This window comes from Pagrus major, chromosome 21 (assembly GCF_040436345.1).
Source record: "Pagrus major chromosome 21, Pma_NU_1.0".
Taxonomy (NCBI): domain Eukaryota; kingdom Metazoa; phylum Chordata; class Actinopteri; order Spariformes; family Sparidae; genus Pagrus; species Pagrus major.
Window position 1 is genome coordinate 5,112,248 of NC_133235.1, and position 144,179 is coordinate 5,256,426.

The following is a 144,179-nucleotide window of genomic DNA, read 5'->3' on the forward strand; positions in this document are numbered from 1 at the left end:
TTTTACAAATGAATACAATGAAAGAAATGATTTGCAGATAGTACATTTCCCCTGTAATAGCATTAGCTGAAACTGATTGTGAGGCCTTGTTAAGACACGGCCAGTTTGAGTAAAATAATTATTAATCATGAGATTGTAATATCAAAGAGATATAAAGTAACAGAGGTTTCATTCTGACCGTCTTTATTGTGAAGTACTCATCAGCACACCTAACCTCATCTCCTGCTGCCTTTAAACCAACCTACATTCAAATGAAGACAAATAAAAAGGAAGTACTTTTCTTGCTGATACTAGACTCAATATAAATAAATGAACAACACTTCAAATAAAATAAAAAGTAGAAAAAGGTTTTCATAATCGTTACTGAACCATCAGTAATAAGTGGTAAATATGTCGTCAATTAAACTTTAGTTAATAGTTGTTTGGCTGTTAATAAAACGTCTAAAATGTCTAAAGCGATTCTAAAGGTTTAGAAACATCAGTTGTAATTTATAATGGCCATCCAAATAATAATTATAGATGAACTACACAGTATTTATGAACCATTTACAGTACAAACATCAGTCCACACTTTACATTAACGACTGCTTGATAAATGGTTTATAAAACATTTCATTGTTTGTTTACAGTCAAATAACTATTCACTAAAGCTTAATTAACTATAACTTTACCATTTATTAATGATGGTTTCTAAGTATGTATCATTCATAACTATTCTTTTTTTCATGGCGATGCTATTGTAGGCAATGTGTTGTTTTAAGTGTCTCTTTAATTTCCAAATTATTTTCTAATCATTTCTTTTCTCTTTCAATGAAAGAGGCATGCCATTTGGTACTAATCATAGTAAATTCATAGCAAAAAAACATTTAAATATTCAATAATTATTCATTTATTATTTCAAACTCAAACTTGACTTCTAAACACTTCACATACAGTATTTGTTGTTTTATTTGTCAACACAGAAATTTAATTTGGTTGTGAAAAAAATAATTATTTGAACACTATTTTCTGTATGAGAATGAAATTTTAAATTCAGACAGGCAATGACACTATGACCCCAAAAAATACAGCATTTGTGTTCCTGATCCACAGCACCATGAGGGTCTTTGTCCCAGTTTAGTTAAGTAGCCATGAATTTTAATCAAAAAGTAATAATTGAATAAATTCTCCTTTTTGTAGTATGGGTTTGTAATTTCTCCTGATGGTGCTACCGCAGTGCCTATGGACAACCTTTCTGTCAGGAACTAGACAAGGAAATCCAGAAAGTGAACTACAGGAGACAAATGTGTGGAATTAGAGCCCGAGCTAATCCTCCCACACCGATTCAGTGGTAATCCCTGTAATCTCTGGCTACAGGGGATTATCCATCTGGATGACTAAAACAAATTAAAGGGATTTAATGAACATTAATTTAACAACTTGATTGATGCATCTTCGATCCTCACCTTAACCTTTGATTGCTGGCCACTTGAAGGAAGCTAATTCTTGGATGAAATGCTTTAGAAGAGGTCATTTGTTGCAAATGTGGAGTCAACAAGCTGTTGAAGTACCCGAGGGGGTGCCCAGATTGTACTCTACCCTTTTGTGCAAATATATCACATGTAGTTTTCTGACAAGTCACACTTTTTAGTAATGTTAGCTACCATTAAAGAGTTCACACAAAAAATGAAAATGCAACCACCTATGAGGGGTGTAAATTAACGCTTTTGGCTTTTTTTTTTTTTTTTTTTTTTTTAAAAAGAAAATTATTATGCTTTAAAACAAGTCTCCAGCTACTTCAGATGTTTAAGAGAAAGCTGCAATGCTGTTTTGCTGTGAAGCTCCAGAAATGTTTTGTGGACTACCAAACTTCGCTCCACTTAGGAGGAGATAATGACAATAATTTTCATTTTTGGATGAACTGTTCCTTTAAGCATGTTCCGTTTTGCTGTCCTCATGTTTGGGGTCCTGTTAGGCAGCCAGTCCAGTATCCCCAGGAATTAAATTCATATTGGACAAATCTGAATTGCCCCATATACATGTAGATGTACTGCATCAGTAAAGAAAGTACTGGAGAGTAAGGCTGACAAGAGTGCAGAGACGGCATCCTGTCATAGTAGTGACTTTAAAAAAAAAAAACAACCCTAACCATACCATAGTTGTTATGAGTAGATACTGTATAGAAAGAAGTGACTTTAAAGTCATTGTCATAAAATATAATCTGGGGTTTTGCAGAATGTCCTATCTGGTGAGAGCTTTATTAGGTTATTGCCATGATTTAAAACTTTAGATTTGGAAGTAAGAGCTTCATTTTCTCGTTTCAAAAGTTAGTCAGTAGTTTCTATCTTTGAATTCATCATTTATTCTTAAACTGATCATGATCAATATATGTTTTTTGCCTCACTTTGTAAATCTTGAAAAACATTTTTACTAGTAAAATAAGCTACATTAGATAGAGTGAAGCCACATACCATCCTCTGTCACAACAAAAAACTTGTTTTGAGTATTAGCCTACTTTAATGTTCCTTTCCTTTGGCCTTTGCTTTTTGTCAGAAAAAAAAATGGTTGCTTATATTCACTGTCTTGATCTCAAGCAATTTGAAAAAAACAACTTTGTATGTGTTTCAAATCTTTGATCAGAGCCCACTTAACTGTAGACTGAAGCTATTTATTTGGAGATATCTTGTCAAGTGAAATGATCTTGCTGCATGGATGGATCATTTCACAAACATTTAAGTCATTTTTTCTTCCAACTCTTTGCTTATTTCTTGTATTTTACCTTTCCTTTCTTGCAGTGCAACTTCTCTACTCAGAGAATAAGTATGGCTTATTCAGGCAGGCCTACATCACTTCATGGCAACATGAAGAACAATGTCTACTGCTGATAGGAGACTGGACATTAACCCCAGTCTCTATGGTCAAAGGCAGTGTACAACCATTGAACTTTTTCTCAGCATTCTAACCCTTTTCTCAAAATTCTGAGTTTAAAGTCAGGTTACTGGGAAAAAAGTCACAATTCAAATACATGTTTTACATGTGGCCCTAATCCTTTTCCATAAAAAAATAGATAAACAGAGGCTGTTTTAACCTGTTTAGAACTAGCCTCTATTTTGTGTCTCTGCTTGATAATTAACAGAATATATCTCTGCAACTACAAGGTCTATTTGAATAATCAAGGTATCATAATAAAGGGAACACTTGAAATATTTGTTCAGATGTGTTAGTATAAGTATATATGTCACTGGGTCCAAGTAAATTAAATTGGTACACAGCATAAATGAAAGGTTTAAAAAAAAAAAATTACAATTTTCGAATGAGTATCCCTGAGGAATGATGCAGCCGCAGCTCCAAATCTCTAGCAAACCACAGCAAAACACCTGAACATTACCTCTGCCAACGTTTGTGCTAATAAAGTGAATCAGAAGAGAATTAGAGAGGCTTTAGTACAGAGCACTTGGGCAGAATTTCAGAACATTTTGGCACATTTTGGCACCATCTGTGCCATTTAAAATTTCTCAGGTACCAAACTATATATTTCACTCATATGTTACAATAAGTGCTCAAGAAATAGCCCAATTGTGCTCCGCTCGGGCTTAACAGGTTAAGGTGTTTGACCAAATGACTGTCATTGTTCCAAAGAGGACAGTCTCCTGTGAGACGCTGTGCAGCCTAATGATGACAAAGATAAAAGCAGGTTGCTTCAGTCTTGAACTGATAGCTGCTGGACTTTGACAAGAAAAGCAAACTGCACTCAACCACAAACACTGTCTGACACAGCCACCATCATCATCATTCTTACACCTGTTAACTGAACGTTGGTGCGCTTGCATCAAGCTCCACTCTCTCTGTGCTCTGTCCCACACTCAAACATACACATCCAAACACTGATGAAAGCAGGTCACAGGGTGTCAGCATGCAAGCTGCCATGTTAGCACTGGAGAGGCCTGGGAATCCTACCACATGCAGGCAGGACGCGGACAGCGCATGGACAGACGTCAGGTGGGCTGCCACTCTGCAGACTGACAGACAAATTAAAGAGCTCTCTGTGGAGGATAATGACTGTGCACTGTTGGTTCACGTCAAGGACACGACATCAGTGCTGCTGGTCAACTTTACTAAAGACATCACGATGTATGCACATACTGACACTTGTGTACAGAGCATACCATAGATAGTAGACTCAAGTAAAGTTTATTTTTAACGCAAAATCATTAATCAAAAACATTGTAACCCAGAATGATATACATGATGTACAACCCACAAAACTTGGTAACACTTTATAGTATTAGCCAACATTAATAAATGGTAAGTTTTTAGTTCATTAAACTTCAGTTAATACTTATTTGACTGTTAACAATGATATGCATTATAAACCATTTATTAAGCAATTGTTTATTGTAAAGTTGCAACTGATGTTTATAATACTTTGTATATGGTTAATAAATACTGTGCAGTTCATCTATAAACATTATTTTGTGTTTGATGTTTATACATCTTTACAGCTGCTTAATAAATGTCTATACTTTATTGTTTGTTAATAGTCAAATAACTATTAACTAAAGTTTAATTGAGTATAAATGTACCATTGATTAATGATGGCTGTTATAAGGTGTTAAACAAAACTTAGAAAGTCAGTTAAATGAATAAATATCCAAATAAACACTTTATCACTTTACCAAAAAATTGGTGGAACTGTCATTATTAAGGTGTGTGTGTGTTATTGTCAGTTTTTTTTTTTGTTTTTTTTTTTTAGATATATGTAACTTAAACTAATACAGTCTGCAAATATGCAATAAATGCTCCTCTCTTGAAGGTTCTAATTGTCACTTTTTGTGTGTTTATTCAAACACTTGTTTGAGTGTTGTTGATTGACTAACATTTCTAAATGTAAATGTTTGAGTGTTGTTGATTCGCCTTAACTGATTTTAGAGGCCAGTTAAGGAACATAAAATATCCTATACAAATAACGATACAAGCAACTCGTGTATGATACTGAGCAACGCTCTACCAGAACCCCAATTTTGAGAAGACATAAAATAAGTTGAATAAATAAGCATATAATTATAAGTAATTATTTTTCAAACTAAATTACAGCAAAGCTAGCATAAGCGTTTCAGTTTCAAAAGATCATTGATGAGCAGTTTACAAGGCAGCGAGAAGGAGATGGATGAATATCTAAAAATAAAGCATGTATATTGTTATGTTATGTTATTAGGTGTATTATTCTTTACACGTATACAGTGTTTTATCAAACTTATCAGTCAAAGGCTAAGAGGAAGATGTCGACGCAGTGAATGTCCTCAGGAATTCCATTTTATTGTATAAAAGACCATCCCATTTACAATTCAGTTGCTCAACTAAATGAATAACTAAATTATTATTATTATTAGTTATTATTATTATTGTTATTGTTATTATTATTATTCGTCCTCGTCAACATAGTAGTAGTAGTAGCAGTATTGTTATATACTCAAGCTTTAAGGTCTCACAGATAAGTTTCTCATTGTATCAGAAGAAGTCAATACAATGACAAGTAGACAAAACTCAAAGATTTCCTTACATCCTCACATTTCCATATTAAAGGAACAGTTCACCCAAAAAATGAAAAGTTAGTCAATATGTACTCACCCCCTGATGGAAAGTCAGTCGAAGTTTCATAGTCCACAAAACATTTCTGGAGCTTCACAGCAAAACATTTTTGCAGCATTTTCCTAAATAACTGAAGTAGATGGGGACCAAAAACAAACAAGACTAAATGGAAGCCCCAAGGTCCCAAATAGATTTGAGAAGATGTTTTTTTACCCTTTTTAAGCCAAAATCGTCACTGTAGCTGCTAAGCTTTAATCGTGGTTGCATGAGCTTGACCATGTGTTGAGGGTGTAAATAACATCTTGGGGCTTCTGCTGAACAGGCTTATCCCAGACGAGCTGTAGAGGCGCCATTTTATGTTTGTTTGTTTATTTGTTTGTATGTTTCTTTGTCCCCAGCTGCTTCATCACGAGAATTCTGCCATGCTGTTTTGATGTTCCAGAAATGTTTTGTGGACTACAAAACTTCACTTTCCATCAGAATAGGTGTGAGTAGATAATGACTGAATTTTAATTTCTGGGTGAACTTATCCTTTAAAATATCTGAAAATGACTTGACCTTTGTTATATATTTTACTAAGTTGTGTACTTACATTATCCTATATGTTTCCAATTTACTTTAAAACCAGAGAAATCTGGAATTTTTATTCAAGGTAACAGTGTGTTTCATTTAGTCGCCTGGTGCTATAAATTCTGGGAGAAAGTCACAGGGAGAGGCAGAAAGTCGGTGAACAAGACTAAACATAACCTGAATAACACTGTCTGTGTGACGTCAGATAGATCTTCATTGGAAATGATGGTTGTTTAACAATGAAGACAACAACACCCCTGATTCTGCACTGCTTCACTGCGTCATTAAACTTCATCTTTTGTTTTCATTGTTCTGATTGAGAGACGCCTACAAAACCTGTCGCATTACCCACAATACAAATTACAACAACTACACAAAACTGAGCCAAGACATCAAAATATTTTTACAACGTTTTTTGCTTCATGTCATATTTCTAAACAGAAAACAGCTTCTCTTGTCCAGTTGGAGGCTCAATGCTTGTTCAAGGACACCTTGACAGTAGCTGCTGGAGGACGGGGGGTCATTTCGCCTTCCTCCCCCACACAGGCAATCTTGTCATTTAGTGTCACTACTATGTCTCTTTAACCTCTAAACAAACGCCATCCTCACAAAGAGCCCAAAACACCCCTTCAATTTCCTTTCCCCTACAAGATGTCAAGCATAAACATTACTGAAATCTGTATTATAATCCTCAAAAGTCCTTGAGAGTGCAGTTGGGTGGGAGGACTGGGATCAGTATGGGGAGGGAGGGGTTGGGTGGGTTAATTGACTCATCTGCTACTGGCTCTAATTGATTTGGGCGTTAATCTGGTGGCTCCAGACTAAGAGCCAGGCTAATATGTCAGGAGACTGGAGAGAGTCCAGCTCTGCCCGGGGGCTGTTGTCGGCTGCAGGGAGGATTGGAGAAGATTAACTGAGATTTCTGAGCGTCCTGCAGGAACAACTCAGCTCAACTGTTTGTCTGCTTTTTTGTTGAAGCGACAAGACAGGGTCAGAGTCTGGGGAAAGTCCTGCATGCAAATGTGGATATAATTACACTAAAGAGAGGGTTGTTGACAGGTTTTGGGGAAAACTATATCCTCCCAGGAAGCTTCTTAGGCCCTTGAAGTGCTCCCAGGTGTCAGTGAGGAGGTTCTGGGGGTCCTTCACTTGATTCTATAAGGGTCTTTTACTTACTTTTAAGAGGTGCTACAGATCTTGGAGTGGGTACAAAGGGGATCTAAAAGTCCTTGACAGGGCTGTACGGTTCATTGACTGGGGTCTATGGTCCTCAACTGGGATCTAGGGTCCTTGACTGTATGTCAATTTTCATGAGTGGGTTCTAGAGGTCCTGGGCTCTCTTGCTCCTTTACTGGGTTCTAATGCTTTCCAAGGTTCTACAGGTTGCCTGTGTTGTCTGCCTGATCTCTGGCTTAACCTTGAGTTCCCATGAAGTTAAAATCAATGTTTAAGTGTTTTTATTACATATATCTTGATCTGTATCTCACCTATACACCAGTATCAGGCCCAACAATGGCGGAAAAGTTTTTTTTAGAGTTTGTATTTTCTAATTTTTTGAAACTTGATCGTATGTAACGGAGAAAGTATTTTCTGATGTCCTCAGCTGCTCTGCCTCAACTCTGAACACGTCTTTGTTGCTAAAGTACTGCTAACTACTGCTCACCAGCAGCCGCCCAATGCCCCGGACCAGGTCTATACACAGACTCCGAGAACAATGGAGGAGTCTCTACAGTACCAAGGTGACTTGTCCTTAAATCATAGCACTTATGTACTAAAGGTATCCTTTACAAATGTACTTATTGTAAGTCGCTTTGGACAAAGCGTCTGCTAAATGCCCTAAATGTAAATGTATGAAATTTCCTGGTGGACAGATACTGATAGCTTTTTTGTTGAAGTGATTCCTAAATGCTGCTTATTGAAGCTGCCGTTAGCCTAGTTGCTAACTCAGCTCTGAGAAAACCACATTGGTACTGTATTCCCTGTTGTCAACCTGGACTCCACCTTCTCAGAGGATGTGTTGTTTCGTCCCGGTCTGGCTAAGCTGCTCATCTGAGCATAGTTGGAGGACTGTTCACTCAATGATGGGGGGTGTAATGCGCATTTAGTGCTCTTGGCTACAGTGAAGTACAATACGCCAATCAATATCTATGACAAATCTCTCCCTGGCTGCCTGTCTTTACAGGAAAAACAATAACATGCCCAAGCAAATAGCAGTCCAATTTCATTGGAACTTTAAGAGAGATACCTGAGCATCTGGCAGGAACCCATCCCAGCAAAAATGATTTCAGTCTATGTCAGGGGTCTCAAACTGCTGGCCCGCAGGCTAATAGGAGCTTTTGTTTTTGACTTTATCAACAAGTCATCCACCATTGTATTGTCAGTCAGCTGTCCTTACTCTCTCCACGCTAAAGGTTTTTTTTTGTGATTCCTGTTACTCTATGCTGCAACTCTGCTGCTGGCCCCGCTGCTGCACAGACTTGATCCTCCGGCAGTTTAGTAATGTATAGTAAAGTAATGTATCCGGTGTCAGCTGGACCACCGTGTATCACTGGGAACACAGACTAGTGCAAGGTTTAGGTAAAAAAGGATTTGCACTGTTAAAACTAATGTGCATACAGATGTATACTTCTGTATGTTTATTTTTGTTAAATATGAACAAAATACGAGCAGAAGTGCAGCCAGATGTCTGGCAGGAAATAAAGTGCAAATATATTTCATGTGTTAGTTTAGTGCAATGTTTCAATATGTTATTTCAGAGTTGGGGGAAAAAAGATCTGCACTGTTAAAAACTAAACATGCAACAAATGTATACAAACTGCTGTTTGCATTTTTGTGTTTTTATGTTAATAATGGAAATAAAAAACAAGATTTTGAGAAATATTGCGCTTTCTTGTAGTACTTGAACGCTGTAGTGGCCCTCCTATGCGATGACAATACCAGCAGTGGCCCCAAGCTAATTTGAGTTTGAGACCCTTGGTCTATGTGCCACTTTGACTCCTTTCACCTCAGGTGTGCACTGATGTTTGCCACAGTGTCTAGACCTTCGCAACAACAATGTTGAATAGCATAGCAAAAGCACTAGTTACTGCTTGATTTTGCAACTTCTGAATGTTCCCAGAAGCACCATTGGGACCATTATCAGAAAGTTAGTTGGAATAATAGCCCAAGAGCCGAGGACCTTTCAAACTGAGCTCCAGAAGGACTTGGAGGTAGCAGGTACAGTCATCACAGAGAAAACATATAGGCAGTGCACTCCACTGCCACAGTGTCCGTGCAGGATCCACCAGAATCAAAATTATTCGAAGGAAGATGAATGGCATCAGAACCCCGAAATTCTTGAGAAAAATCTGTTGAAATCCACCAGGATGATGAAGATGAGATGTGGGTGGACCCAGAGGAAGAAAATAAAGGCGTTGAAATGGCCACCAGACAAATCCAAAAGAACATTTGTGGAAGGAGCTGAAGACCATGGTTGACCAGCAAGTACTTGGAATCTTCAAGATTGAAATACTGTCCGTGTGGGATAGTGGGCCACCTGAACACTGTCAGAGATTAGTTTCTTCATACAGAAGGAATTCTGTCACTACAAACAAAGGCCTCTGCACCAAATATTAAGTTAAGATGTACTTTTATTGATCCCTGTAGGAGAAAATTAATTTATACAGCAGCACAAGGGTACAAACAGCGTGTAAACAGTTACAAAAAGTAGCAGCGCGATTAAATACATTTCAGTTTGCACGTTTGCACGTTTGCATGTTGCAGTACTTTTCCTGTGTCATTGCACTTTATTGTACATAACTTTTTTTTATAGATTGGAATGTTACGATCTCTTTACTTTTGTAGTTTTATTGAGTCAATACCAATATCTGGTCTAAATTTCATGTGAATATGTTGATTTCTTTTCCTCTGGAAAAAAATAAGATAATAATGAAATATTGAAAACATTTTTTGGGGTAAAGACTTTATTTTTTTATTTTTTATTTGAAGGGGTAATTATTTAAAGCTTCACTGAATCAGATTTTCAATTTATATACACTGTATATTAGTTTAGATATTTCATGTTGTTTGTGCTTTTATACTGCTGCTACTTTTAAAGAGCTACTTTAAAGAGGCATAAATTCACATAAAGACTATATCTACATGGCAGATTAATGTAGAGAACAATCGAGCCACAGATGAAAGGAACGTACCAACATGGCAATAGCTGTATTCTCAAACACAATGCATGGAAAGCAGAATGAGTACAGATAAGACTTTGCTGACTCATCACATAGCAGTGTCTGCTCCACTGTTAATTAAAAATCAGACTGAGCAGTAACCTGTTTTTCAAACTGATGAGCCTCCTTCAAAGATCCATCATCACAGTTTGCCTAAGTACATATAATGTGACCATGTAACCACGTCTACAGACGTAGACATAGAGTAGAGGAGGTGGGGGGCAATAATAGCCAATTATAGGATTTTCATGCCTAACAAATCCCAATCTTTCTCCAAATCCTAAAAGTGCTCTACATGTGATCATGATCATGAGAGAAACAGGACAGCAGTTTTCACAGAAGGGCTCATCCTGAGAGGGAGTCCAGATGAGTAGCCACTAAACAAGTTTATGAAGTTTAAGAGGTCATCTAAAGATCAGCCTCTTCCTGGATGACTGTGTTTCAAACAATTCCTCAGATATCCACTACAACACAAACACTTCTAATTAACAACGGCTTCATTCCTTGGGGAATGAGGAGCATGTCCCCCTCACTTTTATTGTTTCAGGATGCTTTTCTTGATAAAATCTCTCCGCACATTGTTCTCTTATTGTTCTAGTGATACTGGGGCGATTTCTTTGACTTTTTTTTGCCCTGGAGTTTGCCTATTATGTTACATATGTTGTTCAGATTAAAATTAATTGAATCTGTATTCTGAATTATTTTTGATTTAAATCATATAGTCCCCACAGGTGCTAGAATTAACCTTATTTTCTTTTTTAATTCATAGTGTTGGCCGGCCCACTTCTGAACCAAACCCACACCCCAGCTGACCACTGTGAGGCCATTTTAAGTTTAAGTTTGCATAAATTCACATTTTTAATCTCATCTAAAGCTGTGTGATTTTTTTCTTTTCTATCATTACTCCAGTATGCAGCCTCATATTTCTATTGCTTTTCAGTGTGCTTGTGGGATAACGTCATGCATTAAAGGAAACCTTCATCCAAAATGAAAATGCAGTCATCATCTCCTTCTCCCATGCTGATAGAAACTCAGGTGTTTTACTGTCCACAAAACATTTCTGGAGCTTCACAAAAAAAACAGTGTTGCAGCGTTCTCCCAAACATCTGAAGTAGATGAGGACTTGATTTGAAAAAAACAACAAAAAACAACACTTTTTTATACCCTTACACCCCTTTAAGTTGAAATCTTCACTATAGCTGCTAAGCTAAAGTGTTAGCATTCACCCCATCTGAAGTAGGTGTACCAGCTCAACCGCACATGGAGGATGTAAATAACGTCTAAAACTTAGATTACAACAGACAAGCCATATGGAGCCAATTTATGTTTTTATTTTATGTTGTGTTTTATTTTTTTTGTTTCGTTTTGTTTTGCTGTGAAGCTTCAGAAAGGGTTCTCCTGACTTTCTATCCATATGGGGGTGAGTGGATGATTTCTGAATTAAAATTTTTGGGTGAACTTATCCTTTAAACTTTGTGCTTGAAGGTTTACAACAACATACACTTCAAATTGGACAACCATGAAATGAAGAAAAAGAAAAGTGTATCCAATGGGCTGCTGTGACGTCTTGGTACAACACATACTTAAAAGCTGTATTAATGCAACAATGCACACACACACACACACACACACACACACACAGCATATTGTGCAGTATGCAAATAAATGCTTAAATTTCCCGCAAAAGACGAGCTCTGTTACAGAGAAGCATTAATCACTCACATCCTCCTGGAATATTAATCCCATCCTAATGAGGTTTAACATGACTTCATGGCTGCTGCACTTAATGCCATCACTGGTGTGTGAGTGAAAAGATAGCAACTGCTAGTTTGAATGTAAGATTCCTCTTAATTATCTGTTAATTGTTGCTGTAATGAAGATAACTGATATGGTATTCCAAAAAATAACCTGCTGAAGGATAAGCAGGTTTAGATAATGGATAGATAAATAATAACATAAGGAAGATAATAGCAATTTATCTGCCATCTAATGTAAACAACAACAACAAAAAAAAATTAAAAAGATAAGAGACTGGCATCAAAATAAAATTCTGAATACATTTTGGTAACTGCATAGTTTTTTTAACACATGGACATCAAAATGAAGAGCCAAACACTGTCTCCATCTATTTGTTTTGTGGTGCAGGGGTCCCTCTGGAGGACACTCTGTTTAATCCTGCAGTCAGTTATTTACTCCTCAGTGCACTACCGCCATCATGTGGTTACAGGGGAGAACATGTTCAGATTTAGGATGCATGCTGACGTCTGCATCTCGTTACACCACTCTTAACCCACCATCTCCATACTGACATTTTGACACTCACATTTTAGTAGTGCAATAAGAGAACTTTCTCATTCCAGCGACTGACCCCTAACATATCATTTAAATAAGAGCAAAGTCACCACATAATCCACCTGAAAGACTCATTTTGACCTTTCCTCTACTACTGTCAGTACCAAGTTTACATTTTAGCTGTGGGAATGTCAAAATATTGTTGGTTCCTGCCAACACTTCAGGGTGTAATGATAATTAAAGCCCTTTAGGGGCTGCTGTGGGGGGATTTAGAATTTCATAACTGCTAAATAAATTCAGAATCAGAATCAGAAATACTTTATTATCCCCTAGGGTCAATTGTTTGTGTTACAGCTGCTCCCATTCAAAATTCAGAATATTGTCACCTTCCTAAAATAATGGCCTAAGTCATTTTTGACAAAAATGATTTTTTTTTGCCCAAGTCAGCTCTTCATGATGCTGCCACCTCTGGTAAAATCACCTACATCCTCAGTTGAACAGATCATGTGATCCTACCCCTGTAGTATAACGGCCTATGTCAAAGGCCCTTTTATTTTGCCCAAGTCACAAAACAGTGATTGAGGCAATTTTAGCAAGACATATCTTTACCCCAAGGGAATATGTAAATAGTCATCTATTGTCATAACCTTTTTGTGTGAAATGATTAATAAATATCATATACTCTGTATTTGCTTCAGTTTTTTCTGTTTTTTGAGAAACTTGAAAAAATGACTTAGGCCATTATTTTAGGAAGGTGATGATATGCAGAAATAATAATAATGGCAATGGCAATAATGCCACACTCAGAGCGAGGAATTAAACAGTTTGATAGCCACAGGCAGGAATGATTTCCTGTGGCAATCTGTGGTGCATCTTGGTGGGATCAGTCTAGTGCTGAATGTACTCCTGTGGCTGACCACCACGTCATGGAGTGGATGAGAGCCATTGTCCAAGATGCCATGTAACTTGGACAGCATCCTCCTCTCTGACACCACCGTCAGAGAGTCCAGCTCCACTCCCACAACATCACTGGCCTTGCGGATCAGTCTGTTCAGTCTGTTTGAAAATGAAACATTAATTATAAAATGTCATAAAAAATAATAACTTTTATTTACAGATCAAGTGTTAGCCTATCCTTGTGTCTCATTCACTTCAAATGTATCAAAATGCATTCATAATGCTTCATGACTACACTCATAATGCTTTCTGATGCACTGTATCAACAGTCATAAAACATGATAGATTATAGAACATTATAACATTATAGACCTCATCATCAGCTCTAGTAAGGACTCATTGTACGTCTTAAGTGAAATGATGCATCTGTAATAATGGATGCTTCATCATAATGTTCCATTGTTGGTGGTAAGTGGTAAGTACAACACATTTTGATGCGTGTGAAAGATTATGCCGGGTATAAGCCCCATCACTCAACCTCTAGTTTATAACTAGTCAAGAGCATCCATAAGACCTTGACCTCAGTATAAGTCACATCAGCTATGTTTTATGACTGAGTGTGACTAAGAGTGTAGTCAGAGTTATGAATGCTTTTAATTACATGTAAATGCACCCATATCGCACTGTAGATGTCTTCATAGAAAGGGCTTCTCAACATTCAAAGTAAATCAGATGAAAGAAAAGGCCACTCAATCAAACTTTATTTATACAGCACCTTTCAAACAAATCCAAAGTGCTGTACAAGTGTTTGAAAAAGAGAAACATGGTATAAAAACAGGTTTAGAGACTAATGCACACCAATTGCAATAAAATGAAAAGTTAAAATAAAAAAAGATAAAGAATAAAAGATAAAAACAAGCAATGAAAATAATGCTGAAAATAAAATATTGCAAATAAAATTTTGATTTAAAAAGTTTATAACACATAAGAATAAGAATAATAAAAACAACAGTAAAATGTCAATAAACAAAATAAATAAAATAAGTATAAACATTATAACCATAGAAATAATAAGAAATATATATATATGTATATATATATATATATATATATATATATATATATATATATATATATATATATATATATATATATATATATATATATATATGTATATATAAGACACTACATACAAGCCAGACTAAATAGATATGTTTTTAGTCCATGTTTAAAAGTATCAGTATTTCCAGCTCCTCTCAGATCCTCCGGCAGGCTGTTCCAACGGCTCGGAGCATAACGGCTGAGAGCAGCATCACCAAACGTTTCAGTTCTGCTTTGTGGAACAGCTAAAAGAGAAGAGCCAGAGGATCTGAGGGGCCGTCCTGGCTCATAAAATAAAAGCATTTGTGTGATGTAGTCTGGTGCGAGGCCATGTAGTGCTTTATAAATTAATAAAATAATTTAAAAATCAATAGGAAAACTAACAGGCAACCAGTGTAAAGACTTTAAAATAGGTGTAATGTGTGCTCTCCTTCTGGTCCTAGTCAGCAATCTTGCAGCAGAATTCTGAATTAATTGTAGCTGATTTATTGTGTTCTTTGGGATAGCAGAAAGGAGAGCGTTACAGTAGTCTAGCCTGCTAGTTATATAACCGTGCATTAGTCTGTGTTGCTCAGACAGGGGAAAAGAAGCATCACTTTGGAAATGTTTTTTAAATGATAAAATGCTGTTTTTGTGACATAGCATACAGTATATGTGCCTTAAAATTAAAATCTGAGTCAAAGATCACTCCAAGATTTCTGGCTTCTTGGCTTGGGTTTACGCCTCATTCATTTAGTTTGGAGGCCAGTTTCTCTCACCAATGATCATTACTTCCCTTTTGTCCTGGTTGAGCTGTAAAAGGTTCTGTAACGTCCAGACCTTAATATCTAATTCTAAATCCCCCATAGCAGCATCCAGAGGCTGCAGTTATCACATTACCCTAAAGTGTTGACAGGAACTAACAACATTTTGATATTCCTAGAAAAGTACTTGAACTTTGTAGTGACATTGGTGGTAAACGTATTAAAAAAAAAAATAAAAGCCAGATTGTGTTCAGTAAATTTCTGGCCATGAGATTATGACATAGCTGGAGTTGAGCTGTTAACTGAGGGGACAGTAGAGAATATGGAAATCCAGGAAAAAATGAAAGTATTCAATCATCCTTGCCATTGTCATTTTCAATTTCAAATGATCGACAATGCATTGAATATGACAATGCCTGTTGTGCTTTTTCAAATGAATGGATGTTGTCATAGCTATACCCTGCTTTTCCATCCTTTCATTGTCCAATTAATTGTACTCAAAATATAATTTTGATGGTTGGTTGTCCTGTGTGATTATAGCCCATATTTCATTATGTTTCATGTTTCTTTGTATCAATTATTAATCAGAGAGGAAGTACAAAGATAGCATAGACATGTAGAAACAGGACTAACCAGCAACCAGATGATTGTAAGTAACTCTCTAGATAAACTACCCAAAAATCCCTTAAGGCAACTTGATCAGAAAACTGAACAGTGGAATGTAAGGCTCTGACTGTTCCACCTGCTGGTGATGATGGCAAATCTGAGGACAAACTGTTGTGAGGCGGCTGTGACTCAGGGGTAGACCCAGCGTCTTGTTATCGGAAGGTTGCTGGTTCGATTCCCCCTGGTCTGCATGTCAAAGTGTCCTTGGGCAAGATACTGAACCCCAAAACTGCTCCTGATGTGCTGGTCGGCACCTTGCACGGCCATCAGTGTATGTATGAGTAACTGTAAGTCGCTTTGGACAAAAAGCGTCTGCTAAATGTGTCAGAAGAAGGGAATGATACCTTGCTTTGGAGTGTAGGACTGACTGATCAATAGACTGTGCCTTCTTAAGAAAAAAATAAAGATTGTATTGCTCAGTTCCTTATGTTTGGTACAATACTTTAACATCCATTAAATCTTCGATTAATATCCTGCACACATTTTCTCGTATTCAAAACATTGTTGAATCAGTACATAAAGCTACTATCTTGATCCCTGTGTATAGGTTCTTGTGCTTGTGATATATGAACATACATACAGTATGTGAACATTAGTTTTATATACTGATGAAGTAAAGTTTTGAATGCAAAATGAGTGTGCCATAATGTCTTTTTCCAAGATATTTTTGTACACTGTAAAAAATATGAGGCAGATTTGAACATTGTTGTAGCTGTTTTCTTCTTTCATTTGGGGCAGCTTCTTACTGCACTGGAACAGATTCTGCAGATTATTTAAATGTCCAATTATATTTCATTACATTTTGCTTTAAATTATTTTTCTGACCCTTTTTAATTGTTTGATGTGTTCTAAGGATTTTTTATTTTTTTTGCCATATGTAAAGCAGGCTGGAAGGTACTATACAAATAAAGCTGCCCCTCCTTGATGTTTCTATCCACTTAATGTCTCCAGGAAATATCTTCTCCACCACGGAAACTAATCTAATCCATGCAAGGCCCATGGGAAAAAAAGAGTTTATTTTCCCCCAGAATTCCTAGTTTTCTTAGAATTTAGATTTCTTTTTTCCGAGTTAAACGTAAGAATTCTGACTTTAATCTCTGAATTCTGAGAAAGAGAAATCAGAATTCTGAGGGGAAAAATAATATTAGAAGTCTGACTTTAATCTCCTCCTCCTCTTCCAGTGATACAAATAGGTACAGACATCTGTCATGGTAGAAGAGTTGATAGTTTATTTTATTATGGGTTTATCAATAGTTATGGACATATAATCATCTCTTTACAATACAACATAAGATCAGAAGAGCATGACAGACCACTTCAACAGAATCTCATAGTTTTAAAAAAATCAATAAATAAGGGCATAAATAAACCAAATACATGTTTTCAACTGAGATATAGATTCATAAGTACTAATATTGTGTCTGCATGCGTCATGAAACACCCTCAACTATTTTCTGTACAAACACAAGAGATCTGTCGCATGTATGAGCGGAGAATTCATATACAGAATGATTCTATGAGGCTACTAGACCGTACTGAGGAAAGGCCTGACATAGAAAACAAGGGACTCAGGAAGCACTTTATAGAGACCTCACACACCCACAGTGCATTTTCAGTTATGGTCATATATACATATGAAACGCATACAAACTTGGTAACACATAGACTCTCGCGCACACACACACACACACACACACACACATTTGAGTAACAGACAACCACGTCTGGGAGACCCTGATTTTATAGACTACATTTCCCCTCTCTTCCTGAGGAAAAGAAAGCACACAAAGCTAGCTCAAGCATACCATTGGTTGGAATTACACCGGTTTTCAGCAGCATTACATCCAAGGTTGTTTTATGGAAGTCCAGGACTGCTAATTTAAAAAATGTAAAATCACTACAAAAAATTAAATTGTATTTTCCATTAGTGTGTTTATCATGTATGATTAAATTTATACCTCAATTTAAAAATCGTGTTAAACGTTCATGTTATAAAATCAGTGCCAGAATGTTTTGATTATTCTATTGACGAATAGTCAGGCATACCAGGAGCAGCTGATAACGATTGTAAAAATGTACTTAATGTTTTCAAATTGGAAAAAACAAAACATATACAATTTGGCCCTTTGGCTAATTACCATAACAAAGGACGTTTTTATTTCATTTTCTAAATGAAATGACCTTTTTCTTCTGTAAAAAGTTGGATCTCATTACAATTTGCAGGAGAAGCTAAATTTAGGTAGGTGCTTCCTGTACTCAAATTCAGTTTATTAGAGGTGCTCTTTGGAAAGGGACACAACTAGACTCAAAACATCAGAAAACCTGCCTTTGCCGAAGGCTTGATGCTGAAACATGACAGAGCCTGTTTTTAATATCTGACATGACCACACTGTGATAATAAAGACATTTTAATAGTCCAAAGAGAGTGCCTTGGAGTTCTCTTGTTATTTTTAAATAGCTCATTCTAACATTTTCTAATTCTAAGTTCTAGTTTGCAATTTAATTTTCTAGTTTTGATGGCACAATTTTGGCCAATTTGGAAATATAACCTCCATTCTCTATCACATTTTATTTCATTTTCATTAGAGTTGTGTTAGATTTGGAGTGATCTGTGAAATTATCTGTCAAATGAGTTTAATTTTTTTTTAATTTTGGCAGTAATTTTTATATTTTCACATATGAATTTAACACATTCACAAATTAACATTAACATGAACAAAATTTCAGTTTGATAAAAAAATTGTTTCAGCATTGGCAACCCTGACCTTCCACAGTTTTCTGCCTGTTTGTAGTCACATTTGTCTATTTTGACACCACAGATGTAAAGTTTGGCCATTATCTGGCAACCATTTTGCATCCGACACTAGGAAGCCAGGGGTTCTACTCTAATGAGAGTCATCGTGTCTGAATGTTTTCATTTTAGCAGCTTCCAGATCCTAATATAGAGACTAAAGATTCCCTATGTGCTTATCTTCCTGTTTTCCCCGGTTCACATTCGTGTTATGTTGTTTCTGCTCTACTGTTCCTCCCAAACACACAGACAGTAAGCTTGCTACTATAACACTAAAAAAATGATTCAATAAATGGTAAATGTAAAAACAAAACTTTCAGCATCTGTATGGCCCTTTCCTCTTGATAAGAAGGGTATTTCACATTGAATATGGCTCACTGTCATTGTCACTGTCATCATCATTTAAACACAGAGGTAATCTGCTCCTGTACAAAATTACATCCCCTCCCCATACACGCACACGCATAACTAATCTTTACAAAAGAAGAAAATAAATACAGAATACTTTCATCAACAACACATCATCATCATCATCATCATCATCATCATCATCATCATAGAATAGTCTACAGAATCCTGTAAATTCTACTCTTGATTTCCAGAGTCTTGCTCTGGAGAAATGAATGGCAGTTATATAAGAGGTCATCACAATAAATGTTGTCATAAGTAGTAGTAGTAGTAGTAGTAGTATAGTATAAATGGTATTATCACAGATAAACAACATTTAGTGGCTCAGAGAAAATCATCTTGGCCCCAAAGATGTTTTCTCTGACACTGTTGAAACCAGGTGTGGAGTTTAAATATGGAATATGAATTCCAGATGGATTTGTAATGTCTTCTTATGGTACTTTATTACTCTGATCAGGGAGTCCCTTAAAGTGTAGCAGTAACTGACAGCAGTTTCTCATCTGAGTGTTGATTCACCTCTGTGACCAATGTCAGTCCTCGGTTGGTGTGTTCACTGTATGATGTTTGCATACAGATAGTGATAATTCCAAGCTAAATACAGGTACGTTTGGTGTGCTTTTTAATTGCTTCTTATTTGTTTCTTTGCTTGACCTGTGAGTGTTTTTCTTTGGATTAAAGGGGTACTCCAGCCATTTAGTTTTTCACTTGCATAAAAGTGGGGGATGGATAAAAAAAAAAAAAAAAAAATTCAGAGCAGCAGAGGCTGAGATAACCTGACTATAGTCCTTAGAGAGGAACTCCAAAATTGCTGGGTCCTACATTTCCCATAATTTGCAAATTGTGCGATCCATACTGCCTGGTAAACACCCACATCTTTCCAACTCTACATCACCAGTTAGTAGCTCAAACTGAGATAACCCTGATGAAATAGCTGTGACATCCTTCAAAGACACAGAAGACATTGCACTATGGTTTTTCATAGGATGAGTGATAATCAAAACTATGAGCAAGCTGACTTTCATGTTTAAAGTCACTGGAGTGCTTCTTAGAAGTCGCAGTAGCAGAAATGACAGCTGGATTTCTTTTAAAAAGATGAAGATTTCAGGATATGATTTATAATTGTGTTTGACTTAAAATGCCGATATTAAATTATGCTAATATTCATTGTAAGAATGCTATTGCAATATACCATAATGTGTGTAATCATGATCACTTGAAGCAGTAGAGGCATATATTACAACACTTTCTCACTCCCAACTCATCAAATATGGCAGCTTGGTCAGTAGCCTTCCTACCCTACTCTAGTGTCAGTTTTGGACGTCAAGTAAGCAATAAAGCATTATATACTACATCTGGTTAGACTTTCCAAATATAGCTTGCTGACAAGCAGTTTACTTATTATGACCTATTATGACGTTTAGACTGTTATCAACGTCACAGTTTGGTTAGGTTTAGGAAAGGATCATATTTTGGGTTAAAATAACTATGTTCTGTCTTACGAATGTTAACTTATTTATGTCACAAACGGGAATTGAACTCTGGTGTCGTGCAGACACATTAGCTAACCTCCCGCTCAGACTTTTCTCACTCTTTCTACTACTGCACTACAGAGGCGCTTAAAAAAAATGGCACTAGAGGAGTAACTACACTGTCAGACTTAAATGTGTGAGGCCATTGACCAGGCTGCTTTAACTGACGCACTGGGAGTGAGAACAGGCTGTACATTACAGGTCTGTGTGGTCAGGAAGTTAACTTATAAATACCATATTTTAAAGAAATATGTATCGCAGTGGTATCTTTGCTTGCATAGTGTTCAAGAAATTATTTTTCCTTTCTGTGATTTATGCAGAGGAGAGACAAAAGTCAATAATGTTGCGGTAATTTTACATACCAGATACCTGAATCAATAAACGTAATGTCTTTTTATCTACTCTGGAGTGCTGAACGCATGTCTTTAAAACTAAAAGAAAACAAAGATATATTTTAGTTATGTGACTATAACCCAAACAAGACTATTTCAAATTGTATTTCTGTCATCCAGCCATACTGTCTTTTAGGTGACTAATGCACAAGACTGATGGTGAAGGAAAATTTTGTCATCCAGTCTTCCTACTTTGCAGGACAAACACTGTGATTCATGAAAATGACTCACCGACTAAAACTTAATTATCACTAATTAATTCCAATGATAAACCTCTCATTTTTGGAGAAGGTTTGTAAACCTTCTCTTTATGGAACAGTGCAATGGTTTCCATTCTTTCAATTATTTCATGCACAGGAAAAAAGGTAAGCTTTAGTAGAAAAAAACAATTTCCCCTTGACTACAACTCCTTTAAGAGTATAGTCAAAATGAGTACACAGAAACCAGTTATAGCAAACCATCAGCGCACTCTGAGAAGTTGACTTACATCACCCTTCACAGGATTTCTATGTAACTAAGAGCCCGGTCACACTAATTTAAAAAAAAACAAGGTACAATTCTTTGCAAATCAGCGTGTCTTGTTTTTAAGTTTTTAGGCTAGGCCAACCTCTCTGGCGTTTTTCTGTGTTTCATCATACAGAATAGTATTAAATTGTTGGGGGATTCTTGTGAAATAGCTCTGTAATGACTCTCCTGACCTCTGGTGAGGATACTGCAGATTCCAAAATGAAGGAAGCCATCGTTTTAGCTCAACAGGTTCTTCATATTTCATGGTTGCCATTTTTGTTGGCGACACAGCTTGTTACTGATGGTGAACCTGTGCCACTGCCTGTTATCACATTGGAATGTGAAGGAATGTGAACTTGCCAATGTTTGTTGTGACCAGGCCCTCAGTCAACAGAATACAGTCACCTCTCATTAACATCTGGAGCTGAATGTTTTACTCAAACCTGCCTCCTGCAGCAAAAACCATTACATCAATGTAAAAAAGTTTGAGATATTAAACAGCAGATAAAAATGTCAGGCTATTTCAGACATCATCATATCCCCCCAAATTTCTGTAAGATTTCAAAACTGGCCAAAAGATGCAGTGTAGTCTGTTGTGTAATTGGTAGTACTGAAACAATAATTCTGAAAATCATTCAATCGGTCATTTTGTTCAGAGACCTTTTGAATTAACCCCGGGTCCCTTGAAGCTCTTGTTTGTCAACTACTGGATTATTACTAACGGCTAGACTTATAGCCCTTTTTGTCTGATGGCTTTATAACAAAGGAGACATACAGCTTTGATATTTATTTCTCTTTTAACAGCCAGAAGATCATATCTGACTTATTACCAGTTTCAAATTACAATCTGTTTAAATCTAAAAGCATGGAGGACTGAAACTGCCAAAATCAAAAATCAAAAAATAAATGTCTCAATTAATAAGTTAAATTATTATTTTGTTAAATGTACCACAAATATTACTAACAATAAATGTAGGGATTTGCTGCTACATGTATTTACCTATGTATTAAATCCCCTATTTATTTATTTTCCCATTTGTTTTACCATTTTTTAATTTTTACTTAAATGCATTTATTATTTTAATGAATTTATTTCTGTGTTTTCAGCAAACATATGTAAATAAATAGTGGAATTAATACAAAATAATATGAATAAAGTAAAAATAAAAATAAATAAATACAGAAGCAAACTAAAACAAAATTATAATGTCACATTTTATAAAATGATGCCTTCATTTATTTCTAATATAATTGTTGGTGCATTTATTGGCATAACATTTATTTATTGGGCCATTTATTCATTTTTAGTCTCAGGCAGTTTCAGTCCTTCATAGACAAGGCTTGTCTTAATATCTATGTATCTATCCAATGAAAAAACACTGCATTTTAACATCTTTCAAATAAAAATATTTTCATCGTACAACTAGAGGAGCTACTTCAGAGATGCCATGAGATTAATATTACACTGCATTTTCAATTCAGTCTCATTCCATCTAATTAATCAGAGGGTCTTGTGTTATATAATACATCTCTGAGCATTAATTTAAAAGTCACTATCTCAACTAAGTATTGCTTAAGTGTAAATGTACCCTGTAAAAGACAAATCATCTTGAAATCCAAGAAGGAGAAGGGACGTTAGGATCAAAACAAAGAGGAGAACCAGTGTGTGACCTTTGCACAGTCGGTGATCATCCAAACACCAGCAGTCATTTCCCAACATGATTAGGTATTGTTTCCCCAATAACATAGTGTCTCTGACAGGATCAGCACTTTATAATTCACTTGATGGCGTTCTGTGTGACACAAGCAGGATTAAAATTCTGTTTATTTACAACTTTTATTTTTGTAGTTTTGGTCATCAAAAACTGAATTGTTAAAATAAAAACAGGGCATGAGCCATCAGACAGTTTTGAAACAAATCTCCATTTTGATTCTGAATACGTATAGAAAACACTGTTAAAACCTGTCTGATGGCTCCTGTTTGTGCCCTTTAGAGTCCCTGTGAGCCAATAATAGAGCTGTGAAACATGTAAAAGCTATCATAATAAAAAAAATATATATGTCCAAAACTATGAAAACACATGTAAGTTTGTAAAATAACAGAATTTTCCTAAAATATTGTCCCCATTTTTCAGAGGTGTCACCATATAGGAAGAAAATACCAGCTGAGCATTTTATGAAGCTCATATGGTCAATAAAGAGCTGATGTAGTGTGGAGATGGAGAGGAGGATGAAAGATAAACAGTGATCATGGCGTTCTCTTCTCCAGAGGGAAGAGAGAAACACTGTTTTTATATTACAACAGCCTGCAGTGTTCATACAGCCACAAGACCTGAAAGAATTACCTGTGAGTGCTGATGTGTGCAGTACACTTATGTGAGGGTTTTCATATGACACAAGGTAATGATTGTGTGTCTACTACTGTGTGTGTGTGTGTGTGTGTGTGTGTGTGTGTAAGGTTGTCCATCACTCCTGTACATGTACATGTTTGTGTAATTTTACAAGACCCACAGACAAAACCTTCAACATCTACAAAAAGTCAGACCTGAAACTAAACCTCCACCTCTCTGCAGCATATCACCATGTAAACTGTTGTGGACTCTCGCATGTATAAAACATCTTTGACACCAGAGGCTTGCTGGATAACATTTACTCTACTGCCAGTATTCAAAGATGGTGTCTTTTAACATGAAGAGTTAAGTATGCTTCAAACAAACTAGCTTATGTGACCATGTCTAATGTCAAAGTGCTTCTAACTGTTCAGCGCTGTTCATCATAGTTTTCTCCTTAGTGCATCCCATTGCCCCCCTGATCTTGTTTTCAGACACTCTTAAAAGATCCAACAAGGACCTTCTTTTAAGCATACTGATGCCTTAAAGGGGTAACTCGTAAGAAATAGCCAGAATCTGAAGGTAGCTCAAAAACTAAAGGAGAGAGCATAACCGTTTACTGATGCTCACTATATTCTTTGCTGTAGCTATATTTTGGCTGTAGCGACTAGCTGCTCTTAGAAAGTAGCTCAGTTAGCCATGGAGCTAAGTGGTCCTATTAGCTGATGGGAGTCTGACATAATATTATTGGATAGTGAACCCAAAAATGGCGCCTATTCAGTCCAATAAGAAATGCTTGCCAAAAACGTTTCTAACTTCTGTGTTTACTTCGTGGTTATGCTGCTCACTGAATATGAGCAGTAGTGTTTCTCCCGCTGGCCCTGCCAGTGAGTTCCCGCTCAGGCCATAGATCTTACACATTATTTTGTGTACTTATTAGACTAAGTAGCAAACTCATCGCTCACATACATCTCCCAGCTGAAAATACGGGGGCTATCAGACTGACGCCTTTTGTGGTACAAAATGGAATTAGGAGACAGGAAAGGATTGGGCTAGCTTGTTAGCATGCTAACTTCCCTGCAGACATCTCCTCAGTAGACATCACTGTACACAGATGTCTTTGACATAACATCAACACTGCTGTTTCACACTCACTTTTTTAATATATAAAACTTAAATTCTGTCCATATCTTACAAATTGCCCCTTTTACACAAACCAACGACTGCAGTCTTTCTCTAACATTAACCAAGTAGGAGACAACAAGGTTGCTGCTTTAAATCTTCTGATCATGATCATGAGCTCAGACTCAAGTTCTCAGAAAATATGGAACTTTAATGTGGCTGATGCGAGATCATCTGGGTTTTATTTCAACTCAATTAGGGGGTGATTTTTTCTAATGATGGGTAAACATGCTATGGAGAACCACTGTAGCAGCGCTGAAGGTGTGGCTTTACAAAACGTGATAACTGCCTTCTAGTATTAGAAGTTGGATACATGTATTCCAATGCAGCACTCCAACAATACATGTATACTGCCTGCGTCTAAATCAGGGGTGTACACTATAAAATCTTGGTGGATCAGAGGTTTGGACAGCCCTGCCAGGTTATAGTCAATTGATTCAGTCGTTCAGTCATTTTCAGACAAAACTTACTTTGTAAAAGTTTACAGCCTGACATGCTATTATTCTGTGCTGCTTTGTGTACAGTGATGCAGCTATATCTAAAACAAAAGTGCAATGACTCAAGTCACAAGATGTGCATATCCAAATAATGCTTCTAATTCAGTTACACCCCTACTGTGCGTTGGTGTGGACAACCATACATTTTTCTGTTGTGTTGTGTTTGGTGTGTGTGTTTCAGTACTGCTTGTCAACCCTGTGTGTGCCCCTGGTAATGTCCTCATAGCCGTGTCTGAGCCTCAGGTATGTAGATCTCAATGCTGTCAGCGCTCTCCGTGGCTGAGTTTTGCCGTACGGACGCAGCTCTTTTGGCAGCCATCAGGCGCTTCCTGGCCTCCTGCCGCTGTTTCTCTGAGCTCTCCAGTGAACGATCTCTGGCCAGAGGCGGGTGGTGGTGGGGGCCCTTGGGTGGCTTTTTTGGCACTGGAGGTGGAAGACGCCTCTCCTGGTGGGAGAGGACGGTAGGGGGGGAGGGGAGAACATTTCAGGAAAAAGACAGACCTATTTTTCTGTGTGTGTGTGTGTGTATGTGTGCATATGTCTGTGATGCCCATTGGAACTGCCACCTTTAATTCAGTAGATGGTAACACTATAATAACCATCATTAATAAATGGTAAATCTAGCGTTGATTAAACTTTAGCTCAGAGTTATTTGACTGAAACAATGAAATACTTTACTTAATAAACCATTTCTAAAGACATTGATTATTGTGAAGTTGCAACCGATATTTTAACAAACGTTTTCAACAGCTTGATAATTGGTTTATAAAGCATTTCATAGTAAACTACAAACTCACCATTGATTTCTGATGGTTATTGTGTTACCCAGTAAGCTTTTGCTTTAATGTATGCCTGTGCACATGTACATGACCATGTATACTCTAAGTAAAGAAGGGGTAAGCTGAATTAGACATTCTGCTTAATAATTTTTTTGATCAACTTCCACGATTTTTTAACATACTTAATCACACACTGTTTCAATGATACTGCAGCTACTTCACATGCTCTTATTTTGGAAACGTGTTCCCTACAAGTGATGATTCACACGTTCGTTATTTGACAGGATTGTTTCCATTTTCTCTGCTATACAACATCAGCGTATGCTTATATGCAATCTACTGTACATTACTGTCAAAAGTGTTTGTGTGTGACATGACCTTAAACAATCTGAGGCTTTCAAATACATCGATAACTTTTTTTAATTGCTGTTTTGACATATTTGGTTTTATTTTCCTTCTAATCAGCTGTTTCAGTGTTAATGTATGTCTCTTTAATTGTATCTCCTCTGTTCTGTGTGAACTGCTCCATGCTGAAAAATGTGTTTGTGGAGAAGAAACATTCTCTATCTTTACACTGGTGGCTACAACACACACGACAAAAAGCCACACATGGTAAGGCGGCTGCAGGCGTCATAAAGAAGCAAGGAAGGAAGGAAGGCCAGAAGGAAGCATGGAGTGATGGATGGAAAGACAGACATGATGGATCCACGGAGGCCCAGAGGTGTCAAGGCCCTGTGGTGTTGTTGGCATTGCAGTTATGCTGATTGATGCGTGGCTGTTTGCAAGCGCCTTCACTGTCAACACAAAAAAAAGCACAAGAAAGAAAAAAAGACAACAATGAGAGCAAATGAGGAGGCCAGCAGAGTCAGTATTCACAACGATGCAAAGCCACAACAGATACTGCCGAAAGAGAGCAGGCAGAAGACATCTGAAAAAGATTGACAGATACACTTAAAGATATGCAGAAGCAAGAGTATCTGTATCACCATAGAGACCAAGCCAGACAATCATGCACTAACTCTGCACCATGAGAGGAGGTGATAATGTAAGACTAAAAAAAAAGGCTTTCTTTGCTTCTGTCATGGTCATGTAGGTATAAATTGAGTGTGTCTAAAAGCTATTTTTGTTCCCTTGCTACATGAATTCACCACCAAACCCCCATTTAAAGGCAGTGTGAGGAAACTGTGCAGAAATTTGATCATTCAGAATGACTGCTGTAACTATTGCATGCCAAACAAGGAAGGCTTCCTTCCAGTAACATCAGGTGTGACTACAATCTAATTATTAGCTAATAAAGAGCTTTAGAGCGTAAAGGATGTGTATTGAAGTTAAAACAATTGTTCTTGGGGAGCAGACATATTTTATATGAATCCCTCAGCAACAACATGGTCTGTAAAGGCCCCCACACATTACCTGATAATAGCAGTCTTACAAGTTCATGTAATGCCACACTGTGTCAGATGGTTTCCAATTTTTACCCCTACCCCTCATACGTCATCAGCTATCATCGATGGTGTTTATGTTAACAGATACGACCGAGCATTTCCAGTATGCGTTGTGATGATTTCTCTTGAGTTACCATGGCAACCCTGGTATTATTACAATGCCATTTGCCATTTATCCAACACATCCTCATACCTAAACAACTGAATAGGTAGAGTGTCAGCAACTATACCTGCATAACAGCGACAAATGTACTGGACCTTCGTCTTCAGTCACAGTTTGGTAAGCTTTAGGCAACAAAACTACTTGTTTTTGGTTTAGGAAAACATTGTAGTTTGGGTTAAAATGCTACGCTATCTTTGTAACTTACCTACAACGTACCTACATTACCTAAGTATATTGCATTACGTTATGTATATGACTTGACCTCACTACATTAGTAAGTTAAAAGGACTCACCGTTGACATATGGTGTCACACTGGACCCGAAAAGCGGTCTTTTGAATCAAAGTCTGTCCCAACCATCCTGAATGTCCATCTCGGGCCTCCTCCCTTACAGACTTTTCACTCTTTAGACTACCTCTCCTCACTTCCTGCTTTCCAGCTGTAACAATTACTACAGCTGCTAGAGGTCGCCCATAACAACCAACGTAAATAAAAATGTATCCGATGGAGATGGAAAAGCATGGACACAATTCTAATTCACTGACAACTTCACACTAACAATCAAGTTACCAAATAAAAAAGAAGACTGCTTCAATACCTGGCCACTACCAGTGCTTTATAGGCTAACATTAGCAACCCATGCTCCTACCCTTCCAGTCTGCACTGATATTAGAGGAGCATTACCAAGTGCAGCAACTTCACTGCTGGACTTTAGTTGGATTTCAGGTGTCAAATGCCATCAAAGAGGGGGAAATGCGACTTTTAAAAAGGTAAAAATGCGGGACTGTCATGCACAAATCAGCAATAACAATGTAACGTTAGCTAGTTAGCTAGCTACGTACGCGAAAACAAAGGGTAAAGGGCTAAGTGGTCGAGGCAAGGGGTGTATTTATTCTCAATTTGTGTCAGACTATGATCTCTACTTAGAGACATGTCAATCTGGTCACCGGTCATCAACAATAAATCAAAAATGACTTGCTTCATCAAGCTGAATTACTCTTTGAAAATACAGCAAAAAGCCAGCTATGGACATCAAGCTGGCATATAGAAACCAGTGTGGTATCCACATGAACTGTACAGTATATGTCTTTGGGTGATTATAATATGGCATAGTTATTCTGTCATTTTATGCTGTATTCTGATTGTATTAGATGTGGGAGGGCATTTATAAAAAATATATGTGGTATGAATCAGTGTTTCTTTTCACTTTTGAAGTAATTTCATTGGCTGTATCTTGTCTTTTTTCAAAGTTTTAAGTCACCCTAATGGTGGAAGATTATTGTCTGAACATCATCACACATGTCATTAGGGTGGGACCTATATAACATATCTGTACCTGTCTCTGAGAATGGTTGTTGATCTCAAAGAAAGCCTGAGGACCAGAAATACCATCAGATTAAAAACAGAAAGGCACACAGATTGTGCAACTCTCTGATCTGCTTTCCGGGTGTAGCAGCATTCATAGCACACTGTGAGAACTTAATCCTAAATTTGTGACACTTTATTGCAAGAAAATGTTTGGTCAGGAAAAATACATTTGTGTTGAGCTGGTATCGTCCCCGACAATCAAGTATCCTTGGGCTCTAAGTTCCTTTCAGATCATGGTCAAGCAGTCAGCCAGGCATCATACTGGATGTTTGTGTGTATACCTTTCTCTCAGGTGGATCCAGGGGTCTCCAGTTGTTGGCTCTGAGCTGGTGAAGCTCATCAAACTTGAGGCTTATGTTCTCGATTGAAAGCTGAAGCATATCCCAGAATCCAGCCAGGTCTGAGGCCACAGGTCGAGGGTGGGCATTGGGGTTCTATTACAGTAGAGACAGAGGAGAAGGTGGAGAAGAATGAATGAAAGTAGCTTTATATATTCAGTCATCTTCAGCTTTGTTTGTAGAGTAGCTAAAAACATGTTTGCAAAAGAATATAGAATACAAAACATAATATGTATATTTAATTACTGGTGTATCAAAAGTGAGAAGTTTTGTCAAATTTATCTTACCGCCCTGAAGGGTGTATTTCATATTGCTACTCAGTATGTTTTAATGTCTTCAGATAGCTAAAGAGCTTTTAAACCATGTTAAACACCACCATACATGGATGGTCTTATATATAGAGAGAGTAACTGTGGGGCTGCACTTAAAGTATCTTGACAGTAGTGAAAATTAGTTTGATAAAGTTTGAAAAATTGCATTAATCCAAGAGTTGAAAAGGTTTTAATGAAAACGTTCTTATCTTAAGACATACAGTCCTGCAGCAAACGTAAAACTGAACTGGATTTACAAGGTTTTCACCCAATATGCAATTGGGGAAACTGATTTAATTATCTTCAGTGAATGAAGACCTGATACACCAGTACCCTCTGGGGATCATGAATATCTGTAACAAATTCCATCCAGCCATCCAGCAGTTATTGAGATATGACAGTCTGGGCTGACCTACTGAAAGGCCGACAAAGCCATCAGCTAGCATGGCTGAGATATGAAGAAAGATGTAGTGCCCCCTTGCCCCTCAGAACACAGTAGCATAAGGTGTAGTGGTTAACATCTCTTATGTCCCCTATGAACTGTTCAAAACCCTCATATGTCATCAGCTGTTGTTTGTGCTCATGTAAACAGATGTGACCAGACATTTCCAATATGCCATCTTCAGCTCTGGTGATTTCTCTTGTGTTACCATGCCAATCCTGGTATTATCACAATGCCATTTGCCTGATTTATCTGATGGAGATAGAAAAGCATGGACGCAATTCAATTTGTTCACAACTTCATGCTACATATCAAGTCATCAACTAAAAAAGAACACTGCTTCATTACCTGGTAACTAATGATGCTTTATAGGCTAACATTAGCAACCAGTGCTCCTAACCTGCCATTCTGCAATGATAATAGAGGAGTTATTTGTAATTTCCAGCCACTTGTCGAAAGAATAGGGGCAGTATTTATTCTTCTTCTGTTGTTTATTTTATATATTGAATTTCTTTTTATGCAAATTCATTCATTCATTCATTCAAGTTGTTAAAATTGTAAAGACTGAAATTATTTCTACTGTTTGTGTTTATTTACACGTATTCATCATTCCTCCGTTGCATTATTACACAATACGTGTAAAATAAAACTTTTGGAGGTATACTTTGATACCAATTTTCGAGAACAGTTCATTCTATTGGTGTAACAAACACAGGTCTGTGTAAGCAGGCATACTAAACATCCACTGTAACCCACAATTTGATTAAAGCTGGCACAAAGTGGCTAAGTGGTAGGGGCAAGGGTGTAGTAAGATTGGGCCTTTGTGTTTGATATCTAGAGGGTCAAAAAACTGATTATCAAAAAAGGGAAGTAGCTTACATCCTGTTGCTTTCAATGGATACCAGAAGGCTTTAAATATTTGGGTATAAGTATTACTAATTAAATCAGACTTGTTAAAATGGTCCTCCCTACCACTATCACTATTAGGACGAATAAATGTTATCAGAATGAATGTTCTCCCGAGATTTAACTTCCTCTTCCAGATGTTACCATGTTTCTTAGCTGTGGATGTTTTTTAATCATTAAATTGCTGCATCTCAAAATTAATTTGGAGCAATAAGAAACCTAGGATCAGTCTAATGACCCTCATGAAGCTGGAATCCATGGGAGGTCTTGGTCTCCCTAATCTGCAATATTACCTTTGGGCACCCCAGTTAAGGAACATGGTATCATGGATAATGGGGAGACAGGAGTCCCTGTGGGTTCAGATGGAAGCAGAGTTGTTTAAACCTCTGCCCCTGGTTTCTCTCTTATTTATAAATCACTTTGAAAAGATTAAAAAAATGGACAAATGTTTCTCTGTTCTTAATACTCTACTATGGAAAGACTGTAGGAAAAAATATGGTATCACCTCTTGTACCTCTATTAACTCCCCTATTTGTCAAAATCCAGATCTGAACATTCAAACAACGATCAACATAGGGGAATGGACAAACAACAATACAATTTAAAGACTTAAATTGGACAATTAGACAATTTAAACTGAACACGCAATTAAAATCATTTATTGACTTAAGATCGGAATACAACATACCCAACAAAGACTTTTTTAAATATTTACAAATTTGGAGTCTTGCTCATTCACTTATTACAGTGAACAAATTGCAGTTTGGACTATCTAAGATAGAAGATACATTAATGTCCTCAGAGACAATAAAGGGGAAGATACGTGAATTGTATAATACTCTCTCAAGAGGAGGTCAGTCATCTTTCCAGATACTAATGAAGATACGGGAGAAGGAGCTAGGGATGATCTTTGAAGAAAATACCTTGTTAATTATCTGCGAAAGAACACATTTCCCATTTACTAGCAACAAAATTAAGGAATCTAATTTTAAATTCATTCATAAACTATATCTAACACCGACAAAAATGCACAAAATCTCAAAGGATATTTCGGCAAAATGTCCTAGATGTAAAAGGATGGATGGAACATGTATGCATGTTTTGGGAATGTGATCTTTTACAAAGTTTCTGGAACTCAATTCATTCCTTCACACAATCTGTTTTGAAAATAAAATTCGAATTAAGCCCCAGTTTGTATTTGTTAAATAATACGTTGAATCTTCAGTTAGATAGGAAAAAATGCAGGATATTAATTATGATTACATACTTCGCTAAGAAATGTATACTCTTATTTTGGAAAGATGATTCCCCTCCAACCTTTAAGGTTTTCATGGATCAGATTTCAGTATTTTTACCATTAGAAAGATTAACCTTGGAAAAATATAATTGTGGTCATATTTTTCAAGAATTTTAGCTTCCATTACTTTCAAGTTTGGAAAAATTTTCTAAAGGGGACTAATGATTAGCTTAGTTTAACCCCGAATCTGTGTCTTACATAGCTAGGTAGACCTTAACATAAAATGTACACTATGTGTATGTATGAGTATGTAAATATGTATGTATATGTGTAGCCTGTATATATGGGGATGTATAGGTATGTGTACATGTAGGGCCTATGGGCATGCATATGTGTATGTATGGGCATGTATGTACATATATGTGCAAATACTCCACTGATATCAGTGAATATGTGTTGTTGCTTTTTTATTTATTTATTATCTATTTTCATTTTCTCTTGATGTGTTTGTATTCTTTTTTTTCTCTCCCTTCTCTTTTTCTTTTTCTTTGGGAAATATGGGGAGGGTAGGGATATGGGTAAAAAAAACAAAAAAAACTGTACAGTCACTCTGTCACTGATACTGTATCAAGATAGATATTTTCGCTGTCTTTTGTGCTGAATTATTGTGAAATGAAAATAAAATTTAAAAAAAGAAAAGAAAAGGGAAGTAGACATCTGGTAAAAAGAAATGAGTGAGGGTGTTCCAGACTCACCAGATTCTCCTCACACAGCTCCCTGAACTGTTGGAACTTCTGGGATATCAGGAGCTGAGCACTTCCTATAGCACTCCTCATCTTTCCGAGGACTATAAGCACAGACACAGACAATCCGTTCTTGAGAAAATGCACACAACTGTTAAAGCACATTTAATTTTCCTGCTTACCAAGGACACAGCATCTAAATATGTGCTGATGTATAATACATGGACTATGGTTCTTCTTGGTGCCTGATTTGTGTTTAACACATGACGACACAATTGTTAGGCAACTGACAAAAGGTTTAGTGCCACACTGAACCATTTAGACCTCAAGAGCTTTTCTGAAGAGCCCAGGTATGAAGGTACATCCGCAGAACCTCAACATGATGAATACACACAAACACAAATACATACTATCTTCAGGCAGGGCATTCTCCCGCTGGTCGAGCTCCATCTGTCGACACCATCCCTCCAGTCGGTCAGTCTCTGCCTGCAGCAGCTTCAGAAACCAGCGTCCATCTCTCTGACACACTGATCGCTGCACCACCTGCCATTCAAACAATCAGATGTTCACAACATGTAGAGACACACCTGCAGAGGTAGTTTGTAAAAGCCAGTTATGTGGAAAAAACTTAAAACATCATATATGCCTTAAAAGTTAATGCTATGTTACCTGTTGTGATTGATGTTACATCAATTTACAAGATCAACATTCCTGAAATTAAGTTTTATAATATTTAATTTAAAGAATACAATTGTGTAATTTGTCATTTTCTAAGAATCCTGGCTTTTTATTACAGTATAAGCTTATGTACACTTTAAATCAGCTGTAAAACCATATATATATATCTATAATTCTTTTCTATCATTGACCTTCACCAGCTAAATTTCTTCATCTAAACCATCAACGTGTCTGTTAGACCCAATCCCAACTAAATTGCTTAAAGAGACTCGACCTTTACTTGCACCTCTACACTCGGCATGATCAATCTGTCCCTATTAACAGGACATGTACCACAGTCCTTTAAAGTAACTGAAATTAAACCGCTTCTTAAAAAGCCTACACTTGATCCAGAGGTTCCTTTCGGGAATATCATTAGAAATCACTCCATTAATTATCATTGTTATGCAGATGATACACAATTGTACTTATTCATTAAGCAAAATGACACTTAGCTAAACTTCAGGCATGTATTAAGGATATAAAAACCAGGATGGCCTGCAATTTTCTGCTACTGAATTCAATACATCATGATGTTGACATCTGTGTGTTTTTTTTCAACGCGTTTCCTCCGGTTTCCACCTGTTAATCTAAACATGTATCTGCCAACTGTTTATAATCATATGGATGCTGTTATAATGTGTTGGATTGAGATCCTGACCCACAATGCATCGTGGAAAGTGTCAAAGTTATGTTTTTCACTCTAAATCACATAATTACATAAGTAAACAGGATCCTGTCTGACTCTTTTACTCATGAGGAGGGATGCTGTTTTCTGGGGGGAACTTCACTGACCGTCACAGTGATTTTTTTCAATACAAGTTGCCAGAGACAGTAATTAGATCAACACGATAGTGGAAGGAGACAAAGACGTGGTGAGTTAAAGTTTTTTGCTCTGAATCGCGCCACATAATCACCGCCATTCAACTGCGGGAGCCACCTGGCTCTGCTGCCGGGGACAGACGCTGTTTATCGGGCAGAAATGTGACAAGGAGTCAGCAGGACAGTCAGGATGACAGTCATGATGACAGACAGGATGACAGACAGGATGACAGTCAGGATGACAGACAGAATGACAGACAGGATGACAGAGGCTTTTTCCACGTATGGATGCGGTATTTTTTTCCTCATAAGTTGCCAAAGACACTACCAGTTACTACATTACTGTTGTTTGGTCCTGTAATGATGCTTTGTGGGTTAAAGTGTGGGACATTTCTCTTTTATTTGATGAGTGAAGGATCTGTTTAGCTGTCAGACTGTGAACACCATCAGTGAACACCATCAGACCCTCACACCCCTGATCCGTGCCTCTGGCTTTTCCATTCACACAGACGCCCGGCTTGCCTCTGCTGCAGCTCAGCAGCAGATCAGATGCGAAAGGAAACTGTCCCCCCTCTCCGCATCTGTAACTTTGACACAGATGGCGATGCGGAGAATCGGCACATGATTCTTCCACTGAAAGGGCAGTGTGAATGGGGCTAAGGAGTATGGTTAAGACCTGCTCAATTTGGAAAGTGTCATGAGATGACTTTTGTTGTGAATTGGCACAATACAAATAAAGATTGATTGATTGATTGATTGATTGATTGATTGATTGATTGACTGACTGATTGATAATGACATTACTGCTCTACTGTCACAGTTAAGGACGAAAAATATTTAAATTTAAAGAAAGAAGTACTGAGTCTGTTTTTCATTTGGTTCAGGAAATTTGCAATTTACTTGTAATGGTTTGGTTTGCTACATACATGATGATGTCATCTTGTTCTGTATACCAGGACATAATATTAATTTCAGTTCTTTAGCTCACACGTATATTTTTTACAGTGTCAAACTTCTCTTAACTAATTTCTCAAACAATCAACTTGTAGCACTGAAAACAATAAAGCATTTCTTGGCTAATCCCACCTGAAACAGGTTTGGATGGATTACTGCAAAATGGAATGAAATGTTATAAGTAAGAGTGCAATCATAATTTATTTCATCATTAGGCAGTTTGATGAGATAGTAAGATCATGGAAAATTCAAAAAGAAGAAGCCAACTTTCTCAAGATAAGTTATTTATTTTAGGTTTGACTGAGTAGTTGATGTCAGAAACTTGAAATCATGAAATAGTTTATGTGTATTTAGCTATGGAACTAAGACTAACCCAATGAACATGCTCGATAGGTATCACACAAAGACAGGCTGTATACTCTGAAGTCAGCATGGTACAAATACCTATGAAACCATGTATTAACAATGAATGAGTAATATAACATCTTTGAATCTTTTTATATATTTGCAATAAATATTAACACATTCACATAAAAAAGTTTCAAGGAAATGAAAATAATCCTTAGAAAAATCTAAAGTCAAAATATGTTTAAAAAGTGGGTTTTTCAGCTCTGAACCTATATTTAGCGAGAGCTATGGCACTCACAGGATTAAACAACTTCTAGATGTGATAGAACTATTTTATTACTACACAGAATCCAAATTTTGTTGCAAGAAAATGAAAACAAGTGGAGGTATGTATTTTTTAAATTGACAGATTCTATGTTAAAAAAAAGAAAGAAAGAAAAAAAAAGAAGACTTACATAAGTAATTTAAATTTATTTTTTTAATAATTTGATGACTATAACTCTTATTTACATCAGCTATTTAAATGAATACATGTTGCCAAGTTTCCTTTGGGTCTCTCAGATATTTCAACCCAATCCAGTGAAAAATAAGCAGTTGTTGAGGTTTAGAATACACATACAAAGAGTCATAGTAGTCTTAGTGATTCTATGTGCTTGCCTCTGTGTCTACTTCACAAGAAAAAAAAATCTCTATAAATGTAAAAATAACTCAGCAAGATTCATTATTTTGATTGATTTGAATTTCCGTTAATTCCCCAATCATTTGTGTACATACAACATAGATAAATCCCACTATTGGTACACTGAACACAGTTTTTTTTCCATAATGCTGTGATTATGTGATCTAAAAGAGCACTTGAATATTTAAGTTCTCATCTTCAACACCAAATGGCGTTGATGATGAGAACAAGCTACATTTTTAACAGAAATTATAACCCTGAAAACACATTTTGAATGAACTCTCTACGGAGCCAGTGTGAATGCAAATAGAAACACACACAGCAGAAGCAATAAATGAGCATAAAGTGTGAAAGCTGTGAGAAATAGTTTAATCACTCTCTGAGAGCAGAGTTAGATACTTGAATCTGACAGTAAAGACCAACTAAGATTATTTTTATTATCATTTGGTGTAATCCATTATTAATCTTTTTCATAATTTGATTACTCAATTAGAGTAACAATTGCATCCAAAAATGACAAGTGACCGTCAGGCGTCAACAGATCCTAGAGCAACATCTGAAGGTCAGAATACCTGTTGTTAATTTTATGCTATTTATATATATTTTGATTACTTGACATCATATAGTTGGAAAAGTTGGTGGTGAACTTGAACTTTGCATGTTCTCATATTGGGATTAAATCTAGATGAGATTCTGGACACTGAGCCAGATACTGAAGATGGGTCTTGGCCTTATCACAGATCTGATTGCAAGCCATCTTTATTTTCTCGGCTACATGCAAATCAGGGTCGGCCTCCTCCAGTCCAGAAGGAGGTGGTAATTCACCTGAAGCTGTTAGGTAACTGACTCACAGGCAAGAAGAAGAAATTCTTCACTTTAGCAGTTTAGTTATAGCAATGATAGCTAAGCTAGCATTAGCTAACATTTAGAGGCTATCATAAACACATGACTGGATCAAGACTCCAGAGGCTCTCATTCTCACTGCTTCCTTGAACTGTATTATAAAGACTTTGCTATAAATTGACACAACACTGTACGCTTTGTAAAGTTAGAGTTAGACTAGTCTGTAACCAAAGTCTTCTGTAAAGACAGACTGGTGAGTAGAAAAGTCTTAATGTTTGTTGTGATGACATTTGATTTCCCAACCTCTATAGCCTCATTTAGCAACTTGTTAACAATAACCCGTTCTAATGTTGATGTGAAATTCTCCTTAGCCTATTTTAACCACAGACCTTTTTTTAGGCATCAAACAAAAGCTAATTTAAAAAACCCATTGACTTGAAGATTTTGCTAAATGCAAACTTGTTTCCGGATTTGAGGACTCATTTTTGTAGCACTCTGTAGCAGCTCAGTGCACCCTCTGTATGATCCTACGTATTGAAACCGCTAGAGCTGTTTTTTCATGTTGCTTTAGGGACTGATCACGCAGAGACTAGTCACTACAGGTGCAGTCGCTTTAAAAAGGCCTCCGGAAGGCGTCTTTGGGACAAAACAGCATTGAGCGCCTGTGTAGTGTGGCTGCATGCACACCCGGCCATCATATGTAATTAATGGGAAATATGGTGTGACTCCTATGCCTAGTGCTGTAAAGCTGAACATTTTTCAACCTTTAAAACCAATAAAAAGATGTGACGCACAGCGCAGGAGAGGAGCGGGTGGCAGGCGTGCTGTATCTTAGGAAAATTATAGCTTTACTGGCAACGCTTTTCTAGCAATGCGTCTCTGTGTGATCGGCCCCTAAGTGAGACAATGAGAACAATGGCTATTTTGTAACTGTAATTTCTTCATAACTTTTTGTTTGCACTTATGCTACACATTACACTTTTCGCATTTGATAACTATTTGAACCACCTAAGATAGACAAAGGGTTAATAATAATAAAAAACACCTTCTATTATCATTTAATCATGATTAATTGTGATATTAGGAATGAAAATGGTCAGGTCTTTGTTTTGTAAATGATCCACATATTGTAGGAATTGGTTTCATTGTGTTGAACGAGGTTTAAAAAGCTCCATCGAGATTAACTGCAGAGTTATGAATATTCCGTCTCCAAGCAACCCCCTTCACATTAAACAGTGTTGTATCTTCCACTTATACCATAAGAATATTCATTAATGCAGCTTTAACAAGAACTTAGCATTATGAAAAAGTAGAAAGTGTGTAGACTGGAGTTTATTAGTGAGTATTTCTGGCATGATGACTGTATTTGTAAGAAAGTCCTCAGACCTGTCACTGAATCAGCTCCCACATACCTCCAAAATAGCAGAACTATTGAAGTTGACATCAAGTGGGTCATCTGATACACTGTCTATCCAGGGGTCAGGAGGGGGGAGGATGGACGGGTCAAAGCCTACATCCTCATATTCATCAGAGGCACAGGCGTGGTAGTGGTTCCCTGAGCCCTGGATGCTGACGGTGGAGGTGGTGGCATCGCGAGAATATTGCCGAGAGAGGGCACCAGATGACAGGACTTCCATGTCAGTGTCCGGGGAGTCTAGAGGGGTGTCCAGCATGTCCGGCATGTCCAGATCTGCCTGGAAGGATTAATAAACAAATCTCAATAAGTGACTGAATGAGCAGATGGTTTTTTGAAAGGTTTACATCGCCTCCAAATTATATTCAGTTTAATTAGGTTGGGTAGAATTCCATTGCATTGTTGTTGGTCTTTGTGTTTAATACTCAAATGGATCCAAGCAGACTATCTGCTCTGATCAGGTAGAGCCTTATAACTGCAACTCTGATAGCCAATGTTAGGTAACATTACTTTTAAAAGTAACTCATTGCATTACAAGATAACTGCCATGAAAAAGTCATTTGTTACGTTACTGTGTTATCTTCTGAGAAGAGTATTGTTTTAGAGGACTTTATAGTGACCAAAAATTACAGTAAAACCTCTTTACGACTCGTTGTGCATGTGGGATATATTGTCCAGATGGTGTGTAGCCAACTGTACATGTACCTTTGAATGAATTGACTCTACCGTCATTTTGTCAACATCTAATAGTATGAGAAAGGATAAACGAAAAATCTTGTGTATGTCCTCCTTATAAGGATAGGGATTTGTGCTGATATGTAGACAAGTTTACAATATATTTTTAACTGGAAATTAATGTGACAATGTCTCTCAGGCAACATTATGGAGTAACACAAAAGTAATGTAACGTGCAGTGTAAGGAATGACTTTCTACTGGGAGTAAAATTAATGTATTACTTTTTAAAAAGCAACGAAGAATGTCTAAGCAGTCCTTTATTTGAGTAACAAGCTTGGTCATGTATATTTATACTTCTACATTTGGAAAAAAAAAAAACTGTGATCTTAGTCATTGGCTGCGCTCAGCATGGACACAAATTTGATCAGTAATACTTGACAACTCTGTGATCTCTCAGAGATTGACAGCCAAGAATCTTGTTATTATTTTGACATGTTTCAAAGTTTTCTATGGCTTCTGTACACATGTAGAGACCAAATGTTCCCCTTACTGACCACAGCTTCATAAACAGTGTCTGAAAGCTTTACAAGGAAAATATCTCCACCACTGGGTTCACTGGGAAGTTCAATGTAGTTTCAAGGAATTTTATTAGAATTATCACAATGAGGAAGACATTTAATGTCTGCCTGGAAAGAAAAGGTCATCTTTGAGTATGTAAGGATCTCTTAAAAGGATCTGTCGACAATACTATACATATACAGTATACACTATATAATACTTTTGTGATTCTGGGAGTTCAATGAAATAGCCTCATTCTTCAAACACTAATTAATATGATGGGACCCACACAGTGGTTAACTCTAAAAAACAAGAAGACACACAAAACTGCAGCATTCATGAAAATAAATATTGCACAGAAAATATATTTTTTCCAAGAGAATAATCTGGGCATGCACACTTCTGCCAAGGTTGCACAATCATACAAACTATAATTTATCAACAGAAAATATTATCAGTTATTTTTTTATTATTGGCTACTGGTTCTGGATTTAGTTCAAAATAACTTCCGTTGAAGTAAATGCAGTAGGTCAAGAGACAATGGATTTCTTAATTGTTACACACTGTTAATAAATCCCTTAAAAAACAGACCTTGGATCTGGATACACACCAAAACTAAACCCTTTTCATAAGCCCAAGGCTTAACTTCCACTGAATTTCATTAAGGGGCAATTTGTAGGATTTAGTGACATCTAACAGTGTGGTTGCAGATTGAAAACAGCTGAAGACTCCTCACCTCAATTTTCCTCAAAAATACAAAAAAAAAAACGCTAAAGACGCTCTCTAGAGTAAGTGTTTGTTTGTTTGTGGTTTGTCCGTTCTGGGCTACTGTGGAAATATGGTGGTGCGACATGGCAGACACTGTGAAAGAGGACCCGCTCCCTCTGTAGATAAAGGTTCATTCAAAGACTGCAAAAATATATTTCTTAGTTTTAAGTGATTATACACTAATGAAAATTTGATTATGAATATGATAATCCAATTCTGTCCCTAAATCCTCCACACTGGATCTATAAAAATCTCCTTTCCAATCTTTTGTTAATTTATAAACAGTGAACAGACATGGAAAACACCTGAGTGACTTGGAGGAGGCAATGATTTGAGCTGAGTCACTTGATAACAAACAGCAGCAGTGGAAGCTTACCTGTACAGCTGCTGTCACACTGTTGGAGCGCTGGAACCGACGATACCTGAAGAGGGAGACTAACAGTAAATACTTAACACCAAGATTTTTTTTCTTTGCTTCCAGGCAACAATTTCAAGATGAAAGATGAAGGATTTATTAGTAGCACACTCATATTTCTGTGGTGATGGCCCTCTCCAAATCTCTGGTTGGGGTCCTTCGGACCTCCCAGCAGAGAACTTTGGACCTTGACTGGCAATACTATAAGGAAGTGGAAAGAGCACTTTGAAGAAGTACTGAACCCAACTAGAATGTACTCTGTGGAGGATGCAGAGTTAAAAGACTCTGGAAAGCCTAAACCATACCCCTGGTCAGGGAGCTGCAGGAGTATGTTTTTTCATGGCTGCTGCTATGAGTCATTCAGTTCACATATAAATTGAGTGAGAGCTGTGTCCATATTCTTGGCAGGAAGTCAAACAGAATTTCCGTTGCTGCTGGATCATCCAGTAATCCGTTGTTACTGAATCTGTTTGTGATCTGCATGGATGGGTTCTCAAGGTGCACCATGAGTACTGCTCCCACTAGGTTGGGAGTGAGTTGTTACCCAAAGTTGAATTAGTTCAAATATCTCAAGGTCTTGTTCACAAGCGAGGGTACAACAGAGCATGAGATCGACAGACAGGTTGGTGCAGCATCAACAGGTGTTGATACTGATGTTGTACTGGACCATTGTGGTGACAGGAGAGCTGAGCCTAAAGACGAAGCTCTTGATTTAGCAATCTACATTCCAACACTTACCTATGGTCCTGAGATTTGAGTAGTGACTGAAAAAACAAGTGGATACAAGCGGCTCAAATGGGTTTAGGCTGGTTAGGTAGGGTAAAGAGCTCAGATATAAGGATGGAGCTCCTTTGGGTCGAAAGCCGAAAGCAGCCAGGTCAGTTGGTTTTGGCATCTGTTAAGTCTGACTCCTTGGTGCCTCTTATTGGAGGTTTTCTAGGCCAAGTAGTAAGAGATATAAAACAAGGTGGAGACACTATATCTCTCATATGGCTTGTGGATTTCCTTGGATCTCCCAGGAGGAGCTAGAAGATGTTGTTGAGAAGGGGGACATTTGGACTACTTTGCTTAGCATGCTGCCACTGCGACAAGGCTACCGAAGAACAGGTTACCAGTGAAGTGCAGACATACTGATGTCATTCACTGCATACATTTACTACTGGGCAAAGTCTTGCACTGCTGGATGAAACACGCTTAGATACAAACAGTCCTGCAGCAGAACCTGGGGGTCAACATTCAAACTGAACGCCCACTCGCTGCAAGGATGGTAATTCTTTAGATGTGCTACAGTAGCTACATTTATAGATATATGTGTTTTTCTTGCTTGGTCTGAAACCAAATGTCCAGCCTTGTTTGTATGTTCTATACATATTAAATGCTAAAGTATATACCAAGTTAAAGGTCAACAAAAGAAAAAGAAAAGATGATGAATAAAGAGACAAGTATGCCTCACCCTCTGTCATCCTCCACTTGCACCCCTACAGAGGTGAACTTGGATGGGTCCTCTGGATCTGGAATCTCCTCTGGTCCATCCACCTACAAGAGACAGTGTAAATCTCTTATAATGATGACTAATAATAAAATCAAAGCATGGAATATCAAAAAACTGTGTTTGGCTTCTTTTTGTCTAAAGTGGAAATGCGAGTGCCAACTGCAACTACATGATTAAATCTATCAGTTACATCATACGAAGGGCAGCACTGATTGATTTACACTGATCATGCAAGCGAATGATCACACCAGCCACAAGTGCTTACAGTGCACTTCTTCGGGGGGTCAAGAGTTTAATCATATACTGACCACACCTTTTATAGTTTTTAGGAAAGATACTATTGGCTAATGTACAAAGCTAATGGAGGCAGGCGTTTGGTGTGAGAGAAAGGTTAACCAATGAGAAGGGCCATAGACAAATCAGGTGATGTCATCCACCATTAGAATTGGCCCTCAGGGGCAGGTGTTTAAGAAATAGGTGGAGACCCTTCAGCATGAAAAACAGGAGTACAGAGAGAACTTGTCTAGTTAGAACTCACTGTTTGTTGGTGTTGCTGCCTCTTAAAACCCAATAAACTCCTTTGTACCAGACTTTGCCCCTCTCCAGTGATCTTCTTTGAGCCTATTTCTTGATTCCAGCCTACACTGAAGACTACTATTTGGTAAAGACCAAGTTCTCCGCCCAGATTTCTTCTCTGATTGTCAGCAGGAGCAAATCAGGGTTAAATGAAAATGTAAAATAAACCCATCGTTTCCTCTGTTTCTCTTGATCTCCACTGCTGTCTCATAAATACCTGGATGCCTATGGAGAGACATTTCCCCTTCCTGAGTGCTTCTTTCCTGTAATCATCCCGGTGGTCCTCAACAACTGGCCTCCTTGTCAAAATTGGGGTTGGGGTGCTGACTGTCATGGTGCTGTTACTGACATGTTGGCTGGCAGGCCCATGGACCTACACAGGTCCAAACATTAAGTCCATTGTGAATTCAATATTCAGAAAAACAATAAAACCTGTTTATATAAATAGAAACATTTCTGGGTGGCACAAAGCAAATGTTGATCTGTCCACTGATAATACACTTTACAGTTAAACAAGGAATAAAAAAAGCACTAACCTGTGCATTAGCAGCTTCTATGGCAGCTGTCAACGCCTTCATGCTGTCAATGCTTTCTGTTGAGTTACTGAGCCCTGATTGGATGGTCATGTCACCTCTGGGTCCCTCCTCTTCCATGTATGCATCCTGGTCAGTTACAGAAATGGAACATTGCTTTCAAGACAAACTTGTAGTATTCGCTACATAGCAGTGTATTAAACTCTGTGAGAATGATTTGTACTGTAAACTTTACATTCATAAGAGAGAGAATGTTGTTTTTAAGAACTAGCTTGGTTTTAACCTAATCATAATTGACTTGGCAGTGCAGTGCTGATTGCTACTACTGATGTTCTTAAGAAATCTTTTAACGTCTGTCTTGTTATAATAACATAACATTGTTTCTTTCTTTAGTTTTCTTGTCTTTGTTAATGAAGGTTCTCAGTCATCCAGGTCATGGTAATTCTAAGTGCTATATCATAGGCAACTGGATGTGTTTCAGTTTCTTGAAGATGTTTCACCTCTCATCCAAGGTGAGAGCCTCACCTCCAAGGGAAGCCTCTTGGATGAGAGGTGAAACAGCTTAAAAAAAACTGAAACGTGCAGTTGCCCACGATACAGCACATAGAATTTTCTCGTCTTTGTATTTTTGGAAAAGGACACGCATCGGGGAGCAGGAGTCTGAACCTCCAGAGCTGAGGTATAAGCTCTCAAGGTAGTTTTGGCCTTACCCATTTGGTACATAATTTAACCAACAGATGTTCTGATGATCTAACACTACATGAGGGGCAGATTAGTCTTTGTCCAGTACCTGTGCTGACTCTGTGCTGCTCTGTGCTGTGATTGAGATGTAGGGCTTGGAGGCAGTTGAGCAGGTGGAGGTCCGGGGTGGCACTGGTGGAGGAGTTTTCTTATAGGTGGTGATGCAAGATGAAACTATAAAGAAAGAGAAAATAAGAAGGAGAGATAAAAAAAAGTTTTCAATTAAAACAGTATGAGTTGAATTACCTGGGTATTGCTGCTGATTTCCTGAATCATTTCCATTCCAAATCACAAGGTCTGTGTTCCATTCAATTTGATCCAATTCAATTCAATATTGATTAAGTTAGGAATGTTTCAGTTATAATACCATTGCTGTTTCAATGACATACATTTTGAGAGAACTGATACTGTAAATTTTAAACTTTTGTAGAGAATTGGCATTATATATAGAAATCGACTTGACTTGATTTTAGAGAAAGTATAGCAACACAGCTTTATTAAAACACAGTAGTGTTTTAAAAGGTTGAATCACGATTTTTATTCTGGTTCAATTGAACTGTAATTGGCTGTATTCTGTAAATTGGAAAACCCCAAGCCTTTGAGCTTTCACTAAGACTAACACTCATTTATTTCTTACTCCATACTGCAGGGAAAACCAGAAATTGCATTTTATCCATATCTGCATTGTTCGACAATCTGCTTCTTATTTAGCCGGTGGCTCCAGAAAATTCAAAAATAGACATGAAATGACATTTATTCATGCTTGTGTGTTCATAAATAACATGCACCCAGAGGGGGGAATAAACCAGCTTGTTAGCTTTGCATCTAGCTGCTGATATATATCTGAATATCAATGCCCAGCTAGGAAGAAAACAGCAAGAAAAACATACATAGCCACATATAGCTACAAGACACTGTCTCTCGCTCTCCCTACCACACATACACATATTAACCTTGTAAATGCCACTACTGAAAAGAACAAATGTTAAAACTCTCTGACTTCCAAGTTTCATATGTAGTAAGCCAGTGCTCTACAGCACTGTGCACAGTACACCAAGAGGACCAAAGAGCTCAAGGTTTATGGTTTATTTTTTTATTATTATTAGTTTATTTACTATTCAACAAAACAGGGTTAAAGAAAATGTAACCTTTGGTGCCGTTAAGCTACACCCAAACAAAAAGTATTATTTATGGCAGAGTGTTGAGGTATACCTGACAACGATAGGCTGTAAAAAAAAGTAAAAATTAAAAAAAGCTATACCTGAAATTCAAGAGCAAACATTGTGAGAATGTGAGTGTGTGTGTTGAGGAGACATCATTGTAAACTCAGGGTTATAAGAACTACGTCATTTCAATGTATTATGGTCCTTTTTGCAACTTTAGGCTACTAGTTTGCTGATGTCTCTGTAGCTAACTAGCTAGGTAGCTAATTGTTATTGCTGATCAGTACATGACAGTCCGCAATTTGATGATGATGTCCCCGGCCCCTATCTTTGGTACAGTAGTAATAAATTGAAGTCAACCAAAAAAAACAAAATCCAAAGTCAATATAAATACTCAAACTGTAGCTGTGTGTCTACTGCTCCTGTAAACCTGTGCTACCCCTTTAACTGAAGAGTTGAAAGAGTTGGTACAGCACTCAACTTAATAATAAGACGGTCTCAGCTGGGATTTTCAGCAGAGCTGTGAGCATGAGCAATATCCTGAAAATAACAACTTCAATAACAACATCCAGCATAGAATAATAAGACTGTGCTCATTTCAGTGGTTGGTTGTAATTTAGTCTGCAGTCATCAAAACACATAAAACTACATAAACTTCCATAATTTTTAAATTTAGGGCTTTAAAAACTGATATAAACTATATATTGCTGGATTGGAAATGTCACTGGCTACATAATGCATCAATCATCTGGAGGCTGACATATAAGCTGCTCGGGAGAGACGAGAAAGAAGTTTGTGGGTCACTTGTCTACATGATCACTCATTGGCTGTTGTAGGCTCCCCGGTGGGTATAGAAGATCCTACGTGTTCAAATGAGCTGTCAAACGGCTGCCATCTCACGGGGTGCATCCAATTTCACCTAAATTGCATCCACATTTCCCTCACTTACGTCTTTTCCTTGTGTCTTAGTCCCTCCCACCAAAGATTCATGGAGAGGCACAAGGAAACCACGGGAGGAGAGAGGAGACGAGGAAATATGTTTTAAGAGAAATGAGACGTCCTTTCTTCTGAAGTTTCAAGTGAAGCGATGTTCGTTTCTGATGACGGCTGCAGCTGATCACAGCTGGATCAGCTCACAGTCTGCTCTGACAGCTGTAGAGACGTCAGATGAATTTCTGTCAGCACACAGCCCCCCAAAAATGCCATAATCTATATATTATATATATATAATTTCAACACAGTCATTGAGAGATTTAAATAATCAATAAACTGATGCGCCACGTGTGTAACTGCGCACAGTTGTCTTAATGGAAAGAGACACTTACACTGTTTCTTACAGTGCAGGTAATGTAATGTTTTCTTCATTAATTAGATTTATTACATTTATGATATTTTTTTGGGCACATAACGTTGCTGAACATAGACATGACCAACTGAATCAACCCCAGATCATAACACTGCCACAGGCTTGTACGCTAGGCACTAGGCATGATGGGTCCATGACTTCATCCGCCTCTCTTCTTACCCTGATGCACCCATCACTCTGGAACTGTAAATCTGGACTCATCAATTGAGATGAAATGAAACCTGACGCTCAGGAATGAATGAAACTCCAGTGATGTTGTAATGTATCAGATCAGTCTGATCCCCTGCAGCATCCAAACAATAACTAAGGGGGCGTGTCGGCCAGTAAAAGACTTAAGTGAAGGCAGCTCTCGTGTGTCCTCACTCATTGCTCCTCAGAGGTCGCTCCTTGTCCCTTGGAGCACAAATAAGAGGGACGGCCTACAAGATGGCAGACAGGAACGACTTGTGGTTGAAGCAAGGAGCGAGAGAAATGACAAGTACGAGAAATGAGACGCACCTAGGATATAATGACATCTGCTGTGAAAAAAAGCATGAATAACAATCTGTGAGTGCAGTTTTTTGCTATTTTGTCACCATTTAATCATGAACACAGTCTTTTGGACTCAATATGTTTCTGAAATGGATCAAGTGGACATTCTGTCTGGACCCAGACACTTTAAAGGTGAGTTGACCAAACTTTGTACTGTACATGCTAGTTTGTTAGCTTGTTTGTTTGTTGATTGTACCTTGCTGATGTACTTTTATCTTGAAACCACATTAACTTCACATGTGCAAAGACACATGTTCACATGTAAGATTCAACATGGGTGATATATATGGAACACATGCTTTGCACAAGTGAAACATGTACTTTGCACATGGAACATTTGGTTTTGGGACATTTTCATGGTATAATATGTAAACCCTGCTGTGTTTGTGTTGTTTGTTGTTATTTTTCTGCTTTCAAAAGATGACTTAAAAAATCGACAAGCAGTAAGAGGCTTGCAGTAACATCAGGAGCAGGGGTGTTGTAGTGAAGGGAATAGTGAAACTAAGTACCCAAAACAGATTGAGAGATTTGTTTTAACTCATGAAAAACTGGAGTGAAAACAAGACAGTTAACTGTGACAAATGAAGCTCAGCGTAAGTTCAACCAGCCAATCATGTCTCTGCTGTCAAACTTAAAACAGCTCTCCTTTCTGCTGTCAGCTGTCATTTCAGGCATTCGTGTGACCCTCCTCCACCCCATCCTCCTCCAGCTCTTCATCCAGTGGCTAGGTTCTACTCACCAGACCCCTGTCATCAGATCTCTAGGATCTTTCCTCCTCCATCATCACCACCACCAGTGTCTAGACTCCATCAGGGGGTTTCCTATTCTACACACAGCTTAATCACCTCCCCAAATATTACTTCATCACAATGGAGTCTAACTGTCTAATTACCAAGAACCCTTCTCTGTGGTTACATATACATCAAACTTGGCATTTCACATCTGTCAGCCTCCTCCATCTGTAATACTTAGACTTAAAAACAAACTTTGAGTGTTGGCTGTAAGGGTGCCTAAGGGCTAAACAAGGAATATGAGGATTATCCTCATAGAGGGAGGTTTTTAACCTTTAAAGTTACAGGGAGGAAAGCCTTTCTCCACCTCCCCGTCTGTTAAATCAGTCTCCCTCAGTGGTGAACCCATCTCTTCTGCCTTTGCTTGTCTCCAGACAGAGCTGGCTTGTCGTAATTCAAGTGTTTCAGCAAAATATGCAGGTTGCTTTTGGACAGGGTCAGGGCAGCTCATCACTTGGTTTTTGATGCATCAGCAAAATGCTAAACATTCACTGGGGCTTCTTTTGAAAGGGGGATCTTTAGCTCTTACTCTCAGAAGTCAGCTCCTTTGACTGACATGTTAAGTGTTGAGGAACTGCTTGTCTGCTTGCATGTCAAAGGAAGCCTGTCCTCATCAGAAAAACAACCATATAGGTCAACTGCAAAAGCAACTCATTAGGACCCATATTTACATTATTTGTTAGGCAGCGACCTCTACTGTTAGTTGTAATAAGCAAAACGAGAAAGTCAGGTGAAGTGGCATGAAGAGAGAGAAAGTCTGCATATGGGGATGGATGGATGGTCAGTTAAAGAAGTACAGGACTTTCATCCAGGAGACTGCTGTTCATGTCTCATTAGAAACCAATAGTACACGGTGAGTTGTTTCCATTTACTAATAATGTAAAGTTACGTCATGGACATAACATAACTGAAGTAGGTAACAAGGTTATTTAAAGCCAAACCACGATGGATGGATGGATGGATGGATGGATAGATAGATAGATAGATAGATAGATAGATAGATAGATAGATGGATAGATGGATAGATAGATGGATAGATAGATAGTACACCCCAATCACTGACCAAACTGTTGACAGTTAAGTTGTATTGTGGGTAATGAAGCAACCAGGTTTTAAAAGGTATTAAAAAGGATCAGATTGGATCCTTTATATCAAAACTGTCCAATGTGCGTCTGATAATGGCCATCATGCAAGAACATGTTTGTATTCTTAGCCCAAACCTCTCTTACTTTGGCATGACTGCACTGGATGGCACAGCTCAACTGATTCAGCTCAAATGTTTTGCTCATCAACTTCCTGGTCAAATCATCCCATCTGAAAATGAAAATATGCTTCAATTTGTCGTCATGAAACTAAACTGTGTTGCCAGAGCTGTGTGGGAACTGAGGCCTGTACTAAGAAGTAGAATATGGAGTTAGGGAAGTAACTTAAGGGTGAAGTTTTCAGGCTGGTTATGTTCAAGAGTGAGTGTGTGTTTGGCACCGCAGGGGTTGCAGCTGAAAGGACAAAAGCTAATACTGCCATACACATGTCATAAGAAAAACCTACGAAGCAACACATTAATTTAATGGAAAACACAAATGGGTAGCACTTTACATTACAGCACAGTAATAACATGCTAATAGTGTGGTAATAGTTTGGTAACAATGAAGAAATAGTTCGGCAACACTATGTAATTACCAAAGTAATAACCACATAATAGCTTGGTATTAACAATGGGTATATCTGTTTGGAACATAAGCTATTATCTGCTTATTACTTTGGTAATTACATGGTGTCACCTAACTATTACCTCATTATTACCAAACTATTATCACACTATTAGCATGTTATTACAGTGCTGTAATGTTAAGTGCTACCCACAAATTTAATTATAGTCAGATCTAATTGTGCCCTTAAGATGGCACAGTGATATTCTAAGTCTATTAATTTAAGTATTCACATAGTTAATGATTTTTAGTCAATTATATGAACACATTCATGGCTAGCTGTGGACCACCTTTGTGTGACCACTTAGTGCACTTAGTGTGATTGTGTTGTTGTTGAACGGAAACATATCCTGGTGATGTTGAACTTGCTTAGTGGCACAGGCCTCAGGTCTCTGAACTAGATGGAGTATTCTCAGCTCTCAGTTGCAGCAGTGCTTCTCCCCGCCTCCTAATTTCCTTAAGCCTGGATACTTAAGTATCACTTCACATTGCTTCTTTTCTCTTAACGTCTGCCTGACTCGCACAAGAGAGTGAGCTAATGATTAAATTATGCAAAACTTTTTTTCTTCTCTAATTAGCGCCAGTCTCGTAGTATGGGGCATGACCTTGTACAGTGGGCATCTGTAAAAGATCCACTTCCCGGTCTCTTCACTGATCAGATACATTTATCTCAGACTTGGCCAAAAGCCATCAGCTCAACTGGTCTGCATGACCACCAGCATCAATGTCAGGTCAAAGTCAGCTGTTCTGCCACTTCCATATGCGGGTTAGTATCCATCACTAGCCAGATGTTTAATTTAATGCATACTATAAACAGTTGAAATGCAGCTTTGTGTAGATCCTGGTAAAGGTTTTGAGGCTCCATTACTTGTAGCTGATTGGAGATGAAGCAAGGAAGTTCAATAATTACAATTTTACAAGGACACTTAAAGGAGCTTTGTCAACAATATCAATATCCTGTTTCTTGTGTCAGAAACACTGTAATCACCTCCAACACATTTGAAAATCAATCAAATGGGGCTTGAAGTATGTGTTGATGTCAGGAGCCATGGCTCTGTGCAAGGCTAGCTAAGGCTTAGGTCATACCACATGATAGGGTACATTTTCCTGCTGGGGAGGATATTGCCATTGCCATGATGGGGTGTACTTGGTCCACAACAGTGTTTGGATGGGTGGTGCTTTTCAAGTGGCATCCACTTAAATGCCAGGGCAAAAGGTTTCCCAACAGCATATTGCATGAAAGATTACATTTTCCGGACAGGAAACAGTCATAGATGATGCCCAACTTTTTCAGTTAGACATCACTTGATCTAATGTTACAGGCGCCTAATGGCGACCGGCAGGGGTGGACTGGCCATCTGGCATACCGGGCATGTCCCGGTGGGCCGTTGACCCAATGTGGGCCGGTCCGCTATGTTTTTTTTTTGTTTTTTCTTCTTCTCTAAATTCCCTCCCATTGGGCGGCCAATTGGCTACAGAGGGCTGTCAGTGTGTTCCCAGCATCGACACATATAATTGGTCTATTGTTTGTCATTGTCAATCAATCATAGGCTGACAGTGCTGTCAATCACGACACGAACCAGGGTGGGGCGGGACATCGATGGGCGGGCCGGGCTGCTGCTGAGCCAGTAGTAACGTTAGTGTGTGGTGGTAGTGAGCGTCTTCCAAACTGTGTCCGCTACTTGGAAATGGATCAGAGGAAGAAACGCCCGGGTGGTGCTGAGAAGCAGCGATTAAAACAGTCGAAGTCTCTGGAGGTGGAGGCTTTTTGGTGCCGGGACCAGTGACACCGACCCGCCAGCAGCCACAGGTGCTGCTGCGCCGGGAGACGAGGGAGGAGGACCTGACGATGATGAGCGAGTGGAGGCAGACAGGGTCAGTGACGTCAGCCTGGGGCTGGCTCGGCTGAATGTTTGAGACACGTCCAAAACAAAGTAAAAGACGCTTTTACATTGAATGTGATGCGACCTCACTAACTGCATACTGATGAACGCAGCTGCCGCTAATGCTAACGTAGCTGCCGCTAATGCTAACGCAGCTGCCGCTAATGCTAACGCAGCTCCTCAGGGACTGAAGCCGTTATTGTTCTAACTTTGACAGTCTAACATGTGGCAGCACATCAGCCCAGAGTTAAAGGGCTGTGACTGTTGGTAGTTGTGGTTTATTTTGTTCAAATATGCCGAATTGTGATATTATGGGTTATTATTGTTCAGATGATTTAGCTACGCTAGCTAACAGATGCTAACGTCAGCGGTCTCTTGTTGCCATAGCAACAGTAAACATTCACGTGGCCTGATGAGCTGTAAACAGAGATACAAAACACAAGTAAATCTGTAGGAAATAATGAGTTTAATTTGCAGTATTTACCATTGAATTTACTGTAATCTTTTAATTCATTTATTGTTTACTGAGGTGATAACTATCTAATAGGTATAATTTGTGTGTAACTTTAATTTGTGCGTAAATGTGTTACTTTTACTGTAGTTTTCAAATGGCTGTGTATAGTGTTGTGTTGAGCATTTTCAGGTCACAAAGATGTGGCTGTTTTGCATTGGGAAACACTAGTAAAGTGTCCTAATGAAAACACGACAAAGCCATTTGACTATCTTGTTCATAAATGATGGTGTCAGGACTTTTTTTTATGACACACACACTTTCATTGATATGAATACTTGGTTTTGAGGAATGACCTCTATTTTGAGCATGTGACATGCTTTTGCAGGTCATCAACACGGTTTTGCAGTTTGTACTAAAGGTGTCACCACGTCACAAAAAGGCTACTTGGCTACATATACTTGTCAGTACACAGATGCTGAGTACACGTTCTGTTTGCTGTTTCTTGCAGGTCATGAATTTGGTGAGGAGTGGAGCTGGCTGGCTGCGGACGAGGAAGTAGGGCAATGCATACTTGTGCACATACACGTATATGAGAATGCATTTCTGTTCAGACCTGTAATTCTTAGACTTTTTCACACAGCTATAGATATTTTTTGGCTATTTATGGTTTCATAATGACTGAGTCACCGTTAATACAAATGAGTTCCAGCTCTAATGCTGCTACTGTCTGTAATATGTTTCTATTTAGATTATTTGTCAGGATATTTTGTTATTATTGTCCCTGTTTGTCCTTATCTCCCTGTCTCTGTCTCTTTGTCTCTCGCTCTTTCTCCCCCCTCCACCCAACTGGTAGAGGTGGCGCCCACCCCGAGTCTGGTTTTGGGTTCTTCCCGTTAGTCTCGTCCAACCCCTGGTCATGACATAACTTCTGTTGTGATTTGACACTATAATGAACAAAGATTGATTGGTTGATTGCTATAGCTGTCAATTTTAGTCCTTGAGTTCATAGCTACGTGCTTTATTTGTTAACTGCTATCAAGGAATATGACTCTCCTTTGTAGTATGTGTGAGAGAAGACGCCACGAGATTTGTGGACTTCTATGTGGTGTCGCTGATAATGTAGTGGGCTGGTCTGGACAGAAAATGCCAGGGCTGAATTTTTGTCCCAGTCCACCCCTGGCGACCGGGCATAAGAGTGATGTTTGAAAGTATTTCAAAATCAAATGAACAGGGGAATGCTAGCTATGTGATTTTAAATTTGTTTATCAGAGAACAAATCCTTCGATGATTAACCATTTACACCTTAAGCTCAAAGAGGAAACAGTGGAGGTGCATAATATCCAATCTTTCATCACCTCATTAGCTAGCATCACAGAAAAATGGTGACTGGAGATCTGCTCCCATTAAGCCTTGTGGCAGGAGAAGGCTCCAGCGAGCTAATGGCGTTTGATGAGCCATAGTACAAGCCAGACCAGACCAGATTTACATGGCAGCCATTTTCCTTTGATGCCACGCTCAGGATGGGAAGCTCAAATTCTGGGAAGCTCAAATTCTGGGATAAGGTTATGCTGCTGTGTTCCAGGTTGAAAGTTGTATTAACTTAGAGAATCTGACCTATTATCATCATTTCACTGCTTCCTGATTGAACAGCAACTGAAAGGATGATGGATAGCAAAAACCTGAAGGGACAGCGTGCCATATTTCAAAGTAGAACAACATTCGGTATACAATTAGCTGGTCAAATGGTAATATTAGCTACAATGCTGAGCAATGCATTAGTTGAATGCTAATGTTAGCTGTTGTCTATGGAAGCTTACAGGTAATTATGTTGTTTTAACTGAAAATATGGCTTGATGGCTCTCATGATTGTCACTTTCCACTACTGTGTTTTCAGTTGCTAAACATCTAGGATGCAGTGTAATGATAACAATTTGTCAGATTCTGTAGGTTTATAGGACTATCTGGAACACGGCAGTACACATTGAAGCATCTCACCCTGAGCCTGCTGTTAGAGGAAAATGGCCACCATGTGAATATGGTCTATTTCTGTTAACAAAAGACTTGATTTATCTCTACAGTCTGTGTCATATAGACTAACCCTAACCCTGCCCACATTTTGTGTTGTTGTGTTGTGTTTGTTTCTGACTCTGACTTTTTTGGCTTAATCTGACAGCGCACAATGCAGAGCGACTGGAGGGACTACAACACAGATCAAACATCACACTGAGCAGGCATTCCAAGGCTTTTCAGAGTGTATTACATGAATGCTAATCTCTCAGTCTCTTTTCTTTGTGTGAATATGGAGACAGTTATATGGCTAATGTCAAGTGTGCCCTCAGCAACTGAATGGAGAACACAGGGAGGGCTGGTGGGAAAGTTGGATCTGTGAGGAAGCACAAAGAGAGGAGGTGATTAGCCGGGCTTACACGACTCATCAGCCTGCTCTGCTTCTAAACTCACACTGACCTCATTTAAGTTGCATTTTACTATTGAAACCTCTGACTCTGCTTTCTCAGTCTTTTAGTAATGTTGGCATTCACTACTCTAATTTTTGTTGTATTGTGTATTTTGAGCCTGTTTTTTTATTTTTTCGTTGTATGCTGAGCTTACAATGATAATAAAGGCATTCTGATTCTGATGTGTCCCTCTGTCTGTCTGTCTGTCTGTCTGTGTGTCTATACATAAAGTTGAGGCTTATGTGCCCAGATGAAGAATATGTATTATTAAAATAATATTTATTTTTTTTAATGCTGCCACCAAAGAAACAGTTCAGCACATAAATGGCAAATTATTTTTATACGCTTGTTTTTGTATAGATTCAACAAACAAGATGTAATTAAATTCATAATTGAATTATTGAGCTTTAGAGAGCTAAGCTAACCAGCTACTGGCTACAGTGTCAGAGTGTATAGACAAGAGAATAGTATAAGTCTGAGCATTAGCTTTTAGCGAGAAAGCAAATAAGCACACTTTCCAAATTCCTTAAAGTTTTAATTATACGTAAAAATGAATATAGTGGTATTCATATGAGACAGTATGATGGATGACTGTGTACATAACACAGGACCCAAACATCAGGTTCACATCCTGCTTTCTTAATTTAGGCAACAACACTTTTGTTACATATAGGCAAAGATCATGATATGGTAAATATTTGAAAAAGTAAACATGCCATTTATTGTCACCGTTTAAACACCTCCAGATATGACCTGGGTGATCAGATAAAGTTCTGACACGCCTTAAGGCTGATTTACGGTTGCACGTTCTACGCAGTGCCTACACCATAACCTATGCAAGTGGCATGCGCCATAGTGAGCATTTATTCATGTGCGCTGGTGTGTGTGTGTTGCTGGTGGCGGTGAGGGGATTGCGAGCTGTACTTTCCCCTTTACACACAGCTACCCCTTCATCTCACAGCTATGTGGAGTGGACAGGCAGAGTGTCTACAGGAAGGGCTGCCTGCTCTTTGGACATCCAGCCTGTGCACTCTCTATATCCCAGAGACACTCAGTGAAAAGGGGCTCTGGAGGAGAAGTATAACGTAACTCAGGAATTCCACTGGTTGCATGTGCGTTGCGGAACGGCTCAGCTACGGTTTTCCCTCGTCCGTCAGGTGGAATCAGAACATGACCAGCCGTTCAGGAGGGACTGTAACAGTCGTAGAGGGTGGTGTGTTTACGGGGAAACTACAGGTCACAATCTCCGCTATTAGAATTGCAGTAACGGAGAGGCCGGAAAAATGAGATTCTACCAAGCGGACCAATCACAGTCATTGCGGTCAGCATCACTGTGTAGTTACATTTCTTTCATTGTGTACGTCAGGTGACCCCATAGGCTACGGCGTAGGGCATGCACCTACAACTGTTCGGATTGTTATACGTTCTTGACTTCTATTTTGCTTGTGTTTATATGATTTTAAAATTTAACAGAGTGATTTATTTATGTATTCATTTGACTGAAGAAGCTAAGAGATTGAAGAAAGTACTACCAGCTAACACAGATCTCCCAGCTGGCCAGTGAGAGCTATGGGACAGTTGGTGTTGGTGTCTTTAGGCAGTGCACATTCATGTATTTTGGAGGAGTGGCTCTGGAGGGATGCCTGACGGGAGGTGATGGGATTTTTTGGTAAGATACTTTCAAGATTTAACTTGATCTTGCTGGTTTCTCTGTTCTTACCAACCCTAGCTTTAATTGAGTTTCCAAAGCCACTGTACAAAACTCCCTTTATAAGTTGTGAAAAAACTAACTTATTGTTAAAAATACACCTAATAGAATCAAACATGAGACTATCACCAAACTTGTTTTTTTGGTAAAGCAAACTACATTAGTGTTACTGACAGGAACAGTATATGATGTTGCAGCAGACTAAATGCTGCTTGGTCGATGACATTTTTCTCTTGGCACCAAGAAGAAAAACTAATAAAAAAAAACACTGGACGTTCTGTCATCTGGTGGGTGGTCTGTTCACACAGACCGGATGTTTCCTCTTGTGTTTGAGGTGTCATACTCATGTTCATCAAATCTACCACACTGTACATGAGTCAACAAATTAAATGCCATGCCAATGAAGCTGTTAAAGTCCTGTGTTGATAATTCTGTTGCACAATGAGCCTGGGTGGATAATTCAGTTCAGTGGGCATTGGACCAGTATTTATCAGCACAATGTGCAGTCATGTGGAAGTGGAGCCGACCATCTACTGTACTGTGTGACACTGTGTGAGAGAGTGCATGACTGAATAATATATACATACACATTTGTGCTTATCTGCATGTGTGTCCATGTATCCTCTTGGGTAACTATATAAGAATTCCCAGAGGAGCAGCAAATGTAGGTCATCTCCAGTTGAGCACTTTGAAAATAAAGACTATCCTAATACCAAACAGCCGACACTATGCTAAGTCCCCTGTGGCATCCACTCTGGCATGTTCTCATCTGAATACCACGCATGAAGACAGCCTTTTTTTTGGCTTTTACAAGATTATCTCTGTGAGATTTCTGCTTTATTGTTAGACTGTCCAGCAGAGTGCAGTTATGCACGTAACTGCAACCCGAGGCCATTTACAGTATAATCCTTTCTCATGTTAGGTGTGTAATCACATGGTGTTGTATATGAATGTGAGTTACAATCACATTTCCTCTTAGCATATAGCAGCACTGTGGCTGATCCAGTGTATACATGTAGTTTATCACTGAACAAAACCATTTAAAGACTTTAAAAATTAGCATGTTTATACTGTGATGTCATGGAATTATACAGTTTAGGCATTTAAATAGCACAAAGCTGCGCAATATTTTCACATTTCAATAGTCTTTACAGTTCCATCTGCCCATTTGGAATAGCCGTCAGACACAAACGAGCAAAAAAAAAAGGAAAAAAATGAGTGGCCTTTTCCCCAAAGGGATCTCTGCAGTAAACAGAGTTGTCTACTCATGTAATCTACAAAACTGCAGTCCAGATTAAAATGAAGACAATAACAAAATGAGGTTTGATCCCTGTTAAACCAGTGGCCTACATTGTTTTAAGTTGAACCCTGGTTGTTCTTTTCAACTGCAGTTCCTCTGTTTTGAAGATTTGCATCCATACACAGACATGTTTTGTGCAAAATAATGCTTTGTTTCACAAATGGGTAATATGTGTGACCAGCTGCTGATGCCTGATTCCCTCTCTTGCTCGCTCTCTCTCTCCTCTCATGTATCATGCCTCTCCTGTCCCCGCCTGCCATGTCTTCTTGTCTCAGCAGTCATATTCCCAGTAAATCACCTCCTGACTGTAACCCCTGTCTTCAAATATATACATATATATATATATATATATATATATATATATATATATATATATATATATATATATATATATATATATATATATAATGGTGTGTTTGTGGTGATGTGCAGTGTTTGGTGTCTGCCAAACATAGCGTCTAGTCTGATGGCCGAAAAGTTCCATTTTGGTCTCATCAGACCAAAGAACCTTCTTCCAGTTGACCTTGGGGTCTCCCACATGCCTTTGGGTGAACTCTAGTCGAGATTTAATTAGTTTTCTTCAACAGTGGCTTTCTCTTTGCCACAGTTGTTGTATACAGAGTCTCTCCTATCTCAGCTGCTGAAGCTTTTAACTCCTTCAGAGTAGTCATAGGTGTCTTGTTGGCCTCCCTCACTAGTATTCTTCTTGCATGGTCACTCAGTTTATGAGGACGGCTTGCTCTAGGCAAATTTACACCTGTGCCTTATTCCTTCCATTTCTTAATGATGGATTTAACTGAACTCAAGGGAATGTTCAGTGGCTTGGAAATGTTTTTGTATCCATCTCCTGACTTATACTTTTCAATAACTTTCTCACAGAGTTGCTTGGAGTGTTCTTTTGTCTTCGTGGTGTAATTGTAGCCGGAAAATACTGATAACAACAGGCTTTTCAAACCATAAAGTACAGACTTGGCTCAACAATAGCATTGTGACTATTAAGGATTTGTATGAAAATTTGATTTTATTATCTTTTACTGCAGCTTTCACTGAAATATCCCTTACATAACTCTCATGTTTTATTTAAATCAAATTATAGAATTTGTCAAGAAACAGTTGAAACCCCTGAAACCTTGGTCGACTCTCTCCTGAATATGGATCCTAGCCAAAAGAAGGGCATCTCAATTATTTGTAAATCCACGGGCTCTCTTCCATATGTGCCCGCCATGGGATAATTCAATGCAAATTTTTATATAGAATCCATTATACTAATGGGAGACTGGCCCCAAATTAATAAAATGCTGGTTACATAAACTATTAGCTAGATTTACGATGTGGTCATCTGCCATAAGTCTTTATCTGCTCTGTAGTTATACAGTAGGACCTGGTCTTCTCCACTTCGCCAGATGTTTGATCTTACTTAATTGCACTTGCCCCCTTCACATGACCAATGGATTAAGGACATTCTATATTATATTAAACTGGAGAAACTTAGATTCTCCTTGATGGGCTTGACAAAATCAGACCTTAAAACTCATTCTTGGAGTACATCAACCTATATTTCAGCAGACACAGAAGAGGATTCAACATAACACCTACCCCTAACTTTGTCCTTCTCTCAAGTCCTCTTTCGTCCCTACCGTACTGCCCTTTTTTTCTTTCTCTTTTTTCCCATTACTTTTTATTATGTGTTGCAATCTGAGTGGGGTGAGGGTGGGGAGGCTGTTTTGTCTTGAACTGCTTGTACAACACCGACTATTGAAAGACACCCAAAGGCCAATAAAAATATCTTTTAAAAAAATATTAAAACTTCCATGTTTGTAATTATTATTATAAATGTGACTAACAGTCTATCTCATGAGACTTTACTGAAAGAAGTCACTTAGAAAATGGGGGCCAGATAATTGTCAGCTCTCTTGAGAGAACTGTGGAGCTGATTAATTTGGCTCTGCATATTATCACAGATCTGAATACTATTCCAGGACTAAAGCAGCAAGTGTGCTTGTTACAATGATTAGTCAGTGAGAAAGGACAGAGAAAATGGGAAGTGAAAAAAAAAGTAGTCAGAGTCAGACTTGAAGGTTGAAGTAAAATAACATAAAATAAATTAATTGATTTCATATAGTGATTGAAGGTGTCTGTTTTGCGCAACTGTAATTGTACTTGACTCCTGTCAAACCAATCAAATGATTTTTGGAATTTAATAAACAGCAAGTTCTGCCCTGAATCTTGTGAACGTAGACTCCCCAGTAGTGACCTTCTCAGCTTCAGCTCTGATAGTTTCACACTGATGTCAGGCATATGCAATCCAAGAAAAACATGACGTATAGTCACTGAGTGCATCTCACTCAGATGGATTATTTCTTTTTCTCTTACTGACTGGAGTGCTGCCCTGCACTACTGCATTCAGTGGTGGCTTTGGGAGATATATATTGCTTAAAAAAATGTCCATTCTGTTGAAAATATGTTAGACTGCACTGGTGTTTGATCCAACAACGCCGGCAGAAATCTGTTTCATGACAGTGGCAGCATCAATTGCGATGATACTCAAAGTAATAAACACACAAATGAATGTTAGATGAATGTAACCCTAACCCTAACCCTAACCCAAACCAAATACGGCGTGGTTGCACCTGAAGCCTCTTGAACAGCTTCACTGCTCCTTGACATTCTTTAAGTTCACAGCATTCTTCATAAAAGAGTTTAGTGAGCCCTGTGACCTGTGGAGGGACGTCCTGTCATCCTGAAAGAGAGCACTCCCATTAGGATAGGAATGTTCCCAAGAGTTTGACAGAGCTACCAGAGCCCTCCGCTGCCAGGGCGTTCACTTATTGAGAATATAGTGAATGATGACTCTTCTGACATTATCACTTTTTTCCAAATTGTTGTGGAGCTCTGCCCATTGCTTTTGCACCATTGAAATCTTGTGGTTGGGCTGATGTAAAAAAATTCAAAGTGATTTGATATTAAGCACACAATATTTCATTTCTGCTGCTAGGTGTCTCTCAATCAAAACAAAACAAGAGATGGCCAGGCGGAGCACAGGGGCAGAGCCACTGCTGAAAAACCAGAGAATCTGGTGTGTTCTGAGTCCAGTGAGAGGTTGACCCTAAATTCAAACAAACAAACACACACATCCTCTGTGTGTGCCATTGCTCATTAATTTACAGCTAACGTACAGTAAATTAATCTGGCTGATTGGGGCAGATAAACACTAGTGTGAGTAACTCTAATGAATAGAAATGATTAATTCAAGTTTTATTCACATAACATTTAGTGTCTTTGCTGACCTCTTTCTACACTTCTGCAAAACCAGTAGGTGACTCAACGCTGCATATGTTCTTTCATCTTGATGAGTCACACAGAAATTGATACACAATATGGGGACATAGCCTACCACTCAGATGTGCACTGGCTTAGCAGTGTGACTGTTGTAAAGCATTTGTTGAAAGGAGGTCACAGCCTTGTTGAACTGAGCAAGCCTGAGTGGTTGGTAGACCTCTTTGTTGAAGCTGATCTCACTGGGCATGTTGAACGGAAGCTTGCAAGGTGAAGACGTGTTTGTGCCGCAACTGTAGGCATACATGAAATCATTTGTTGAGAAGCTGTGACTTCCCAACTCTGTGAGAAATAATCCCTATTTTCTGAAATGCAAAAATTCCTGTGTAAAGGGGGAGATTTATAAGGCCAAAGATGACAGCCACCTCTGTTAAAAATTCTGAAAATTTTCGTCCGAAATTGCAGCACAAAAATAATTACGACCTTATGTTGTGTCAATCATGTTCATACGCTGACTTTGAAACTTTTGTCCATCATGAATTTATTCGGAACAGGATTGATATTCTGCTTTTATTCACATCATTTTCCAATGTGATGGGTGTGTGGTGTACATGTGTGTCCCTAGCTCAGACATACTGCCAGCCGCTGTTCAGGATCAACTGGTTTGCAGAAATAGGTGGTCTTCCTTTTAATGTGTTGTTCCAGTATACCTAACAGCATATCAAACTAGATCATTGACATTTAAAAATACCACCTGTAAGCGATGAGGATAATTCCACACCCCCTTATCAGCAGGTGAAACTCTCCTTGCTCTGCAAAATCACCTTCACTGCTTGACGACTCAAGGTCAAATGACAAAATACAAGTAAAAAGTGCTCAGACTCGATCACAGTCTCTTAAATTAAAAAAACCCGTGGCTCAGAACTATACTTTTTGTCTCCATGAGGCTCACACCTGTGTTAAATGTAAAAGAAGATAGATACAAACACATATAGCCTCATCATCCATTCTTGCCTAAGAGTGCCGTACCTGTGCTGCTTTGGATGGTTCTGACGGTGGTGGCAGATGTGCGTGGTGGGGAGGATGGCAGCAGAAGCAGAGGCCTCCCCCCTTCTCCTTCCTCTTCCCCAGCACAGCCCTGGTCGATCGCCCTAACGTAGCTGTGGCTTCGCATCCTGAAGCATCCTGGCATAGGCAGGGTGTCCATGGTCTCCATGCTGTCCATGGCAGCCTCCATGGCCTGGGCCTGCATCTCACTGTAGACCTGCTCACACACTTGCTCAATCTGACCATTCACCTCCACCTCACTCAGCTGGAGGAGGAGAGGAGAGGAAGAGGGAGAAGAAGGACGCATTAGAGGAATTCCTAGACCATTGTCATTCAAAATATTATACATTCTTAAAATTAAATCAAATCAATTTTATTTATATAGCCCAAAATCAGAATCACATAGCCTCAGTGGGCTTTACAAACTGTACAGTGAGCGACATCCTCTGTCCTTAGACCCTCGATTTGAGTGAGGAAAAACTTGCCATAAATTGGCATAAAATAGCTTTATTGTTAGTTGAAGTGTATGCAGCAAGGCACACTTTAGATGTGCAGGTCAAAAAGATATTGAGGTTGCTTACTGGTAACTACATTATTCTTTTTTGGCACTGTCATCAGCATGTATGCTGGCACTTAGCTCTTAGCTCTCTGAATATACATAGTAGCAGACAAGGTTGCAGTAGAGGGGTGGAGCCTGCTGCAACCACATGGAGCAGAGCCGATGCACCTGGAAGGCTTGATGCTGTCACAGTGGGCAGGACTTTCTGTTGTTACAGGGGCTGGATCTTGTTGTTCCATTTGGGTCTGGCCTTTATCTGCTACAAAGGGCAAAAGTTGCTCTTGTCACAGTGGGTGGGATCAATGCACCAGTCGGGGAGGGGCTTTCACTAGGGCGGCGCTACGAAACACCATAAAATAAAGGTGGAGTTTGGCGCTGTGGCATGGGCTCATCACAGCAGACTAGGTTTGCTGCTGCTGTAATGGATCAGGGCTGGGGCTGTTACAGGGGACAGGGCTGTGACCATTACTGTGGTTGGAGCCGCAGCTCTTTTTACCACACGGTCTGATCTATTAAAGTGATTACCTGCAGTAGATGTGTAAAATGACCAGGATCTTCCAAACAGCTTCTGCATGGTGTGGCCCATAGAGCGTGCCACAAGAGCTTTATACTGGCCGAGTGGATAATTTCCTCATTAGCGCTCCACAAACTTGAATGGGAATGAAACAACTTTATGGAGTGGCTCTTCTAGACTTTCCAAATGTTATCGGACTGAATGGATGAAATTCTGATAGTGAAATGAGTCATTTCACAGGGGCTGTGATGCTCAAAATAATGTATCCACCATTTTACAGCCACTTCTTTCATAATGTAAGCTTATTGGAAAAGCTTTGGTCCAGTGTGCTTCACGTAACTTTCTACTACACAGTTTTGCCGCTAGCTCCTGTTGCTGGGGGCTGAGGATGCTTTCTCTGAAGGAGAAGTGAGTATCACTAAAAAAAGAATTCTCATTCTCACACTCATCCCTTTCTAGCACCCAAATTGACAGAAAGGTGCACCAAGAGGGAATGGATCCCAGTTCTCAGGTGGAAGTCTTAACTGCTACACTATAGAGCTGCTACTTCACCTTACACACTGCCCATCAAGATGTATGTCTAGGGGAGGGATTGAGTAATTACTGTCTGAGGGCTTGCACCTTTCATGTCTCTTCATAACACTGTTGGCTTGTGGCTCAAAGGTTTGAACTGCTGTCTCCTACGAGTCATATCATTGCACTCTTAAGAGTTCAACCTTACACAACCAGCAGGCTTTTTGGCTCATAAAAATATTTGTCTGCCCTTAACCGAATGTGGCTGATTTCATGCTGCATTGAGACAATACCTTCAGCTCAAGCACTGTTTTTCTAAACCCCTGCTGCAGGGGCATGGGGGTGTGACAATCACATCTTGAAATGATGACATCTTAAAATCTTTTTTAATTTTTTAAACTAAAATTCTGGCCATAACTTGCTCTCACTTTAACACATACAAACAATAGCATACCTACTGCAACATCCCATTACTGGGACTATTCTTTCTTTTTTCCAATCACTAAGCTTAATATGCAGACAAGCTGTAATTGAATGGTTCCAACTGCAAGACAAAAGCATATTGTACCTAGTTGTGTAATGGGGGTGCAGGGTGGGGGTGACATTAGATCCATGCAGATGCATGCAGAGGAGGACATTAAATAGGTTATAAAGGCAATTCAGTGTGGAATTGGATGAGTGATACAAGTGGAGGTTCAAGGTAAGGTAAAGGTGGGACAAATGAAGGATTCTTGGGCACAGCTTCATTTCGTGTGCTGTAGCTTTAAAGAAAAGCTCAAACAGTAGTATCAGGAGAAAGTGTAACATACAATTCATCCTACGTGCAGTAGGGAGGAGCCATTTACAGCTGCTGCAGTGGGATTATTTAGTATCGTAACATTTATTTCAAGGTTACCAAATATGTTGTCATTTTAACAGCATGTTACCTCAAAATATGATTGAGCAATACTTACATTTTGTTAATGGGCAAGTGGCCATGAAAATGCTGTCACTCATTAATTATTTCCAACATAACCATCATTGAGTTAGATAAATATTCAGAAATGAAATAAATGGAATGTTTCGCTGTCTCCTTTTTGTTTAATTCTGTATCTTTCTTAAAACTATGAAAATACCAAATCGAATTTTTTTTTTTTTCTTCATACTTTCAAACTTCTCTACTCCTCTGGACATAACAGAGCCTCACTGATAGCTTCAGGTTCTAAAACGTAGCCTTCTGAAGCAGTCTAATCCTTTAGACCTTCAAACATAGCCATGTGATATGGTCAAAAGCTCCAGAGCAAATGAGTAAGTGGACCTTGCAAGTATCCAAGGAAATTCCTCATTTGGATTGTGTTTAGGTCCACAGCAAAGCTGTGCTAAAACACAGAGAAGTTTCTCAAAACCTAAGGTATGGTGAAATTGAGTTATGTCTAATTATAAATTATGTTACGTATTTTAATAAGGTCTGTGTTGGAAAATTGTGAACCTGTCCTTTCAAGACCGTGAGAGAAATACAACTTGTCATACTGTGTATTATCTCTCAGATCTCCCAGATGCACAAATCAAACCAACTCATTGAGTGAAAAGGGGGGGATTTTTTCAGTCTGGTAAAGACCACTCCCCACATATTTCATTTTCAATCAATTCAAACACTATTACATCCATCCAAGTCTTTCTGTATCTATGGTGAAATGATCAGGTGTGACATACTGTAAAGATAAAGGCAGCAGTGTTGGCAACCAACCTGACTGATGGTGCTCATGGCTCTCATGTAGCTTTCATTTCGTGAGCGGTATTGGGGTGAGGACAGCAGCGATTTGGGGTCGAGGAGGGTTTTGGGGTCCAGGGTATCCAGGCTTCTATTGATTGAAACCTCACTCACCGCACGCAGGTAACTGTGGCTCCTGATCTGCAGTTTGGGGGAGTGCTCCGTTGAAATCCTGACACAGAGATGACAGAGATGCAGAGTTATACACATGGTAATCTCTGAACTTAGCCAATGCTTAATGCTTAATACTTAATGCTCTATTTCAGTCAGAGTTGTGGTCACCATCCATGTTACATGGAAAACCACACAATTCAACCACATGCACATGGTGGTTCAGTAGTGCAGCTACTGAATTCCTTAAACATGAAGATAATGGTCTATCAACCACAGCAGCTTCTGAGGCAGCCAGAATCTCTGCTGTGGTAAATCTATGACATACAATCAACTCAGACTATGACAAAAATCATACATGGTATGTGGTTAATCTTTGGTCAAAAAATCATATTGCAATTTCAGTATGACTCATGATTATTGAGAATGATCATTTTTACATCACAAAACTAACTGAAACTGAAAAAAAAAAATTAAATCATGATGATGTGACATTTGTTTGGATCTGTACCAAATAAACATGTTTTCTTACATCTGGAAGAAAAACAAGTACTTTATAATGAAGTACAACAGTACTTCATTATAAAGTTGTTTTGTCGCACATTATACCTTTATCAAAAAACTGCAGCTTCTGTGATTTGAATATTGCACTTTGCCATATTGCAATTTCGACAAGGTTTCAATTGACTGTGCAGCTCTTTCTTAGAGCTTGGTTTGCAACTCCTTGTCTTCAGTTGTAGTACGAAAGAAAAAGTGGTTCAGTCAGTGTTTCCAGTATATGGTTTTATCAATATCCCTGTCCAGATTTCGGATTAGGCAAGCTATTTTCTTTAAAACAGAGTTGTGCACCAACTACAAAGCATCTTCCTATAAAGTAAAGAAGTGTCAGTCTAACATATGATTTCCATGTGGCAGTGTCAAAAATGAAAAAAAAAAAAAGAATATTAAGCTTTCAAAATGATAGTTATTTTAATATCTAGTACGCTAAACATTTCTTAAATAATGCTTTTAATAGCTGTGAACACATTTGACCCAGATTCAGGCCAATGGCAGATAAACTAGTATAAATGCTACTGTAATAATGTTAGTCAGTTAAATATAAGAGTAGAACTAAGTTGTTTAAAATTAATTATTGATCTCAAGTTTATTCCTAATGTCATCATTGACTGATCAATTCCTCTATTTCTCACCACTACATTGCTTTATATCTCCATCAGGACACCACAGATCAGTAAAGATGAACAGATCACTACAGATCATCACAGATTACTACAAATTACTATAGATTACCCCAGATCAATACAGATCACCACAGGTCACAAGAGATCACTACAGAATACCATAAATGACTTCCGATCACTGCAGATCACCACAGATCATTGCAGATCAGCAACTGTGGTTGGTAGAGCCATACCGAGTAAATCTGACAGATCACTACGGATCACCACAGATCCCTACAGATTTCCACAGATCACTACAGATCACCACAGATCTCCACGGATCATCAGAGATCACCACAGATTGTTAAAGATCAACATAAATCATCACAGATCCCTACAGGTTACCACCGATAACTGTAGGTTACATTGTTAAACTGGTTCTCTATATGAAGAGTCTATCTCTCCACCCAGTTACAGTCCATATGTACAGGGAGTCTTTAAGACACCTTGCAAAGAACAGAAGCAGTCTCAGAATCCCAAACCCATCATCGGTGCTCTCGCCACACACAACCAGATGGGCGCAATGCTAACTGACCGATTCAAGTGGTCTCCCAACACAGGCTACCGAAGCGGGGCCGGCTGTTGGGGAACTTTAGGCTGTGCCTACTACTGAGACAGGGAGCAATGCTTTTCTTTTATAGCTTCGGGGATATAAGGTGTGTAGACGCTCCCACCCCCAGCTCGTGTGTCAGTATGCAAAGGCGGGGGGAGCCAAGGCCTCACTGCCTGTGGATGTAAGAGGCTGCAACCGTGGTGTCTGTCATCAGCAGCACATGGCGACCTTGCAGGTGTGGCAGAAACTTCAGGTACATACCAGCCAATCATCCTAGCAGTTTAGAATTCCAGTCCTTTTTGCAGAGGCCCAAGGACTGCATCCATGCACCTGTCTTTTTTGCAAGGGTGTCTGGGGCCAGCGAGATCCCAAAAGGGAGGACATAAAATTCGTAAACTTAGTCTTCACAGGTAAACCTCAGGAACCGCCTGCAACCCTCCCAGATGTAGATCTGAAAGAAGGCATCCCTAAGGTCTATGGTGGCAAACCAATCGCGTGCCCGGATGGCTTGCTTCAGCCTGGGAATTGCTAGCATCTTGAACCTCAGTTTCCCATCTTTAGGGGGGATGAGGAAATAGCAGGAATAGAAACCAGCCTGCCAATCGCCTGGCCACCTCTCTGACTGCCCCTTTCCCAAGAGGGTAGCAACCTCAGCCTGTAACACTGCGCTGTGTTGGGGGTTTGTCACTGACAGAACCATTGCTGTTCTCACCACAGGGGGGTTCAAGCAAACTGAAGCTAGTGACCCGGGGCACGGTTGAAACCACCCAGTGGTCTGCGCCCAGGGCTGACCAGGCCCTGTAACAGGTTAAGCAGATGCAGAGGCTTTCTTTTTGGTCTCTCTGGCATCAGGAGGAAGGCAGCCTGCCTGTCTCAGACTGCCCAAATAGGACCTCAGGTCTTCAGGGATTGCTGAGGGCTTCCAGCCTGTGGGATTACTGATCTGTGTCCGCCCCGGTGGTGGCCAAAAGTACCAGACACCTCTCGTGCACAACAGTGGGCCTCTTGAGCTTGCTGCAGCAACGCCATAGCCTCCTGGCCAAACATGGCTGATGGCTCTGCAGGTAACTTCCTCAAACAGGCTTGGTCCTTCTTCTGCAGCCTGGATTGGAACAATCAGAAATGGCACCGCCTCACCCACCACAGTGCAGCCATATCTTTCTTAGCTGCCTCTGTCTGCTCCTTCATCAGCCTATGCTCACATAGCGAGGTTGGCCCCTGTGTTTGCTGGTTGCACCTGGGAAGCCATGGCTCTGTGCATCTCAGACAACAAGGCAGCATTCATTCTGCAGTTTCTACTGGAGGTGTCTGGTACACCCAGTATGGACTTTTTCGGGGTGAAATCAACACTGCTATAGCCTGATCCACTGGGGGTAATTGGCCACAGCAGATGCTCTCCCGGTTTCTAGTGGCAGCACTCTCTGACCTACACTGCAAGCTTAGCTCCTCCCTCTTGGGATGCTTAGCTTGCTGAGCTACTAGAGTGGAAATGGCAGGCCTTTTTTCTTTAAACAAAAGGCACCTTGCTTCCCTGGTGTGACTTTGCTGGCAAGATAAAGCAATTCATGCAGGTGGCAGGGTTGCTCCATGAAGACCCTCACTACGTCTGAACATCTGACCTCAGCGGAACAGAATTGCCTGACTCTTCAGGTCTGTTTGACTGTGGGTTGTTGTGACACATATCGCTATTGTTAAGACAGATGGTCAACAGGTCACTGTCAGGTTTGTCTTCATCTTGCTACGGATAATGCCACACCTTTCCTATCGCTTACTGTAAGGTTTACAGGGTGTCATTATTTTGTTTTTATCACTAATGATGATGTATTATGACAGCCAGTTACTCAAGGCACCTGTATCTGTTCTAAAGACGGTTAGTTTGAGTTGTATTTTTTTCCCCACACATTTCTTTGTTGGCTTTTTTTAAGCCAGATGTTCCCTTTCCAAATGAAAATAATAAGTAACCACATAATACAGTAGAAAGTATTAAAAAAAAAAGTCAGGTCAAAGTGCAGTTTTAGTCAAATGGAAAGAAAGAAATTGAAAACATCTTATGTAGGGGTTATGAGGGGATTACATGCTGTTGCTGTGAGTGTTATCCCTTTGTTGAGAGTGAGCACAGAAACACCCAGTCTAGCTGAGTTTTTACAGTTACAAAAATGTGACATTTTAAACCACAGTTATCAGTGAAATCAGTTAATCGCTGCATCCCTAGACCTGTTCCACACACTCATCGATCTACTTTTAAGGATGTAAGATTTACCAGCACTAAAGCAAATATGTCATCAAAAGGAGAAAGAAGTCATGGATAGTAAATAGATAAACTGTTTGGGATTCACTTACAACTTACTTTCTCCAAGGTGGTAACCAATCTCTGTTTATAGATAGAAAAAAAAGCTCTTTTATTGACTGCAGCTCCAGTGGATATTTTTAACAAGACCTCTAGATCAATTCCACCTGTGTTTGAGGCGACTAAAACAGGTATTTTAAGCCCAAAGATGATCTTTATCTCACGCTTACCAAGTGGTTTTGGTGCCTAAGCCTACCAGACCATAAGCATAGCTTTGTCATAACATAACTGAAAATGTAACCTGAAGAAACGTAAAGTTCAACATATCCGTGGTTGGCAGAAATGTACATTGCCAACATTTATTCCAGTGATAAAAGGAACACAAAGAACTGACATACATATATTGATGATATGATTTAAACACAGAAACACACACTGTTAACTGAAATATTGACGTGCAATAGCATGTATCAGCATGTGACCTGGTGAACCATCCTCCCGTACAATACACTGCCAAGGTAATGAAAATAAAAATAAATAAAAACTGATTCATGATCATAATGAGCAGCAACTGTCGTTTCCACCTCTGGTTCTTACTGATCTAAGTTCATCCCAACGAGCCCCATCTGTTTCTTAATTAGCTAATCAGCGTACTGTGAAGGCGAACACAGCATCCTGCTGCAGGCTTTGTATGATTGTAACACAGATTCAGTGACAAAGACACCAAATGTGGAGGATCACAGTATGAAATGAACTGATTCTATTGAATTCATTAAAAGCAGGTTACAATGAACATAGCTTCTGTTTCCTAAGTCACTCTACCAAAAGCTATTCTTCAATGTCTACAATTGGATTTTTTTAATGAAGGGTAAGAACAAACTAAATCCAAGTTCAGAGACGATGAAATCTTACTGTAGAGTGGTCATCTCAGTGAGCGATGGCTGTGTGGCTTTCAGGTAGCTGGCCCGGCGTGCCTGGATCTTCGGTGAAGGTTTTGGACTCCCATCTGAGTCTCCACTGTCGTCCTCAGCCATGGCTTTGACATAGCTGCCGCTCCTCATCCTTCGACATGGGATGTCGTCCTCCTTCCCCAAAGGAGAGAAGCCACTCCACTCGTCCTGAGGTACCTGACCACCCAGTGGGAAGGACAGAGAAACACTGTCAGGAGGATCCACTCTGCTGCTGTCTGAGTCCCAGCCACCAAACTGGCTAACTAAACTGTCCTGATGGTACATGGAAGCTATAAACAAAGAGCTAACATGCAGTACAACAATAATCACAATACAGAGAGAGACCTAGCATCCAAATACACAGACTGGACTAAACTGATGGCTGGCAGTTTTCTTAATCCATCACTCTCTCAAGCACATGCATCCATACACAGCATCTACACTATGGCGGTGCATTGTGTCGGCTAATTAGCATGAACAGTATGTGCATGGGTCTGAAGTTTCTCTCTGGCTAATTCATACATCTGCTTTCCAGAAGTCAGCTCAGTTCACAAACTGTGCCAATAAAGAACAGGAGAGTGTGATATGTGTGTATGTACATACGTGTGTGTGTGTGTGTGTGTGTGTGTGTGTGTGTTTATTCACTATGCATCTGCACTCATCTAACCTGAGGGTCTGTTTGTTACTAGAGATAGACTTGTTTACCGGTAATAACACCACAAAGAAAACAAAAGGTGTAATTTGTAAAATATGGCCAGAATTTAAAGGTATCTCCCAAAAAAACAAAAGGGCCAGCATATCACCAGATTAAGCAACACTGCTGCTCTTTGCTGGCTATCCTTAGTTGTAGCTAGCTACCATTACCTAATTAGCTTATAGCTCATAGCTCATAGCCGGGGAGCCAGTGGGCCTACAGTTCACAGCTTGGACCTTGGATCACCAGAGGCAATGGGGCTCAGATCAACCGGGTTTAGCAGGCTGAAGTGAACACAGTTGGACACCAGACTGAACACAGTCACAGAGAGAGATGTAGGTCTATTTGAAGACAGGGGATATGGTATGGAGGTGGTTTACAGTGGCTCTGACCAGGACTATGACTTTGGAGACAAGAGGACACAGCAGGCAGAGACAGGACAGGCATGAAGTGGCAGAGGAGAGCATGCTCTGTGGTTAGCATGCTGACTTCTGTAGACATCTCTGCAACACAGTACATAGACATCGTAGACATATTGTCAACACTGTTGTTTCCTCACACTGTTGAAAATGGTAGTTCATTTGTTGAATGTTTTAAATTAAAATTCTGGCCATATCTTATAAATGGTCCCTTTAAATGAACTGATCAAATTAACATAAAGATATAGCACCATATAAGTTTTACCTATAGTTTACACAATGAAACATGAGGGTAAAGAGATGAATCAGGATGCTCAGGTTTTTAAGAAGATTCATAAAGATTAGGGGCACCAAAAACAGACTCACTTCCCTCTAGTGGTATCTTTCCAGTCAGAGAGTTCTATTAGTCCATTTTGAGAATGTGTCTTTGATATTTCTGCCTCTACACCAATACAATACAGATGAATGGAATTCAGTTTGTTCACTGCATTGAAAAATGACAATCCAAAAATTCAACGGGAACAAAACTACTTCCTACACAAATAGTGTATCTGAAATTGTGATATCTGTTCACAGTGAAGTCAGATTCCTGGTCAACAATCTGAGGTAATACTGTGTAAAAGTTCTAGCATTAATGTAAGTATGAAAACCTTAAAATAAACAGTACTAGTGCTACAAAGACTAGAGATCAATACTGTAACTACACACTACATTATGGCATACATACAGTGTGTGTTGATTGTGTTTTTACAGGTGGTGTTTGTCTCAGAAGATAAGACGGAGAACACAGCAAGTAAAAGAAATCAGTAAAGAGAACCAGCAGGGGTGTGTGCAGTTTGAGGACGGTTCATTTGTGCAATTGGCTAATAACTACTTTTTTATAATAACTGTTGTCTCTGAGTTTGACATGGGTACCAACAACACAACACATGAGAAAGATATGGTTCTTTGCAAATGTTACAGTCCCTACAATGATATATAATACAATATGAGTAAAAAAATATTATTACAGTATGAATATTACCACCCGCCCCCTACAATCTTCCTGATACTCAAGGGACCATTATGAATAATTTATTGTGGTTACATAGCCCTCCTTCACAGTGGACATGTTGACTCATAGAAGGAGAAGTACAGGTGGATCTAATAACAGTAATGAGGCTCCACTTCTCTTAGCTGTGCTACTGAGCCATGACAAAGAGCTAATACCAGGGGCCTTATTTATTATATAAAGATTAACATATATATATATATGTACATATATATATTTAACAGACTATGGATCCATTTTGATCTTAAGTATAACTTGAGCAGAAAACCAGCAGTCATACACGAAAATGTTGACACGAAAATGTTCTTATCCTTAAGCAGTCTCAACTTGATGTCAGTGATTTTCCTGCTGGTTATGTAGGGGTATTGCAGTTTGGGACACATAGTATGTGCCCAAGCCTGTGGTAAATTTTGCTTGAGCTTTAAAGTGACTATAAGGAACTTTCACTTTTTGTTGATTCCAGTGGCCTCTTCTGACAAAAGCGGTACGACACCAGTGCCTGTTGTTGTAAAGATCTTTGTTAGCAGGTGCCGGCGGCATGCATTTGTTTTGGAAGCGAGTGACAGAGAGACTGCAGGATGGATCGCGATGAGGTAATATATTTATATGTGATTTTATATGTGATATATGTGATTGGACCTGAGCACAGGCATTAATGATAACTATATTAAAACAGCAGCCTTTTCGCTGGTCTCGTTTGCTGTTACAGGTCATTTATAATCATCACAGGAATCACCAGACTGTTTCATAAACACTTCAAAGTTCCTCGCAGTCACTTTAATGTACAGAGGAAACGCACTCCCTAGCTTATTGTTTTTATTTGTTTGCTATTTAGACTCCTGAATGATATGCGTTGCCTGGCTTCAATCTCCTCTTCCAAATATTTAGATTTTTTTATTTTGGTCTATGGTTATTCCTGACTAAACCCCCTTGAACTGCCATTATATAAGGGAAATTGTAAGGCCGTCAATTTAAGTCAGGGGTCTCAAACTCAAATTAGCTTGGGGCCACTGATGGTATTGTCATCTCGTAGGGCCACCACAGCCTTAAAAAAAAGTTCACTTGCTCGAATGGCTTTGCAGCCAAATTAAACATGTTTACGGCCTGGTACAAAAAACAGTTTTTGATTTCTGTAGCTATAGAGAAGTAGTAGTAGTATGGGTGATAATTTTTATATAACCCACTCTTTAAATTATACAGTATTAAGGCTTAAAGTTATGCATAATTAGTAGTAGGACCGCTTCAGTGGACGGTAGCCACGAGCTGTCCACCGGGCTTCACCTCAGCTAATTCCAGTCACTGAACTCGATTTTTTGGCCATGTTTGTGGTGTAGACGCCTTTTGGAGGATTTTTAATGCAAATAATATGGTTTGTTGTGTCGTTAATTGTAGTGCTGACACAGACACACACACTGCTGTTTCTCATTAATTTACAGCTACAGTAACTTGTTCTCACTGTTTGGGGTGCATAAACCTGCAGTATAATAAAATGATCCAATGACCAAACTCCATCTCTTTGCCCGTTTCTGGATTGACCCGTAGTCAGGTACTGCCAAGATGGTGACGGCTGGTACCACCCGCATTAAGTTTCACACTTGCTCTTCAGAAACGTATGGGTGACATCACGGTGGCATTGTCCTCTATTTGTTATAGTCAGGGCCACTGATAGCCAGGATAGGATGATTTCCAAAATTTCCATCAGATTATTCTAATGGTTAGAGATTATTTTAAGGACCTTTTGGGCCCACCAGTGACCCAGGGCCCGGGACAATTGACCTGGTGTTTCCCCGCTATCAGCAGCCCTTGCTTCAGTACATGTGTTTTTGTCTGGAGACTGCTGACTCAACACAAGGCTGCTGAAGGTAAACTTTACTGATAATAATAGTATGTTAAACTGTGATGATGGTCCATTAAGTCCATCTTATAGTCTATAGTTGGCATATATACAACTGACAACAGATCATTACTTTTAATAAGACACATCTTTTCATGTTTGAGCCAACTGTGATTCCAGCACCATGTGTCCAACTTGTGAGCATTTGTTGCCTTCAGACTAGAGGCCAGGGTGTGAGAGTTTGACAGACAATAACTGAGACAGACAGCAGGAGAACTGCACCGATACTCTGACTAATTATATATGAATCACCAAGGAAAAGAGGCTGAACAGATCTGCTGGGCTCGATGTCTCTCTCTCTATATATATATGTGTGTGTGTGTGTGTGTGCGTGTGTGACGTCAAAGAGACACAAATGAGCAGTTTGGCTATAAAAAGAGAATGCGGGGAAAGGACCAGCTGCAGTTGCATCAGCAGCGCCTCTCACCCACGCACAGGCCTCACTTCCACTGCAGCTCAACACTCATTCTACTGAGGAACACTGCTTTCTATGGACCACACCGTCATTAGTGCAGACGCGGTTTGTGGGAGATTCGATGCATTTTTAGGTTTAACAATACCATCCATACTCTATCTGTCTGTCCATGTTACATGCACAGTGACTCAGTGTGTATATGTCCTGAGCATTTACTGTGTATTTTATATTAGAGCCCGTAGATGGTTTCCTTGGCAACACTTGGCTTTAGATGGCTGGAGGCAGCAGCATTAGAAATAACAGGTACTGTAACAGTCCAGCCAGCAGCCGTGCTGTTGAGATGCTGAAGATAATAATTTGCAGATTGAACATATACAGCCCAGGGGAATGGGGACAGCTTCTCTTAACATGACTCATACAGCAGCTCTGATGTGCATGCAGCTCATGTTTGCCACAATCAAAGAAGACTTTACGGTTTGATAGGGAAAAGTTGTTCTTCATACTCAGCTTTGAGATTGTATTATATTGCTGTTCTGGTGTTTACTAAATCAAATTTACCAGCTGTCTAATCTGTAGTTGAGACAACAATCACTACCAAATCTTTATCTATTTTGTATTTGAACTCAAGGTAGATTTTCGCACTTCCTAATCCAACAGCAAATGACTGCAGGTCTGCATGTCTATGTAATCCACACAGTAGTGTGTTGCTTTCTTAAAACCATGATCACCAACTTTCCCTATTCTTACCCATGTAGTACTGCTGTCTAACCTTCAACAAATAGAGACTATGTATCTTCCCTGGACAGCAGTCACTGTGGCAACCAATGTGACATAATGTTACAATAAAACATAGATGAACAGGATCACAATTAGAGAGGAGTTGTAAAGTCTATACTGTCTCAGTAATTTCTCAGTAAAGTTTCTATCTGAAGGTCATTTGGGTATCGGACCAAATGAGACTCTAACTACAAAAAGCCCTGAGTCTATTGAACTGAGCAATATGTGTCTTTAATTACTCAACTTTTCATCTGTAAGAAGAAATGTGTTTCATCCTTTATAAGTTGTAGTCTGCCTTTAACAACAGAGGTGACACAAGAAAATGCTCATATGGTGTGCATTCACTGACTGAAATTAGACCTATTTTGACCCCTTTTTTTACTTAAGGTATTATGACTTGGTGGTATTGATTTATTCTACTAATGCAATCTCTCTCGAAACATCATGTGTATGTAAAGCATACACTTCTATTAATCAAAATGATAGGTAGTTTAAGTATGCATTGTATGCTGTGTTAGAATATATATTTTTGAGCTGCACTGCATGAGGCAAATGGTGGGGGTCAAACTGCCCAATCACTGCCCTTAGAAAGGTGGAATATGGCCACTTTTACTACACAATGACTCTTTGCAGAATTACTTAAGAAGCTAAAAACTGAACAGAAATTGTGTTTTCACTTTCTGTCAGTATTTTTGAATAAATGTCTGTATCACAGTTCATAAATGAGTCACACTGCTGCTTGTTGAGACTGATAGAAGGCAAATAGAGAGAGATTGCAGAGAGTGGATGTGAAACAACAGTCTGAGCCACTAAATGATCTCTTTGTCTCCTGCCCACTCAGGTCCACTGGATCCTGAAATATACAGCACTTCTGTTGATCCACTCCATCAGTCTGTGCTTCTCATGTATCAGCATACATCTGGGTAACAGAAGTAGCCATGGGTTTCTCTAAAAGATAATCAGCAAGCCATGTTTGAAAAACCTCAAAAGGGTTTAAAGCATTTTTATCGTGCAGCAGAAACACAGTCAGAACAGCAGCAAGTTTATGCATTTATTTTTTTGCTATGGTAACAGTGGCACATGCAGATGCAGCAGATGGTAGCTCCTTCAAATTTCACAACATTTTTGCCTTAACTGTTATTAAATAGTTAATCTCTGTCACCCATTCATCAGCTTTGGAGAAGAAAGCACAGGCTTTGAGATGGCTGCTGCCCATTTTTCGAAGATTCAACCTCACCAGCCGGACCGCCCCAGGGAGGAGACAGACCAGAGGTGGGATAAGAGCCATGCTAATCCAACTTGGTTTAAGGCTGCTCCTGGCTAATATCTGGTTGCAGGAAAATGAAATGGGAAATCAGTTGTGAATGAACCACATCTTTGCAGAGGCCTGTCTCCACCACAGCATGTCAGATCAAACTGTCGTGTTCTGAACCAACTTTCAATATGAAGATGCCATATTATCTTCACTGTCTTGTTGCTGCTATTTCAGATAACATCACGCAGGTTCATTATGTATGTTCTGGGGAGAGTGAAATCAGTCTTTAACAGTTGTATTAGAAAGGCTGTGGACAGTCAGTTCTTCATTATAGTTGGTCACCAACAGTTTCTGAGGACAGGAATATCAAGCTGCGGCACACCAGTGTTGGCACATGCACTGTGTCCCCCACAGTTTCTCTATGTCCTTTGAGGTGCTGGAAGGTTTTTAATGTGGAACATCTGTGCAGGACGTGTTAACATTTATTGACAGGAACTTAATGCTGATAAGGTGGCAAAGTAAACAGAAGAAAGTGTGAACTGCAAAGTAATGGCCGTTTTGAAAAAAATTAGTTTAGAGTGAATAAATCAAACTCCACAAATGTGACTTGAACCTTAGAATGTACCAGTAGTATCAACTTCTGTGATAGAAAGTGTTTTTGTCCTCAAATGAACCATGTTAAATTCCCATCCAAGGACAGGGTTTCTGTGTCTTGTGGCAACTTTGATATCACACATTTTTCCCTAATTGCCTCAGCACAGACTGTTCTGTGGGAGAAGTAGATCAAACTAGTTTGGAAGTTTATGTCATTCACCCCTCCTTTCTCTGGTTTGGTTTGTGCGATGAAAACAGTAAGACTATATGTGCTGTAAATTTTGACTTGTTGCTGATTCCTTCTGCGATGGGGGAACGCATGTGCAAATGTTTTGATAATACACTGATAATATGTTGCTGTTGAAATCTGATTTCTCACCATGCTGTTGGGTAAAGACATTGCTGCATTATACATTACATTTATCAAAACAACAGGTATACATGATGGACAGCGTTGACTGTGCATTGAAAGCAAACAGCATCAAAACTAAAATTAATTTCAAGCAGATCAGGAAGACGTTAGAGGAAACTGTTTCCTGTCTCTCATAAACGTGCTACAAATAAAGGCCTGGTTCTCCCCCAACCACTATTTCATTTTTGGTCATCTGAATGTTCAGTATTGTGTTTATATTTCTGATGTATGTCATAAATATGTACTTTGCAATGCAACCTCACTTGTGCACATAAATTATTCACCATTCACTCACATTCAAACACAACATTATCCAATACACCATAGCACAGGTCACAAATAAACAATACCAGCAGCTGCTGGGGAGGCCATTTAACTTTTCCAGCTACATGTTACTACACATTGGGACTTACCTCCATCATTTGACTTCTCAGTATTTCAGACATATAGAAATTATTTAAGGTGAATACCAAAACATATTTTGTTTGTATTTTCAATTGTCAGTATAGAAATTCAGCTGAATGATGACTTGTGGATTGTCAGATAGCTACAATCCTGTAGATTTTTCCCCTTCATTCAAATGGTTGGGATTTAATAGCATTTTATCAGATCTGAACCAAGTATTGAATCCATTTGTTCAATCCAAACCCTTTACAATGTCAAATTGAATCCATTTTGGTTCATAGTTCAACATTTTTAAGTTCAGTTAAAAATAACTTCAAGTTCAGTTGAGCATATTAACATTTTAGTTGCTGAGAAGGAACATTCCAGTTCTAGCAGCCTAGTTGTTGTTCACAACCTGAAAATATTAAATGTCCATTCAATATGTATAGAACGCGGGGAGGCAAATGCTGCACCCTTCTTACTTTTATACACCTTACTACTTAATCCAAATATTGGCAATAATAAGAATTTGGCCGATTGCAGACACCATGTTTCACATAACACATAACAAGACATTACTATCTTTTGGCTGTTAGATGAGTTATTCATGTAATTACAAGGCAGTTATTTAACTTAAAGGTCCCCCATGGAGTTTTCTTTTCAACAAACAAAACTTATGTCTACATTCAGTGTTTCTCACCAAAATGGATTGAGTGTATGATTGAGGTCTAACAAACATGTTGAATGTATTTCCTTCCTTATGCACCCTGATCCCAAAAAAGGTTGGGCTGTGTAAAACTTAAATAAAAACAGAATGCAATCTTTTGCAAAGTAACTGTTCAGTGAGATAATCCTCACAGATGAATGTCACTTATCTGGCTTATGAAGTGTAAACGCAATCACCAGAAGTAAAAAGCTAACATTAGACTATAAACAAACAACACTGAACAAAAATATATATATCATGAGCTGAACTCAAAGATCTAAAACATTTTCTATATACACAAAAGACCATTTCTCTCAAATATTGTTCACAAATCTGCCTAAATCTGTGTTAGTGAGCACTTCTCCTTTGCCGAGATAATCCATCCCACCTCACAGGTGTGGCATATCAAGATGCTGATTAGACAGCATGAATATTGCACAGGTGTGCCTTAGGCTGGCCACAATAAAAGGCCACTCTGAAATGTGCAGTTTTGCTTTATTGGGGGGGGTCAGAAAACCAGTCAGTATCTGGTGTGACCACCATTTGCCTCATGCAGATGAGCTTCCCTGAGACGGTTTCTGACAGTTTGTGCAGAAATTCTTTGGTTATGCAAACCGATTGTTGCAGCAGCTGCCGGGTGGCTGGTCTCAGACGATCTTGGAGGTGAACATGCTGGATGTGGAGGTCCTGGGCTGGTGCGGTTACACGTGGTCTGCAGTTGTGAGGCCGGTTGGATGTACTGCCAAATTGTCTGAAACGCCTTTGGAGACGGCTTATGGTAGAGAAATGAACATTCAATTCACAGGCAACAGCTCTGGTGGACATTCCTGCAGTCAGCATGCCAATTGCACGCTCCCTCAAAACTTGCGACATCTGTGGCATTGTGCTGTGTGATAAAACTGCACATTTCAGAGTGGCCTTTTATTGTGGCCAGCCTAAGGCACACCTGTGCAATATTCATGCTGTCTAATCAGCATCTTGATATGCCACACCTGTGAGGTGGGATGGATTATCTCGGCAAAGGAGAAGTGCTCACTAACACAGATTTAGACAGATTTGTGAACAATATTTGAATGAAATGGTCTTTTGTGTATATAGAAAATGTTTTAGATCTTTGAGTTCAGCTCATGAAAAATGGGAGCAAAAACAAAAGTATTGCGTTTGTATTTTTGTTCAGTGTACATCATGGCCGCATGACTTCAATGCCACCACTAAGCTTAGTCCAACTGTAAAGACAGACGACTGAGTAGATGAGTCTTGGCATTCCACTTATTAGCAAACCAAATTCACAAGTGGGGTACTTACTGACATATTTTATGTTGTAAAACAAAATGTGAAAATCTCAGCCTGTGGTAACCACATACCTTATTTCAGGCAATTAACCCAAAACCCACTGACTCTGAGATGAGGTAAACAGAAGTGCAACAAAGCTGACTTATTTCCAAATTTTAGGACTCATTTCTGAGGCACTCTGTTGGTAGGAACATGTATTGCATCACCCGCTCGCATGTGCATGAGATAAACAACACATGGACCCACCCATACAAACAGCTGTATTGCACTACTGGAGTTCAACAACCCCACAGGGGATCTTTACACATACAAAACCACTGCTAGGGTCCTTCCTAAGTTTTGTTGGAAGTCATGTCATCCAAGTTGACTCAGTCTTGAAGTTTACTCAAATTTCATATTTGGGCTCACCAAAAAGCGAAAATCGATAACTCAAACCCCATTCAAAGGTTTTATTTATTTAAACTTGATTACTCTCTACCAGCCAAGCATACTTAAACTCTTCCACTTCCTTTATGAAGTTAGATGCCTCCCCAACACAGTTTAACACAGTACTTCAAAGAAAAGCATGACACAGCACAACAACAACCACCAAGACAACAACAGTGAGGAAAGGCGAGATAACTGGTAGAGAGGCAAAAAGGGAAGCACTACTAAATTAAAAATGAAGTCTACAAACAGGAAAGGATGTTGTTCCTCATGAGTTCATGTCATTACCTAGCATTCAGAGAGTAAGGCTGCTACTGGCTCTGCACTTACTTCTCTCTTCAACTCAAAAGGAGGAAAGAGGAGGAAGAGGAGAAGGAAGAGGAAGGCTCTCCAAACCAAGAGGAAGTAAAGGAGGTGGTGGTGGGTGGCGGGGGTAGGGTGGAGAAGAATTGTGGGGGTGAGTTGGGTGAGTGGAGGAACGGCAGGAGGGGAGGAGTGGTAGGAGAAGGGGGGGGGGGGGGGGTGGCAGTGGGGTTCTTGGGAGGTCAGAGCAATAGACTGGTGGTAGGGAGCAATGTTCCCTCCAAGGCTGTGGATGCACTACAACAATTTATATGAGCTGACATTGAATACACATTTAACAGTTCATCTATAACACTAGACTACGGTAGAGTGTAATTTAACCCTCGTTAGAGGGCAATTCCTGGATGCTTGGAGATTTTGCTTGTTGCATTATTGCACTGTTTAACACCACTGCTGATTATATTCAGATTGACTATTATGTTCAAAAATACGTAAACCCAAGTCTGTATGAAATGTCATGACTGCTGGTGAAACTAGACACTGAACTATCATCTGCTCTTGTATGGAAGTGAACAACTTTTCCATTGGATAAGAACCTTATGGAGTTGTAATGATTGTTCCAGCTAATAGTCAAACTCTTCAATCAAAATCTTAAGTTTTTTATGAGGAAATATAATAATTCCTCATAAAAAACTTAAGATTTTGATTGCAAAACAAATATAAATATAAAGCGATGGTCTTATTTGTCTTTTCTTTTTTTGGAGGCCAGAGCAGAGGACAGTTGACTCTGTGATCATCAGCTCAAATATTCAGCATTTTCTTTTTAACAGAGTCAGTGCTCTTTAATATGATGCTGAAAAAATACATTAAATTAAAAAAAACATTACTTTGGTTTTGATGTGGCATCTGAAAGCAAGTAGTAACTAACGTCATCAAATAAATGTAGTGGAGTAAAAAGTGGAAGTGCAAAGTAGCAAAAAATGTAAATACTCAACTGCAAGAGCAGTTGTAAATAAATTACAAGTAACTCAAAATTGAACTTATAGTACTTACTTAATAGTACTTGAGTAAATGTCTTTTGTTGAATTCCACCACTGACCAGGAGTATCTATACTTTGACTCAAGTAATGCAGTTGTGTACTTTGTCCACCACTGGTGTTATATAAATATTTCTTCATCCAAAACAATCAATCTAATTAGTTGCATTACAGTCATTTTCTCAATAACACTGGCTTATTATTACAAGTTATTTATTCCAAATTATAATATGGATAAAATATATATTACATATATACTTGGGGAAAAAAAGGTGTTGCAATTTCTATTGGTAAATCAGATCAGACCAACCAGATTAAAATAAACTGTCTGGTTAAGCGATTGTTTATGAAAAATGTAAATAAAATAAATATATATTTTTTAACCTGCATCATAATACTGATAAACTGGCATCAGCGCTCATAGAAACTGCAACACAAAATAAGCTTATTGAGCTAGTTGTAAGTTAGTTAATGCCGAAGTTAACTTTGACTTTTCAATTGTATTTTTTCTGGAGAGCCAGCAATAGCAACCAGAAAAAAACAAGACAAAATTGGAAATGGAACAAACATAAAATGTGAATACCACATATGGTACATCGAGCAGCTTTTCCCAGCTTGTGCAACATTTGTCCAAATTTGTTGCTTTTCTGATGATATGCGATTGTAAATTCAAAGACACAATTTGATGACATCACTTGGCCTTTAGGAAATTGTAAAGGGCAATTTTTTTAGTTTGTTCTGACATTTTATAAACAAAACAATTCATCTTTAATCAAAGTAATTGTCAGATGCATCCCTGATGCTAATAAATATGACAAACTATCTGCACAAGATAATTTTAGAATAAATAATAAAATAAATGATTTATATACATAAAATTATTAAATCAATTTCATGAAAAATTTCTGAGATACAAGGGTACATTGGCAGTCTATGACCCTAGGCATGCCACACTACTGAGAGTGATAGGACCCTGCATATGTATACAAATACTGTTATATATAATGTAATCAGAATGGCTTAAAGCCTAAAGCTCTTGTACTATCAGCTCTAGTGTTTCCACAGCCTTAGACAGTTACATCCAGTCAGTTTTTCTAGCCGCATAAATCTGCAGTTGTCATTCCAACCAAACACTTAGGCAATGCAGGACCCTGGACTTTGACCCAGAGCACACAAAACTGGGATGCAGATCCACTGACCCCTGGCAGGGCTGTCATATAGAGCTGCATCTACTTAGACTGCTGATGTAGAAAAGCATGACAGGCTTGCTCTAAGCAGCCCTGACTGCGGCCCCAACCTCTGCAAACCTGTTGTTTTAATTAAGAGAGGCTTCTTTTCAACTGACAAAAGACAATGCTGCTAAGTTTTGGCGAACGGAATGTATTTCAATCGTTATCTGACTTAATTGTTTTCTGCCTTTCTCCAAACTGACTCTTTCAGCGAACTAATTATAAGTGCCCCCTCAAGCTCTCAACATAACTTGATAGGTGTTATCCCTAGATTTGGAGGTATTCAAACTTCCCAGAGTGTCCCAAGCTCCAAATGAATACTATTTTCCCCCCACCCTATCAACTATGGTCTTCAATACAACCTTCGGTCACAGGTGGATACTAATTGTAGTGCATACGACCTACATCTCCCTGCTCATCCTAAACCGATCTCTAACATATCTCTAACTTCTTGACCTTTCCACTCTCGTCATACACTGAGATGCCAGAGTGTAGTGTTTGGTAGGAATGAAAACCAGAAGTCTGACAGGACTGGACACCACTGACTTAGAGGAAACATTGGTGAGAAAAGTAAGTCGTGGAGAAAAGGGAGGCAACAGAGGGGAGAGGGGTGAATCGACTGGTTTTGGATGGGAATCGGGGGAGGAATTATTTACCTGTAAGAAATGGCAAGAGCGCTCCTGTTGCTGACTGCCCTTAGATTTGACTAGAGCTCTATCTAGGTTTAGGTTACCGGATCCTGCGCTGGCTCGTAGCTGGTTGTGGCTGCTGTTGTTGGTGTAGACCTCTCGGGCCCTGCTCACCGTTAGGCTTGACGACCATGCCCCTTTCTTCACAAGAGGCCCGTCCACAAGACCCAGTGGCAGCAAGGGGCCACTTCCTCCACCGATACCGCCACCGCTGTTATTGCTGCTACCACTAACTGGCACACATGCCGACGACGCTGCATACTTCACATCGTTGTTGCTCCGGGAGGCTTTGAGTGCAGGATGGTGGTGTGTGTGGCCATGGTGTGCGTGGGTGTGTGTGTGTTCGTTGAGTGTGGAGTAAGGGTCCATCATGAAGTACTGCTGGGACTGCGAGGAGGATAGACTGGGGAGGGGAGTCTGGGGGAACTTGTCAGGGTTATTGCCGGGGTACCGGCCCATTGTCATGGCGATGGGTGAGGGGGAAATGGAGGGTGAGGGTGAGGGTGGAGGTTGGTGGTGGTGAGGGTGGTAGAGACACAGCTCCCGTTCCAGGTTGTCATCTGAGCTCCAATATCCGGAGCCCGGAGCAGATGCTGAGCCGTGGAGCTGGTGGTGGTGGTGGTGGTGGCTTCGATGCTTGGGCTCTGCTGATCGACAGCGCTCACGGCTCTTGCTGCGCTTCCGGTGGCGCACTCCCACTGGTGGAGTTTCACCTTCTGGGCTGGCCCTTGAACCACCACCACCACCTCCTCCACCACCACCACCACCACCATTAACGCTCCCATTGGCCCCCTTGGAGGACTGTGTGTGGTGTGGCCCCTCCAATGAATGTGACTTGGTAAAGAGTTTTTGGACTGAATGGACCAGGTGGCGAATTCTCCCTGGGCTGTCATTGTTGTTGTTGTTGGCCCCCATCCCCCCACTGTGGGCCAACACTCCTCGTTTGTACTGCAGTGTATGGTAGCCATCTCTGGAAAATGACGGCTGACGCTCAAACGGGTCCGCAAAGTTTGCTGGTACCCGGGTGGGCGTTTTACCTCCATAGCCTCCTCCACCTCCTCCTCCCCCTCCTCCTCCTACATATGGTACCATGGCCATACACTCATCCTTTACCTCAGGATGGTGAGATGAGGAGGTGGAGTGGCACCTCCTTGGGAAGGTTCCATATGGGACGATGCTGTTGCTGTCAGAGGGGTACGAGGTACGCTGAGCATTGTAGTAGGACAGCTCAGCTGGATGCGGCATGGGAATGGGTACAGGTATGTCATTCTGACTGATCAAATATGGCTTGCGGTCAACATGGTGACCCAGTGGATCATATGATGGCTCATAGGAGACCACGTGATGGTGACTCCGACTACTGGACAGGCCTTTCATGACAGGGGTAAGGATGGGTGGATGGAAAGAGTAATGATATGGATGAGAGATGCCAGGCAGGCCCGTGACCAGAGAACGGCTGCAGAAGACTGTCCCTGAGAGGAGAGCTGCAGACCCTGGAAAACAGGGAAGAGAGAGGGGCAAGAAGACAAGCAGTTAATAAAAGGCAACCAAGTCCACTAACAACAAGTCATACCATGGGAATGATAGGGCCCAAATAAACAATATCAATATCACTGCTCTGGGTACAACTGAATTATGTGTGTTGTAGGGTTGTGTTGTGGATATCAAGACTTCTCAGCCTTTCATCTTTTGACCTTAAATCATAGCTTCCCCATGTCCCCGACAGTCATGTTTTAAGAGTTTGATGTTCAGGATTAAGAAAAAATACTAGAATAACAAGGTGTTATTACAAGACTGCTAATACAGCAAGATAGCTGATAGTATAACATCCTTGGTATCACGTGGTATCTGTGTTTTGTTTAGTTCTACAATATGTACCCAGCAAACTGTACTGCCCCAATGTTAGCAACATTAACGTTTTCTAGCTAGCATTAGCAACATTAGCTAGTGCACAAATTGGCAACATAACATGAATTCAATGGAAGGGGGAGATGGAATGGCTGAATGTTATCAACAACACCTTTAAACGTGGCTTAAGTTTCAAATAATGAGGTCAACCTATGTAAAAGTAAACCCTGGGAACAAAAAGTTCAGGTTTCAGAGTTCTCTAAATACTACTACAGCATTTTGTTGTCAGCTCTTTTATTGGTCATCTGCTCCAGGCACACAACCCTGAGATGAACAGCGACAAGCCCACCCACCCTCTTTGCCTCTCTATTTGTAAAGACGTGATTTACAGCAGCTCTGACAAGGACTCTGATATGGATCATACTTTATGAAAAAATATTTTGTGGCTGTCCCTCTGTTGTTCCCCGGCTGCTCTGCCTGAACTCTTGCTGATTTACAAGGTTATTAATCTGCTAACTGTAACAATAGCTGCTGTAAGCTAGCTCAGTTAGCTGTGAAGTTAATGGTCCTATTGCCGTATTCACTCTGATGGGTCCCCCGGCCTGAAAACCTCCTCCTTTTGGGGGTCCAAAGTTTTGTGCAAGAGGTGTAAACACTTCTTCCAGCCTGAGCAGTCAGCTAGCTAATACAACCACTAGCGGTAGCTGCTAACTGAGCTAACTAGCTAGGCAACAAGTAAAGCTGTCTGTCAATTAGGAAACTCCGTAAATCACAAGTGATCCCCCCATTAAATATGATCCAGGTTTTGAAGTTGTGGCATCCAGAAGTTTGTCCAATCAGAAGAAAGTGGGCTTTCAGAGGGAACCTTAAACAGATAAGGAGCAAGACAAAACTTTCAGACAGAGGATGAACTGAGGGGCAGCATAAAGAGCCTATATAAAATAAATCAGGATTTACGGTGAATCATACAAAGCTACTCTAGATAAGTTCCGGAAAAAAAAATGTAGAGCTGGCAAACACATCCGTTCAGCCTGAACTTTTTGGTGCAGGTAAAAGTACTGTAAGAAGTCCCTTCTCTCTGATCTTATATAACAGTGAGTTTACATCCCTGGTGACTATGGGAAAAGGCTCCAGGATCAGACCATTTACAAGACAGTTTTATTACAGATGAACAGCCATGCAGGGCCACAGTGTTGATGTGTATACTACATGCAGGTCTGTGTGTGTACTTGCAAATGCTCTTGCAGTTGTGGGATAGGTGCGTGCGTGCATGTGTGTGTGTGTGTGTGTGTGTCTGTCTGAGTTTCCTCTGTCCTACTTGGCCTGCGACACAACTACTTAACACAACCTGACAGCTCCACTGGTAGAGGGGCTGCTAACAAGCAGTGAGCTGGGATAAGGCACACACACACTACTCTCTCTTTCTCTCTCTCTCTTTCTCTCTCTCTCTCACACACACACAGACACACACACACACAGAAACACACACTGAGATCAGTAGAACCACCACTCTCCTTTCAGATTTCCATGAGAACAAATCTCACAGATATCACATCCATGTTAATTAGTGTGTGTACTTTGACCGTTTAAACCTCCTGTTCTATTTCCTCTATTCATTTCGACACTGACCATTTACAACATTTATTATTAAAGAAACATTTTTGTTGGACCAGGATTTTTCCCTGTCCTCAAACATGCCACGGTTGCAATGTGATATTGTACCGAAAATAGAAAAAATGAAAATGGCACTCAGAAGAGCACATACCTCCACTAAGGCCCAACAGTCCCCTTTAATTCAATCAAGCCTAATCCAATATCAGACTTTATAACCCTGTAGCACTCTAAATTTTGCTCACCAGATCAGCCAACACTCAGACAACAAAACAATGCAGATGGAATCATAATCTCCATTGTGTTGTGACGGAATGAAACAAATTAACACTTCAAATTTCAGAATCACATGCGTGGTAGTTACAGGTTTCCATCAGTACTTGTTATCGTTAAGCTGCTGAAAAAGAGTACCCTCTATGAAAACATTTATAAATCCTCTAGATTCAGATTTTCATTAGTACCCACATCAAATTGTACTCACTCATAGAAACCAGCCACCTAATTAAAAAAAATTAAAAATAAAGATTCATGCATTATTCCCTAAGAAATTAACAAAAATGTAGAAAGAACACCCTATCTAGCAATGTTAAAGAAAGTGTGAAAAATGACTGGATGCATCCCTTTATTCGGATCCGCACCAAAAGCTAATGAGGTCTATTCTGGGTCAGCCAACAAACAAACGGACGAATGGACACGGCTGAAAACGTAACCTCCTTGGCAGAGGTAATAAACCACAACCATGGATTTTTTTGATAGTCATGAACATTTAGCATTAATTCAATAGCTAAACTACTAATAAATCACCTGTTGGCAATGAGCTGTTTAGATAGTGATCTTATAAGTGACCTCTTTAAGTGATGTATACAACATATATATATATGTATTCATGTAAATCAAAACCATAAAAGGATTTTTCATGGTCAAGCAAACAGTCAAAAGCAGTCTGTTGTGCTTGTATCCAGTGTGTAACTTGGCAGTTCATTAAATCAAATATGAAGTGTGTGACATAACATAAAACATAACATTAAAATATTGTAATATCTATGTTGTGTGTGTGTATGTGTGTGTGTGTGTGTGTGTGTGTGTGTGTGTGTGTGTGTGTGTGTGTTAATGACCCCTTTTTTTAGTCTATACCTCTACCTTGCCATTATTGATAACATGCAATCAATTTGCAGTCTAAAGTGCTAATAATGCTGTTGTTTCTTTGTAAGCTCTTTCTAAAAAGGCCACAGGCTTTGGAAATGTCTAATTCCTCCTGGATTGGACACTTGGTGTCTATGGACAATTATGAGGAGGAAGTCCTAAATTACTATGTCTCACTGGAAAGGCATTGTACTCACAGCACTGTGTCTAAAAATAAAATGAACTGAATCAAAGGAGGAAGTGATTCACTTCAAATGATATGCTAGTGAAAATCAGACATTACTGTACAAGGACTCAGATAACAGGGGCTTAAATAAGCAGAATTTCTTTTTTCTCTACTAGCAGCATACATCAAAGACAATGTCATAAAATCATCTGAGCTAACTGGAGGATTCTGAATGGAAGTATTTCCTCTACTTAAGAGGGACTGAATGAAAGGGGATCTTTGGCCAGATGTTTTTCCCTACTTTGATGGCACTGGCCAGATTTGTTTCTTAATTCAGATCTTTAAGACAAACTATCGGCACTGTTATTTGCAAGTGATCAGATCAGATTTTTGTGTCCAGACATCACCAATCTATCTGCATTGGTTACTGTGGTAATGACGTAGGCACCAGTAACTACGTATGCTGGTGACGCAGCTTTCCAACGCAGACGCATCATCTCGCCCTTCAAACAATCACGCTGTCAAGTCATTGAGCCGTTTATTTTAGCTGCTCGGCTATGAGCGGCATGATTCTGCTCAGCTGCTTTGATGCACTTCGTTGGCTCAGGATCCGATGTTGTCGTTGTGTTTTGTATTGCGAATGGCACAATAGATGGTTTAAAATCTGATGTGAGCAGCCAGTGTCCAGACTGAGACTTATCTTTTGAAATCTGATTTGAATTGCATTTCGAACCAACTCTAAATGTAATAAGATCTGATACTGACCCTCTCATTAGACAGGCTAAATAAAAAGCAAGTCAGCATATTTCCCCAAAACTGGAACTGGATCATCGGCCAAATGATTGGAATCTTTAAAAAATACACACCTTATAATTCCATTACAGACCGTCAACACCAACCATCTACCGTGGAAATGACCTGTACCAGTCTGCCATGCACAGACTTCTGTGATGGTAATAAAAGCCTTTAACAAATTAAAAAAGCCCTTATCATGGTATTGACCACTGAACTCAAGTTCAGTTCTCAGCACAATTGGCAGCGTTCTCAAGTGGGAACCTGTGAGGGATCATTGCATTTGGAAAAATCTAACAGGAAGAAGCTTCTAATCAGAACAAGACTAGATTGTCAACTGCTGTCATAAAAACCTGATTGTTATTGTCATGATTATTTTTTTCCTAGGCTAATATTTACTTATCAGCACCACAGCAGGCTCTCAGTAAGCTTACCTACAATCAAAGTAAATCAGGAAGAGCAAGAACACATCATTCTCTGCACTGGAGATTAGCTATTTATACAACTGACACAACTGGATGTTAATCTCTAGGAGGAGAGGCGAGTAAAAGAGAAGTTATGTGAGAAAGGGAGGAGAGGAACAGAGGAAACACAGCAGATGGAAACAAACTCTACAAGATTATATAGAAGAGATAAAAAACAGATGAGAGATTGACAGCTGAACCCCCCCACCCGTCTTTTACCACCACCTCCTGCTGCATTTTTCAAAGAGCCATATGTGCCAGGCAGGCTGGGTTGATGCTGTGTGTGTAGGCGGAAGGAGAAATGAAAATAGGGCTGAGATCAAGTTATTTTGGGCTAAATGGAAGCAGGCGAACAAAAAGCCTTTGAGTCACCCTCTGAGGGTGGATACCAGCACCGGAGGCAGACAGGATACTCATTTAATGTAGCCCAACGGGCATTTTCTTCCATAGCAGGGCACACGCACAAGGGAGATACCTCAATATTGAATTCAGTAAAGAACTAATTCAGCATGTCCTGGGCAAAAATGAATCAAGTGTAGAGAAAAAAAGGGGTTGTCTGTAGGGTTGGGTGATATGAAGACACATACCATATGATATATACTGTATTTGTTAACCATCAGAAATGTTGCCATTCCATTTTTAAAGAGGTAGCCATCTCTATAAATGGTCAGGTTCATGGTTATGGTTAATCAAAACTAAATTTATCAAAAACTTGATTTTCAACTAATTTTGTACACTATAATATTGGTTGTACTGTATATGCAAATGAACAATGTTAAACTTCTCTTGATTTTGCTTGCACCAGAGCTCTCCACTTTTTTGAAGGTACAAATGGACACACACACACATACACAATCATAGTGAAATTGCATAGGCTTACATTCATTTCCTGGATACTTAGCCTAACCATAACGATAACCACTATTTGCCTAACCCTAACCTGAATCTAACCTTTCCCTTACCTTAAACCAAGTCTTCAGCCTAAAATGTAATGATACTTGTTATGGGGACTTGCATTTTGTCCTCTTAAGGATGGCAGGATGTTACTTTAATGGACTTTATATAGACCTTCCTTGAGCCGCACCATTACCAACTACTTGCATAACCCTAACACACAACCCTGGCATTAACTACTGACCTTTTATCCCAATACATCCCCAATAACTGGTCTAAAATCTCAAATGTGTCCCAAAAAGTAGCCTATGTGGGCAACAAACACGCGCACACACACACACACACACACACACACACACACACAGCCCAGATTAGAACACATCTCAATGTGATTCAGGGTATAATTGAGCAGGATGGGACTTAATGGCAGGTATAATAGTCTCTATTCATGGACAACACTTAGAGGACTCTCTTTCTCCCTCTGATCTCTATTTTCTGGTTTGATCTCTTTTCCCCAAAACCCTACCCTTATGGCTTTTGTCTTGTGTTATCTCATTGTCTTGTGTATCTGTCTTCGTCATTAGCCAGGGAACAGTTTACCCTTTGGGAATTATAGTTCACCTGCGTTACAGCCATATTTGATTATTCAAGCCATCAGCAAAGATGGAAAAGGAAATGCAAACAGAACCTAACGAGACAGAGGGCTCTAGTTTCACTTCAGTAAACGAGGTTAAGGATCGAGGTTCAATGTTCATTCATTTGTCCATCTACAACACAGGGTTGTACATCCAAATGCAAGTTCCTTTATGGCGTAGTGTTAAGGATGACTTTAGGAGTCTCACAGCCTGAGGAATCAAGCTGCTCTGTAGTCTGGTGGTACAGCAGCCAATACTTCTGTATCTTTTACCAGATGGCAGCAGGGTGGACAGACTGTAGCTGGGGTGTGTTTTAGTATTTAGCAGCATTAACAGCCACAAGTATCTTCACTCTCGTGTTTACACTGCTCTACACGGCCATGTGTATGTAAAGGGGTCCAGAAGTGGGGTTGTTATGAAAGTTCTGCCTACAGTGTTAGTTTTAGCGCATTACCAGATGTAACAGTTCACTACAAACAAATCTCTTACCTGACCTTACTGATAATTTACTGACAATTACTTTTAAATTAAAAACACCATAAACTCCTTTATGAGTAGCTATAGACAGAAAACTAAGATTAATTTGAATTAAGTTATGAGGTATAATACAATATTGAGACAGAGATTTCTCTGTGGGACTATTTGAAAATACTGTAGTGATGTTACCCCGAAATTCCACCAGATCCGTGTTCGGTCCGTCTCCGATCCGCCACGGCAGCAGAGCTGATATATTTCACTCTAGTCAATGTGTGTACTTCCACTGGCTCTGCTGCGTTGCGTATCTACACAGTTGCAGCTCTGGCAGTCCGGACCCTTCCACAGCAGATATGCAAGGCTTCTATTTTTGCTGGATGCCGGAGCACGGTGCATCAATTCAGCCGAATTCAGCACAGAGCAGACAGGAAGTCACACACCAAAACAACATCAAAACATCTAGTTAATTTTCAGAATAAAACACTCTGTGTTGATGCAGCACAGAAATCTCAAAAAAGAGACAAATCCAAGCAAGTCCACCCTTCTTCTAATCCTTCTTTTGGGAACACTAACCTTTTGTCTGTTTGTTGTTGTGTTTATAACATGTAAATGTATAATTGCGATCGTGCGTGATTCTGTAATTACTGCAGGAACTCTTCGGTCCGCCACTCCAGCTGTCTGGAAGTGCTGCACCATGTTGCACTCAAAACAGAGCTGGTGGGTGTTGACGGACGAGGGAGCACGGAGCAAAAACGCAGCAGAGCCATTCCACGACGCACATGCAACCAGTGGAATTCTAGGGTTAGAAATGAATGTTAAGTGTGTAAAGTCACTGAAACTACTAGATAGGTCCTGTGTCACTGTATGGATATTATAGGATTACAAAATTGTGCTTGAAATGATAAACTAAATTAAGTAGTAGCATGCGGTCCCACTGTATGATAACACAACTCCCACTGCCGTAATGACAGAGATATACGATATATATGAGATATATAATGATCAATTAAGAATTCCACATCTATGCTATGTTTTTTGTACGCAACTACACACAAAAAAATGGAATTGGTTGAACCACCTACCAGAGTAGGTGGTTCAACTCAACTAAACCATAGTACCAGAGTAGGTACTATGACTAAACAAGTTTTAGTCATAGTCTCCTTAGATGACCTCAGGTAATTTGTTTGAGTGGAGGCTGACGATGAACCGAAATGTTACAAATTTTTTGTTAAACTGTGATGAGGTACATGATATTAGTAGCTGGGGTGACTGATAGAGGGACAACCCACACAGATCAGTATTTTTAATTAGCTGCAGCACTATAGTCTCATTAGCACTGGCTTTGCACAAACTGCTGCTGCTGTTTCTGCTGTCACATATTGCAGCCAATCATAAGGTCTGATGTAATATATGTTTGCTATATGTGTTCTGTTGTTTTGTTAAATGTTCTGTTTTGTTATATATTTGAAACAGTGTATGTCTTAGGATGCAAGACAATTTCAGACCAATATTCTTATGATAACGTGAAACCAAATCAAATCAATTACTGTCAACAACACCACTGTGATACTCGTGGCCTGGAATTCTATGGGCCTGCTTGTAGTCCATGGAGGCACATTCATGTTGTGGTCTGCAATACCGACAATATAAAGGGTTATATAAAGGGTTTGATAATGTGTAATAGTCTTGTCAAAAATATCGATTTTTCAATCCATATCGATTCTGAATATTTGAAACTGTTTCGATACTCATTTTCTGCAGTATTGATACACTGCGCTTGTATTGCTCTCTCTTAGTAGTTACTCAAAAAAGTAATATATTACACATCACTTGTTACTTGTTTAAAAAATGAATGCATTACTTTATTTATTTACCCCCTGTAGAAAGTAATGCATGACACTACTTACTTCCATTACTTTTGCGTTACTCCACAACATCGCCTGAGGTTAGAATATAACCCTATCCTAACAAGGGATCATTCTTTAATGCTCTTCAATAACGTGATACCATGAAGCCGACAGAAAAATATTGTGCACAGTAAATAAAACTTTATCAATACCTAAAAATATATAAGGAGGTTAGGTGTCCTAATGTTGCCTAGTACAAATATTACTTGCCTCAGCATAATATATCTATATATAGATGATGGTGATGACAGGAAAATGATGATGAGGGAAAACATGTTTAAATGGCATATGAAGTGCTTGGAAAGGGCCAAACACACTCAAACAAACTCAACCAAGTGACTCACCAGACAATGGTCACCACAGCAGTATGGCGACAATGGTACACTAATTCAGCTTGTTTGATGTGTTTATCATTAAAGCAGTGCTAATTTGTAATGAGGAGGAGTCTCCAAATAGTCTGTATGACAATCTGTCAGCCCAGGTAAAGAGCCTCACCACATGTGCACTAGATGGCAACAATGCATTGGATTTCATGGATTTCAGGAAAGCTTCGACAGGTGCCAAGCTGGCATGAAATGGCACGTTTGATGATATTTTCTATCCGATATGCAGATAATTGAAGAACTTATCTAACGCAAGTGACGTCAAAATTGATGAAAAACTACTGGATTTTGTTACATTACTCCGTTACAAAATAATGTAATGTGATTAAAGTAATGAATTACTTTATAACACATTACCCCCAACAGTGGAGTTGACACACTCACATTGCAGGGCTTCTGAGAGTTTATCGCAAGACTAGCAGCTCAGCTGGGTGGGGAAAATGAAATGAAAGGCAACGCTTTTGCCCCTACCTCATTACCACCCATGAGGTGCCCTTGAGCAAGGCCCTTAACCTCACTCGCTCCTGTGGAGCTGCTCAATGACTGCAGATCAGACTGTGGTATTACCGGGCTGCTGCCAGGTGTGAATGTGATAAGGGCGTTCCTAGAAAAGAGAGCATTGCTCTCAGTGAACCAACCCCTGAATAAATAAAGGTTAAAAAAAGTTCTTCTGTTCTCTGCTACAAAAAATTGTCTCAATAATTTAAATGTTTTTTTTTTTATCATCTTCAGGGTTTCCCACTCAATTGCATCATAAATCAAATAGGCCACAATGTGACTATTCACTGGAAGGAAAAACATTAAAACACACCACATATGTGTGTGTGTGTGTGTGTGTGTGTGTGTGTGGGTGTGGGTGTATGTGCGTGTGTGTGTATATGTATCTTTTTCGTACATTTTCTCTCCCTTTCACTTGTCTCTCTCTCTCTGTCTCTCTTTGCCGTACACATTACCAAAAAGAAGAGGGATGTGTCGCCATGGTTACCACAGCAGTATGTGAAACAGACATGACAGAACAGAAATTTTAAATGGAGAACACTCATTATACCTCCTGCATCATTTAGCGCTGTCCTTCCAGTTACACCTACGTAGACACACACACACACACACACACACACACTCACATACACTGAACGTATTGTCCTTTGGAAGCTAAAAATGTATTTTCAGTCAGTACCACAGAAATCTCTGTCTTTAAACAGAACAGGCAGGTGGCTTTTCCTAACAAACACTGGGTGTCTGAATATGAGCCATGATACTGATGCAGAAGAAATGAGTTGATCTAACTTTATATCCTGCTCAAAGAACTATTTCATCTCTGGAATTGCATAAAACTTGTCTGTCTTGGCAGTAGAAAGAAAATGATTTTGAACTCAGTGCTAAATGACCAGAGAAAAACGAGATAAAGGGCTGTAGTATTCCCTTTCCCTTTTCGATAGCACTAGACCAATAAACACTCCCACTGATTGGTGACATAATTCAAGTTAGGCAGTGCTTGGTTTTGGCCCGTCCATTTTTGAAACATGAAAAAATATGGTAGCTGGCTGGTAACATATTACTTGTATTACCGGTAAACAGTACACTAAAATATGTTTTTGAAAACATTATAGGAGAGAAACATGCAATGTAGAACAGAATCTTGATGCATATTTGATCAGCACTTTTACAGTTTTACAGTTGGATCTGAGTTTGGTCTTGGTTCGAGGGAGAGAGGGGCGCTCTCTCTCGATCCACTTCTATACTTTTTGTGTACATGGAGGCGCTGACATACAAAAATGAGGAAGTGCAAATATGGCGACGTGTGAGAAGGCTTTCACACTAGCGACCGCAATGGCATTTTTAACATTTCTAAGCGTGAAACCACGGGATATTTTTAAGGAAACCTCGAGACAATTTTCAGCCAGGTTTGTGGTGACAAAAACTGGTATGTTAAGCCAAAACATGATCTTCTCTTAACCCTAAACAAGTGGTTTTAGTGACTAAATCTAACCAGACTATAAGCTAAGCGTTGCAACTTATCTGTGGTTTGCTTACATTGCCAACACTTATTCTGGTGATCTGGTTGTCATTTTCTGTTTAGGATGCTAGCTCTCTATAGCACTATATATTTGCATAGCAAATAGTTATATTGCTGTATAACCTTTGACAAACCCACCTAATGCCTCACTGAGATAGACCTGGTGTGTCTGACAGTTGCTTTACTGGATCTAAGCCTCTGTGCCTTTCCCTTTTTCTGTATATTCCCTTTAAATGTGCTTCTGAAGAAGATCAAGTGTTAACTATATGTACAAGTTTGAAGAATAAGTAATACATCAAATTTTGGTCTTTTGAATGTGACTTGTGTTAGACTGAATGGAGGACAGAATCAATGCCTCTATAGCCATTGTAACCAGCTGTAGTTGAGGACTGTTGGTGCTGACTGAATCCTCTTTATCTGCTCTCAGATATTTATAACACGGCATCTCTCATAAGGTCTGAACATGGAGTGTGCAAAGCATTATGAATGCTGACGCTTTACATGGAGAAGGAAAGCCGAGGTGAAGTGGATCCACGGAGAAGCCATGGTTGCTTAGTACTTCACTTGTCAGATTCAGCTAACATGAAGAAGAGCAGATGGCTTACAGCTGCATTATGTAACGTATCTATTAAAATATACTAAGCCTCATTCAGTAACTTTCAATGTGAGTCTTCAGGTCCCAGTGCCATACTGGTCAATCTAGTCTGCTAAGGAACTGCTTTATCTTCACTGCAGTTAATTAACCTCCAGGAATATTGAACCAGGACAGAAATTACAAATTGGAGCTACGCAGACAAAAACAACCCTAATTGGGAACATGTGGATTTTCCCTGGTTACCCAAAATTAAATTTTATTGTCAGTCGGTTGGTAGGAAATCTTTACCTAAGAACGGACAAGCTGAAAATTAAGCAGTGACCCAGCACTCCAGAAAAATATTTTTTTTATTTGATAATAATGTTTCTGTTGTTATTTTACACTAATTTAAACTACACCTTCATCTGCAATTGAAATAAAAACACAATTCTATTAAAAAACAAAACGTATTTTTGAAAAAAAAAAAGCAGACGTAGTAGTCGTCACAGTAAATGATGAAAACAACTTCTTTTCCCTCATGAATGGTATACTAATGATAATAATCAGTTTCCCTATTATGACTGAGTTTAAATATTGCCAAATAGGTGCTAACTCTCCACGCTAAAAGTTAAATGTGACTCCTGTTACTCTGCTGCTGGCCCTGCTGCTGCACAGAGTGGACACCTCAGTTTGTAATCGTAGCAGCTGTTGTCAATGTAATGGGTGTAGGCTCGACCACCGTGTAACACCAGGAACATAGACTACCACAGCAACGCTTAAATGAGTATTTTATGAGGAAAAAAGATTTGCACTGTTAAAAACTAATGATCATACAGATCATACAGTATACTTGAGCCAAGTGCAGCCAGGTGTCTGGCATTTGTTAGTTCAGTGCAAAGTTTCAATAAGTCATTTAAGAGTTGGAAAAAACGATCTGCACTAACTTAAAAACTAATCATGTAAAAATGTATATAAACTGCTGTTTGCATTTTTGTATAATTGTGTTAATAATGGAAATAAAAAACTACATTTTCAGAAATATTGCACTTTCTTGTAGTACTTGAACGTTGTAGTGGCCCGATGACAATACCAGCAGTGGCCCCAAGCTAATTTGAGTTTGAGACCCCTGACTTAAATCCAAAATGGATCCTTTTATATTAGTTGTTTGCCAATTATTGTTTATATACTGTATATTTTTTTTATCTGTCTTTCTTTAAGAAATTGTGTTGCGGGAGGAGTAAACTTTGTTTTTGGCTACTGAAGTGGGGCATGACAGAAAAGGTTTGAAAACCAGTGTGTTAGCATGCTAACATTTGCTAACTAGCACTAAACACTGTGTCGAAACTACACACTGGTTCTAAGCAGGTTTTTAGTATCTAATCTGTTAAAAAATAATGACAAAATCAAGTAGGCTCAAACCAGCATGCAGTCAAAAATTACAGTAGATTTTTGAGTGTGCAGTTGCACAAAGGAAATGGAGGAGTTACTCACAGCTTGGAAAAGTTCAAAGTGGTGGTGTTATTCCAGTGACATTTAAAAATTGCAGTTTGATTAACAACAACATCATACATATTGTATCTTTTCCTGTCCAGCAGAGGTTGTACTTCCTGCAGCAGCTTAGGAAGTTCAACTTGCCTCAGGAGCTGATCCAGTTCTACACCGGGACCATACAGTCTGTTCTCTGTACTACCATCACTGTCTGGTTTGGATCTGCAACCAAAGAGGACAGGAACAGACTGCAACGGACAATCAGGTCTGCAGAAAAAATAATTGAAGCCAACCTGCCCCGCATACGGTACTTGTACCGGTCCAGGGTCAGGAAGCGGGCAGGTAACATCTCTGCAGAGCCCTCACACCCCGGACACAAACTGTTCAAGCTCCTCCCCTCTGGTAGGCGTTACAGAGCACTGTGCGCCAAGACAACCATACACAGAGACAGTTTCTCCCCCCAGGCTGTCACTCTGATGAACAATTAACAGTCAGAGTGTCAGAAAACCACTGTGCAATAACCCCTGTAAATACTGTTGGAAATTGTGCACGCTTTACAATTGCACTATCTTGTACAGTCTAGATTTTTCAATTATTTATTTAGATTTAATGTTTATTATACTGTACTATACCCTGTACACTAAGAGCAAACTTAACTGGAGTCAAATTCCCTGTTTTGTACACATACTTGGCCAATAAAACTGATTCTGATTCTGTTTTAGTAAACAAACGTCTCTGGCTGACACAAGGCATTCATGCTTGTATTACTAAGTGCTATTGATTACAATTTAGATGTTGACATGATCAGAAACTCAAAATTACAATAACTGTGATATGACAATTTTAAGTTGTTTTTAAGTCATCAAGGATTATAAATTAAGTGCTATATGGAGGAAGCTGGACTTGCTTGTGTTTCTTGAAGACGTTTCACCTCAACAGAGACACAGCATGCTACACCAGGGCTAGGGTGTGCTATAGCCACGTAAAAAAATCTGTACAGCCCACTCAAACATTTCAGTATTTCTTTTTATTAAATAGAAAAAATATCTAAAAGTTAATAACCAGTCATTCTGTTCCCAATCGGATCCTGACTGCATGTATGCGCAGTTGACAGGCATAGGGTCATAGGTAGCAGGTGAGGCTGATGATAGAGAAGCTAATCCTACACCATGGAGGACAACGTTATAATGTTTATCACTAAACTGTCATCAGACACCAGAAAGTATGTATGTATTTAATCACATGCCAGAATAGCTTAAATGACGTGCACAAAACTCACTCGCTTCAGGTGACAGCGTTGGGTAACTAAGTGACATTTCTTTTTCTTTTTCTTTGAAAGCGCATGTGGGACACACTTAGAGTTCACTGCTGGTAATGTAGGCTAATTAATATTTTCCTTATTAAAGATGTAGTATTGTAACGTTTTCTCGTTGTGGCTGCACTATGGGTATTACTACTTTTGTTTCTGGCGTTGTGATATCTGACGTCCAAAACATTACTACAAACGCACTGTTGTCTTATTGTGCATATGGAAACAGCATTTTTTATTGTTTCAGTTTGAATGTATTTTTTGTTCTAAATAGTAGCAGCACGAGCAGATGTCCTGTCCTGAAGTTTTTCACTACAGCACGTGAAAGATGTTTTTGTCATTGCTTTGAGGACACTTACATTAGGCTGATAGATATTCTGTTGTATATCCTTTTGTCAAATTCAATTATAAACTGCATTGATATTGAATGTGTTGCATGCCATATTTGCTTTGATTGAAATGATGAATACTTTTTAATAAAGTAACTCCTATAAAGTAACCCCCACACACACATATTGGTCAAGCCCCACTATAGCACCTGTAGAGAAAAAATCCAAGAAACTAAGGCAGGTCCAGTTGCCTCCATATAGTACTTAGATATACCATGACCTGGATGACTGAGAATCTTCACAAGCATATCCTTAGTGAAGTACGTGACATGCGAACAACCACAATAGCAGATCACAGGAAAAGTTCCCTTTAACAGTTCCCCATACCAACTCTAAACTGAGGAAGATTACTGGAATTAAATGCAACAGAAATTTAAGTTACTAAAGTTAACTGCTCTTGTCACATGTTAAAAGATCATCAGACAAAGCAGTGGAGGAATAGTCAAGGATGTGTTGCAGAATCCCATGGTGTTATTAAATGACAACTTTGACTTAATGTCCATGTACTGTCCTGTATGTTTTCAGCTATCCAGCTAATGCTGGGGGGGATTAGTTTGTCCGTCTTGCTGCTTGGATTATTTGAAAGCTCTCTCCGTTACTGACAAATCTAACTAGAGAGCAATTTGCTATAAACAGTCAATTCGTTGACGTAAGTCTTTCTAACTGAGCTTGTGTGTGTACTTGTGTACTGAAGAAAGGCGTGAGGATTTCATCCAGCTGGATAGATTTTATAAGGAAACAAAACAACCATTAAAATCCCATAGAGAGAGGGAGAGGGACAGACTAAGCACTGCTGGAGGCGATCAACAACTCCCTCTCCATCTTTCACTCCTTCCCTTTTCTCCCATCATCCCATCCATACGACCCCCAATCGACTAGAGATGTACGTCAGAATCTGCGTGGAGAGGATTTTTTTTTCTCTTTCTTTTCGCCCACTGACTGTTATGATTCAACTCAGCCTTTCGAGCAGGCTTGAGAAGAGAAGAGCGTGGGCTTAACCTGCTTCTCCCTGTGTCTCTCTCTCTATCTCGGTACCTGCTTCGTTTCTGCAGAGCTCGCAGAGCTGCTCAATCTTACTCAGAAATTAAATCCTGGGTTTGTGCATGCCTGTGAAGCCTGCAATAAAGAGACAGATAGAAAGGAACAGCTCAGTGGTGGGATGTGTGAAGGAGGTGGGGACCGAAACGACCAGCTGACTGTGAAAGAAGCGTGAATCATATCTTTAACGCCTATCTTCCCCTGTCATATTCCTCACAAACCATGATAGACTGATTACTTTGGACTGCATGTTTCCGGGTTATTTTTACAACATTTCTGCATAAGCCAATAATTCATATTAGAGCAAGTTATGTATCTCAGATGAATTAAGGGGTTAACCAGTGACTTAAGAATACACATCCATAGTTTAATTGTAAGCCAGCACTGGCCACAAAGACTAATTCACAGAAACAAATTACAGAAAAAAGCCAAATAACTGAGTGTAGAAACAAAAAGAACGTAGATTCACCAACAAGCAATACTGAGGCTGTTCTGGAGGATTGTGGAGGAACAACACCTTCCTAAAACACTGCATGTTGGCTGTTACTTTCATGACTAGTATACTTGGATTTGGAGGGGGGGGGCTTAACAGACCCAGTTAGAAGCTTCAGCTCTTGCCCAGTGTTGGCACACTAAAATATACCAGTACAAATTGTGTTAATCATCATGAGGCTGCCAACCAACCTTGACTGTGGCTTGGTCAGTCAGTGGCTCTAGTCAGGCAGACTAGATATACAGAAGTCACGTTTCGGTAAAGCGGGAAAAAACAGAAATGAGAAATGTATAAGGCTAGCTTTTTATTTAACTGATAGCAGTGTAAGTAACAGTTTGTTCCACCTGAGATAGTCGATACAGCCTGTAGGCAAGGAGGGAAGACTCTGAAGCGTCTGTCTATACCACTTCCTTCTTGTCCGTGATTTTTAAAGCATCAAGCAGCAGCCAAACTTTCTGTGCAGTGTGCAGTTTTCCTTCAGAGATGTGTTTATTTCCGATAGTTTTCCATCAACACTTACGCATATGATTGTGTTACAAGAGTAGTATGGTTCGTAGCAAGTGTGTGGTTAAGCAAGAGCAAGAGCAAGAGAGAGAGAGACAGAGGCTGTGCTCAGAGCAGACAGGTGACGATCTGAGCAGAGGGAATGTTTAGCAGTGAAGTTGTCTAGTGGCAGTGTATGTACAGTACAGGTTATAGTTTGACCATTAATGAACTCTGCAGCTTCTCCCTAACTCCAGAGCTCCACTGGTTGCATGTACGTTGCAGAACGCCTCTGTGCTCCCTCGTCCGTCAACACCCACCGGCTCTGTTTTGGGGGGAGCGCAGCACTGTCAGACAGCTAGAGTGGCGAGACAGAGGAGTTCCCGTGATAATTACAGAATCACACGCGATCGCAATTATACATGTATGTGTTATAAACACAACAACAAACAGACAAAAGGTTAGTGTTCCCAACCGAACAATTAAAAGAAGGGTGGTGTTTTGATTTTGGTGTGTTACTTCCTGTCTGCTCTGTGCTGAATTTGGCTCAATTGGTGCACCATGCTCCGGCATCCGGCAAAAATAAAAGCCTCACATATCTGCTGCGAAAGGGTCTGGACAGCCGGAGCTGCAACGGAGTCGATATGCAACGCAGCGGAGCCAGTGGAAGTACACGCATAGACTAGAGTGAAACCTATCAGCTCCGCTGCCGTGGCAGAGTGGAGACGGACCGAACACGGATCTGGTGGAATTTGGGGGTAAGAAGATCCTATGTCTTGTGCGCCAGCTGCAGGCCAAAAGTGAAGGGAGAGTCTGTGGCATTACAAACAGTAGCACACGGTGCTCCACCTTATCTGTATCTTTTGCTTGAACCAGGAGAAGCCAAAACTTAACCCAGCATAAAGATGGCAGATTTATCTCTGTATCACCAACAGACAGTTGTGGCATAATACATATGATTTATTGTTGGTTTTGGGACCACGTGCTGTTTGACATGTTCTGCTGTTTCCCTTCCTATCAAACATGATGTAGAGGGACTGGAAATTAAGAAAAACTCTTTTGAAGTGTATTTCTTGTGGATTAAATAAAAAAATGTCATGAAAGTAGTGACAACGAAATCAAGTTTAGTAATTAGAGAGTCAGATAGTGAGTTACAGTCCATGCTCACTCACCTCCTTTAAATCCCCATCATTGCAGAGTTGTCGCTAACTGGAAGGGATTGACATCTCTGTATAACTGGTCTCACATTAACTCCAGTTGTCTAGGAAAAGACACAATGTGCACACATACACACACAAACAACACAAACACAGACACACACAGACACACAGTTACAACAGTTACATATATGAATTACTGTTTTTCAGGTCAGAGCTGTCCTCTTACGGTCTCACAACCACATCCCAGACAGCAAAATTTACCAGATAGAATGATGGCACTTGGGCAGTCCGCTCCGGGCCATGCTATGGCCACCCCCAAAAGTGCCAAAGCATGGCCAGAGGTAAGCCAAGAGCAAACCAAATAAACCAGAGCTGGCCTAAGTCTGTGCCAGATCCAGTCCACTAGGATAGAATGGACTGTGGCCCAGACTTTGACATGTTCTTTCTGGTGTGGGCCCGATCTGGGCCGCAACAATTTTGCTATCTGGGATCTCTGTGTGGTCAGGCACAGGTTAGGTGTAAAGAAAATAAAAGGACATCAAATCCTCCAGGGTTACTCTTCCAGCCATTTCATTAGTTAGGACTTGTCATCCACCCATACAAATGAAGTGTCCTTTAAACACAATGGTAATAGACAAAGTCAGTAGTCTACTAACTTGTGTGACTGTTGCATAAAATTAGTCAGCATGTACTCATTCACTTCTCCATTTGATCGAGGTGAAGTCAAGTTTATGTGACTAAAACTACTTTGCTAGGGTTTGGCAAAGATTTATTTCAGGATAACAACAAAATCCTCCATTTGAAGATTGTCATTCAAGGTCAACATGCTCTTTGAATGACTGAGCAATTGGGTCATTGTTCTGGAGATATTAGAAACAGTGCAGTCTCCGGGGGGAAAAAAATGGGGTACTTAAATTGCCACAGGTTTTAAATACTTAAACTGGCAACAGGCCACTTTTTTGGTTTAAGTTATCATTGTGAAGTAAATACTGATAGATACTGTACATAAAGGACACCTGCCACATATAGACTGGCTCCCTATTGACCTGGCTTTATACTATTCAGTCTGCCACAGAGCATTTTTACCACAAAAATGAAGAACGAATTTAGGCACAAAGGGAGCCAGTCTACCATTGCACAACCAAAACAGGAAAAGGCATTGTTTTACCCAGTCACTATCCCCAGGTTATGGTGGAACAACTGGAATAACTGTGGAAACTCTACACTGCAAAAGTAAAAGAACCCCGCTGATGGAGGAGGCAAAGAAGGTGAAGAGGGAGAATGATAGAAATCGAGGTACGGATGGGCATTCACTCAATGGAGAGCGCTCTGGTGTTATGTTAAAGTCTGTTTCCTCGTTTATATGTGTTTCCTCTTGCCGATGGGGCTGGAGACGGTTGAAAACTAGCATTGTTTCTGCTAGATCAGTAAGTAAGAAAACCTGCCTACTTATTCATACAACAGGGTGTTTTACTCAAATTGGGATTCTTATGGTTGGTTTTTGCTTTTGACAGTAGCCAGGCTGCTAGCGGTAACAATGTTGCTAACGCTCATTGCAACAGCAGTGCCAACAATAACACAGACAAGGTTGTAGGGGGAGGGAAAGTTGGAAAGTTGTCTGTTTCTGCTTGAAATATTGTAACCTGTATTTTATATACTTTTACATTTCAGTTGCCCTAATGTTGTGTCTGAGACCCAAAATATTGATTCTAAAGAAAATGAGATGCTCTCTTCAACTACAGGAGTTTAACCACGGAACATAATGTTTACAGAGGTTTTATTAAAGAATATATTTCTTTTTCCACTTGAATTAACTGGTCATAATATTCCTGGGTGAGTACAACCACGGCTAATCTGTACCATGTTTGAATCAGTTTCAGTCTAATCCTGGGCTAATACTAAAGCCTAAATAGTCTGTGCTGGAGCTGTTCAACCAACTGTGGTGCTGATAACTGTTCCTTCAACATTAAAAGTGATCCACTATATGTACAGTACATGCATTGCCAGGTTTATGAATTTATTATTTGATGTGTTACTGTTACAAAGTAATTCAATCATATTCCTCAAAGTGTTTCTCACAATCTGTAGATTTCCCCTTATTTTGATGAAGGTTCTCAGTCATCCAGGTCATGGTAATTCTAAGTGCTGTATTGTAGGCAACTGGACATGTTTCAGTTTCTTGAAGACGTTTCACCTCTCATCCAAGAGGCTTCTTCAGTTCTAACTAACTGGAGGGGAGTTGCAGGCTTTTAAACTCAGTGTGGGAGTGTCCTGACAGAGTCGTTAAGGACACGTGTGAGCTCTGAGTTTCAGAGTCGTTAGGGCCATTTGTGGGTCGTTGATCCAACCGGCCTTCATGTGGGTTGCGAGGGCTAGGTGAGCCCAGATGTGAATAGTTGTTAAACTGTCTGGTGAGGGAACTCAGTACTGCATTCAAGACTGCATCAAAGACAGTCGTTCCAGTTTGACATAGATTGATTCTTTTACTCCTCTTTCAAACCATCTGCCTCTCCATAAATGAATGGCGCAGCACAAGAGGACCAACTCCTCAGGTCAAGACTCTGCTGTCCACTTACATCTGAAGGAGAAAAATCATTCCTTTGAGGACAACAATGTAAACATCTTGGCCAGAGAAGACAGATGGTTTGAAAGAGTAAAAGAATCCATCTATGTCAAACTGGAACGACCGTCTGGAACAACCATCATTCTACGCATACATAAATCATGTATATAAATATTTCAATTAGAATAGAACAAAACAATATATACTGTTACTTATATGCATATATGTTTACACGTGTATACAACTATAAAGTACGACATTATGAGCAATGACAGTATAACATTCAGGTGATTTATCTAGGGTAGCATGCTAATGTCATCATACTAACATGCTCACAATGCTGACATGCTGATGTTGAGCAAGTTGCTGACAAAGTTACTTACCATCTTAGTTTAGCATGCTACACTGCTAACAGTTGCTAATTAGCAATGAACATAAAGTCTAGCTGGGGATTATTAGAATGTCATTAGTTTAGCAGGTATTTGGTCATAAACCAAAGTACTGAACAGATTAAACATTTGGACCTGATGATGGAGCTAGAGTAAGACTGAGCAATATATCAATATTATATAATCATAATGATATTAGACTATATATGGTATTAGATTTTGGTTTTAGTTTTATGGTGATATGAGAAAAATGTTGTCTTTTCCTGGTTTTGAAGGCTCATTACAGTAAAGTGATGTCATTTTCTGACTGTTCTACTTGTTCTCGTACTTGTCATTGGTGAATTGTCCCACTTAATAACTGTATATCCACATTACTGATGATTATTTATCAAAAATCTCATTGTGTTAATATTTAGTGAAAGTACCAACAGTCAATGTGTATCACAATACAGCCTAAATATATTAACTTATCGCAGAGCCCCAAGCTAGAGGAAAAGTAAGAGGATCACAAAAGCTAATACAATTCATTTTGAGGGGAACATTTATATGTGAACCAAATGGAATGGCAACAGCCAACAGTAGTTGAGTCATTTCACTGAAAACCACAAATGTCAACCTCATGGTGGATCACCAAAGTCTGAATCACTCTAAAGTTTACCACTAGGCTACAGAGGATTTGAGCAAAAGCCAGTTGGCCAAAATGACACCTTGTCAAACACTGTCAAAAACAGCTGTGTGCTAAAGGGACAGGACCAAGAAGAGGCTGACGCAGTGCTTACGAAATGTGACAGTTCACAGAACCCCTAATTACCATAACTAATTAGCCAGTTTGCTTGAGAGCAGGCAGACAGTCAAGGTGAACGGACTTGGTCAGGTCATGATCTTCCAGTATCCGTTCTGCCTTTAAAGTTTGTAAGTTTCATTCAAAACAAAGTGAGTGCCTATCACCTAGTTTAACACATATTCTTGTTAATTAGTGTCAATGCAATGGTAATGGGTTAAGCTAGCTGTTGACTGCCTAGATTCAAGCTTATAAAAAATTACTATATGATAACGTATAATGGAGAGTGTTCTTCAAAGTTAACCCCACACCCACAGTCACTGATTCACTCAAGGAGCACTCTGTAGTTTGGGGGCAGAAATGTTAATGAGCAGAGAAGGCTCTTCATTGGCTGTTTTTTTTTTCTGCCTAAACAAACTAAATAATCAAACTCTCTTTGTTTTCATGACTGAATAAACTGAATAAACAAACTGACCTTAAAGGACAACACACTTTATACTGTTTTACTTTGTTTATATGCATATGTCTTTCTTGCTTCAAACAGTGTTCTGGGACCTTATTTTCCTCTGAGAACAGCTGGTTTATTCACTTATGGAAAAAATATTTTAAGATTTATGAGTTTGTATTATTACCTCATTAATTCTATTAAAATAAACATCTGAGTTTGAATTTCTTCTCCAAAACTACATAGTGCCCCTTTAAGGTGGATGAAGTGGGAGCATTCAGTCAAACTGTGCTGTATTTTATTTGAATGAAGATTAAAATCATTGATTGACCTCATCCTGCCACCTGTATCCTTACTGACACTCTGGGGTGAATACTTCCTCCTTACCCAGCTATACAGCACCTAAGAAGCTGTCAAAAAAGCTGGCAGACACCCAGAATGTTAGGAATTATTTGTTTCAGTATTCTATACTACAAATGAGATACGATTGATGTCACTGGATTTTGGATTTCCTATTTAGACATCACCTTACACTTTGGGACATTATGAGTATTTTTTTTTTTTAAAAATTACATCTTATTGACTAAACCATTTATTGAAAATAATAGAAAATATTAGTAGTGCTGCCTGTGAACTTGTATGTGTGGAGCGGTTGCATGGTATATCAGTCTGGATACTACAAAGTGGACTCATAAAGGCTAAGACTGTTACGCTGCTTATGCCCATTCTGAACATCCAGTGCAGTCTTAAAAGAGTTGACTTCTGCCAGTTTGGTCACTGAAACTATTACTAAGTGCTATATCGCAGGCAACTGGACTTGTTTAAGTTTCATGAAGACGTTTCACCTCTCTTAGAATTACCATGATCTGGATAACTGAGAACCTTCATCAACATGTCACTGAAACTAGCAAAACAGAGACAGCCTGCTTTCAGCAGAGCTGGAGTTATCTTCAGTCTAATGAAGTAATAATGTCATACTTTAACAAACTTATCATTGTCATAATTTACAAATAAACCTATCTTAGATAAAGTTAGCTTTCATATAAATATAAAGTATCTCAGGTACACAATGATGTGACATTGCCTTGGCTGGTGGAGGCTTCGCAGCCATCGGCCACTGTCAAAACCAAGTTTCACTGATTACTTTAGCTTGTAAAACTTCCTATCGGCGGCAATTAATCTACCAAACCCATTAATTGATTGACCTCTAAAAGAAAGGTTAGGCATACATGACAATGATTGGTAGACATACATAGAAGTATCTGCTGCCATACCACCAGACTACAGAGCAGCTTCTTTACCAACTCCATTTGAAAAATGACAATAAATTTAAGTTTAATAAAATTAAATATTTCAAGTCAAAACAATTATCGTTCCATTTGGATTTTACCCTCTCTTGCTTCCTTCTTTTCTATATTTTTTACCTTGCCTTCAATTCAAATCACTTCAAGCAGCACCTGCAAAGTTGTGAATGCAGTGGGAAGCAGTCAGCAGTCAGGACTTTTTGATTAGATGAATTTCAGTAATTTTTAGGAAGCTGTGCTACCTAAGGTTCTCTTCTATTCACCATAAGACATAGTCGCTTAGTGTAAACATACCGGTGGACACACACACAGACACACAAGACAACAGCAGGTGCTTAATTGTCTACAAATTAGCAATTCCTAGCTCCTGTGTTTCACAGATTAATTTGTTAACCGTCTCAGATTTGTCCCACAGCTGATGATGTGAAATGACACCCAGGGGTCCTATAAAGTGTTGTTTCTTTTTTTTTTCCTCTGGTGGAAGCCTGATGAAGTTGTTGCCTGGAAACAGGCTCATTAAAAATGGCAGCTTTTGCTGTTTGAATGGCAGACGTGTGTTTAGCAGACGTATATAGGTGCATATCCTGTGTGATAAAAAGGATCAGAGCTGCTGCACTTCAAACAGCTGACTGTAAGCAAGCTCCACCATAAACAGCTTATTTACATATTAAAGCCATGCTTTGCTATTTCAAAAATACATTGTGGTTTTCTTGAGCTTTTCTTTATTGCAGTGTAGGGTTTAAGTATGACCTGTGGTCTGCTGTTAAAACATTACAACATGAAACATGAGGCCTTTCTCAGTTAAAGTTTGAACCAGTGTTTGAAGGAGTTTAGAGCTGAGTTGAGAACATGATGCAGTCTGTCTGACTGCATTGTTCTCAGCAGCTCAGCTGGGCTCTGGTGATTACACTTGAACAGCACTGATTGTGAGATGCAGGAATAGATGCACATGATGACCTCACTGTAATAATTATTTACAATAAAACAACATCTAATATCACAGACCACACTGCCTCTGCTTGGTTGTCTCGCAGTTTCATTTAAACATGTTTATTAATGTTTACTGTAATCTGTAATGATCTGTAAGGACCCAGAAGTCCACAGCGCTGTTATTCAACACAGCAGTGTAATAAAAACATGAACACTACCTTCAGACAAGTTGGCAACAACACATTTCAACTCTGAAGGCCTTTACACACTAATTAATTGATTCATTTGCACCTCAATATTTGTTTTTCGTCTGTTGGTTTGGTCACGAGTGCTTTCACACAGAACAAGTTAAATTTTTCTGAGCTTTCACACCAAGGCTAAAGGCATCAACCCATTATGTTGTGTGAAATGGACATCACGTCACAAGTCTTGACAATAGCTGACCTACTGATTGTTTATTTTTGTCAAATATTCTGTTATAAATTACGTATTATGTATTTAATATCCAGACAATGTGACAAAGGTGGCTTGGGATGAGTAACCTCAATTGCTCCCTGCACAGACACACTGCTATACTGTAAATGTGGGATTTACCAAGAAGGAATTTTACTCCACAGTACATGGGACCTGCTGGTCTATCTCAGCCTCGATCAGTTAGTTTGTTTGTAACTTTGGTGTGTTAACATTTTAATTCCTCTTAAAGGACCGAACCACAGCCCCAGGACAGGCAGCTGAGATCAATCGGGTGAATGGCGACCTCTGCCAACCTATCAGCAAGCCAGTCAATGTTGTAGTGTGACCGTTTTATTTGTTAATTCTCTCGTGCAGAGTTACCAGTTAGCCAGACAGACACAATAAGATTTGTAGGGACGTTTAAGTTTATTGGGTACTGATGTGATCTAAGACGGATCACTCCATTGGACTGATGGAGTCTACAGAGAAACTTGTGGCTGACCAGAGGAGTAACAGAGTGGAGCTTCCTCCATCACAAGTGATCTTAGGCGGTGCAGACACTTGGCAAAAGATACAGTTGTAGCTGATTTTAACCAGGGATATCAAAATCTGAAAAATCTGAAAAGTAGAAGCTGCTAACTGAATATTTAGCACGCTGCTCTGTTCTAATGAGAAAGACAGAGGTGTGATATTGGATTTGTTAATATTGGAGCTCATGGCAAATCCATGTATTCTGCCAACCTTAGTGTCTGAGCCCAGAGTCAATCACCAGTGCAGCCAAATCATTTCTCACATTAACATACACTCATTTTCTACTGGATATGCAGCAAATGCTGAACACGAGGACCACACGAGCTGTCTTCAGGAGAACAGAGCTGCAAAACTGACAGTACAGCTCAGTAAATACTCACAGTAAACATTTTTATCATCTATTATCAACCTTGTAAAATATGCCTGAATCGACTCTGATACCGATACTGATTCAGATTGGCTCTGGACATCTACAAAAACAGTAATAAGTGTGGCACATATCCTCTGCCTCGCCGTTGGTCAAAGGAAAATGCATGCTGGGATACTTGCCTATCACAAGTTCAGAACCAAGTCAGCTCTTAAAGCATCCCAGATAAAATAGGCAGAACAAGAACTCTTCTGGAGCCTCATTTATGAAGCTTGTACACACAAAAAAGGGCTTGAACTTTGCGTATGCCACTTTCCAAGCATATGTTGGGATTTCTAAAAAACTACTTGACGTGGAAATGTGTTTACATTTACAGAAAGTTTGACCCATATGTACGTACATTTTGGAGGCAAGGGGAATTGGCAACAATGATGGCAAGGTGGTGAATAAAAGTCAGATTGTAGAAATTAAATGTGAAAGGCATTGATCTATACATAAATGCATCTCACACATGCACACAATCGCAGTTGTAGTCCAAGGTTATGTCAAATAAGGTTTAAAGAATGAATACTATACATACATCACCAAGTATGATTTTTTGTTTCCATATTGTTGCCTTGTGTAAAATCGCTGAGCACAACTGTGCTGTCAGGTGCACACAGGCGCAATGGCTGCCACACACACTGCCTTTTTCTGAACCTCAACCAGTACACCTTAACCACCTCCACATATGGATGTATAAATTATCAAAGCCTGGAAATAAAGCCATTAAGTAAAACTCTGTAGTAAAAATATAAATACTGCAGTGCCAGTTGTGTGTTAAGTCTTTTACTGTCTTCGCACTGCGAGAGGACGAGTGAATGAAAGAATTAATAACGTGTGTCTTATAACCTCACCCACAAACACCTCGTTTTCTGGGTCAAAAAATCATTTTCCTCGTCTTCCTCTTGGTTGTGGCCATGTTTCCTCAATCAGTGGCTCATTTCCATGCATTAACATTCATAATGCACTTTGCATTGACCATCTATGGTTATATGTGGGTGTGGAGAGGGCAGGACAACGGGCTGATCCACATGCACACATTTCAAAGTTGATTTGAGATTTATCAAAGGAAATCGCACACTGGTAGGCGTACATTTCCTCATTTGTACATAAGCTAAAGTTTAGTGTGGATTCTCTGCAGAGTTATATAAATGAGGCTCCTGGGCCTTCATACTGTTCTTGACTGAATGTGGACATTGAATTGGGAAGGTATTTTGGCCATGACTGACGACATATCACAAGCAAACAAGAACACAGTCGAGACTTACAAAGACCTACTGTAGGTACATAGGGTTGGGTACCAAACTTGGTACTTTTAAGTAGCTCAATCTGCTGCAGTAGCACTGTAACAGCCGCTACAGCAAGCTCAAGGGGTCAAAACGCAAACTCAAAATTCCCAAAAGGTTTAAAATACAGCCATCACTAGTGGAATCAGAATCAGAATCAGAATCAGAATTCCTTTATTTGTCCCGCAAATGGGGAAATTCCTTAGTCACAGCAGCCAAAGGACAGTATCACACTTAAACAATAATAAAAAGTAAAAAAGTAAAAAATAAACAATATAATAAGAGATAAGAAATAGAATTAACTCGTATATACATAGTATTTACAATATGAACTTGGTATTTACAATATGACATAGTATTTATAATATGAACAGTGTAAGTATAAACAGTTTGGTATTTTTATTTACAAACAATAAATAATAAATATGGGTATTAAAAATTGTCCAATTAGCGCAAACCAGAAAGTGTGTGGATATGTGTAGAGTTTTGTATTGCACAGTGCACATGTGAGGTCTACTGGGAGCAGTGCTGGTTGTACAGTCTAACAGCAGCAGGAAGGAAGGACCTGCGATACCTCTCCTTCACACACTTGGGGTGTATCAGTCTATTGCTGAAGGAGCTGACCAGTGGAGTTGTGGTACCAGGAGAGGGCAGCACATATAAATCTTCCTGTTTTCGATTATATTTATTCGTATAGCACTAGATTGATGTAATGTAGCAGTTTACTTCATAAAGTATTTCATTTTACAGATTTATATGCAGTATAGCAAGATGCTACTGAAATAAAACTTAGACTGACATTTGATGTGTATTGTTACTGGAAATAGGACTCATGATATATTGTCTCTAGAAGTGAATGATTTAACTGGTAAGAACTGAAATTACTTTTTTTTTTAATTACAGAGAGATTAAAGTACCAAAAAAGCTACCGTATGGCACCGTTATCGAATTCTAGGTAACAGTATCAGAACTCGTATCAGTTCAAATGTGAACGGTACCCAGCCCTCATGGCACCCATACTACCATTATCTGTGAAGCAATAAGTCAAAAGTCTTTTAAGTGATTTTGAGTTTTAACATTTTTTATTTCTATTTTGTGGACAATTTATATTTTGGACAAAACGAGAGAAAGGAGTTGTGCAAGTGTGTTGACGTAGAGAGGAGGGAGGGGTTTGCTAACTGCACAACAGACAGGAAGGAAGGACAGCAGCTTTAAGGTGGATAATTAAAGCAATACTTTATAACGTTAAAGTGAATCTGAAGCAAGATAGGTGACTTTTGAGTCTTATTCTCAGGTCGTCAGTATAAATTGTGGCACTGATGATTTAAAAAGTGTACCCGTTCATATCACAATTTAATTTTATCAACAAGTAATTGCTCTGCTCTATATACATCAAGAAACTTCATCAAATCAATGCAAATACTAAAATCCAACAGTCCTGCTCAGTGACTTTTAACACTGCAGACAAGCGCCTAATCCCAACACAGATAATAGAAGATATTAAAAGGAGAGATACCATGACATAAACAGAAAGGCAAAGTCTCTGATGGCTGACAATTTCATATCAACTCATTATATCCTTGTATTGCCCAGCTGAGACAAAATGAGAGAACAGAAATGAAAGAAAACTAGGCCCTGTTTATGATGGTGTGGTGGTCCCGAATTAGTGCACTGTACTAGTAGTGTTCAGCTAAATGCAGTCCACATGACACACACACCAGTGTCCATAGACACTCAGATTTTCAGTGTAATTGTGACCTTGGCCCCAGATGAAGTTGTTTTTGTGTTTGGTGTCAGAGGCTTGTTTATGGTGTAGCAAAGAGGGATATGCTTCAGACAGTGAACAGGGGGTTTTGTGTTATTTATGAGTAGGTAGGGGACTGCTGCGCTTTTGGGAGCTAATCATCTCAGTGGTTTAATATGATAATCCATTAAACCATTTAAATCCCTGCCCTCAGCCAAAACATCTCAACACAAAAAATGCCACAAAAAAGATTGAGCTCAACTGCCTGAAACACAAAACACGCAAAACACTGTCAACTTAACTTAAACGAGGTCATCTGAAAGCTACATGGGCAGCATGTGAAGAACTTCATTATCCTGCAGGATATGCAAGATCCAGCATTTTTTTCTGTCATGCTTCTAATTTGAGGCTTTGATAAAATCTTGGCTGAGGGATGCACACAAGAACAAACACATATACCAGAAATATTATTACAGCAGCTAGCCTGCAGTCTCCATAGTGCTGCACCAACTGTCATTCTTGTAGAGAGCAAAAACTAAAGAAATAAAAATGCTCTGTCTTGTTTGTATCTCTTTAAACTAATCGCAATGTTCTTGGGCGGCGCTGAACCCAGGATGCAAACAGGGAATGCATGCAAAAATTGCTTTGCACATTAGGAGATGAGCCTGGCATTAACTTGTCTAAATCTCCGCAAGGCCCATAGACTTAACATCGTGATGATGTCACTGATTTTTAAATAGCTCTTCTCAGCTTGAAGTTTTACAAATATAAAACCTCCATGTTACGAAAATTCATAATAGAGTCTAAATCGAGACTGTTTGTAGTTCTTGGTGTCAACTGTTTTACATTAGTCTCTTTTATAATGGCAGTCTACGGGGAAAATGCTTTTTTGGGCCGCAGGGGAATTTTTGCTGCAATACTGCCAGCATGTAGCATGTAGCAGGGCTACAGACCATCTCGGGACTGTCCTGAAAAACTATTTTATCTTTTGTATTATTTTGTATTATTAGCCCACTGGCTGCTTACAACTAACAGCTAACAGCAATGTAGTGACGGGGGAAAAACCAATAGTGAGTCTACTGTGCCTTTCCCATTTTAAGGCATAATATTTCACGTATGTCTTGCACTCGGCTGACATCCGAAACTACAGACCTGTATCTCTTCTCTTGTTCCTCTCTAAAACCCTGGAACATGCTGTCTACAACCAACTGTCCTACCTTTGACAGAACAACCTCCTAGACCCTAATCAGTAAGGCTTCAGGACTGCTCACTCCACTGAGACAGCCCTCCTCACAGTGACTGAGTCACTCCGTGCCGCCAGAGCCTCGTCCCACTCATCAGTCCTCATCCTCCTCGACTTATCCTCTGCGTTTGACACAGTCAAACGCCAAATCCTCCTCTCCACTCTGGCTGAACTTGGCATTGCTGACTCTGCTCTAACCTGGTTCGCATCATACCTGACAAATTGCACCTTTCAGGTCACGTGGAATGGCTCTTTGTCCAAATCCTGCTCCCTGGAAACTGGTGTCCCTCAAGGCTCAGTACTCGGACCGCTTTCTTTTTTCATCATACACTAGATCACTAGGCTCTGCAATCACATCACATGGATTCTCTTACCACTGTTATGCTGATGACACCCAACTGTTTCTCTCCTTTCCCCCATCCTCCAATACTCACGCTGCCACGCGCATCTCGGAATGTCTGGCAGACATCTCCGCTTGGACAACTGCGCATCATCTCAAGCTCAGCCTCAGTAAAACTGAACTCCTCTTCATCCCGGGGAAAGACTGTTCTCACATGGACCTGGCAGTCACTGTCGAGAACGTCACGGTATCGCCTTCATCGACTGCGAGAAACCTGGGCGTGATCCTCGACGACGGACTATCCTGCACCTCCAACATCACTGCGGTGGCCCATCCTGCCGATTTGCCCTCTACAACATCCGCCTGATCCGGCCTTTCCTCACAAAGGACGCGACGCAACTCCTGGTCCAATCGCTGGTCATTTCCCGCCTGGACTACTGCAACTCTCTCTTGGCTGGACTCCCAGCCTCTGCGACTAAACCCTTGCAACATATCCAGAACGCTGCAGCGCGCCTTGTTTTCAATCTACCCAAATTCTCCCATGTGACCCCCCTCCTCCGTGACCTCCACTGGCTTCCTGTTGCAGCCCACATCAGATTCAAGACCATGGTGCTGGCCTTCAAGGCCGTCAACGGAACTGCACCCATCTACCTCCAAACACTGGTCAGACCACACGCCCCAGCGCGAGCACTTCTCTACACTCCGCACTCTACTACATCAGCTGGCCAGCCGCCATCGCTGAGAGCAAACAAAGGCCGCTCAGCGAAGTCGCGACTCTTCTCTGTTCTGGCGCCCCAGTGGTGGAACGAACTCCCGACCAATGTCAGGACAGCAGAATCGCTCGCCATCTTCCGCAAAAGACTCAAGACTCACTTGTTCAGACTTCACCTCGACCCCGCATGGCATGACTCTCTCCCAACTCCCCCACCCCCCAAAAAAATAAAATAAATAATAATAATAATTAATTTATATGCACTTGTATGTTCTTACCCTTACCACTTACATCATAGCACTTTTGTACTTATGGTATCCTTGATAAATAGCAGTTACTTTGCTCAGATGAGGGCTTGAAAATTAAATGTAAATGTAAATGCACTGAGTAGCTGGACAGTGATAGTAGTACCAGCTCAAGATTGTCATTTGCTAAGCAATACAGTTATACATACATACATACATCGATCAGTCACAACATTAAAACCACTGACAGGTGATGTGAATAACATTGATTATCTCATCACAATGCGATGTTCTGCTGGGAAACCTTGGATGCTGGCATTCATGTGAATGCCACTTGACACCCACCACCCATCCAAACACTGTTGTGGACCAAGTACACCCTCTCATCACAACAACACTACCCGATGGCAGTGAACCCCCCAGCAGGACAATGTGCCCTGACACACCGCAAACACTGCTCAGGAACAGCTCGAGGAACACAATAAAGGGCCCAAGGTGTTGACCGGGCCTCCAAATTCCCCATATCCCAATCTGATCGAGCATCTGTAAGACATGCTGGAGCAGGTCTGATCCATGGAGGCCCCACCCCCCAACATACAGGACCCAGAGGATCCACTATAAAACGCCCTGGTGCCAGACACCACAGGACACCCTCAGAGGTCTTAAGTCCAGGTCTTGACAGGTCAGAGCTGTTTTGGCTGCACAAGGGGAACCTTCACAATATTAGGCAGGTGGTCATAATGTTATGCCTCATCGGTGTAAATAGAAATGTCCCAATAAGATCTCTGTTCATCCCAAATACATTTTCCCGGGGAAAACAGGATGGTACTACTCTCCACCGCTGGCGTGTAGGTTGCTAGCTCAAAAGTTGTTGTTGTTGTTTTCCATAGCGACAAGGAATTTTGAAAATGTTAGCAGCAGGGAGAAGAACGCCAAAATGGCAGACTTTATACCCACAGTCTACATCCGTTGAGTCAGGGCTGGGTAATACATTTCAGTATTTCACTGGTACCAACCAAAGTGTCTGACTGTCACAGACTCCAAAAAACTGTTGAGTCCTGGAAGCTGGCATTAAACGCTTTGACAGATTCATACTCGACTTATTCTTTGGTAGGATTGTTGCTGATTTAAATATTTTTTTGGCAGTTTGAGACGAAGACATTTGAGACATTTGGCTCATTTTTTTAAAAATAAAAAGGTATCAAAAATTGTTGGTATCAATAACCTTGGTTTTCAAATGAGCACTAGTGCGAAATGATGCCAGCTCTGGCGATGAGGCACTCATCGCCAGAGCTCCCTCATAAATCATACATAAATAAAACTGTTTTAAACACCTCTGTCTTTCTGATACAAAAAATATTTTCTTCAGTGTAGTGCTAAAATTACTGGTCAATAAATCAACCACTAGTCATTGATTTAATAATATAAAAAGGGATAATAAAGTGTGAAAGTGCACAAAGTGCTGAACAGGTGAACTTAAAAGCACCAGACCATAAAAACAGTAAAGGATGAGCAAAACAATAAACCAGTAACAGCTGATCATAAAAAAAAAAAAACGCCCATACAGATTACAACACTAGATTGCAGCAGCAGCAGGTGAGACAAATACCAGTTTGAATAAAAAGGTCTTCTTTTGCCTTTTAAAGGCAATGACAGAGGCCGCATAACATAAGCCAATAGGAAGGGCATTCCACAGTGTCGGAGCTGCCACTTGAGAGGCATGATCACCTTTTGTTCTCAGTCTAGTGCAGGAGACAACCAAGAAACCCTGGTCAGAGGACCCATGTGACCTACTGGTGATAAAAGGGTGGAACAACTTCGAAGTATACACAGGTGCCTGACCACATAAGGCTCTGTATCTGAAGACAAGAACAAACTTTAATGTGAATCCTGAACTTAACAGCAATCTGATGTAAAAAAAATAATATCGGCGTGATGTGAGTCATCCTGCTGGACCTGGTCCACAGCCTTGCACTGAACTGATTGAATACGGTCCAGGGATGACTTGTTGAGGCAGGTAAAAAGAGAATTGCAATAGTATAACCAGGATGAAATAAAAGCATGAATTTGCATTTCTAGCTCTGGCTGTGATACAAAGGACCTGAGTTTGGCAATGTGTCTCAGATGGAAGAAAAATGTGTGTTTTAATGATTTGATTTTCAAAATACATAGCCTGGTCAAATATAACACTATGGTTTCTAAGACTAGAATTTACAGTAAAGGTCAGGGACCCAATACATTGAGCTGACTTGGTGATGATGAGAACAACTGTATAAAATGGTCCGCTTATCAGGTCTAAAAGACACATACGGCTGGATATCATCCATGTGCATCAGTAGTAGGAAATACCTTTAAATCTGCTAATAACTTGACTTAAAGGGCGTTATATATCACAAATAATAAAGGACCCAAGACAGATCCCTGAGGCACACCACAGGACAAAGCAGCAATGTCAGACCTGTAGGGACCAAGCACAACAGAAAAACTCCTATACGAAAGATAGGATGAGAATCAGCCCAGGTGGCTGCCAGAGACACCTACCCACTGCCTACATCCATCAATCAAGATGTTCTAATCCACCATGTCAAAAGCTGCACTAAGGTCCAGGAGCACCAAAACAGTGCCTTCACCGATATCAGAGGACATCATTAAGTCATTGGTTACTCTGAGAAGAGCTGTTTCTGTGGAATGCATCTGACCCACGTCCTTCTGCCAAGTCTCACTCAGAAACAGAAAATCCAAACTTTTGGAGACAATTAAATCGTTCAGTGTAAAGGACTGATGGATGGACCAAGCATTTATTTTTTTAATCTTTATTCACACTCATGCGTCATCAATGTGTCTATCCTTGGTCAAGGCAACAGTGGAAAACTCCAGGATGAGCATGTTTCTCTCCCTGAACTCTCACCTGAAACTGTAAGGTTGCAAGATGCACACTCTGAACCACACACAGCCATCACAGTTGCTGTTTAGTCCATAAAAGAAAAACTTAAAATCAGTCAGCAAAAGCATGCTTAAAAGCATGTTTGACCCCCAAAGTCCAGTTTGTTTGACTAGTGTGAGCATGGTACACTTTCTTGGTCCTTGCACAGTTGGAAGAGGTGTGCTTTGGCACAGTACAGTTGCTCATGCACGAGCACAAGCACAGGTGCGCAATGTGGACATGAAGTATAGTCATTATGCCGCCTTGCATAATCAAGAAATCCAAGAATGTGAACAAAACGACACAAAGTAAGCCGCAAAAAGTCAGTAAAGTCATGTTCTCTGTGTTGTTCTCTGTTGTGCTGTGACCGCACTACGACATGATGATGTATGTACAAGAGGTAACTGTGCTCAGGCCCGGTTGCCGCTGGAGCAATGTGAGTGCAGGCCAGCAGGGGACTGGGGAGGAGGAACAATCATGCTTCAGCACAGTTTGGAGCAACTGGGCCAAGTGTGAGTGCACCCTACAATAACATAAATTGAAAGATCCAAAGGTCTGGACATGAAAAACTTTCACCCAATTAAAACATATAAGTAAAATAGCCAGTGTCTAAAAGTAAGGCATAAAATTATGGCTTTAAAACGGATAAAAATGTGTTTATGACAGTTTAAGACAGAGCTTCTGGCAGACAAGCAAGACACCGACGCATGAGAAGAGGGGGAGATGGAAGGAAGAAACTCCAACCACTCTCTGGGTGAAGTTTCTGCAAGGAGTGGATTTGCTGTTTTTTATATGTTTTATAAAATTGTAAACTAAATATCTTTGTGGGCTCTAAAAAATTGTGACAGACATTTACTGACAGTGCACAGAAAAACCATAGGTCATCAGCATTATAAGATTAATCTGTAATGAGAATAATCGTAATAGAGATGCTTCAGCAATCTAATATACCAAAACAAATAAAGAACAGAGAAAGCATTTTGCTAGGATGTCACAAACTATACATTTTTGAAGAAGTCCGTCTGATTAATTTCCAGTCGATTGCTTATTTAACTATTGTTAAAGCTCCAATACATAGCTGTCTAAACATTTATATACATTCTTTAAATTTTTGCACTCTACTACTACTTCTACTTTACTTTTCTAATTTTTTATGTACTGTTTTTTATGTTAATCCCTTGGATGTTCTTGCACAGTAACTGAGCATCTCCTTCATTTTACTGCACATTTTACTTTGAATCTCCTTGCATGTAACAAATAAACAGCCTTAAATCCCCGAATCCTTTAATAATAAATCCCTTCATCCCTTCAATAATTTTGGTTTAGTTTGTGTCTGCATCGATTTGTTAACCTAAATGAACTGAAGCCGTCGCTGAGCTCAGTGCACAGCTGTCAACACAATAAGAGTGCGGGTGGAGCTGACCTGAGCAGACCTCTGGTCCCAACGGGCAGTCAAGAGGATGATAAGAGAGTGGAAGGACAGCAAAGAGTTGGCAAAGCTGTTTCTTGTTGACTGACAACCCGGGCATTCACGTATGTTGTGGCATGTTAGTAGCTACTACAGCTACTTAAGGCTTAGTGTTTCTCAAACTTTTCAAATTTTTAAATTATGACTGACGTTAAAATACAGTAGCGCAGGTATACTCAATTCAGCTGTTTTGTGCTACAACTACATAGAAGACTGAAAGAAAAATTTGCGATTAAAAACAAAACTTAAAAAAAGAAAACTGCATTTCTGAGATTCCTCCAGGTACCAACAGAGGGAGCTCTATATCAAGTGACGTATTATGCCTGAGGAGTTGTCCATCATCAGGAATTAATGGATGATGTGGAGGCCAGAACTGACCGACAAGGCCAGAACCGGCCCACAATTCACAGGCCACTCTCTCCGTTTCCCTGGCCAAACACTACTCCAGTAAATAGGATGAACCTTATTCACGACTTAGCAATAGAAGACCAACTACTCAGCTCAGCTTATAGAACCTTTTGGCTTAGCTACTAGCCAGAAGGCTAACATTTTAGAGCAAGATTCAAAGTCAATAACACTGCATATGTTTGACAAACAGCAAATATAATCTGATAGTATGTTTAAAAAAAAAAGACTAGCTAGCTAGCCAGCCATGTCTCTGTCCACAAATCAATATCAAGATTTTCATGAACAAATGATCAGCCTATCTTCCACAGCCTGGCATAGCGAGTTGAAAAGCGAATGAGATGTGAGGTTATCACTTGATATCAGTAAGTTCAGAGAAACGGTGTACAGAGCTGTAGTGGGGGGGATACGCATATATATTAAGTTTACCCACCTTTTTTGAATCAAATAAAGGGTTTACTCACCTTTTTATGAGTTTATCTATTACTCAGCACTGGATAGTTCAGCCAACTGAAAGTTAGTTTACCCACCTTTTATTTTCAAATACAGCCCTGGGTGTAGGCTACTTCTTGCATACAGGCATCAACACTCAGTGTTGCATATTAGGTATTCTGATTTTTTGTTGCATTTTTGACACGTTATAGCGTGTTAGTTTAGAATGGTGAAGTGGACTTACTTGACTGGTTTCACAGGTGTCCATATGTCAGGATTTAACTGACACCCTGTAGCCAATCACGATCAAGTATCTACCTAGACCATGGTATAAACTCAAATGTTAGAACAGTATACAGTATATCCAGACACTAGATGCTGTATACTTATTTATCCTCAGCATGGTTGCCGGAGGCTGGAGCTTAGTGAGGTACACCTGGACAACGTGTCACAGGGCTGACACAGACGACCATTCACACTTACATTCACACCTACACAGGCAGTTTAGAGCTGCCACTTCACCTAGCTGGCATGTCTTGGGACAGTGGGGGAAAATCAGAGCACTCAGACCAAATAAAGTTCACAATGAATGAAACAATTCCTGCTCAGTATACCTTTAACTTAAACTGAATATTACACATGTGGGATTTAATGCAGGGCTGATGTGAGGGATTGCATGTGCTTTTACAGGCAGAAACAATAGGCAGGTAGCTGTTTGTACTACTCCTGTTTTCAAGTGATGCACATGTTCAGAGTTTGATCTGATGGTCCAAAACCCAAACAGACTCAGGAAAACAAAGAGGAGCAGCACCGAACCACATGTGAGAAGCTGGAACAGCTTGTACAGAAGTACAATATTCTATCAAAAATTACTAAAACCATTACTGGATTATCAAAATTGTCCATTCATTTTCTGTTAATTGACTTATCATTTCAGCTGTTGTAATTTTATATTGCAACACTGATACAGTGTTTCCCATTAATTAACAAGACTCTGGCAGCCCACCATAGTCTAATTTGCTGCACCATAGTCTCATGACCCAAAAATGTTTTTCACCTTTCATAAAAGCACTGAAGATCTGGAACGTTTCACAGTGTTGCTTCAGCAAAGCTTCTTTCACTCCCAGTCAGTCAAACATAGTAAAGACTTAGAGGAACAGCTGTCAGGTAAATCTGTGGTATGTAACAGTAACGTTAACTTGCTGTGCTGGCTTGCAATCCATCTCTCTCCTCTGTTTGTCTGTCTTGTTAATCTCTCAGTTATCTCTCTGTCTGTCTTTTATTTACCAGCCTCTTCCAGCGCTGTTCTGTGACTCTGTTGTGCTTGTACCAGCAGCAACCTCAACCACACAGAACAGACAATATAAGGTTAAAATGACACTCACGGGTGCTCTTAATTTTGAAAGAAGACAATGATTATCTGGTTTCTCAGTCAAGGTTTAGTAACAACTCAAGACTAATATGCTACAAGATTGAAAGCAATAGATGGATTTTGACTCTTGACTATAGGTTATAAGCTTACATGCTTATAGGCTTGTGTTAACAGAGCTGTATAACACACTAAATTGTGAGGACTGGGCTAATCACCAGGCAGCACAGCCAAAACTTAGTGTTATATTATTTTCTACATTTCATATTTTCCACAGTTTCTCATTTATGGTCATGTTATTTATGATTTAATTATTCTTTCAAAGTGCACCAGATTGACACATTTAACTTTAAAATGTGCAAAATCTTCTTCCGGGGGAACACACCCCTGGACCCCCACAGAGGGACAAAGGTCCACCCATCATAGTGTCATGAAATCCTGTGGGACACCCTGTTGATTTATACATACAGTATACTATGATATTGTACATTTTTTGAAACTCACTTCAGAAAGGGTTTCTAGATAAAATAACCAACTTTGCATGCCTGTTTTTGGTTTATAATCAAATCAATCAAATACCTGACAAATAAAGAGCCTTCCTCATATTAAAACGAAACTCTTAAAAAAAACACTCACATAAAGCAGGACAGCCTATCCTAGCACACAATAGGTAAGAAGTGGGCTACAGACAATCATTCACACTTTTTACACACATTTACTGGTAACTGACCACCTGAGCTGCATGTTTTTTTTTTAGGAAATGCATAAACTTGGGGAGAACAAAATGTACACAGAATGACCCCTATGGGCTGAAATATGTGCCACTAGAAACTGAATTTGAATCATTTATATTTGAATTTGAATTGCTAAACTTAAATAATTGCATTAAAAAACTGAATTTGAATCACATAATTTGAATTTGTATTGTTTAATTTGAATCATTGCATTGAAAAACTGAATCTGAATATTATAATTTGAAACTGAATTTATTAGTTTGGAACTGAATTCCAATAAACTTGAAACTGAATGTAAGATTATGAAATTTAATTCAGTTTTTCTGAAACTATATTTAATCCTCACTGAAAATTCAACTCTATATATATTTTCACATTCAGTTCTCACAATTCAAATTCAGTTCTCAAAATTCAAATTCAGTTCTCAAAATTCAATTTCAATTTACTGTGACAGACATCCGGGTAGTTGAGGAAGAGCAATCGAGCGCAGATACACAGGACTCCTCTTCGGCCAATCAGCACCTACGTTTCTGAGCACATAACATAGTGGTAATTTACCTTAACGCTGGCTGGTTGCCACCCGCCATGAAACGGAGGAAGAAGTATAGACATATACATAGACGCCTCATTGAGCGGGTTGGCCCGCTGCTGCGATACGTCGACATTGCCGCCATATTGGAGGTGGCAGCACAGCCCTGTGAACTAATACAAGTCAATGGAGTGAACTTTATAAAGCTCCTTCTACAAAGTGCTATAAGTTAATGTCTCTCATTTACATATTCACACACGTACAAATATATTCAGGAAACAGGAATTTAAATACACTTTAATGGAAAAATTCATTGACCTCTATTGGTCCGTGGGGTAATAAAAAACCAAAACAGCACTGATTGGGCAGACATGGGTCACCTCATCCAATCAAGCTCATCGATTCGATTTGACCTACCTACATCACCGGCCGTTACCTGTCAACCAAAATTTTGAAGCGGCAAAATGTCTGACAAAAAACCCAGCGGGGCACAGAAGCGAAAAGTGCAGCGGGAGAAAGAAAAAAGGAGACCAGAGACAGAGAACTATTAGCGAAGATTCCCAAATTAACAGGATATTTTAAGGCTGCTGGTTGTCGGGGTCAAGAAGATGCGGAGGTGGAGGACGTTGACCTTGACCACCGTGGCTCGTCATCTTCTCAAGCTAGTGAGGAGGGTGAGACAGCGGGCACACCCACTACAGAGCCAGCGGACACATCGGCTTTGACCTCCAGTATCCCGGGAGTTAGCCACAATATGCTAGCCTCCGCTAATCCCTCTGTGAGTGCATCACCTGTTGCTGGGGGCCCACATAAAAAATAGCCTAGGGGCCCATGACTACCTTAATCCTCCTCTGCATGGATGTGTTTTTTTTTTACTTGTATGTCCAAGATACAGTAAGTCGTGCGCGAGAGATACATATAGATGAACGCATCTATGTGAAATGGACTAAAAGAGCTGTCATGAGTCGTGTTGTAGCCAATGATTTATGTATTACATAAAGAGACTTGCTCCTTTTGTGATGAGATGAGTACGGAGCCCTGGAGGTGACATAGTGTCTGATGTGTTTTTTTTTTTAACTCGCACGCGACTTACTATCTCGTACGCGCGAGATACAGTAAGTCGTGCGTATCGCAGCAGCGGGCTAACCCGCTCAATGAGGCGTCTATGTATATATGTCTATGCTTCTTCCTCCGTTTCATGGCGGGTGGCAACCAGCCAGCGTTAAGGTAAATCACCACTATGTTACGTGCTCAAAAATGTAGGTGCTGATTGGCCGAAGTGGAGTCCTGTGTATCTGCGCTCGATTGCTCTTCCTCAACTACCCAGATGTCTGTCACAGTAAATTGAAATTGAATTGCAAGAACTGAATTTGAATTGTGAGAACTGAATGTGAAAATATATAGAGAGTTACATTTTCAGTGAGGATCAAATATATTTTCAGAGAAACTGAATTAAATTTCATAATCTTACATTCAGTTTCAAGTTTATTGGAATTCAGTTCCAAACTAATAAATTCAATTTCAAATTATAATATTCAGATTCAGTTTTTCACTGCAATGATTCAAATTAAACAATACAAATTGAAATTATGTGATTCAAATTCAGTTTCTAGAGGCACATATTTCAGCCCATAGACCCCAGCTGCCCAGTGAAGTTAAGACCTTGCAACAAATAAAATTGATAAAATTGCCAACTTAATGGCACAGATAAAAATTCCTTGAACATTATTATACAAAATTGTATTGGTCCTAAAGCAATTTGGACAAAGCCTAATGTTGACAATAATAAGTAAGTAAATGATCTTTAGTCTTTAATGGTCGTATTATGTGTGAAATTCATCACAAGCCAACACTGTCAGAAGGGATCTCACAGTTCAAGCTCTCTACATTCTACATGAGTATACACACACACACACACACACACACACACACACACACACACACACACACACACACACACACACACACATTGGCAGAGGAGGTTAATTCACCCAAGATCTGCTCCAGCTGTTGGGGGATGCAGAGGTATGAGTCACCTCCAACATGTGACATCACGTGGTTGCATGGTGTCCTGAAGTGTGGCAGGTACTCAAGTAACTTAATTAGCATAAGACTTATCAACCAAGCAAGACCTTAACTATACAGTATGGCACCTGCCAAGGATTTACAATTAAAACAGACACATGAAAACAGGTGAAGACATACAAGAGAGAAAAATATGTTTTTAAGTAAACAGCTGCGGATAATAACCTCCAAAGTCTGATCTTTAAACTTTATAGTATAATGACTGATACTATGTATGATGGGATTAGGGCCGCACTATCAATTGTTTCAGCATTGACATCGCAATGTGGGTATGCGCAATCACAGGGCATGTCGCAGGACCTGCGTGATACAAAAGTAAAACATGCACACTTCTTAGTTTCCTCCACTAATCTAACCTACATAATTTAGTATGATTTAAGGATTTTTGTTGACATGGGAGTTTGTCAGCATGTTTTACATTTTTAACAGGAGGGGTGAACCTGGTTCATTTCAAACTGACTCTTTTGGTTTGTTTGTTTCAGAACCATGTTCGCAGCTATAGATTACTTACACAATCCTTAGTCAGATAAAGAATGAGTCAGGCAGGCTTGACTAACATATTCAACTTAAAATCCCCTCTGTCCCTGCACTCTCTCTACTGGTGGATGGAGAGTGGGGATGGCAGGTAACAAAGAGGATGCATTTTGGTCATGTTGCTAACAAGGGGGACAAGCAAACTCACTATTTTGGTTCTTTTGGTTTCAGAGACAAGGTTACGGCTATAGATTATAACTTGTCCAAACCTCAGTCAGTTGCTAACAAAGTATTTCGTCAATCCCAAAAGGCCCATAATGATAAACGTCCCATAATGATAACGTCATAATACAATACAAATACAAAAAACATTATAAAGAAATGACCATTGAATATGATGCATAAATGCACTCATTCTGTAATGATTAATTATTTCATAATTAAATAAATGATTAATTATTATTTATATAGAGCTAGATATTATTTATAGAGCTAGATATCGGTGAAAATGTCATTTCTTTCCAATACTGTGCAGCTTGCAGAGATGCAGAGAAATGTTGCTTCCAAGTAAATACTGATTTGCTGAGTGACCTCCTGCTTCAGACACATAAGGTCTGTTTCCAGGGAGATCTCAAAGCTCTTCATATGGAGGTGTACCAGTACTAATCCAAGCAACACTTCCTTTCTACTTCACTGTCGTCATTATTGCATTCATTAATGCATTACATTACATACAAAAAATATGCTAGTGCTGAGCTCAAAGACTAATTTGTGCAAGAAATGAGAACTTAACCACCTAGACACCATGTAAGGAGATGACAGTGTGCTGCAAGATACCAGACTGCATGTTTATTTGACACCACGCATCTAAATCGATCCCATTCATTCAATAAATACATTACCCAGATAGTTCAGCAGCTTACCACAGATGCAGACTTGCAGATGAGTTTAAAAATGACTTGTTGTTTTGTTTCAGCCGTTAAAGTGATTCATGGGAAACATGGATTTGGAAAGAGCAGGGATTTTATGCAGGCAGACGAAGGAGTGGGCAGTATGACAGTATACTGTACATTACACGACAGCAGGAATCTGCTCATTTTGCTACAATTTAATGTATTCTATTACATTCTTTTAAATCAACAGCTATCATCTTTGGATCCCTTTCACTATTGTAGGCAATGGTGCAAACAATAGGTGGGACTGCTTTACTATACTGGATTACATGTTTGCATGTTTGAGATCGAAAGACATTGGGGGAATTTTCCATCAACCTTAAGGTCAGGAAAAAACTGTGACTTATAAGAAGTTATATTTCTTAAGACTTTAAAGAAATTAACATCACAATTCTGACACCACATACAGTACTCTGTAGTAGTCATCCAATGCATTTAAATGCTGTAACTGTCTTTAGATAGTAAAGAGTAGTTGGAAGTGTAGTTTTATTGGCAGTGGCAGAGTCTTCCAATCCCATACTGGATCTAAGTTGCCTTCACATGCCTGAGGGATTCACAGGAAATGACCCAGTATGTAATCCAGTGTAAATTTCTATCATTGATAACAGCTTTACTGTTTACGGTTCACTTTCACCACCATGTCGAGGCTGCATTACTGCTTATAACTGATAATGCTAACAGAACAGTCTACTGCTGCTGTTGGGGTTAAAGGGAACAATTTAACGCTGCAGTATTTCTCTTATATGCGGCGAGCAGCGGCAGACCTCCGCTGCTGAAACATGACCGCCACTGCTGGATTTGTATTTTACTGTTTTTTGCCCTAGAGGAGAGGAGAGGAAGGGAGATGGCTGTGTTTTATCTCCAACGGTAGGCCTACATGATTTTACACTTCATATCTAGGTCAATTAACACACCTGCGAATACAGCATATCAACGGAGAGGACGCCTTAAAGCTTTAAAACTAACGTTGTATTATTTTGCTTTTTCACACACTTGTCAGTAAGCTTAGTAACAGAGAGGACTCCGTCTTATAACTGGAGAAAAGTTGTAGCTTTTCTCTGTACTGACACATCATATCCAGATCAATTCACACACACAAGTAAAGCATTAACCATATAAACGAGGAACTTTGCGCTTATCTGATTATGTCAGCTCACAAATTCTAACAAGAAGCATGGAGTAGATGTCAACACTGAAGCAAGCAAAGCTGAACATGGATTCATGATGATCATTCTAGCAGAATGGGAAAAAACTGTCCTGCAACTTCACATGAGTATCACACAGTAATGTTAGCAAATGCAGTCATTTGATAGTAATATGTGGGGAAACACAGATCTGTGAAATAAACAACATTTGGAATCCATGTTGATATAAAGATAGTCAGTATAATGTCAGTTATTTTATCATTTAACATGTCATTAAATTCAAGTAAATTAACACTGTTTGATAACACAAGTTAAGAATGAATTCAGTCAGTAACTCTCTCCTCATAGGTTTAACCATTTATTGCAACAAATGGAATGCAGATGTGTGTGGCGATGGTAATGCAGAAAACCCCCAAAACAACAGTGGAATTCTGGAATTACACCAAGCAAAAGATAAATCCCATGCTAAGCATCAGCCAGACTATGGTAAAACATCTATGTGTAGCAGCAAGCCTGCAGCAGACCTCAGAGAGTTATCTAATTAAAGACGATGCAAGCATGCATCATGTAAGAGGCCATTCTAAGCAGCATGGGCAATAGTAGCAGCAGAAACGGCGGTATGTAGGGTTGGGTACCAAGCTCGGTACTTTTAAGGCTACCGAATTACATCCTTACTACTGAGTACCAGGTCATATTAAATCAGTCAGTGCCAAATTTCGGGTACTGTTGGGGTTAACAGTATTAGTTATAGAGAGAGATATAGAATTCCTTACCATCATGCTGTTTAGTTTACTTAAACAGTATGTTTATGAGTATGTCCCAAACCTCGGTATGAAACCAATATTAAGTGGACTGCATACTGTTCAAACAGTTTTATTCAAGAAGCACTCAATCCACTAGCTTGATGCTAACACATAATGGGAATACCAATTAACGTGCTAACAGTGGTCGGCATCGCTACCACAGTAAAGTACATTTACAAACGATCCATTTCAATTCACATACTTCACATAAAACGATACGTGTGTTCATATTTACAGGCATATACAGCATTTACTATGCTCTGAAAACTAAATTATAACTGTTGTAGCTCAATCTATTTTGTAGCACTGTCACACTGAGCCGCTACAGCAATCTCAAGGGGTCAAAACGCAAACTCAAAATTCCCATCCAGTTTAAAATACAGCCACCAATAGTGCAGACGTTGCTGAAAAAAGGTACCGTTGGGTACCTGTATCACATTCCAGGTACCGGTATCAGAACCGGATTAGTTCAAATATGAATGGTGCCCAACCCTAACAGTAGATGGCCCTGGAGTTGAGATTTGTGGAAAGCAGTTAGATCGGTTATACAGGACTTTGGGGGTGAAAATGTGTCTGTTTTAGGCGCAGTGTTGAAGTTAGCTGAAGCAGAGGCATTAACAGCGTGGTGAGGGCAGTCCTTCCTCTTTGATGAACTTTTCTTGGGGATGGAGGATGGAGCAATGGGAGGAACTATGGTCAGATCTTGATCTTGAAGTTTTGCAACGAAAAGCTGGAAAAGCAGTCATCTTCATTGATCGACCCATCATCCAGCTCAAGATGAGACATGAGGAGCACAGAGATGGTGAGTAAATAAAGCAGTAACCACTGGCAGCCTATAGCTTTCATACCTTGACATCAAGCTTGCCAGCAGCGCGGTGTGGCAGCATTTGAGTAAGAGAGGTTAAAGAGAGAGTCATATTTAAATGGACAGCCTAGTGGGGAGAATGCTGTGATCGATGTGTGACTGATCGGTAACAATGACTCAATCAGCAGGCTGTTAGCTGATTACAGCTGAGGCATATGACTTCTGTGTCCTGCATGAACTAACACTAAGCTTCATTAATTCAAGAGTAATTGACAGCTAGCTAGCCACACCCAGTTGATGTAAATGGTAACCAAATGGATGATAGGGGTCACACATAGAATAACAGCTTGTTTGTCCAATCATATAGGCTCAAATCCCAGGGGGACACTAGGCCATTCTAGATAGCTAGTTTGTTAAAATGTAATTGATCTAATTTAAATACTAATAGTAATCTATTACACAGGCTAAGAAAAAATAAAACTTTTCCTGGACATTAATTAGGCAGTTGCTTATCCTTAGTTTAAAGTGTACTGTAGGCTACATATTAGGCCCTGAGTTAAGATTTTATCATAATTTTCTCACCCAAATCATCAGCAACTGGTATCAAGCAAAAGCTAATGAAGAGCAAAGCATTCCTGTTTGTTAGTCAACATTTATTGGTGCAAGCTGAACATTTTTAAACAAATTATGCTTTTAAAAAGAGATGGGGACCAAATTGGCCATTTCAGAAAGTTGTGGGGATATGTCCCCAGTTCAAATGACACCTATGGATAGGAGCACTGGCACCAACTTGGGCTAAACATTGAGAGGGGGCATAAAACCCAATGCCCCCTCAGAGATGGCACCTATCAATAGGGTGCTAGTGGGTCAGAGGTAGCCCGGAGACCCAGCGTCCTGTTACGCCCTGCTGCCAGACATTCTCTTTCCTTTACAGGCCATCTGTGTTTATTACGCTTACAGGAGTCACTGAAAAATATTTTCATGCTAAAAAAACATAATACAATTTTTTTTGAAAATACACAAACTTGCATTTCGCTCCATCTGAAGCTCAGGCTCAGCATTCTTCCTGAAGCTCCCTACTCACTCATACGGCAGCTCACCATGCCAGCCTGTTTAAAGCTGCATTCTGCTGACTGACAAAATAAGCAAGTCTTCTTCACTTCCCCTTCACAGACAGATACTAAAAGACTTTGTATGCAACAGTCAGTGTTGTGTGGAGTTTTTGTATAGTTATTTATTGTGAGAAACTGTGAGGTTCTGAGTGTTCCTGTAATCATCCAGAGAGCTTACTGTCAATCCAACATGTCCTCTGAGAAGTGTTAGTATGCTGTGTGCTGAGAAGGCAAAATCTTTCAACCGACTGCTCCTTAGAGAGATTAGCATTTTCTCTGTGTCCTATTCCTGCTGGCTCTTTAGACAGTCAGATCAGCAACCTCAACATACAGAAATGCCCCTGCTGGAGCCAGGTTCTCTTTTTCCATCATGCCAATACATTTTTTACATTAGAAACACCTGCTTTTCATACAGGAGCAAAATGATAGCAAGCCTAAAGATAAGAGTTGTATGTTAGCTCATGTCTTATTTTGTATAATAGTAGTATAATAATAATATATATAGTAGTATAATATATATAATATACAGTATATAGCAAATCCTTCCTGTTCCTTTTTTTAGTTAGGTATGTACCGGATCTGCACTGGTACATTGTGTTTCCAGCAAATAGCCACAGCCTCACACTCTGTAGCCAGCAATATAAGACAATACAACAACATTATATAGTATTGTTATAGTGATAGATTTTGTATATTGCTACATTGTGATATGGCATAAGTGTTGTATTTTCCTGGTTTTAAAGGCTGCATTACAGAAAAGTGATGTCAGTTTCTAAACTTACCAGACTGTTATACTTGTTCTAATTTACCCACTTAGTCATTATATCCACATTACTGATGATTATTTATAAAACATTTCATTGTGTTTGTATTTTTTGAAAGGTACCAATAGTAAACCCTGCTATACTGTCACAATATTGATATGAAGGTGTTTGGTCAAAAACAGTGTGATACTCAGTTGTGTCGCCTAGTATTTGCATTTTGAGGAGTTTTTCATGTCACTTTTGGGGATGTGCACATAGACTTGCATTAATTTCCGGGAGACTTACCCTCACCCCAACCATATCAACTACCCCAACCCTAACCTTAACCATCGACCCACAGATCAGCTTTTTTCCTAACTGTCCCCAATTGGACAAGCCATCCCCAAATAACTGGTCTTAAGTCTAAAATTTGTCCCCAGCCTATGTCAGTAACATTCACACACACACGCTCACACCTGTACACACATGTATCCCAGAGGAAAAACTTGAGCCTCCCTCCATCTCCTGTCTGCTGCTGGCTGTCCTCCCTGTGGGACCAGCAGCCTCTTAGTATCTTCACTCAGGTGCAGTGGAGCTCTATTCAACACAAACAGCATGATACATCCGCACTACTCTCACTTACCTAAAAATATCCCACTCATCTCATCCCATGCATGTATGAATGCTATTTCCATACAGAACACATCAACCTATTTCCTGTTGACTTGGTTCGTTCATCTGGCTTTAGTGTTGTTGTAAATATGAACTCAGCTTATTGTAATTAGAGGATGTCTTTACATGTTTCCATCGATGCATGGTTACTGTTTCTCAGTGTGACAGACTGCTCTTCAGATGGGATACTCCTCTTATCCCCAAGGTCAGTGGGAAACACAAGCGCCAGCTGACAAATGGGGATTCCTCTCCCTCTCCCTCTCTCTCTCTCTCTCACACACACACACACACACACACACACAGGCACACAGAAGGCACTATCATCCATCAAAGTGATTCCATCTGGCTGGGCTTTCCCCACGATTCACTCGCCCCACTTTCTATAGTAGGCACTTTTCCAATAACACGGTCAAAGCAGGATTAGCTCATTGTTTGCCATACGCACACACTGTCACATAGACACACACACACACACAATCACACCAAAGCATTTGAGAAAATGCATGAGGAAATTTAGCAATTACATTCAACCAAGTATTATAGAGGAAACTATAAAACACTATGGAACTGCAGACTACAAAACAGAAAAACAGTATAGTAGTATAGTATCATGTCCTTTAGGACTATTTCTGCCATATTTCCACATTCTCATTCCCAACTCCTGAAATATGGCAGTGTGGTTAGTGAATTAATAGAGGAGACAACCCACATAAAGCATTCTGAATAGCAAAGTCTGTAACTGCAGAGATGGTGATTGTATGACACATATCCCCCTTCCCCCAAAAGCCAATTGCGTTGCGTTGCGTTGCGTTGCGTTGCGTTGCGTTGCGTTGCGCTGCGCTGCGCTGCATTGCGTTGATGGGTTGAGCTGACGCTGTTACGTCTTGGCACTCTGTATTGAGCCTAAAAGAAGTTGGTGTCTTGAAACCGTGCTTGGACACAGTATAAGAGTAAACTGTGGGGAAAAGGCATTTTAAAAAGTATTTTGGACTTTTTTAAGCAGTTTGCGTCAGATTTGACTGACGATTCTATACATGCAGTTTTTATATTCAGGTGACCATTAAAAGTGAAGTTCTAACCACCCAGGAACTTGCCAAGATAACTGCAAAGTGGCAATACCTGTCCATGAGGACTTTGGCTCTACCTACCCCTCTTGTCTGTTTGCAAGAGAAGGGCTCCACAGTCAAGTTAGCAATTGTACATATGCAATGTCCCGTTACACAAAAATAAAGATTGCTGACAAACACATTATGACATAATATCACTTTTGGACTGTTATTAACGTTCTGAAATGGTCACATTGTAGTTATGTTTAGGCACTAAACTACTTGGTTAGGTTTAGGAAAAGATCATACCTTGAGTAAATAAATATGTTACTAAGTCCATTTACATCACTTACATAACTCGCTTTCTCTAATTTCTGCAGGTTAACTTAATTACACGCAATTTGTTCGAATGGATGTGAATGAATACAACAAAGTGCCTAATGCACTTACAGACTTTACATTTTAAACAGATTATTATAGCTCCAATATGAACTTCTCATCCCACATTTGAATGAATGTCCGAAATTTTGATTAAAAAGTGACAGCCCTATCGTCCACCATTGCCTCCAGGAGGTTTTGCTTAAGGGTTGTGGTCATATTCTTTCCACCACCATGCCGAGGAAAATTTCAATAATCAACCTTTTCCTCTTTCAGCTCCTCTCCTGTGACCTCTGCTGTCAGGTCTGATCTAGTGTGCCAGAACTTGCGAACTGACCCATCCAGCCATCCTTGGGTTGTGATTGGTGTGTGAACAATACTGTTTCCACTAGGGGAATCATGTGTCCAGCTGTGATGACTTGAGTGTATAACGGTCTCAAACTTATGATTCACTTGAGATGAACGTTCAGGGGAAACTTTCACCATGTCAGGTGGAAAACCAGACTTTTAAATTCTAACACAAAACAGAAAAATATGTACCTCGGAACATCTACTGTATAAGGTGAATTCAGTGGCATTCAAACCAGATGATTACAGTAATCAGGAGACAGACTGGAGGTGTAACTAACCCTCACTCTTTATTTCTATCTCACTACCTAAAAACAGGAAAAAAATATATCATGAAGGCCTACGTGTGAAGACAAAGTCAGAAACCAGGCAAGTACATTGTTGTTGAAGTCAAATGGCAAAAAATACATATAAATATAGTTCTCTATACAGCAGATTGACGGAGAAAGATCCCGTGCACAGAGAAGATATGAGAGTGCAACTCCAAACATCACAGAAATTGTGAATTGTATCGGTGAAGCTTATGAAAGACAGGAGGGGAAAATGGTGGGTGAAAGCTCCAGTGTAACAGAGAGCAGGGTGGCAGAAAGGCTCTGGGCAGAGAGGGCAGAACAGTCCATCTTTAGTATGACAGGAATATAAAATGCAGGACCACACAGCGAGAGGTTATGTATAATTTATTACAGTACACTAAAATATTCCCACTTAAGCAAAGACATGGGTGGCACAGGGGAGGTGAGGGAGGTGGCTGCAGAGGAACAGAGAGGCAGCAGTTCACTGTATGATGGCAAGGGCTTTAGGAACAATCAAAGAACAACAGGAGCTACATTCTACCATGTCTCCAACAATGGTCTCCTATACCGGGACCAATACTGTCACCGGTGTCTCATTCTGCCCGGACATGGATTTTGCAATGCTTGTCTTACTGTGGGAATGAATCATATTACATTTACTAATTAATCTACACTATCAGGCAGGCTGCTCCTCCCAAAACACATGAAGGCCTTTTTTTTTCTCCAATTTGAAGCCAATGAAAGCATATGTTTTCAACCTTAATCTTACTTATGATATATCCCTTACATAGTCAATAAAGTGAAAAGAGGTAGAATCATGTTTGAGAGGGGTATCCCCATTATTTTTGTAAAACCGTGATATAATACCTTCAATGCAAAAAACAAAACAAACAAAAAATACAACAAAATACATTTTTAGGTCCTGACCTAGTTGGCAGGACGTGGATAATGTCAATCTACTCCTTCAATAACGGTCACCTGGAAACATATAGAATATATCCATTTATCATTAAATACTTAATGCCAGTAAGATCATTAATTGTTTGTCTCGTGACTCTGAGTCTTCCAGTGTTACTACATCATAAAAATCCAAAGAAAAACTTACAGAGGTGGTTACTAAATGCTACACACATTGGTGGAAGTATGAAGAAGTTTCACTTACTGGGAGACATTCAGTTTCCCCTGCATAGCCTGCACTTCAAGAAGACAGCTCTGATAGTCACTGTGAACAGCTAATGCAGTGTGACATCAGAACAAGGAAGCCCGAAGCTCCTCTGAAGTCACAGCGAGGGCCCACTGCTGTACTTAATATAGACTACACAGATGAAGTCATGAGTACTCATAAGTATGTAATGAGTAATCATGAGTCCATCTGTAATTCCCTGAGAAGTTTCTGTGAGGAGTTATGGAACCTTCATCTCCAAAGACAGGCAACCATCGTAACTGCTCTGCAGGCTCAACTTATCAAACTGTCTCCTTGCAGACATTTTATTCAAAATACCATACTAATTTTTCTTTTCTTTTTTTTTTCTTCTGATTTTGATGCAAGTATTGAGAAATGAACTAACACATTTTTGATTTTGGTCTTTTTGGCAAATGTGCTGAAAATAAAAAAAATACTCAGTTACAACAGAATATTCAATAGATGATACCTGGATTTTATTTTGATGGCAGACACATCTGGGCCTAATCAGGGTAACCTCTGTTATGTCACGTGCAAATATTGTGTGGGCCACATCTGTCATGAGCTGGGCATTTCAAGTGCCATATTTTGTTACGACAATTGAAACGTAAACGTTACTAATGTAAATGAAGTGTGAAAGCCACTGAAGTTGATATAGGTGCAACAAAGTCTAAACACTGACATTTCCAAGTTTAATGCCTTTCCCAAACATTTACCATTTCTCTTTTTGTCTCTTATTTTTCAGCTTTGCCACATATTTCCAAATGTTCTATTGTGCATGATAACCCTGCATTGTATTGTTCATCCATCCCCAGTTATCTGAAGGAGATGTAAGTCACGGGTGTTGTGAAATGACTTTGTTTTAAATGAAATAAGTGAAAACGTCAGGTTGAAGGAAACTCCAAGCCTGAAACTAAAAACTCCATCACATGATAATGCCACAAGTGCAGTGCAGATCACACATTTAGTGGAACTAACAGTGGAGGAGTAACAGGCCGTTCAGAAAGAAGTTGTCACGTCATATTCTAAGTGTCGAGCCACTCATTGTGTTCCCACGAGATGTGTTGTCTAGGCAGCACATCAAAACCAAGAACTGTGAAAGTACCAACAGGAATTCACTCCATGGGTGACTCATCAACTAGCTAATGTATTGAAATAGTTTGGAGAAGGTTAGAGACAAATTGTTCTCTCAAACTGCTCTCAAGAAAAGCAACGAAAGAGCTTACACATAGAGCACATTAATCAGCACGGCTGTTTCCTCTGAACTTTCTCCTTCACAGTGGCAGTGGAATCTAAAAACAGGCAGCCCTCGAGGTGAACTACGGAGTTAAATGGATAACATATAAGAAACAGGACCGGACTGCCTGTTGATTCTAGCACTCAACATTTGATGGATCCTCTTTGGTGAACAGACATGTGTTTAAGTGTTGTTTGAATATAATGTGAGAGTATACAAGGGTGGATAACAGTATTTGAGGTATAGCTTCAGGCCATGATGTTTTTGTCGTTGATTTTTGGATGCTTTATCCAATGAACTACAATTTAGGTTAAGCGCACACAAGTATTTTCACAGCATGTAATATATAGGCAAAGATTTAGACTTGTTTTGTTTAACTTTCAAATCAACTATCCACAACATAAGGACCACTGATGTGGGTGATAAGGAGCAAAAGAAGAATTTAACGTAAAGCAGCCTGAGCTCTGCTCTTTCCAGTGTGTTCTGTGAATGTTGGTACTTTTGTATGGAAGCACAAAATGTTCAAAACTAAATAATCATAAGATTAATTGTGCAAGATCTATAAATAAACGGGTTAGGGTTACCCTAACCCTAACTCAATGATTTGTGAAATAAGTGAAGAAATAATTGAGACCTTAAAATTCATCCTTCATTTTCATTTTAGTCAATATCATTTTTGCTTCCTTACATTTTATTTCAAAATATCATATTAATTGAATACACATTTTATTTCATGATGTCACTTTTCAACTTGCCTCTTTTATGCTAGCAGGCTCACAAAAACTGCTACCAAATGTTGCTAGTTAACGCCTGTGAGCTAGAGCAATTAATATGAGGGGAGGCTGAAAGCTGAGAGGACTATGAGGATCAGGGATGCCACTGCGAGGAAGGTTTCCCACCTGTTAATAAGCTTGTGACAACACCGGTGTTACAGATTAAACAGCACATTTTATACGAAAAAAAGAAGTATCTTTAGAGCGCTGTATTCATTTGCTTTGAATGCAAAGCAAACATTTCCTACAGCAGCAACCCACTGAAAGATAACTGGTGTTAAAACGTCTTGACCTTAATTACGAGGTAGTCACTGGAGACACAACTGTTTATCAATGAGTGTAGCACTTACCGCTATCATTCATGATAGGACAACAGTCATTTTCAGCATTTGTTGACAGCAGATCATTTTGAAATACGTCAGGGAGCAGTTTATACAGTTTGTGACAGTAATGGAACAAAATGGAGCTGTTAGTCGAAGAGCTGCAGGCTGCACACTTCCAACTTCTTAGTGAAGTAACCAACTCCCAGTTAGCATTGGTTAACATCCGAAATATTGCCAAATATGTGCATTTGCTTTTCGCTTTGACAACACATTGCAGTCAACTCTCCTTACTCAATCTCGTGGTAAGTTAAATATGACTCCTGCTACTCTGTGCTGCGATTCCGCTACTGCTACTGTACAGAGCAGACACTTTCAGTTTTTGATTCTAGCATCCGTCATCCAACCAAGCATTGTTTTTTTGTTTTTTTAAAGGCAAAACTACAATTGGCAAGCAACTATTCCTGGACATCATATAATACCAGTATTACAAACTACTGTGGCAAGCTTAAGACTACACCACTGTTTGGAGACATTATAAAGGTTACGGAGCTTTGGAATAGGTGCACATACACGTTTGGAACTTTTAAAAATACTAAAACCCCAATAACACTACTCATGCCACTTTTTAATATAACCATCTAACACATCACTTTTATGCACAAAAGAACAGTTCTGACTCTTCAAATGTCTCCTCCGGAGCCCCTCTCCTCTGGGCTGAGACAGCTGGTTGTCTGGAGTTAAGGCTGCCCCACCACGAGCAGCCCGGTGGCCAAACCCATCCTAGCACCCAAGCTTGGTGCGTGTGAGGGGCAGTCTGCCAGTCATACACCCAGCCTGTCCGCTCTGTCTAGCCCAAAGACACAGCTATGAAGAGGACAGTGTGTTTTCTGGGGAAAGTATGGCTGACAATCCACTGTATCACCACCATCACTTGCTGTTTGCAATACACATCGCCGCCACAAAACCAGACATAACCAGAGAATATTTTATTAGCGCGAGTGCAGTCAGATACAGTAGAAATCCTCCATGCTGAAATCTCTCTCAAACTTTAACTTTAACTGTAAGCTACTGATGAGGAAACAACTTTTTAGTGCATAGCGCCACCTACTGTATCAAGGAATTATCGGCTATAATTCTATTATCTGAATAATAAATAATAATCAAAATTTCCTGTGATAATTGTCATGAATCCCTTTAATTTTATTATGTTACAGGTTATTGTTTCTGTTATAGATACTCATTCACTTGTATGACTATTTCTTTTGAAAAAAGGTTTCAACTTTTAATGGGATGAGTAATTCATTAAAAATTATACCAAAAACGGTTTGATAGACAGACCTCATTTCAATCACATCATCTTTAATAAAACCATAAAACCCAGCATCTCTGTCACTCTCCTTGATTCTTTCAAGAAAGGAGAAATGGATCTCAATGGTGACAGGAAGTGTTATCACAACCTGAAAAAGCTTAAAAAGGCTCAGACAGCTCTCTGCAAACATTTGCTGCCTTCAGGGCATTTTGTGGAATGACTATTGCATCATCACTGCAAAGCAGTGACCGCAAAGATGAGTACTAGAGACATGCTGACTAACAGGAGAACAGGAGAGGACTTTTGACATGGGAAACAGAAAAGTGGAGTAACCAGAGCGAGAGCGACTGAGAGGGATGTTTGTATGGGGGAAATAAAGGTCATATTGGGGCTCCTATGTGGGATATCCCCACCCTCTGTGCAAAGCTAACTAAAATCGAATACAAAGCTTAGAAAGCGGGATTCAGACCGTAAACAACTCTGCATTAAGACAATGCAAGGGGCTGCATTGGTGGGGGCGTGTAACTTGATCCAGGAAGTCCACTTGGAGTGACAGAATAAAGTGCTGAAATGCTTATAAGATGGCAAAACACTGCACAACTATTTGTAAGGGACTGTGTCCACATAAAGTTTTTTTCTGAGTGCCAGTGTCTGTTTTTCAGTTGTCCTAATGAGAAGAGAGCGTATTCCGCAGCAGCTGACCACCTCGAGAAACAGTGCTGCACCCAACATCGTTTCTTAGAGCGCTTTGCCTTTTTTGTGCGTCCGCTACGAGCCTTTCTAGTTAAAAATTTCTGACCTTTCCAAAAAACACAAGGGTCGTCACCATCACTCTTTTTCAGGAAACCAATCATACATAAGATCAGATGGGACTTGGTACCCGTCACCCGGATAACCAAGAAAATGGAGGAGAAGCTTGTCCTGGTCATATTTGTGTATCCTGAGCTTTATCAGACGGAAACTTAGAATACAAAGTCATCTACCAGGAATTAGCGTTTTTGAAGTTGCGCTCGGTTCAACTTTTTTGCTGGACAACTCGAGGTGGTTTTTCCAGAGCTCTCTGCAGTGTTGCTTATTTCGCACAGGGCTTCCAGCTTTCTGTCCCAGATATGCAACAACTGGAGAGATATTCCCACCAACAGATCCAGAGGTATTCAATTTTCTATCAAAGAAAAAAAGATGATCACATTTGAGAAACATTTGAGAAATGTTTTGAGAAAAACATCTGAGCAGATTAATTTTCTGTTGATGGATTAATCGACCAATCAGTTTTAGCTCTAGACTGCAGCATATACGTATATCGATATACATATCTGTGTTTAAAATAATACAAACTGACAACGGAATAAATATAATTTATAAACTACTCATAAACGTTGCAGATCAAAAACTTAACATAATGGTTGGAGAATACTGAGTCCTTATTTTTTTCAGGCAGCTGTGGCTCAGAAGGTAGAGTTGGTCGTCCAGTAATCTGAATGGTGGTGGTTCCATCCCCAGATTTCACGGCTGCACAACAAAGTATTCTTGTTCAAGACACTGAACCCCAAATGGCCTCTTATGACAGCCTCTGTCATCAGTGTATGAGTGTGTCTGAATGGGTGAATGTGACAAGTGTTGTTAATTGTTGAGTAGTTGGTCAACTAGAAAGCGCTATATAAATGCAAGTCCATTCATTGTTTGTCATTGTTTCAGCACTAGATCAACCTTTGGAGAACTTTCTAACAGTGGTTGAATGACTTTTAACCACAAGTGAGTGTACCACTTGAAAGATTACCTATGATTTTATCACTCGCTAATGTCGGCATGGCCACAAAAATTGTTTTTGACTGTTTATACATCTGAGCATCTTTAAAAATAATCTTAGTTTCTAAAAAAAGTGAAGTAAAAAGTAGTGTAAAATAGCCATTCATCACCCGGAGCCTACTGGATACTCATTCAAATGACACATTTCTTCCATATAACATTTATAAAGCCAATAGTATTCAGTACATCGATACAACAGAGAGAAACGTCAGTCCTCGGATTTGAGAAGCTGGAACCACAGAAGGCTATTTGCTCGTATAAATTATAAAATTAAAAGCGATTACATTGCTGTCAATCCAATCATTGTCTCAGCAGCACTAAAAAAGGCACTTAAACACTAAAGCTGCTTGCCTTTCGCAGGAAATGTTCCACTTACTTTGAATAATCCACGGACCTCACTGTGACAGGTTTCATTGGACCCAACAGTCTGGCTTTTTCTTGCCTCCTTTTAGGTAGTATGTCCTTGTTTCGTGTGCAGTCACTTTATTATTTATATCACTTTGTATAGAAATGCATCAAATGAAAGGAACATTATATTCATAATGTTGAATACATAAACACAGAAGATAGAGATAAGAATATGTGGCACCCACTTGACCCCCCTGTGTGAAAAACTAAATCAAACGTGATACTGTGCTGCTGATTCACCTTTCCAAGTTGAGTGGGATTATACTAAAAAATGTCTCATTTCCGAGCTGACACTCTGCCCACACTGTTATCATTACCAGTTGGTCTTCTTGAATTAGAACACGCTGGGATCTGCTCGTCCTCTCATCCTCAGCAGCCGCAGGCGACAGCTAGCTCCTCTGAGCTCACAGCCCTCAGTGAGGCGGAAGATACAGGGCGCACTGCACATCCCCGCCGAACATGACTGCACCACAGCACTCCTGACATCATGAGCCTTTTATATTTCATCTCGGGCTGGGGCTAAGTGTGAGGCAGTTTAGCAACCGTGTGAGCTTCTATGTCTTTCTTCCATAGCAACCATCCATCCATCCAGCTGTGCAAGCGCCGTCTTCACATCCACATCCCCCTCGACAGATCAGCCATGTGTGGGGGACCCCCCTGTTCTGCTGTCTCTGTGACATGGAGCGAACGTCTCCTCACAATTCAGAACATTTACGGTGTGTCTTTTACAGCGCCTGACCCAAACCGTGTGTTAGAAGGGGTTATTAAAGACCTCCGTCAAGAAACACTCTTACCTCGATACAAAGACCAGGTGACGCTCTGGCTTCCTGTCAACACTGTTTTCTCCCACAAAAAGCGCGACCGCGAACTGACACAGCGTCAATCAACCCACAAACTTTCACCTGTCATCAGACGGACGGCGCGTTGTGTATTAGCTTCGTCTTTGACACACGTATCAGGAATAATAACCCGCAGATTGTTCGCCACATTTTATGAGAAAAGACGTGACGTTACAGATGCATTGTTAAATGAGCAAAGCGACAGCAGTGTCAGTCTCCCCACGCGCGAGAAGCGCACGCCATCAGGCTGCTTCCATGAACGCCA

At 39.6% G+C, this 144,179-nt stretch overlaps 1 protein-coding gene across 1 annotated transcript; it reads right to left on the reverse strand.

The window, feature by feature from the left end:
• Nucleotides 1–25,910: 25,910 nt before the first annotated feature.
• LOC141016480 (disks large-associated protein 1-like) lies at nt 25,911–86,053 on the reverse strand. The gene is made up of 15 exons (XM_073490865.1): nt 84,930–86,053; nt 84,644–84,863; nt 71,061–71,275; nt 65,954–66,149; nt 62,624–62,906; nt 45,007–45,131; nt 44,220–44,345; nt 43,901–44,056; nt 43,069–43,151; nt 41,577–41,622; nt 39,227–39,478; nt 33,832–33,964; nt 33,434–33,525; nt 29,726–29,878; nt 25,911–26,135 (listed from the first exon to the last, which is right to left on the reverse strand). The coding sequence occupies exons 1-15, from the start codon at nt 86,051–86,053 to the stop codon at nt 25,911–25,913; spliced, it is 3,429 nt and encodes a 1,142-aa protein (XP_073346966.1).
• Between the last annotated feature and the right edge of the window lie 58,126 nt (nt 86,054–144,179).

Bases quoted from the DNA above. Each gene is read 5' to 3' on its own strand.
- LOC141016480 (XM_073490865.1), bottom strand. From the start codon at position 86,053: ATGAAAGGCCTGTCCAGTAGTCGGAGTCACCATCACGTGGTCTCCTAT. The intron at 45,132-62,623 runs GTACGGCACTCT...CTTTCTTTATAG, and splicing joins AACCATCCAAAGCAGCACAG to TTTCATCTTGCATCACCACC. The intron at 44,346-45,006 runs GTACTGGACAAA...GTAACTGACCAG, and splicing joins GCAGCACAGAGTCAGCACAG to GATGCATACATGGAAGAGGA.